The sequence below is a fragment of the Ciconia boyciana genome, chromosome 1 (assembly GCF_034638445.1).
Source record: "Ciconia boyciana chromosome 1, ASM3463844v1, whole genome shotgun sequence".
Classification (NCBI taxonomy): domain Eukaryota; kingdom Metazoa; phylum Chordata; class Aves; order Ciconiiformes; family Ciconiidae; genus Ciconia; species Ciconia boyciana.
Window position 1 is genome coordinate 65,771,152 of NC_132934.1, and position 144,179 is coordinate 65,915,330.

At 40.8% G+C, this 144,179-nt stretch overlaps 1 protein-coding gene across 2 annotated transcripts; it reads right to left on the bottom strand.

Moving 5' to 3' along the window:
- Positions 1-9,526: 9,526 nt before the first annotated feature.
- On the bottom strand, positions 9,527-109,771 carry CHRM2 (cholinergic receptor muscarinic 2). 2 transcript variants are annotated; one of them, XM_072849669.1, is made up of 3 exons: positions 109,693-109,771; positions 109,166-109,563; positions 9,527-11,197 (listed from the first exon to the last, which is right to left on the bottom strand). In XM_072849669.1, exon 3 carries the CDS (start codon positions 11,156-11,158, stop codon positions 9,758-9,760), a length of 1,401 nt encoding a protein of 466 aa, XP_072705770.1. In that variant the 5' UTR covers positions 11,159-11,197; positions 109,166-109,563; positions 109,693-109,771; the 3' UTR covers positions 9,527-9,757. The 2 variants fall into 2 exon arrangements, with proteins under 2 accessions (XP_072705770.1, XP_072705779.1); XM_072849678.1 differs by lacking the exons at positions 109,166-109,563; positions 109,693-109,771 and adding an exon at positions 11,885-11,981.
- Positions 109,772-144,179: the final 34,408 nt, after the last annotated feature.

Below are 144,179 nucleotides of genomic sequence, written 5' to 3' on the forward strand. Positions count from 1 at the left end.
AGGAAAAGGGCTATTTTTGTCTTTCCATTTCTTTAATATCATTCTTGCTGGTTTTATTATTCTCCCTGGTTCTGTGTGTTGGTAGAAATGAAGTTGGCAAGCTCCATTGAGAAGAAGGTGGCAAAGTCAATTTCCTAGCGCTGCCAAGTAGGTTCCCGTGTCTAGACGGTGCATACAATGGTTGGCAAAAGGCCAGAAACAGAGCTAATGGATTTACAAAATAGCAGCATTTCTCTGTATTGATTTTCTCAGGGTGTTTCCAGAACTCAGGGAGAAGAGGTATTTACACTTTACAGTTTTTTCTGCTAATAAAAGCCCTCAGAGGGAAGCACTTAATAAAGACACTTCTAGTCTGGGGGACATTGTCTAAAGATGTCTCTCCAGAGGGGAGAGGATGAATATTAGTAGAAATTACATTAACTGTAAATATTACTGGCTGTACGTGGAGGTTGAGGTGGCAATTTTTATTGTGCTTGAGTGTGATTCTATTCTTTTAAAGAAAAAGGTAACCTTGTTCATAGCCCAGTGGTGAAACTATGAGTCCGAGTGAATGGCTTAGGCAGGGAGATGAGTAGTTTGGCACCAGACATGTCCCCCCTTTTCCCCGGTGTGCAATCAACTCTCACAACAAAGTTTTCAAAATATGTATAGTCAGTGAAATGTGCCTAAACCCGCTCTGGGAAGACAAAAGTTTAGCTTCAGTGCTCTGAATTTACAGGCACCCTTAATTGTAGGCTTTCTGTATATTAAGTGAACTTAAATACACGTACAAATAAAAAAAGGGTTTTATTGGATTCTGCTTTCCAAAACATATAGAGCAGGGGATTAAGTCTTGGCCTGCCGTGCTGTGTTTCAAATAGGATTGGCAACTCCACCCATTTGGAAGTTAACCCTCGTATTTGCAGAAACCTCTTCCATTGGCATCTTGAGGCCCCCCTGAAGCCATATGTTGGCAATTATAGGATGGTATAGTGTGTGTGAGAGAGAATTATTTGGACTGTAGTGGTATACTGACAATTTGAGTTATGCATAAGGTCTGTGATGTGATGGTTAGCATAGCAGGGTCTGAAACCAGTAATCTGTTCTTTGAAGGGAAGAGAAGAATCAGAAATAAGTAGACTGTGGCTTGGGAAAACAGAGTTCAGGTACCTGTTTGTGTCCCTTTTGTCATCTTGACAAGTGTCTTTTGACCATCAGGAACTACCTGTAAAAGAGACGTAATAGTGTTTTCCCACCTTACAGACTATCAGTAGAGTATATGCTTTGCAGAGTGCAAGGCACTTAATTACAGGGCAAGCAAAGGAATATATTCAAACACATAAATTTATCTGATTGTTTTGAGAAAAAGGCAGATGAAAAAGAGACTTTTCTGGCTTTCATTGTGGAAAGCTTATGGACAGCAAGGTGGTGAAATGGCTGAAGATGAGCTTGGACTGAAGGAACAACAGAGCAAATGGCAGGGGTGGGAAGTCTTAGAGAGGACAAAGGTAGGTGTAGAGTTCTGAAAAGGTGGAATCAGTGAAAATCCTCAAATATTAACAAAGGAAAAATTTAGAAAGAAGAAGTCAATATAGAGTACCTAATTAAAATTACTTTTTCCATTCTGGAGCGGTTGGTCTGAAGTATCCTGACCCTGACAGAGTTGATGCACCCACTATGCCGAAGAGACCCACTCTTCAACCACTTGTTGAATTGCTAGACTGACTGTGCACTAAAAGCCAGATTTACCTGGGCGGGGATGGTTCCCAGTCACTACCACTAGCTTCCTCTTCTGCATCTGAGCCCTGTCTGCTCCCAAAGTGGCGGTGAGACAGTATCCTGAGACCCTGAGGAGCTAAACATATGCAACCTATGTTCTTTATTCCTACTCCCAGATACTTTCTAGGTATGCCATGCAGCTAGTTTTTGCATTCATAAGGCAAAGGGAGCTCAAAATACATTTGGTTGTTAGTGGTCCCAGATCCCCCCATAATTAACTAAAAATTCCTTTTGCTTTGATATGACAGGATGGCTACAAAAGAGTCTTACCTCTTCCCTTTTAACACTTGAATGACAGAAATATATGGAGGAATGTCTTATTGGAGGCCCTTGTCAGACTGCTGAAGGGACCTTGCAGTTAAAGGTGAAATCTTCTGAAGGAAGCAGAGTCACCAGAAGAGGTGAACTGAGAGAGGAACGAAGATGCAGACAAGATAAGGACAAGTGAAGTGGTACTCCAGACCTCTCTTGAACTTGACACTTGCCAAGAAGGCTAGGGAAAAGAAAGTTAGAATTTTTCTCTTAATTACTACAGACAGTCTCACAGCCCTATGGCTACCATAGAAAATCTATTTTTCTCCATTTATTATCCCAGTTTCACATTTCATAGGGTAGTTCACTCAGTAAAAAGAAAAAATAAACAGACATACCACATACAAAAACATTTTTATTATTGTTATAATTTGCTGTTTAATGCAATGTTTTAACTAGGAATACAACTCAGCAGAAGTACGTACACATATATTGCATGTAATTTTAGTTGTGTCTTCAAGATATTTCAAACCCTCATCATCTCAGTCCTTCATGAGCTGTTTTGGTGAAGCACCTTCTTCCTTCATTGTGCATAACATATTTGAATGTTGCTGAATAACACAGACGTTTTTCTTCCAAATGGAGCACAACATTACATCCAAATTCCCAGTTAATATGACTTTATTAAACTTTGCTTTCACTGTATGAATGTTGTGTATAATATGTATATATCTATACAGCATATATAAATATATATCTATAATGTATATATAATCAAGTGGGTCAGCCTTAGACAGCTAACCATAAACTTGTGCTTATCTTATTTATATGAGATCAAATGTACGGCATCAAGAATTTGACCAGTCCTCAACTTGTAAGATCCTCAGTTCCCAGTTTTACCATATGATTTTGGATATCACATACATGTAATGCATTCCCTTCTTTCTCGCAATAGTATTTTCTTTTGAAGAAAAGAATGCAGTTGTTTTTTTATATAAATGAATAACAGGTTTTCCATACCCTTAAGTTAAAAAAAGTCTCAAGAAGAGATGAGGTTATTCCTCGTAGATAGAGCTTGAAGAGTAATTGGACATTCATTGTAGATATATTTACATTATAACCTTATCTGGACAGTATTACACATAATGTATTATTTTTTTACACACTCAAGATATGGTGTTGGTCATGTTAAAACACACTATGTAAAGGTATTTACAAACTGCTAGTCTCTAACTTACCAACCACCTCTGCAAAGTGGCACCAGAATTGAGGGATAAGATATAAGAAGGTCTGTTTTTATTGGCAACCATGGCACTCTCACCAGTGTTTTTATTATTATTACTACCACTACTACCATGATGTGCTTCAGAGAAGGGCTGTCTTTGGGGTAGAGGTGTAGAGACGGGCTCCCAGTGTGGGCAGAAATCTCCCCCCCACACACCTCCTACATGAGCTGGGGGGAGCAGCAAAGCAATCCAACCATGACCTGTCTGTCCCTTCGCAAGTTAGGGCATGCCAAGCTTGTCCTCCTGTGCTTTCTTCAGTGCCGTCAGGTGAGACAGTCCAAACGTTAAACACTCAGCGAAATCCTTCCTTCCAAAGGCCACTGTAACATGGGCTGTGATCATACTGTCTCATGTACCACCCACAGCCGCTTCTCCCAGAGAGTCAGAGCACTTTGGGGCATTTCAAAGAAAACAGTTTTTGTGTGCTTCTTGGCAAGTACGGTCCAAAAAAAAACAAAACCAAGAAAAAAGAAACTTACTATAAAAAGATGAAAAAGAGTAGTTACTTAATGGCACTTTTCAGGTTACGCAGAGCTTTGGAACGTGAAAAGACACGAGAATTTGTTTCCCTTTATTTGGTTAATACCGGAATGAAATGTGTATAACAAATCTACCCAGTATCCTGAAATAGGAGGCCTGGGAGGACTGATATGTTTGTGCAACCCACTAGTTACACAATGTAGCAAAAGAGGCCATAGCAAAAGGAGGGAAGTAGAAATATAGGAGAAATAATTGCATTGGTTGTGGTAAATGATTCATGTCCAACTCAGCCTTGCTATAATTACATTCTTAGGCTTGGATTCTCAGTGAATACTCTGCTAGTAAGCACAGGAATGAAAGGGGATTCAAGGGAAGGGAGGGCTGCCTTACCATTGCACAGGGCATAAAATTAATCTGTGCATGTTGCTGCATGATATTCCACTACAAGAACATTCACCCTTTGCCACTATCCACTGTTGTTTCTAATATGGAGATGACAAAACTAGGGAAGAAGAGAATTGATTAGGCTTTGTTTCATTCAAGGTTTTTTTTTACTTCCAAATTAAAACCCATGCAGAAAGGATGTTTGGGCTTCAGTGGAGGCAGATTTGCATGCTAGGGAAGACAATATTCCGGTGGGGTTAAAGAGTTACCAGCATTCACAGTGCCTGAAAGGCAAGAGAAACTGCACACCTGTAGCTGAAACACAGGTTACATACTTGTTAAAGTGAGGAAGGAGGAAAGCTTTTTGTCAAGCCTGTGACAAAAGAGGAAAGACAGGCAGAGAAATGAGAAAAGAAGCCACAGCAAATTAAAGACCATCTCTCAACTTCCTTCAGGGAAAGATTTTCTATAAATAAAAAGAAAAGGTTTCTTAAAAGTCTAGAGTTCTTCATGATATACAAGAACAATAAAAGCGATACTGTATAGAAATCTCATCCCTAGCAAGTGTCTCTAGACATGTTATATAAAACACCTGTAAACCCAGGGGTGAAAAAAAGCTTACTTCTTTTAAGCTTCTCAATTTTTCTACCACTTGCACTGCTGTCAGCTGAGAGTACGGAGCCATCTAAGAGGAGATCTTTAAAAATATCAAAGGCTATTAGACTCCAAACCTACTACCTCTCAGCAAACAACCCCCACCCACAGGACCAGAGTTTGTTTTCCTGCTGTTTCTTTCCTAAGACTTTAGGTTCTTGCAAGAAGACCCCTGATTTGTCAAAAAAAGTAGAGATTTTTAGGAATTATTGTAAGGGGAGGGAGGGAAAACAAATATCAGCAGCACTCTACCTGCCCTCCCAGCTGCATCACGCCAGCTTTGCAGCATGATGGCTCTGAGGATGCTTTACCTATTTGGTCCTGCAAGGCCAGTGCCATGATCAGTCTTGGGTAACAGAAGTGGCAAGGAGAGGTGCTGCCAATCTAGGTGAAAAATTCAAAATGTACCACCTCAGCACCACAGGAGAAACCAGGAGCCATATCCACAGGCAGCACTGGGGCAGCTGTTGCATCCATAGGAATGAAGAACAGGGATCAAAATTGATCATAACTGGGGAAGAGTCCCGTGAGTTTACTAGCAAGCCCCACTGCAAAGCAGACACATGAACACGTTTGAATCCATCAGGAGATGAAACAAACAAAAATATGACCATCTCCTCCTGCCCCTGTCCCAGCAGGGATGGCCAGGAGCAGATGGGACACCCCGAGGGTTTCCTCACCAATGTGTTTGCTGTTCTCACCACAGCCACACTTGGTAAAGATGCCTCCTCTTGTCAATATGTTTTCCTCCATCAGAATAATATAAAACAGAGGGCTGATAGATTTAGCACTTGCTTTTGTCCCCTTCATGCTTTGTGGATGCCAAACAACTGATCCCTGGGGTCCATTTGAACACTTCCATCCCCATGAGCATTTGTGAGGCAAAAAAAAAAAGAAAGAAAATCTGAGCTGTTTAGTTGTGTTTGTTGGCTTTGGACTATTTTTCATCAGGCAATGTTCAAACACTTTGCTATCTCTGAACAGATCCTCATGATTACTAGTAAATCAAATGAAAATCCCAAACTGAAGGCTGACAGAAATTTTTCTTAGGTTTTGTCCTCATTGGAAAACAGATTTCTCAACTCCAGCTTTTTTCTTTCTTTCATTCTTTCTTTCTTTCTTTTTTTTTTTTTTTTAAATCACAAGTGTCTTTAATACTCAGAAAAGGAACTCAATCCAAAAGGATTGACATGTCTTCAGGCTGTTGTTCTCTTCCTGGAGAGTAAAGGTCGGGCTGGCCTGTGACAGTACAAGTCACTCTCCGTGGATATGCCGCCGTAACAGATCCTGCTGCAGCAGGGCTACTGTCAAGGGTTGGTTGGGCCTTTTCAGTTTTAGCCTGTTTCTGGAAATAATTAAGAGGAAGAAAAGGAGAGGGCAAGAAGTGCTAACTACATTTTTTTGTTGTTTTGTTTTGGTTTTTTTGTTTTTTTTTCCTCATGAGTCACCTGCACAGTTTGCTCAATTTCTATGTGAAACGAAAGTGGCCAGCGCAGCACATGGTGTGGATGTGCCGCTGGGATCCTCTGGCCAAACCCAAGGGGAAGTCGTGGCATCACCAGCAGCAGGGCCACCTGGGGCCTTGGGGGCGACGGGGCGCAGGTGACAGCCGGGAAAGCTGGAGGAGGTACCCAGGGAGCGCTGCTCTTCAAGACCGACATCTACATCTCGCAGAACTATCACTCAGAAGGGAAGTGAAACCTGGTGAACGTGGTATGGGACACAAAGGAAAGACATGAGAGCTCAAAAGATGTTCAAAAGAACAAATTATTTTGCAGCTCTGAAAGATTATCCCACTTTTTGTCTTACTGAGCCACAACCAGCTGAAGACCCAAGAGGTTCCCAGTATCTCATGGCAGGATCTGCCTCTGGGACGGGGCAGTGTCATGAGTAAGTGTTGGCTCTGCACCTCCCACCAGCTGCCAATGAGCGCAGTACAGACACAATCCCATGCAATATCTTGAATGTTAGACGATTATTTTCCATGTATATAAACCATGTTGGGGTATGTGTTTGCATGCCTGTGTGTACATGTGTAGGTGCATTATGTCATCTATTTTTACATTGTTTAATTGTCTGTGAATGTGGATGTACCATGGAAATAGTTTTTCATTGAACTGGTACAAGGTGGAAACACACAGGATTGTGTGCCCTGCAAGCCTTTAAAATATACTATAACACAAATCAAAACGTCTTGTCCTTTGGGATCACAAATGGGGGTGGTGCTAGGGATAAGTGCTAGAAAGCTTCAAACCGAAGGTTTTTCTTTTTTGTTTGTTTATTTCATGAATGCTGGCCCCCAAATATTTTTTTTCCTGCATGGTATTTTGAGTATCGTGACATTACATGATTAAAAAGTATATTTGTAATCTATATCTTGCACTTTTTAACCTGTAGAAGTGTCCTTAGCTGTTAGAGGAATTCATAATTTATGAACAAGTGACAGCTTCAAAGGTCAGAATAAAGGTTTTGCACACCTGCTGGAAAACTGGAGTTAAAAGATTAAATAAGAATATACAAACCATTAATTCCCAATTTGAGTACCTGTAGTATTGATACCCACAGCACTTGCTGAAAGAAAGAAGCAGGTGTGTTTCTTTTATGAAACTTTTCTAAAGAAGTAAGATTTTGAAAATGAACAGTTTTCATTTTATCTTTGGTTTTTATCTGGATTTTTTAACACTGTAAGAGAATGAATGATCTAGAAATGATCATGTAAGTCTTTCCCTTGACCTGTCAAGATAAGTCTAGTGAATGTAGTTTTGAAAGACAAGCAGCACTCAGTTTTGCAGGCCTTATCATTGAGTAATTCTTCCTTACAAGCAGGAAGATGAAAATAGTGATAGTAAATATAACTTAAGGTGAGTGAGGGTTGCAAAATTAGATACTTGGCTGCATGGAGATACTTAGATATATTAGGATGAAATCACTAGGGGTATAAAATCAATGAATGTGTATTAAGACACATTAATCCCAAGTTTAATGTGGCCTTAATTTACTGCAGTTTAATCCTCCTCATTTTCACTTTCTGCTAGGAACTTGTACTTCAAAACATGAAAATTGTCATATTGCCAAAGTGCTTTGACACTGTGTTCCAATAAGCTTGTCAAATGTAAAACTTAAGTCTGCAAGATTAATTTCCCTGTAATCTTGAAGGCTGCTATTTTGAAGTGCATTTTGGAAGACTCTAATGTGTTAGCATGAAATAACAGAATGATTTGGTGTCCCATTTGGTAGGTGGCTTTCACTCCAGAATACAGTTTCTCAGGACACTGTCTATGCAGCAAGCTACTTTTTTTGGGTAACAAAATCTGTAGGAGTACCTTCACTAGTCCCTGGAAGTTAGAGTTACTAAGAAGGAGGTAACTAGAATATGCATAACTCAGAGACAGTTGCTGTTTTCAGTAATCTGATACACTTTGTCCTGTCCACACAGTGCTTAGTTGTGCTACAGTAAATATCAAATATTGAAATCGTAAATTCTTTGCCAGGCAGAAAGAATCTGAATTTGAGCTGGTGTGGAGTAGCAGATAATATATGAACTTGACCCCTGCCAGCCCCCAACCAGACTATTTCAGTATCTGGTTTTGTGTAATCACTGTTTTCCTCTCTGCCGTTTTATTAGCGTTATCCCTTGGTTTACAGTCAAAATATTGCTCCCAGCTGCTACAAAAGGCAACGTAGCCAATATCTTTTCCACAAAGTAAACATCTTGTCCAGGATACACCCAGGAAGGACCCTGGGTTCACACTAAGGGCTTAAGCAGAGCTTGATCCATGTGGGCACGTCAGTCCATCTTATTCTTTTCCTCAATAAATGAGTGTGAATCATCTTTTGACTGGTCAAGAGCATGGCCATCTAATAGTAACTATTCATTCGGTGGAGCCTCAGCATAGCACTTCATCTGTGCATACAACTTTAAAAGGATGTAGCCTCAATTTTCCTAGTAATAACCTTGTTTCTACTCTTCAGCTGAGGCCCTTTGTTTGGCCACCATGGTGGCTGACTGGATGAGACCTTTGAATTTACAACTTCTTTTGATATTCAGTCTTCGTGCCCTGGTACAAAAAGGAAGAAAACGCTGATGGAGGTAAAAGACAAATCCACGGGTGGATGTTATATGACAAACAAAGTGAACAAAATTGTCTGAAAAGCTTTGGTTTATATGGATGCTGAAATAGTCTTGGGATGTAGCAATCTGGAAAAGACTGCCTTTTTTCACTTTTATCTTGACATGATGAAGGAACCAAGGAACAAAAGCCCCTAGAAGGGGCAAGCGGCAGACTTTGAATGATACACAGGTTAGGCAATGGTTATGTGTTGAGCATAAGTACACTTTCAGAACTGATGCAGTTTTGGAAATGGTAGTGTCATAAACAACATAACTTTCATCATGATTTAGCTAACATTATAGTTCTTACATGACAGTGACAAAAAAGCTTTAGACAACTTTAAGCTTTAGAAACCTTCTACCATGATTCATTTGGATTATGTAATGATCTTCCAAACTCCTATGCCTCTTCCACACAGTTATTGTTAAAACTCCCTTTTTTTTTCCTTAGGTGAAGACACATTAAACACACATAGAAAAAAAAAAAAAAAGAAAAAAAAAAAAAGAACAAGTATTTTACACAGAATGACCAAAAATTGTAGACTCTAAAGCCCTTCTGCAGAATACTCTCAGAAAGCAAGGAACTGTACCTCCAGTCCACATACTTGAATAATTCCTCAAACATCCTCGTGTCCTCAAGATTTATTTTCAATAATTAAAAAATGTTTTTAAGTGTAGTTCTCAAGGGTGGAGCTGATGCCCCATGTCAGTATTTCCACTAACATCCTGGATTGCACGTTCTGCAGAAAAGCATAAAGTGCTATGGCATTTTTTTTTTTAAATTTAATTTGGAACTTCTTCACCCTTTCCATTATTATTTTTATTATTATTTTTACCTTGTAGCTCCTATATTCTTGTAATGACACATAAGAAGGTGCTTAAAGGTCTTCTTGAAAGTAGCATTGCAGAGCGCATAACAAGCAGGGTTGATGGTGCTGTTGATATAACAGAGCCAATAACCTATGGTCCATACAGTGCTGGGGATGCAGGATGTGCAGAAGCTGTTGATGAGCACCATCACGTTGTATGGGGTCCAGGTGATGATGAAGGCCAGGAGGATGGCCAAAATAGTCCTTGTCACTTTTTTCTCTCTAGAAGGAGGTGGTTTCTTTTTGGCTGGCTGCTTTGTCATCTTGACGATTTTCCGGGCTACACTGTTCTGCTTCTCCTCCCCGTTGGTGCCTACAATCTCCACAGTAGTGTTGGTGGGGGCACAGCAGTCACCCTTTTGGGACTTGGTGACTATCCTGATGCATGTCAGCTTGGAGCTCTCCACTTTGAGATGGTCTTGGGAGGCAGAAGCCTGGCTGGCATCTTTGGCAGCTTCATCCTCTTTCATGTTGGAAGCGACCACACTGACAGAGGTGGAGTCGTTGGAGCTCTCCTTCTCCTCCCCTTGAACACAGTTCTCCGTCACAGTCTCTCCAGTGGTTTTTCCATTCTGAATTTTGCTGTGCTCCAACCCATCCCCACTGGTTGGGATGTTGTTATTGTTTGGTTTCACTATTTTACCTTGGACAAGGCTAGGGGAAACTGTATCTTGGTTTTGGGCAGCTTCCTTTTTCCCTTTCTTTATCCGACTTTTACTGGCTTGAGAGATTTGCCAGTAAAGGACAGTCATGATGATAACAGGCAAATAGAAGGCTGCAATGGCAGTGCCAAAAGTGACGGCAGCGTTGGAAAAAAACTGGATGTAGCAATCCCCATCTGGGACAGTCCTTCCTCCCACAATGAACTGCCAGAAGAGAATTGCAGGGGCCCACAGGATGAAGGACAGCACCCACGCAGCTGCAATCATCATGCCTGCCATCTTAGTGGTCCGCTTTACAGGATATGTCAGAGGCTTGGTGACACAAAAGTATCTGTCAAAGCTGATGATGAGGAGGTTCATTACAGAGGCGTTGCTGACCACATAGTCAAGAGCCAGCCAGAGGTCGCACACCACAGGCCCTAAGGGCCAGTAGCCTATCACAGTGTAGAGGGTGTATAAGTTCATAGAAAAGATGCCAATGATCAAGTCAGCGCAGGCCAAGCTGAACAGGAAATAGTTGTTGACAGTCTGTAGGTGCCTGTTGACTTTGATTGATACCATGACGAGGATGTTCCCAATTATGGTGACTAGACTGAGAGACCCTGCTACCAGGACAATGAAGACCACCTCAACAGTTTTATAGGGGCTCTCCAAAGCCATCACATTTTCAGTGGAAGAGTTTATGTACGTTGAGTTATTCATTTCTGTTCTGCTAACAAGATACCCAATTATCACTTAAGCCTGCAGAGGAAAGAAAACAAAACAGATACCGTCATGAAATTAGTCCCTGTGTGTTTAGGAAATGGATCCCAGAAAAACTACTTGGAAAAAGTTTAAAGGTAGAAGATGTGTGCAGAAGGACCAGTCAGCTTTGGCTAATGAAAACACCTTGCAATATACAATATCCCCTTAGGAATAACATACCAAAAGGATGCCTCTAAATATGTGACAAAGACACAACATTTGAACACAGATCTAGAGTTCTAAGTTCTCAGATGCATTTTTCTCTTTGTCCTGTTATAAACCTAATAATGACTTGAACATTTTGGAACCAGATCTGCATATTGATTTCTTTCCTACCAACAAAATAGTTAACTTTGCTCATTTCAAACCCTATTCCAAATAAAAAAATCCAGTCCTGAGGGTATACCATTCTTATAACCCAAGGTGAAGATGTGATTTACCAGGAGCCAGATCACACGAAGGTGACTTACGTTTGCATCTTTCCTTCATGTTCCACCTGGGTATGCTTCTGTGAGGTTTATGGAACAAGTTTGTGTCATGTCTCCCTCTAATTTTCTTACACTGGAGTTACTTTTTTGTCAACGCTTGCAAAGATTTTGGCACTGCATCAAATTAAAATTATTGGTCTGCTAATAAACAAAAAAAGGGTAGGGCTGTTGAAATCAATAGAATTAGTAAACTCACCTCAGTTGAGCATCTGGCTATCTAGTTAGATGTGTACAATTTTTATATTTTTTTTTCCATTTCAGTGAGATTAAAGTGATTTTTTTTACATCCTCTTGACTATTTGTACCTGGAAAAAGGCTTGTTGTTTGTTTTTTTTTAACATGATGAGGTTATCTCTTGATGCTTGCTTGCTTGTACTTTCCTCAGTTTTTCAAATCACAATATTTTTAATCCGTATCACATAAAGCTACGACAAAAGGTATGAAATGAATAGCAGGGTAATGGTAAAGAAAGAAACAGATAAAAATCAGTTCTGTTTATACACAGCAATTATTTTTGTGCCCTGTATAGCCTACTAGCAGTACTCAATAAATAGTAATTAAAATACTAGCAATATACATTTGATAGAAGACCAAGAAAACAGCACATGCTTTTGCCTTAAGGATATAGACTATCCTTTTGTGCATCTGCTGGAAGTCAATAGAATGCACTGGAATTGTACAGCCAGCCTCTGAGCGCTCATTATTTATGAGCTGTGCTCAAGGGATTATTGAGGCATGAAGGCCAGCTGTGACAGAGAAGTTAGGTTGTTTCTAATTGGAATATTCTCCTTTTTTCCCCACACATAGGGCACCACTTCTTTAAGACAGAGCTTCTAAATGTGGGGGTGCAATCAAAGGAAGACAAAAAATTCAGTTATGCTTGGCTCCGCCATACATCAGGGATTAAGGAATCTTTCTCTGGCCCCTGTGACTAACCTGCTGATGCACAGAAATATACAATCCATGTCACTTTAATGGAGCAATGCATTTTCACTGTCATTTCATCGCTGCATATTTTCTTTCAGATGCAAAAGGAAGAAGATGATGCAAAATGTCGTCACAACAGCAAAACCTCTTCTGGCCTCTAAGAAAAATAAGCAAGTCTGTCTCTGTGTAACAGTCAAAATGCTATACCAGGGTAAAGGTTTTCTGTCTAAGGCAACTTTGTAATCTTGTAATTTATACTTAAAGAAATACAACTGGCAGAAGTGGGGCTCATATATTTGTCTTTGCTTTTAAAAACAGCTAAGATTTGTTTGCCAATTCCATGTTGAAGTGAACACATGGATAAATACAGGAACATAAGGCTAGACAGATATTTTTTCCTACTATCTATTCACACGTACATCCCTAAAATCCTTGGGATCGGGTTCAAGAGAATAAAACTGTGAGGAGGAATGCGTTAATTAAATCTGTGTTTTGTACAGTAAGAATAGGCTGAGGGGAATATAAAAGAATTTATACTCTGTGCAAAAAATAGACAGGAGAATAGCCCAGACATCTTTAATACATAGGACTGTCATTTCAGCAATTCACTGTGTGTTTTTCACCCAAAGCCTCGCAGCTGGGCACATGGCTATCCAGTTAGATGTGTAAGATATCAATTTTTTGGGACAAGCTAAGAACTTCTCGCAAGCAGAATTGTTTATGAACATTCTTGACAGAATGCCTTTTTGATGAAAAGACAAAATAACTCACAGAGATGTATTGATTTCAAAAAAAATTCAGCTGAAAAGAGTTTGTGATCCAGGGCTCTGCAGCTACCTTTGGTGACAGAGAGTGAGAGGAGGAGCAAGGAGGGAAGAGAGTGAGAGAGGATCAGAGCCAAAAGAATTGTGCTTTATGATAAGAAAACAAATGTTTCTCTAAAATTTCATTTTGACAAAATGTTCAGAGGTTTTGCTTTCATTCCACTGAAGAACTAAAATTCATCTTAAAACCTTAAAACTTGTTGTGAAACCAAATTACCATCTCCCAGATAACTTTATACCTAAGTCTTTTCAGCTGATATTTTTACCCAATTCCAGTGGAAATATTGGTAATTCAGTATAAATTCCCTTGATTTTATTATCTCCGGTGCAAGGAGCTGGATGAGAGCTAAAAGCTAATTTGACTTGTTAGGAATAGGATTTCACTGTGTTCTTTTCAATGGAAGCAAAGCAGAGGAGTCCCTTTCCCAGTGATCTCTCTTTGCACGAAATTTTCCTGTCATGAGAAGGCTGGTAGTTCTGGATTGCAAATTACATTGACAGTTATGGCTTTCTTAGGTATGGAGAAACATACCTGCTATCACCCCAGTAAAATCTTGCATCAATATGATTTTACAGTGAACCAGGTTTTGCTCTGTGTATTGATGAGAAGGTATAGGGTGGAGAAACATTTGATTTCGACTGACATATATCATTGCTGCTGATAGTACTACCATTATATGAACAGAGACAGAGGTACGCATGCTTTCTAATCCAAGACCCCCTGAAATCTGCTGGACTCTTTCCTGTTGGCTCCAGAAGGGTTTGAATCAGGCCTGTACCAAGGTTTCTGTTTCTTATTGTGGCCACTTGCTCCCTCGGTACAGGACTGCCTGTGGACTACTTTTGTTTTTGTCATGCCATGGAGCCCATCTCTCCTGCCGGAGAGGCAGTTGTTATGGGAACAGATGTTATTCAGATGTTATTCATCAGGCAGACCTACAGGGCAGAGGCATTTTAAGGTAATATGACCTCCCGTTATGAGAAGTACCAGATCTTATTCTTGAACAAACAGAGCTCTCCTCTGCAAGCCCATGGGTGTTTGTGTGAGTTGCACAATATGGCACTGACTCCCGTGGGCTACCATAATTTATCCTCATATACTAAGTGCATTCTTTCTAAACAGAGAATACCCAGAAAAGGCAAGAAATTTCTCTTGTGACCTGAAAACCAACCAAGTTCATTTTCTGAAATATATTTTAAAATATATATGACTTTGTGGAATGCAAACACCATAATCACTGCACGGAAAATGTCCAAAGCCAAGAAATCCACATATAAAATAATTCATTGTTTGATATTTGATATGTAGTTGGGAAACATTTCCAGTGCAGTAGTTTCTCCCCTCTAAAGAATTACTTCATAGTGCTGAAAATCATTCCCTTCCCTTCTCTTGACTAGACAAGGGTTTGGGGCAGAACAGGGGGATTTGGTGGGCTACATGGTATGTGCACTTTTGGCCTGGTGCGATGCCAGGTCTTTTTGCAGTGAGTAGTGGACAGGCAGAAGCAGGGCATGGGTGGGTTGACCTGGACCCCCATTACCACTCGCAAGGAGAAACGCAGTCCAGGCTGGCATAGGCTGGAGTAAACCTTCACAGAGCATGCTGGCAGCCGTGGTCTGCTTTGCTTTCCTTCATTTACCTCCCTAGCAGTCACTGGGAAGAGCAAAACAGAGGTCTGATGGGTGAATTCTGTAAGCTGGTTCCCTGTAAAAGGGAACCGTGGTGAGTGTGAGGAAGCAAAATGATGCCATTGAGGGTATTCATCCTGTTCCATCGCAGACCCTGAGGAGGAGGCCTGCAGAAATGGGAGGGAAAGGAGAAAGGACAAGGACTGCATGTCACACTTAGGATCATGATCCTCAAACAGGAGGTACTTAGGTATTACATCCTACTGACTGTGCTTTCCACTTGCCCTGGCAGGATCCCATCCCTTTGGTGCAGATGGATCTTGTAGCAATCATTGTAATTTTAAATTTAGAATATATCTCCAACATCTGTCACAAAACAGACTATGGAAATGTTGTGTATATTGAAAAAATGGCTGATATGCCATGCCTGTCAACATCTGTTAGACAAATCCTTCCTCTGTATTGTGCATATTGCCAGGTTAAATATGGTAAGGATTTAATGGCTTCTTTGAATCCTCTGAAACCATATAAAGGTCAAGACATGAAAGAGGCAACAAACGCTCTGTACCTGAAAGTTATATTTGTGATTTAAATGGGATTACCCAGGAACCTATGTGCATTGCTACTCTGAGCACTTTTCAGCATTAAATTCTCAAACAAAAGTAAAATAGACTTTTTAAACTTCTCTTTGATCCAGTTCCTCCAGTCCAAACCTATGTAAAATGGATTTGATTTTTGCTGTAGCCATAATATTTTTTTTTTCCGAACTGATTTTGGTCCTGAACTGCACTGGTTTTGATTCCAGGTTCCTTCCTGGCACCATTTAAAGCCGCAGTGTGAAAAAAGGGAAAGAAACAAAACCCCTAAACCTGTGACAAATACACTAGGCACGTTAGTCAGAATTTATTACAGACTTAAGAGAGATTATAGATCTAGTCTGGGTATTTGGTAAAAAATAACATTTCAGAAAATTCCAAATTCAAAAATCTTTGCAAAGTGTTACTGCCTTGGTGTGGTCCAGTCTTTTCATTTTCATGCATTTTTGTTTTTCTCAATCAACTCATGTCCTAAAAAAAAAAAAAGATATTCTGTGGGCCTGTCTGGGTCTACTTTTCCCCATCTCATCATGAAGGGTAACTAAAGGCAAAATAAACAATTTCTGCACATATCTTGAAACAACAAGTAGATCAGATTGTAGAGCATCAACAAAAGCAGACTAACACTGTGCCACTAAAACCAATTGAAATAAAGCAAAAATAAAAATACTCCCCCCAAAGCAGTAGGGAACTGTACATGAGTAGGTGGCAGTGCTGGCATCAACATTGCTGCCTCAGTGCTATTGTTAGGGACTGACGATTTGTACAGCTATTAACTACATCTTACTTACTGCTGTTCTAATAGTCTAAAACTGGTAAATATAGTGCCATGAGCCCAACTGGTTTGCATTCAAAATCATAAAATCATAGAATCATTTAGGTTGGAAAAGACCTTTAAGATCATAGAGTCCAATCGTAAACCTAACACTGCCAGGTCTACCGCTAAACCATGTCCCTAAGTGCCACGTCTACACTTTTAAAAACCTTTTTTACTTTTTTAATACCTTTTTAAATGCACGTCTATGTCTTTTAAACACCTGCAGGAATTGTGACTCAACCACTTCCCTGGGCAGCCTGTTCCAATGCTTGCCAACCCTTTCACTGAAGAAATTTTTCCTAATAGTCAACTTAAACCTTCCCTGGTGCAACTTGAGGCCATTTGCTCTTGTCCTATCACTTATTACGTGGGACAAGAGACCGACCCCCACCTCTCTACAACCTTCTTTCAGGTAGTTGTGGAGAATGATAAGGTCTCCTCCTTTTCTCCAGGCTAAACAACCCTAGTTCCCTCAGCCGCTCCTCACAGGACTTGTTCTCTAGACCCTTCACCAGCCTCGTTGCCCTTCTCTGGACACGCTCCAGCACCTCAATGTCTTTCTTGTAGTGAGGGGCCCAAAACTGAACACAGTATTCAAGGTGCGGCCTCACCAGTGCCGAGTACAGGGGCACGATCTCTTCCCTACTCCTGCTGGCCACGCTATTTCCAATACAAAATCACACAAGGAAAAATATAGGCAGTATATACAAAAAAATACAATAATCTCTTTAGTTTTAGGAAATAACCAAAAAGAAGCAGTTTTTCCTCAAAGGTCTGGATAATTATGTATTTCTACTATATTGGTACTGTTGTTGTTATTACTACTATTGTTATGCTGATAGTCACCCACTGGTACTAGGGCACTTAATCTATTATCTTTCTGTAAGTATAGTTTTGGCTGCAGATATGTCTTTGTTTTTCAGGACCTGTGTAATCAAGAGAGAATTTGCATTTGGTCTTTGGGCAGCTGACATCATTCCAAGTTAAATTCTGCATCTTAATGCATTGGCAAACCTGAAAAGTATGCTTAATAGGCATGGTTTTATCTAACTGGTTTTGATCCACAAAAAGGGATTTTTTACCTCCTGGACTTGAGGAGATAACTTCACTCATGTGCCTCTTTATTCTTGCTAGGATTGTATATAAAGAACCCTTGGTCCCAAACCAGTGAGCAAATAGCCAAGTCTCTTGGTGAAGTTATGGCAACATTTTTCTTTGCACTCTGGTGGAACTGTATGACATGGTTGCCCATATGGTAAAAGTGACTGAATACAATGGTCCATATCATTCCTTCTGACTCCGACCTGCAATACTGTGCACATCAGCTTGTCAGAGGTGCTTACATGCTGGAGGGAATTTACAGAATGGCAACTGAAAAGGCAGAGTGTTTCACCGCTACATTTCAGGCAAAGTAAATAGTTCAGGACACTTTCGCTGTGGAAAGCTAGAATAGCAATTTTTTTTCCTTTTTCAGGTAAGCTGTGAAGTGTGTGTGTGGGGGGTCTGGAAATCTAGTTACTAAGATCAAAAGAATTTTATAACCCAGAAATCAGAGAACAGAGTAATATTTGGTCTATGGAGTATGAAAGGCAAAACGGAGCTTTTACTGAAGCATCCCACAGTTCACTCTAAAGGGTTGAGTTAAATGGAGAGGATCTCCATCTAGGGGCACAAAAAGGTAGCTACCACATAAAGCAGCCATTTCCAGCAGTAGGATGGCTTCAATGTGTGCTGAAAATTTAGGTGCAACTTAAGTATATCTTAGGTGGACGAGCCCCTATTTTATTACAATTTACATTTTATTCTAATTAAGGAGCAGGTATATAATCTGATGAAATTCTGAAACCATTACAATTAGATATTCTTGTAGCAGTCTGAATACTGAGGCATAATTAGACTGGGGTAGCCAGTCTAATTATACACGTGCTCAGGCCTGAGTTTACCCACTGCAACCAGTATTATTTAGTTGTCACTTTAGGCATGATCCAACTCAAAGTGTAGTTTCAGAGTAGGTCGTAAATGGGTATGAAGAGTGGCTGGTGTCATCAAAAGGGACTAGCTCATGCCACACACACATTTCGTCAGTGGACTTATGCTGATTTCCACTTGCAGAGGATATAGGCCAGCTAGAAAAGGGAGAGAAAAGTGACAGATTTCAGTTTTCCCTCCTTGCGCTGCACCACTATTGCTGGAAGTTGACTGAAGCTCCTCACACCAGTCAACCCCAACAAGACAAGTTTTATCTGTATATAACTATCTTCTTCAAGCACTTTAGATAAAATACTCATACCAGAACTCAGCCGAAAATTATATCTATCCTCAGCCCTGGGAAAGGTTCCCTCAGCAGAAAAGTTATTTAAGCTTCTGTTAAGATTGAATTGAAGATCATTAGATTCCAAGATATATTCTCTGACGAAACAGTGCCGTGATAGGTAAGTACTCCCTCTGCAGCCCAGCGCGGATTGGAGGCACAGTACTTCATTATCCTCGTATCAGCTATCATGCCTGTGCTATTAAATAGAAAAACCTTATAAGAGCTACTCAAATTCCCTGGGTGACAAGTGGCAAGGCTAGGGAAAGAGGAGAGGTTCAGAAGGCTGACTGAAACAGCTCACGATTTGTTCTGAATACCTGGAGCTAATACATAACAGAAATGCACCTCTTATTTAAAACCTGTACAGGTAGATCTAAAAAAAAAAAAATCCTGAACAGAAAAATCAAACAAACAAAAAAGCAAAACCATACTCTTTCTGTTTTTTCCTGGTTTAAATTATTTTTTTCCTGCCAAAACCTGAAGGAATATTGGTGATGAAATAACAGAGAACCATAATACAGTACAGGGCGGTCTCTCAAAGAACCACTGATTAACCCCCTCAACCTTGCAGAGTCCAGCAAAGATACGGTGTTATTTCAGTGAATCTCTGCAAATCCCTCCAAGTCATGGAGGTCCTTTTGGGACCCTGAATAAACCCATGGAGACTCTTACTGTTCCTCAGAGATTTTGCAGCCTTCAGTAGTGTCTCTGACAGGCATATTAACATACTGAGGGCCCAAAGGGACTCTTACTGAAGTTAAAGAAAATCTTTCCTTTTCCCTTGGTTGGAAACGGTGTTAGTACATTGCTTTTGTCAGTGATTTCCTTATTCGCTCACTTATGATTTAGCACACTCACTTGTGATATCTCTAGATGATCCTCGAACTTGCTTTGGAAAGTACCCAGTTTCTTTACTAAGCAAATGCTTTTAAATTTCTTGTAAGTCCATCATGGACACTATTACATGAGGCTCTCAAGAGCCTGAAAATCTAGTCTGTTCTGCTTCTGTGTCCATTAATCTTGAGGATTTTTACACATCTTCCATTTTACTTAACAGCTTACCTAAGATGTAGATTAGAAGCACAGAGAAGAAAGCTGACTCAGATATAAAAGGAGCTGGCTCAAATTCTTTGCAAGAATTTAAGCATATATTGAACTCAAGTTCAAACTTGTTCCTGAGAGGGCAGCTAAGTCTTTTCTTATGCTTGTATTTCTGCAGACTGCATTTAAGACAGTGATAGTGAAAGAACCTAATTAGCTCTTTACCTTACCAGAAAGGAGTGGTACCTAAATTCCCAAATCAGAATCCAAGCCCATTCTGCAGTCTGAGAGAAGTCTGTTTGTGAAAGATGGAAAGGTGCTAACAATACTTAATAAAACATTTGTAAAATATTTGAAAATCTGAAATGAAGTGTTTGCTACAGCTAATTGTACACATGTTGATCACAGCTATGAATGTTTACTGTGAGCCTGCATGATCATTTCTCCTTTTGTGGACAGAGAACCTCAAAGATTACATATTCCTTGCCAAAGGAAGGAAATATTTATTTAGCGGGTTTTCTGCAGCATTTATGTTCACTGTTACTACGTTATTACAGGCTCTCTAAGTCTCTGACTGTGTTATGTTTCACTAAATGACTGCTACCTACTTTAATTACATACACTGTAGTTGCAGACTAATTACATTTTTACTCCATTACAGGTTTAAGAAATCCATGTCTAATTCTGGCTCTGATGCATGGCTCCAGATATTGTTCTCAACATGCTGCAGTTACACTTAACAATGTAAAATACCTTAGCTTTGCATACGAATAATTCACCATGGCATTAGGAGAAGCCCCTATCCTATGTTAAACAAGAATGTAATGTTTAACAAGGTTAACTTAATAACAGGAAATTGGTGGTCTTGTCTCTGATCATGTACCTTGTGTTAAAAATATATTCAGCATTGCTGGGCCAGGAAGACTAAAATGCATAAGCAAATATTCTCAAGCTATCTGCTCATTTTGATTTTTCAAGAGACATTGCAAAGGTTGTTCACAAACTTTGACCTCTCTTGCATGTTTGCAAAAAGAAAATAATTGGAATATTTGAAATGCAAGGTTTCAAAAGTGCTACATGGAATTATTTGAAACCAAAACTATTAAAAGCCTGAGGGGCATTAACTAACACAGGACAGAGAAGAGCAGGCAATTATTGTATGCATAGATCTGCACTGTGAGGCATGAAAAGGCTACACAGAATACTGTCCCTAGCTGCAATGCTTCAGCTCAGCTTCTCCCTCATGGGAGGCAGTTTACTATGATTACTAAACACAAAACCTTATGCCCCCGGTCACAGGAAGTGCTTGGACACAGGTGTGTACAGAAAATACTGTTATCCCACATGGGATTTTCAAACTGATCTTGCCACTTCAGCAATGAAGTCTATGAGATACAAAGCTTCCACAGGGTGATGGTGATGAATATACCTGATGACACTTGCACATTTTATTCTAATTCAGAGATGAGTTTAAAAAAAAAAAAAGAAAAAAAGAAACACTTTTAGGTCTTGAGACAAATAGGTTGATTTTAAAATTCAGACTTCTAGTGACCGTGCCATTATAGTTTACTGGATGGGAATCTCTTTCACGGCAGAAGCACCACGTCAGCTTCACCTAGAGTGCTGGTAGAGTGACTTGACTTGTATGAAGTCAGTTGCTCTCCCATTTCTGGTATTGAGGATCTCAAACTGTTTTCATTAATATCTTGAAATTCCATAATTATGTGTAGATTACTCTTTCCTTTGCTTTGGCAGGCTTAGCTGTTATTGTCTGCAAGTTTGCTGTTTCTACTTCCTCATCTCAGACCACCTTTCCACAGCAAACATGTCATAGTAGGAAAAGACTACTAACTAATACATTTTGTTTCCTGAGGTTTTACTTTACCCTCATCTTCTGCAGTCACCTACATGGTCCAGTTCTCTCAATCTAATTCCATCTTTACTTAACAACTCTTTAAACTGGGACTTGATGGTAAACTCACGGGAAGGGAAATACTATCTAGATAGGAATACTATCTAGTAATGTACTTAGGAAACAATCTTCTCCATCAAACTGCTGAGTCCCTGGGGTGTCGTGTCTCAGATTAAATCCCTCCAACTGTGCCTTCAACAGCAGCGGAATCACTCAGCAGTGACTACTGCGTTGCAACGTGCCTCCACGCAGCACAAACCTATTTGATGGGCACCAGTACCTGCCTAAAGAAAGACATATCAGGAGGTGTAGGGCAAGAGAAAAGAGAAAATAAATGGGTTGAAAGCAAGAGGAAGGAAATGGGGACAAGACTGAGGTGTGAATGAAAAAGAAAGGAAGTTAATGAGGACAAAGCAAGAAAGAGTGACTGCAAGAGAAACGAAGAGTTCTGTGAGAGCATTCACCTGGGCTCTTTGAAAAATATGAATGAATTTCTACAACCTATAGATGAAAAGACAATTTATATGGTTTGCAGTTCTCCTGACACTTCCTATTTTTCAATGAAATAATTTTTTTCTTTTCTGTTAGAACTGAATAACAACAAAATGAATATTCTTTAAAATTTATTTGAACACTGATGCCCTTTTTTACTCTTCATCTCCCTTCCCCCCAGCCAAAAAGAAATAAACAAACACATGAGCAAAACCTCCTAAATAAAATCCCTTCAATTCTATCTATTGAACCAGGCCAATTTTCATTTTGTTTTGAACTGCTTCTTTGAAACAGTGGAACATTTAAAACAATAGGAAAATTATTTACAAACATTTTCGTGCAGCTCAAAAAAGCCTTATGTTTAATTGCCATCCCTTATTGCCTGTTTTCAGTAGAAATTCCTCACTGATCCTAGTTTCAGTTTCTGTCTGTATTATCCCATGCCAGCCCACGGACAGATCGGCTAGCCTTCCTTTGCGTCTTGTGCATTGAACGGTATTGTCGAAACAATACTGAAGTGACTTGAAGATCTGAAATCTCCCTTTCAATAGTCATTCAAACATTTAATTTCCTAAATCCTGCTGCCATTCACTGAGACTTGGCCTCCATAACCTCTTTGGAGAAGAGAACAGAAATGATTTTTTTAAAAAGTTACCCTTCTTTCCCTAATTAGGAATTCCAGTGTATTCAATTTTCCTATAGAGATTATTTTTTCCCCTGTAGATTGCTTTTGTTGTTTCCTGTGCTTTTATTTATGTTGTGGACATGAACTTATTTCCCGTTTGCCCTGTCATTCTTTTCTTGCTCAGTTCTGCAGCAAAGCCATGACTTTGGGCCTGGGACCATTAGCAATCAATTTCATGATGGGTCTGCCTCCAAAAGGTATGAGATTCAGATAACTGAGCAGGATTCAGATGTTTATCTCCTGGTAAAGCTGGCATTTCTCATAGGGTTTCTGTATTTCTGCCTGTGATCCCTGGGGAATGCGAGTCGTGCAAAATTACATAAAGTAAGAAAGAAATTACATAAAGTAAGCAACGAAGGGAAACTGACTGAACTCCGGGGACCCCCAAAGCCTGGCGTGCAGCACACCACGTCCCTGCTGTCTCAGCTGAACTGGCAGAGGCACAGCTCGGTGCTGTGGAACAGCCATGGCTCTCCGTGAAGTCATGTCCTGAGAATTTGAGTTGTCTTGGTATCTTTTTCTCCCCACTCCTGGTTGTATCACTAAGTGCTGCCTCTGCATCTCCTCTCCTTAGCGGCAACGCTCCTCCCTCAGATCTTTGCAGTGGCTCTGCTTTAGGGAGAAGCAGGATCTGATCTGTAGCCTGTGTGTCTGGGACAGACCCACATCACTCATCTTGTTCATTCCCTTTTCATTTTTCCGTGCTACCTAGTGCAGCACCTGGTTACCCTTCAGCCTCCCTGGTCTTTCTCATCTTGTCCTCCACCTCTCTGCTGTTCAGATCAGTCTTCTGGCTATCATTTTGCTTAGGCTGCACTGTGTTGTTTTTCTCATCTTCTGGTCTAACAGTTACTTCCTTTGCTGGCAGTGCTCAACTCCCATTTCTCTGAGCACTTTGAAATGCAGAAAGGCCAAAAAGATTCATGCAGTCTCATATAAACCTCCTGGAGGGTATAGCAGGAAGCGATGCTGTAATGACACACTATGGTGCTGCCCTCCCACTTGAAATGAATATTGGCTGAGGCTGATCAGTGGCTCTACCAGACAATTTACAGAAATAGTCCTAACCTTCACCAGCTTTTCTCTGAAGTTTGTAAGAAACTGATATGTCAGTACTGACTCTTCCAAAATCATGAGAGCCAGTTTTGCTCCCTGTTTGAGAATTATCAGTGGGCAGAGTATCTTTTATATAATATCCTTTATGTAAGAGAAGTAATGAAACTTGTTTTGGATGAGAAATGTAGAAGACCTGTGAGTGGAGAATCAGGAGACGTCACCAGTCAGGACTAAGGTGGTTTGCAGATCTGCGTGTTTGATTGTGAAATGAATCAGACCCATCTGAGCAGGAATTGTTTTTAGTAGGTATGAAGAGTGGTGTGTTGTGAGGGTAGTTTGAAGGGACGACCTTACAACAGCAGAGAAGTTACAGTATATTTTTAACAATGTGAAAGTGTCCAGTACTAGCAGAGCAATAACAGGGCTGAGTGAAACAGAAAATAGTAACTATACCTAATTTATGCACATATAATAAATAATTTTGTTAGATATAAAATGTATGTGTATGTTCAATTATTTCTTCATAAGCAAATTACACCAACACAGTCACTGCACACAGTAGCAGTGAGGCCCCCCAAGTGGGAAGGTAGAATCAGGATGGGAGAAATGATTTTCCACTGCTGAAGCTTTCGGTTCTCTGCAGCTCCCAGAGTCTGAGGCTGAACAAAGACTCAATAACGCCACGCTGATTTGCAGATGTCGTGTATTCCACTCATATATGCCTTGTGATACTCTTTGAGAAGTCTATGGCTCAAAGGCGCATTTCACAGCTCCTTGCTCTCAGTCACTCACACTATAAGCCTGTGACTTCAAAGGGACATCTGAAAGGAAATGTTTGGAGGAAAAAAAAAAGAGAAAGATTGTCTGCTTGTCCCTTTTTTTTTCTGCTCATGATATAACAGGCTTAAGATACTTCGGTATAACTGCTTCTCAGTGGGTAATTTTTTCCTTCCTACTTAGACCTTACAAAGACCACTAAAAGAAATTGGCAATGAAGAAGAAAACAGCTGTGTGATCCCAATCCAGATGCTGTAATCTTAGAGTGGGCTTGTCAAAGAGCAGGCAAGCCACTTTCCATCTCTAAGCAGGCTCCTTGGGTCGAGCTGGAATGATGTCCAAGATAGTGTGTCTCAGACTTTTTCATATCAGGACTTTCAGTAGTAGCATATGCAAAAGCATATACTGCTCCCTGCTGCATATCCAGTCATAAAGTAAGTAAGAAAAGTCTCTGAGGGTTGGTGGTGCCCTTCCAGGCTATAGGCAACATCACTAAAATGATGTTTTCTCTTGTTTCTGAGTGCAAATGAGGTTCAGTTCTAAATTCAGTCCCTTTCAAGGCTTTAAACATGTTATCCATAACATCAATGCCCTCCATATAAATGAAGTCCTGAATGGCTTTCATAAAGTGTCTGAAGTGTATCTTTTTGGTTTTTTTGGGGGGTGTGTGTGTATAAAACTACATGTAAAGCAGGATTAAATTCGTTTTTACATTTTTAATGAGTTAATTTGGGATCTTTTTGTTTTAGTCTGTGATAAGCAACACAATCACATTGAATGGCTGATGCACTGAATGACACTGAATGGTTAAAATACAGACACTCTTGTTTGTAGAAAGACATAATGGAGGGATTTACAGTCAGGTTAATATTTAACCTCTTAATCTTTTTAATGTTATGGTTGGAAAATGCCCTTTAAATTTAATTATCTGCTTCTTTACGTTTACTACTTTGCAAATGAGTATTTTAAAATGTCAGTCATCTCTCTTTACAGAGATCTGTAATAATTTTGTATCCACTCATAATGACACTGGTCATCCTAAGCAAATGCCACTCAACCCACCATGCCACTGACAGCATCATTTATTCTTTTCTTAATTGTCTGAAATCTGCATATCTCAGACCATATAATTCAAGGGATAGTGTGCTTTCCCCTTTACTCCACCATATATTAGAAGCATTTAAAATTTTAATAGATTATGGTTTTGCATCTAAATTAAGAGCGGTACCATCGCTGCTTCATTTCCATCAACAATCTTGCTTATGCTTCTAAGACCTGACACAAGGGATGTCTCAGTTATCCACACAGGCTGGAAACAGGCAAGGGACAAAAAAATGTAAGGGATGTGGAAAAATACAGCACAATTCCTTACTTATGTCTTACACAGAAGTGTATTAATTCTTTCTTTCATTATCTCCAAGGTAGGTATTGCAAATGCATAATCCATTTAGATCGAAGAGAGCACATTTGGATTGCATCACCTGTGCAAAGAAGATCAAGCATCCAGAAGATGCCATTCCCAAATAACAAATTATATCCAGTAATAAGACAAATGTCTTTTCTAGCTATTCCTACTGGGTCTTGTGATTTATTTAATTCATACCCCATACTTCTGCACAATCTGTTTATAACCGAACATAGTAACACAGTTCATAGTTATTTTCAACTACAGATTTGGCAGAGAGATTAAGAGAACTGCACTCTTACACTTTTTCTGGGAGAGTCTCTTCTTGCTGCCTTGTAGTCTTCACAGGTGAAGGGGGTTTGTTGCTTTACATCAATGGACTGGTTTAGTGCTCCAGATAGTGAGAAACTGATGCAATTTACCTTGAACTAAGCAGAGCCAATATGCCTTAAACTCCCATGTAAATACACATGGACTTCAAACACAAATAGAAATTTGAGTTTCAGGCATTCTAGCAAATTTGTCATGAACCTGCTGCACTTAGCTTGTGATACCTTCTGTTCTTTCAATACTGGGAAACAGGGTGATGTTTGAGAACAAGTAAATAGTGATCCAGTCTATTCTGATGCAAAGAGTGTACTGGTATTTGGCTGAGAATAAAGACAATGTAGTAAAAAGGGGAAAAAGCTCATAGGTTTCATAGTTTCTCTTTTGCAATTTGTGATGCACATTGTGCTTCTGTGGTCAGAAAATGGTTCAATCTCCCTGTGTTTGTTACTGTCAGTGTAAAAATAAAGCTTATGTATTTGGATGAGTGAGCCAAAAGTTTTGGTTTTGCAAGGCTCTATACAGGAAGTGACAAGAGGTGTTTGAGATTTTTCTCTTTCTGAAAGGAGAGTTCATAAAGTTGTTTTGAGACTTACAAGCAAACTGACAAAGGTATTAGTATTAACGATGGGGAATGCCAAGAAGTATAGTGCTTCACTTTAGATAAATGATTGTTAGGATGCTCATATATGACTTTCTCCAGCATATGAATTCAAGACTGCTCATAACAATGTGTCATTTCTTGTTCCTGGACAGCCAAGACACACTGTTTAGGGCTTCCTCTCTTTTATTGCCTCGGAGCCCAGGAAAGGGACTATGGAAAGTCTCCTGGGACAAAAGCTAAATGAAAGCTCTTTCCAGCCTCAAAAGAACATCTTGAATACGAGCTTGCCATGAATAAGGTATGTTTGTCTCTCCCTACCCAGGCAGGTTAAAACCAGTGTTGAGGTTTAAGAAATGTTTTGAATTCTTGTGAGGTTTTTTTCTAAATGCTTTTGTCAGCTATGAGAGAATCAGCCCACATGATCTTGCCTTGCCAGCCTGAGTGGTTAACGCAGTTCTGACTCTGATGGGACTGTTTCCTTCAAAGTGAGAAACTGGTGACATAAGGCAACTACTTGCTAGTGAAATTTCCTTATTTACAGGAGTCCTTTCTGTTTCCCTCACCAGGGCTGAGCACTAACGAAGTCTGTCCCTGGCAGGCACCCTGCAGGGGCCTCTGTGCCCCAGAAGCCCTCTCCTTGATTTCCACAAAAATAACGTTGAAGCGATATCCATCTCCCCCACCTCCAGTCCAGGCACATCCTCTCATTACCAGCTCGGCCCTGGAGACTGCAGCTAGGGAAGTGCATCACATTGTGTATTTTTCCCCCTGTATACTCTGCAACTGGGAACCTTGGGGAAGGACCTCACTATCTGTCCTGGTTTCAGCTGGGATAGAGTTAATTTTCTTCCTAGTAGCTGGTATAGTGCTGTGTTTTGGATTTAGTATGAGAATAATGTGATAACCCACTGACTGTTTTAGTTGTTACTAAGTAGTGCTTATACTAGTCAAGGACTTTTCAGCTTCCCATGCTCTGCCAGGTGCAGAAGAAGCTGGGAGGGGGCAGAGCTGGGACAGCTGACCCAAACTGGCCAAAGGGCTATTCCATACCATATGACGTCATGCTCAATATATAAACTGGGGGGAGTTGGCCAGGGAGCAGTGATTGCTGCTCAGGAACAGTCTGGGCATCGGTCAGTGGGTGGTGAGCAGTTGCATTGTGCATCAGTTGTTTTGTACATTCTTTTTTAATTATTATTATTATCATTATTACTATTACTATTACTAATATTAATATTTTCTCTTCCTCTGCTGTCCTATTAAACTGTCTTTATCTCAATTCACCGGTTTTACTTTTTTTTTTCTGATTCTCTCCCCCATCCCACCGGGTGGGGGAGGGAGGGTGAGCGAGCGGCTGTGTGGTGCTTAGTTGCCAACTGGGTTTAAACCACGACACTAACCAAATAGACTGCTGTGCCCCATTCATTGAGCTGACAAGATTGTGTCTCATCCCTCTTGGCATTGCCGTGGCTGATATTATCTTTGGGGACAATGGGCATCTGCTGGCTAATGGCTTCCTTTAGGAACTGTTAGCTCTTGATACCTTAATTTGAACTAAGCATAGTATGGTGTGCCACTGTACAGTTTCACTGAATTTATGAGTGAGTTTCAGTTGGGATTGTTTCTGGAGCAGCCGGGCAGTGCCCAGCACAGCAGGGTCCTTACCCTGTCTGATGTCTGGTGCCGTAATTAAGGTATCAATTAGGGAATAATTGTGTTCATAACAGGCAAATCATAAAATCATAGCAAAGGTATATGGAGACATCTTCTGGTGTCCAAAAGAGCTGTAAAGGTACTTCTCTTAAAGTAAGTTTAATTACTGTTCTTAAAAGCATCCATTACTTGTCTATTGAGTACCTTTGGCAGATTAGACTTTGTTATTTGTACAATTTCACTTAGATTATTACTAATATTGGGCAACAGTTACTCTCCAAGATTTCCCTCACTTCCTATTTTCACGGTGGCAAACATATTGGCTGGACAGAAGAGGCAATTTTAAACAGATACCTGTGAGGAACTTTCAGTATAACCCAACCAGCACAGCTAGCTAAGCAGCATAGCCCATCTCCTGCTATGAAAATATTCAGAAGATACCTGCGTGCCTTTTTCTCTTGAAGGGTACACGTAGGAAGTCTGTGAACAAAAAGCAAATGCATCCCGGTGTCAGATATCTCTGGCATCTGCTCTTTCACACAGCAGGAAGGTTCTCTTGTGCATTGTATATCTAATCCTACTCAGTTCAGCTGACACCATCCTAATTCAGTATTGGGTGTTTCCTTCCTTTTAAGGAAGGGAGCTGAGTGTTTTCCTTCATTCCTTCCTCTTACAACCTGGACCCTGATGCTTTATTCCTATTGTGTTGTCTTTGGTTATCTCCTTTTGTCCTCCTGTTTTTATTCAAGGGGCTGTTATATCACCAACAGTGACAGCAGCTACTCCAGAAAATACAAAAGGTGGTTAGGGCTAATCACTATTCAAGCATTTATTTTTCCTGATTCCTTAAAAGGAACCTGTTCTGCAACAGATAAATAGAAAATCAAAATCCCACAATGCCTGCAAAGTATAATCTCCCTTTCTCCGTGTGTATATATATGGAACGCATATTTATATTGTATTGCAGTTTTGTTATTTCCTATCCCTTTTGTCCTTTACTGATATATTTCTCGACATAGTTGATCTGTATTGCATTTGTGCCTGTTTATCTGTCTTCTTGTCATGGTGTACACAAGGGTTTTGGACAGAACTGTGAATATTAGACAAAGTACAGTAAATCCAATATAATCCAAATTATACGGGCTAATCAGCAATAACCGGTGTTTCTGTCAGAAAGCACACACTCGTTGAATGTGCAGTGTTTCTGATATCTCTTCCTCTATATTGTTTGGTTTTGAGATTCACAGAATTAATCTGAGCTCCCTCTGTAACTAACAGAGCTATCTATTCATGACAAAAATGCACAGATAATATTTGCTTGTGTGAGATTCACTTCATATGCTCTGCAAACATGCTACTTTTGTACAGGTTTATATTCTTAAGAATGAATTAAATATCAGGGTGCTCATGAAAACAGCAACCACTGGGAGGATATTACAGAATTTTCATGAAGTGAGTTGTGAATTTCCACACATCAGCATTGGCAGTGGAAGCCTGACTCGGAGAGCACTGAGAGCAGGGGTCTACTGCATAGGCTACATTACTCATCCAAATTCCAATTTCAGGGTCTGAAATCCCATGGTGAATTGCTCTGAAAAAATCAATAGGTCAAAAGCTCTGTGTATGCCAATGACAAAACTGTTGCTTTTGGTAGGTTCAGGACTTTTCTGCAAAAAAGGAAAAAAATAGGATTGGTGTCTGGGGACTAGTCCCAGTTCATTGTCTTATTGGATCCAGAGTTATATTCTTCTGTTCCCTGCTGTAAACTGTCCTGGGATCATGCTTGCTATTCATCACTTAGGAGAAAAGTCTGTCTCTGGTACCGCTGTGTAACATTTGGAGTGTCCAACCAAGCATTTCCTCCTTCTAAAGGGCAACACTTCCCTTTTCTCCCCTTAGCACAGGATCATGCAAAGCTACCTAGGCTGTGGCTTTTGCCAGGCAGTTGGCACACATAATTGATTGCAAAACAATCAAGTATATATTATACTGCAAAGTATAACACTGGGTTGAGGGTTGGGGCCTAATGGGCTTCGGAGTATCCCAGAGCTCTAGATGCAGTCTGCTTTGCAGACTTTTTTCCAGGTGTGTTTACTGGACAGTGCTTCCCCACTTTAAGCACCTGCTGCAGTTCACCCAACACATTCTGTTTATGGCCAAATGGATCTATATGTATATAATAATTTTAAGTCATAAAGTTACATGGAATCCTTAACTGATAAAAGCACTTCGTAAATGACAGAGGCTAGCAAAAGCATTGTAACAAAGAGCATGTTAATGGTGTTATGAACTGACACGATAAGTGGCAGAACAACTAAGGAATAAAATCTCATCTTTGTCATTCACCTATTGTATGGAGGAGATGTGGATAACAGATATTCCTTTATAAATTGGAAATTAAAACTGAGGAAATAGCTGCAGGGAGAAGAGCTACTGGGATGGGATGAGATGGGATGGGGGAGGTCCTGGCAAAGACGGGGTCATCATACTGCAAACAGGAGGAGGGGAAAGAAATTTTATGACTGCCATGAGCAAGTGTTTCTCTGAATAAAACAAAATAGATCTAAATCATCACCATTTTTACTCAGCTCTTGTTATTGAGTGAATAGGACAAAAGAATAAATAAATATCAGCAAAACAAATAGAAATTCCCCACATTTGCCTTCCCACCTGCCAAAAAAAGAAAAAAAAGTTTTCTGTAGTAGAAACATTAGACTTTTCTTTAGCTCCTTTATGCCACTCCTGTGGTGTAAGGTAATGGAAAAGCTGCCAGGCAACTGAATATTTTCTCCCTGATGGAAAATCTCTGGGTGGCTTAGACCCAACATTTAAAACACTTAAAAATGTGAATAACTTCAAGATACCACAGGTGGCCACATCTAATGGTTTAACACAAAGGGCACTAATTAAAGTCCTCTCTGTGTAAAAGGAAAGGCAAAAGGCAATGCTATATATGTGTTTCTCTCTCCAAAAAAATCAATGGAGACTACAGGAAATTTCTAGGAGAACTGCTGGATGGAAGATTGGTTCTTTCAGTTCAGTTACTGAACCCATACAGAGTGGCAGAAGCGATGCAGTATTCCCGGGGACAACTGGGCTCTGCCTGCAAGCTTGGGGGTAAGAATCACCACTGGGAGAAATGTGGTGTTTCCTCCTTCAACCTGCATTACTTTCTGCCCTGATTCTCCTAAGTGTTACCACCGTGGTGGTGGCGGCTGTTATCCAATGGGCAGTGGCTTGGAATACCTCCTCATTTCACATCAGCCATGAGACAGAAGGTATGACCAGGGAGGCCTGTGTTCAGCAGACCAGAAGTATCTGTAATCTAGTAAAGATTTCTAATAAAAAATGCTTTTATCTGGTGATTGATGCATCTTAGAAAGTAATTTGAGAGCAAACCATAGGTCTAAGATCAGTGATAGAGGATATACTATTTGATAACCTGAAGTACGTGGCTTGTGAAGGGAGGTTGAGGGAAATGGGCTTGTTTAGCCTGAAGGAGGGATGGCTTTGGGGTTACCTGAGAGCAGCCTGCCAATACCATCAGGGAGGCTTCTGAGAAGATGGAGGCAGTCTTTTTATAGTGCTGTATGGTGGGAGGATAAGAGAAAACAGACATAAGGCTTTGATGAGGTTTAAGGAAAAATTCTTTCACCATGAGTACAGCAAAGCAGTGGACTAGGTTGCCCAGAGATCCTGTACAGGCTCCATCCTTGGAGTTTTTCAAGACACAACAGATAAAACCCTGAGCAACCTGGTCTGAGCTCGACACTGTCCCTGCTTTGAACAGGAAGTTGGAGTAGAGACCTCCTGAGGCTCCTTCCACCTGAACTGCTCTGTGCTCTGTGGTTATGTGATTCTATCATATGCCATGAAGTTTGCAGATACTATGGACCAGGGAAGCAGGAACACACATCCCTTTTTTTAATATGGAGTAAGATATTATGAAAGCAATGCACATCATTGTGCAGAAAGCAGTCTGGGAGTCTGGCAAAAGCATACTAGAGGGATAAAGGAATCGGCATAATGCAGATCCTTGGCTTCTTACTCAGAGGTGACACATAGTCAAGGCTCCTGCAGCGTCTGATCTGCACTATAATTAACTGCCCCAGGGTTTGCCCAGGGGGAGTCGCCAGCCTGTAGCTTCCCAGGAGCAGAAGCTAAGACATTGCCCCAGAGAATCAGGAGGAGATCCCACCTGCCCTGATTTCCACACCTCTGACCTGTTGATGACCACCAGTTACCTTCTGCAACCAGTCTGAAAGAAAGGGACCCCAAGGATGGAGGAAGGGCCCATGGAGAGTGGTTTAAGGAGCACAGATCAGACTTTTACAGTTCTGCTCCACTTCCAGAGTTTTCCTGGTGCAAGACACAATGTGAGCAGGACATCTATGATGGGAACAAAGCTGTATGCTGGTGAAACTCAACCACAAGTGTGACTCCTCAGGTACGTACCTCAGCTCATGTCAAAGTAAAAGGCCTTTAAGCACAGGTGAATCAGGCCCCATGTTTGCCCTTAACCATTATTTCTTTCCTTGCCCTACAACAAGTACATACATGTTGTAATTAAGCGAATGACAAGATCCCAAGCTCTGTACTGTCTTCCAAACAAGTGCTAGCTTACATATAAACTAGGGAAATGGCTGTTTTAGCAGGTTCTAGTAGACCCACAGAATACTAGCAAACGGGATCACACAGAGGTAAGCCTTTCCGTCTCCATTATGTGATATGTATCTTTTTCCTCCCCTCCAAATTGTTTTTACCAGCAACAATGACAGCTGTCCATCTCTGGTCCCAAGCATGCAGGTCTTGAAGGACCAGCTGTTTCCTCTCTGAGTATAAATAGCCTTGACATGAATGCAGTCTGCAACGATGATTCGGCTTAGATTCATTTTCCAGTGTAAAGGCTCTGCACAGAAGCATCAAGAAGATTAGCAACATACAGTTCAACCACAAAAGCTCGCAGGAAAGTAGCCAGGCTCATTGTATTATCATTTCAGCTGTTAACATGGTGGTCCTGATTTTCATCCATCATTGAAGAGGATGAGGGTATACAGATTTACTCCATTTGAAGAATAGTCCAAAAATGATACTGATGTTCAGTGAATAGTTACCTCCATAATTAGTCCATCTCTGATTACAACCCGGCCAGATCAGCATTCTCATTTTTTGGCTGTCCTAATAGTATCAGAAATATACTTTGCAAAATACCTGAGTACAAAAAAAATGGGAGGATGTGTTAGGGCAGAACCATTACACTAGAACTGACGATGATATTGCACAGGGTGACACATAACTTTGAAGGAACAAGGGTTTTGCAGTAAAAGGAATGACTTAGATTGAACCTGTCTGGAATCAGTGTCTGTTCCTGAAAAATGTGGGCACAGCATATCAATCACCCCTGATCAAAGGGGTGCTTCATCAAAGGCACCTCAGGCACCCAAATACTGTTGGTTATGGCAATCTGTTTTTCCATTTCAGTCTTCTATCTGTGTGTTTTATCCCTTTCTCCTGTTCCAAGTTTATCTTGCAACTCAGACCTGAAAGATCTACAGGGCAAGGGTGATCTTTCACTCACATCTGAGCAATGCCAGGCACAACAGGTCTTCAAGACATTGGAGCTAGTATATAACTACACAGCATGCCACAGTTCAAGGTATGGAAGGGAGCTGGAGGTTTGTTCACCTTTTCACTTGCTTGTTTGTTTTCAGGCAGGACATCCAGTGAAATGGGCAAAGACTGAGTTTATTTTTAGCTCTGTGCTTCCCTGTTGTTACACGGAGCCTGCGCTTGCTGGGAACTGGTAGGGTTTTGGGGCACATCGCTGATGGCAGGCATTTCCATGTACACACACAGAGCTTTTGCTAAGGGAGGGCTTGAACAATGCTCAAAAATAAAGGAGAAAGCAGAGTCTGAGAAAGGAGTAAGGGAAGATAAGAGGATTCATTTAATGCAGTGGAGCTGAGCTAAAATGTGGATCAAAGCCTTGAAATGATACCATGAAGTTGGTGTGAGCCTGGCAGAACTGGCCCAAGTAAGACTCCTAAATAATAAGTGATTCATGCTTATCATTCCCCTTCTCTTTCATCTTTATGTGCTGAAGGTAAGCAAGCCCTTATTCCATATTGCTATGTTCAGTGCAATAAGTAAGTGTTGCACTCCAGCTGTAATAACAAGAACTGGCAACAGCCTGACAGGTTTGCAATATTTTCCCTAAAAACAGTAAGAAAAATCAAGAACCCCACCACTCCCAACGGCCGTCACCTTCTTTATATCTTTTAAACCACTTTGGAAACAGATAATCTCTTCAATCCTTATATATTATTGCCTCACCTGCCTTGAAATGGGAGCCATTGGCGCTTTGATAAATGGACTATGAAGTTACTGATATTCACTGTAGCTTCTTTAACACCCCCGTATTCTCAGCCAATATGCAGCTTTGTAACATCTGCAGCAATTTAATTCCCAATGGATCACTGCAAGGAGAATTCAGCCTCCTGTAGAGAGGGACATTGTGGGGTGGTGTCTCTTTCCTCCCTTGTCAGGGTGAAATTAGGCCAGTGCCACAAAGTGTTTGATCAATTCACTGGAAGATGAAGCCCCAGCAAGTCCTAGTTTTAAAGATGAACTTCCATCATATCCCAGAGCCAGATTCTAGCACCTTTTAGATTTTCTATGTGTTAGGTGTCTAGCCTGCTTAGGCATTTTTGTAAGCCCCATTAAATGAATATATATATCTTTGGATACATGAATAACTCAATAATACCTGGTCCTAAGCCTGAAAATAATCCTAGTGCTGTCAACGGGACTGTTTGCGAGCAGAATCTCATTTCAGACTGCCTCACAGGATCTGTATAAAGTATAGTATCTGTAAAAGCAAAAGATGGAAGTGTTCTGAGACATTTTCATCCAGTCAAAAAGTACTGAGGAATATCAGAAGGAAGATTCTAGGGGAAAAAAAACAGACTGAAAAATATCCTCCTTTCTCTAATTGGGTTGTAAGTGAGGACTTATACCACATAACTGGGTGGTTAATTTAAGTTTCTTTTTAGTGTTTTAATTAATCTTTAAACTGTGGATCTAGCGCCTAATATTAGCATTCAGCTTTTTCTGAATACTGCGAAGAGATTACTTCTGTGCATTTGCAGAAGTAAGCTATCAAGGTTTCATTTTGAGGAGCCATTTGAATATTATTGTAATGATGAAGGCTCACAAACCCAGAGATTTTTCTCCCTGATGACAGCACATCTCAGGCAATGTTTTAGGAGGTCAGCTCATGACTCATCCAGAAGACACTTTACCTCATTACTTTATGTAGGCCTTTCCAATACAGTTTTCATGAGTGCTCCATAAAATAGCTTTAATGAAATCAAAGATTTAATTTTTTCTGTTATTGCATATTCACAGGTAATTCTGTATGGTATACAGGTGTTTTAAAACACAGTTTCTTCTTAAAGCCTTTGCACTTTCAGCCCTTGTCAAAATTGCTAACATGCTTTTAGCTTAATCTTATATTTCACTAAAGAATTTTGAAATTGCCTGAGATGTTCATATGAAGAGGAAAAAAGAAAAGTACTGAGGCAATGGGTGGATATTGTACAAATATTGCCAATTTGAATGTTACAGTTAACGTTATAATGTTACGTTACAGTTAAGACATTATAATGTGTCGCTATTCCAGTCCTAAAGAAAGGTAAAGACCGTTGCTTCCAGAAGAGCTGCATCCTTCCAAAGGTGGAAAGCAACCCTGAAAGGTGGTCTCTCTCATCAGCCACAATGTGAGTGAGTCATGTCATTCACTCCCCTGCATCAGAGGGGAATTACAGGCTTGACACCTCTAAAAATCACTCTTCCTATTTGCTACAGGGTCTTAGATTCACCAGATCTCATTTATTTTGAGAAAATTATCTCTCTCATAGGGCAGCTACTGTGGAAAAAGTGACTCTCTACAGTTTGCATTGGTGACTTTCCTACAGCATAATGTGCTCATCTGTCCTGTTTTGCCTCTATACTTTTATCACTGAATTATTTGCTCATAAGTCATATTCCATTGTGGTCTGGTACATACGGGAACCTATTTCTTACCCATATTTTGGCAAAGTATTCCTGCATTGCCTTCCTGACAAAATTAAGTCTTCTGCTGCTATGGATAGCGCATGTGTCAAACAGCAGTTGGTGATCAAAGAGAGGCATGAGAGATGGAGCCAGTAACACCATGGAAGGAATGTGAGGAATGATTGTGCCTCTATAGGGTAGAGAGAATTTGGGATGATTCATTGCCAAATGAGAAACTGCAGTGAGGAGCTTGAACTGTTCAGAGAACAGGAGCACAGGTATGGTAAAAAGGTAAAGAGCAGTAATCTTAGGATGAAGATGAAATAAATGGTAAGGGATATGCTGGACAGTAGAAGAACAAAAATAGGAACATGGTAGAAGACAAAGAGATAAAAGAGGAAAAAACCAGGAAAGGTACAGTAAACCAGAGCTGAAAGGTAGAAGGGGACTTTGTGATACACAGAGAGAAGGAAGTAGGAAAGAAAATTCAGAGTGAGACACAGCTATAAACTACATTTTAAAATTGTGTTATTAGTTTATGACTAGTTTGCACAGCACGTAGAGTATGCTGTTATTTCTGATTATAGGAAGGGTCGGAGACGATAGTTTGCACAGATGGACAAATTCTTAATTCCCTCCCTTCAAAAAAAAAAAAAAATCCCAAACCCTTACCTTGTGTTATTATTATCAAGATTGCATTGTCTACATATGGCCTGACTAAAAGATGTCAGGCCATATGTAGACAGACACAGGGATATTGTTTTATGCAGGGTGCCTTTATGCTGAGGACCACAGTAACTCTAGGAGATCAAAACTTAAGTGTGTAGGAATTGGTGTTGGGAGAGCACCTGGTATTCATGCAACAAAACCTTACCTCTATATCCAGTATGATGCTTGCAGGACCTAAATTTACATCATTACTCATTCACATTTGCTGTCCTTTAGAAAAGATATTGGAAAGCATAACGCACAACACAGAAGGAGAAGATCAGAAATATCTCAAGAAGTTTCTACTTTTCTTGATCAATTATAATATGTTTTGACAGCACTGATTTGGTAGTTTTTAGCATGGATACCAGCTAGTCTGTGTCATCTTAACCACCTCTCTTTTGCTTTAAAAGATCTATCAGTGAATCCAGTTACAGAAGAACTCCCCTGAATGTCTATACATTCTGACTCATTAATTCATCCATTTCCATAACTGGTCCTCTGATGCCATTTGAAATAAAACTGCTGAAAATATTCCAAACACATTTGCTTCCCTAAAGATTGTTTGATGCGTACCGCAGTGTGTTCCATTGTTTGTATCCACTAAGCTGTGCACCGTGTCTCTCTGTTCTGTCATTTGCCATACTCCCTGGAGATTAGCAAAAATAAGTTATTTAGGTTTTGATGACTCCACAGGGCTGCTTTCAAAGTGGCATTTTTTTAATGGTCATTTTTTCTACTTAGAGAAAATATCTTTCTTTCTGCAACATTCTGCCTGATATTTGCTTTTCCTGTTAACCTTTACCTCCAATTTTGTAGACATGCAGGAAATGAAAGTGCCAGTTCTGAGACCTGAAGAGCTGTGGTGCTTAAGAAGGTGTTTAAGAAATGCCTTGGCAAATGGTTAGCATTCTTTGGTTTCAGAGCAAGTCCCTTACATTTGGCTGCTCCTTCTGCAAACATTTGTACAAACTTTCTGAAGAGCTCTCTGAGTCCAGAAAAAGACTCTAGCAGTGAGTGCTCCAGTGTGTCACTTGTAACTGCTCAATGCTGTGTCTCCAGTTCCAGTCCTCCACCATTAGTGGTGCCCCAGTGAGCTAAGGTAGCTTTTTGCAAAATTATACTTGTGTCCCCAATTTACTAAGCTCTCAGATCATGCCAGACCTATTCAAACACTCTTTCCACCTTTTACTGAAACAAGTAGACTGAGGCACCAGATATCTGAAGGAATCTATCACCTGTAGCCGCTCAGTTATCTGCAGGCACATGGCAGCAGCATTCAGCAGTGCAAGAGGTGTTCTCTGATCACTGACCCACTCCCTTAGATCTTTGTCATGTCAATTGACAGATGCCTAGTAGAAAACTACCTGGTTATTTCCTCCTTCCCCCTTTTCTGGCCTTTCAGGTATTGTGTGAGCAGGAGCTCTACCATGCCTTGCTCTTCTGCTGTTATTCAGTAGTCTGCCATACTCTGCTGGGAGTCTACCAGCTGAGATTCCTCAACAATTTCATTGCCTAGCATTCACATTCTCTGCTACTTGATATGTCAGAAGGATTTGAAGCAGGTTGCCTCATTAAAGTGCTCTTTACCCCAAACAGTCTATGACTACCACAGATCCTAGTCTTCCTGTGCTTATTCACTTATTTGATATATTTTCAAGGTCTCAAGAGTTGCTCTAGATGATCATCATTTTGTGTTACATGTTCTAAAAATATTTGATTGTTGCCCAGAAAACTTGTTAAACTCATGGTCTAAAATATCCTTTATGACACTTAGATTATTTCAATCCTTAACAACATCATAAATACTTGAAATACCACTTTAAAGTATGCCTTAAATGGGGAAGCTCACAGCTTTGAAGAAAGTTACAGTTATCACATTCCTAGCAAGAAATTGTACATGATGGTAACTCATCAGAATCCTGTAAAAGAAGTCAAATTATGGGTGCCCAGAGTAGTATATATATTTTTTTCTTTTTTTTTTTATTTCCTGGCATAGCTGATAATATTCAATAGGAACCTGAGCAGCTTTCTACAAAGAATATTCCAGTTAATAGTAACACTGGTTCTTTCACCTCACAAATAAACACCTCTCTGGTTTTCTGAACCTCCTTGTGTTTGAGTGGCCAAAATTGTGTACTGAATAGCTGTTATTTAGTATTCATGTTCCTTCTTGACAATAGTGCACCCAAGAATGTGAACAAAGATATGCCTGAAAAGAAGAAGCTGAACTGCTTTTGTCCAGGTACTTTTTAAGCAGCCTCACGTGACTGTTGCACAGATTGCCCTGTTTTGGTTATTGGGACCCAGTGTAACAGCAATTTTAGAACAAACAGAAGCTGCATCAGAAACCCAGTGAGGAAAAGGAGAAAAATGCAAGGCTAAGTCCCCAGTGACAACAGTTTGTGTTTTCATGGCAATACTGGTGACGATACACTGTGCACAAAAATGGGCAGGGTAATTCTGTTTAGTGCATTTCCAAGGGACACAAGCCACCACAACAGAGATTTTCAGTCATTCCAGTCCAAATTTTTTCAGTGTGGTGGACTTCAGGGTCAACAGAAAAGAATCCATTCTGGATTGTCCAGGAAATTGTGATGTGCTGTGTTCATCACGTGCCTACAAACAGGATTGGTATTTTTCAGCAATGGGATAATGTCTGTCTTCAGAAAAACCCACTTAGTGATAACCCGTGTTCACTATGGCTGTCAATGACATGCATTGGCTTATGAGACATTTCCAGGATAAAACTGGAAACAGATTTATAATGGAATAATGTCTAGTAGAGGGTTTGACCTTTGAAGAGTGGCTGACAAGCATCTAAGACTCTAAACTCTGGCCTGATCTGGTCAGCTTACCTAGTTCTGTTGACTTGCTTTTCTTGTTTGTCAGATCTGTATACAAAGCTTTACAAATTGCAATTAAAATTACTTTCAAATCTACCTGGAAACAGTGAGGAACATACAGGACAGGATATTGCAAGTGAGATGTGTGATTGTTGTGGTTTAGCCCCAGTCGGCGATTAAGTATCACACAGCCGCTCGCTCACCCTCCCCCCCGCCCCCGGTGGGATGGGAGAGAGAATTGGAAGAGCAAAAGTAAGAAAACTTGTGGGATGAGATAAGAACAGTTTAATAATTGGAACAACAACAACAACAACAACAAATTGTAATGAGAAGGAAAACAACAAGAGAGTGAGAGAGCAACAAAACCCAGGAAAAAACAAGTGATACAACTGCTCACCACCCACCGACCGACACCCAGCCAGTCCCCGAGTAGCGATCGCTGCCCTCTGGCCAGCTCCCCCCAGTTTATATACTGATCATGATGTCATATGGTATGGAATAGCCCTTTGGCCAGTTTGGATCAACTATCCTGGCTGTGCCCCCTCCCAGCTTCTTGTGCACCTGGCAGAGCATGGGAAGCTGAGAAGTCCTTGACTGGTGTAAACATTACTTAGCAACAACTAAAACGTCAGCATGTTATCAATATTATTCTCATACTAAATCCAAAACACAGCACTATACCAGCTACTAGGAAGAAAATTAACTCTATCCCAGCTGAAACCAGGACAGTGATGTATGTCAGCTTAGAGGACATTTCATCTCTGTTGGCAAGCAGGACTGAGCCTGCTACTTTCATGCTTTAAAGTCATTTCTGCATTGACTGTAATGGTGATAACAACCTTTACTGATATTTTCAGCCTCATGAAGGGTGAGAAATGAGAAGTTCCCTTTTCTGAAATTTCATGAGCCTACTCAGGATTCTCCACTCCAGGACTGTGCAACTAAGTTGTAGGAAGTAAAGAAATAAAGAGTGAGAAAATGCGAAAGGCAAAGAGGGGATAAATTAGGAGAAAATTCTTGTCTGTGGATAGGAAAAAAAGCCATGCAGGTGGAATGGTATCATGACAGAGGTGTAAGGGCCTTGCTGTGCCAGCATGCAGTTCAGTATCTGGCTGCCAGTGATAGTTACTGGTTTACTGGTTAATTACTGCAGAACAAAAGAAGGATGGAGGAGAGAGTTTTCATACCTATAGCAGTTGATGTTTAACTGTGATACCTAAGGTAGCAGCATCATTTTCAGCTCTGCAATGGATGAAGACAGAGGTTCTTTCACAGTGACTTGGCTCTTCAGAGGTCTGAATTAGCGTCCTGAAGCCTTTCTCTCTGCTCTCTTTTAGGCTCCTAACCCAAGCACATCAGCTGGGTGCCTGGGAATGTGGAGCATGAATCCCCACCATGCCAAAGAGTGAACTGTGCCATTTAGTCTCTGATATCCAGTTTAATCCTAGGGACCGTTTCAATCTCTCATCTTTGTCTCATCTCCTCTCCACAACTTATTGTGCAACCTCATCTGGAGAAAAATGACAGTCAACCAAGTATGTTATAAATACCTTGAAATGGGTGGAGTAAACAGCATGGCAATAAAGCTGACCAGCCAGCCTCCCTTGTGAGATGCTTTTTATTATGTTCAGCTGCAAGTGTCATTTGCCTAATGCTGCCCATTCATCTTGTGCTGGGTTACAAGTCAAATCTGCATGCACTCATGCTCTCTTGGGGGTGGAGAGATCCAGCAGTGGCCAGCTCATGGCAAATAAACTGTGTCATAAAACTGCAAGAGTTCTCCCATAATTTATTCTCCTGACTTTTTGTTTTGTTGCCATGGAGTAGATGACTGCAACTGGACATTCTTCAAATGCATTGCCTTGGCATGTCAGGCAGCTATGCATCATTTATTTGAGATGCCAGAGGAATAGCAGAGGGATTCTGGGTAGGGAATAAAAGCTATAGTATAGCCTAAGCAGTGTGCAGTGGTAACGTAGTTGAGGGTAGATACAGCAAAACAGAGTTTACCTACTACTAAAGTAAGCAGTGTAAATTTGCCGGTACTCCACTAGTGTGGTAACATTCACCTGGAAGTCAAAAGACTATATCTGTGTGTTTTGTGAGGGAAAGGGAAAAAAATAAATGAGAAAAATTCAACACATGGCTGTAGAAGATAATAGTGGAAATTTCTATGAACACAGTTGCTCAATTTCTCACCCTGAGTCAAGCTGAGGCAAAAGGTCAGCGAATGCAATGATGGCAGCCGTGATGGCAGTTCAGTATCTATTTCAATCAGCAACAAAGTGACTTTGCCCTCTTCAATCTTTCGACATGAAGAAAGAGTGCCTTGATTTTTAGCACTTAATGAAACTAAACCATGCCCAGCTCTAGAAAGGTCAATAAAACTTGCTGGTTAATATATTTCAGAAACCCAAATCAAACCATCTTGCTAATCTCAAATCCTAAAGCTTCTGTAACTCCACAATATTTACATCTTCAAATCCTGGCACTAGAGCAGGCAGAGACATTTTGCTCTTTACTATAGAAGAAGCTTTCCTGCTCGTTGTTTTTCTGTTGAGTCATGAAAAATTCCCTGCTAGAAAGGATCCAAGCACAACTTACGTTCCTCTTTTCATATCCTGGTTCAATTATGTTTTTCATTACCTCAAAAGTTAGCTTAAATGCTCCCTGTTGTCCAACACGTAAGTGAGTAAATAAATAAATAGGCAATTTAACTACAAGGGAAAGAAAAGCTTCATTCCAGTGTTTACCACAAAGTACTCTAAGCAACTCTTTCCAAGCTGTACAATGGCTGCACTGAGTTAAGATTCTTCTCTTTGAATATTTCAGATCAAAATGTCTTTCACCTCTTCTGCCTCTACCAAGGTTTATTTAGTTGACCTACTGAGAGATCAGAGACTGCCACTGTCTACCTTGGAGAAAAAAAGGAGGGGATGCAGTGATCACATGAAAGGCATTCAGTGTCAGAGGTTAAACTGGATACTTATCTTGCCCCATCCCTCTCAAATAGGGGGACTTTAGAGAAATCTGTAACTCCACAGTTACAATTCTGGCACAAGGAGACAGATTTTCATGTACTGCACATGTAGCTGCAGAGCTCACTGCCACAAGAGAGGTTTGTGATCAAGGACTCATCAGCATTTAAAAAGGACTGAACGTATGTGTTCATAACAAGTATATGTAAAATGCTCATAATAGAAAGTTGCAAGGTGCAGGAGGAGGTGGCAGGCTGGTCTTCTAACTCACCTGTGCCTGGATTTCAAGTTAGGACAATTTCTAAGCAGTCTGACTTACACAGATTTTTGGATTTTTTCTAGTAACAGCTATTCACCCTGGTATTTGTTTAAGAGCTTCTGATATCTCTGATAAGATTATTTGAAGTGCTATCGGACACTAGCAGAGGGAGGATTAAAAACTCACTGGGCAAGACTGTTCCTACAGTCCAACACTGTTTGGCTGGCACAGGGCATGCTGAGATCACCCCTGACCATGCTCATCTTTCAGCCTTCGTTAGACATTTAGATTGCCCATATATGCCATTCTCTTGAAAAAATGTACTTCCCCTTTGCACCCTTGTGTGCTCTACAGACCTTAGCTTAGTCCTACTCTGAGGATGAGGCAGGGAGGCTTGGAGGGGATAACATATTGGCTTTCGTAGCTGAAAGTACTTACATTGACATAATTGCAATTATTAATAGTGGTGAAAGGATGTGCCCAAACTATAATTTGAGGTAATGTTTGGCAACTTCAGCAACATGAATCATGAATCATTCATTAACTGAGTAATGCTTTTAATTAGTTAGAATTAATTTTAAGACGTCCTCTGTTATTTTGTTGTGTAATTTAAGGTCACCAGCATTATTTTTTGTATGTTATAATTACATTGAGACTTACATGCAATTCCCACCAAATACAAATATATTATTTGCTTTAGTTCAAACTGTTTTTATACTTAGGGAAAACACTTTGGGAATGGTAGAGAGCCTTAAAGGTGAAGCCTGTGGTATCTCCCCAGTTGTATATGAAGTGCAATTCCTGTGCTACCAGGTCTGACAGCTGTGATGCTGAGATATCAGAGCCTGTAAAGAGGAGTTAGTGATATATTTGCCTGCTTGATGTTTCAGATCCTCTTTGGCTGTAAATAGACAGAGCTGCATGAAGCTAGTAGAGTCCTACCAGCTAAAAAAAAATTTACAATATGGATGTGAGCAGGGCTCTACTCCCCAATCAGTAGGCTTCCAGGCTGCCTACCACTCAGCAAGGCACCGCTTTTCATTCAAATTAATCACAATTATTTTTGGTTGCTCCATCAAAAAATCTGAAAGATTATGTGGCCCCAGGACATGGTCCCATTATGGTGTGTCCGCCCAAGATGGAGGGGCTCAGGAACAGGAGCCCATCTTTTCAGAGATCTGAGCAGGGCACCTTTTTCTGCTCTGACTTAGGTTCCATTTTTCTTCCAGTGTATCTGAATAAATAACTGAGAAAATCCCTTCTCTTCTGCACAGTCCCATAGCTTACATTTTAGTTGTACGTGCACTCTCTGTCTCTGGAGACAGTCATCCCCACACTCCATCAGCAGAGGAATGAAGACAAAATTCCAACTTCCTCAGAGAGCACTAAGACATCTTTAACTGCATAATAATTTATGTTTTTTATGGAGTTCCAGATCATTTACTGATATTGAACACTTCAGTGGCTTAATCCTTCCTCACACAATGTGGAGACAAATAATAGCTTGATAGACTTCATCATTCATGAAAGGAAGACAGAGCAGGCAAGCCAGCATGAAAATATTTTAATTATACTTTGTCAGAAGTATATCAGAGGAGATAAAAGCACTCTTCTTCCACCATTTTCATTTGGGGAATTTATCCAACTCTAAATTTATTTGCTATTGAAAATTGCAGTTGAGTCCAAAGACTGGACTTCCAGAAGCTAAGAAGAAAGAGAAACAAGATAGATAGAAACAAGTATAAGAATGAAGAGTGGCAGAACACCACAGACCTTTAGGAGAGCAACTCCTTGCTTGAGGCCATCCTTGGAAAAGAAAAACTTCCTAGAAAACAGTAAGTATTATGGAAAAGAGGATAGGACAAATCTCATGTTTCATTAATTTTTTACTTTATGCAAATTTAATATTGGACAGTACAAGGCAGTACCTCTGGACACATATCAGAGGGGTTAACTCACTGCAGCAAAACTTCCCATTGGTACATGTTCTCCAGACTACTAGATGTTCTCCAGACATTTCTCCCTAGCTTCCCCAAACTATATTTATGAAGGATAAGTATCTGGAGATGCAAATGAATGGCACCTGGGATTGATAAGGAACATAGAAACTTATAAACCTGTGTAAGATAAAATAGGGCATATTGCAAAATAGGGTTGTTGATCATTAGACTCGTCAACTTCTGCTTCTGTGGGTGCTTTTATTTATTTTTTAATATTGTAATATTTTTATATTATTTTTATGTTGCACAAAACAGCGCTTGATAAGGGTTGTTAAAATTATTTTGTCTCCAGTGCAAACCTAGTATTGCTTTTATGTGTGAGTTCTGATTTGTTACTAGTGGCTTATCTTCTAACAGTATGTCGTGGTAGGCCATGTGCCAGAGAATCACCAGTAACAAATTGGGCTTAACCATATAAACAATTCTATTTTCTTTCTTGACAGTTAGTGCTATAGACTGCAGAGTCCTCATACTGCTGAGGTGGATTGTATTGAAGGAATGAAGATGAGAAGTAAAGTATTTAGCTGGCCTTCGGTGCATGCTGGAAAAGGTCAATAGCTTGTGTGCCACCTTGGTTGTCATTGAATGTCTCAGAGTGAGAATTAAAGAAGGGATTTCCAAAAAGTGCCTAGAATTTTCTTTATTCTGTTACCATTTAAAGTCAATAACAAAGTACTCTTGACATTTATAGTAGTGGGGTCATAGCAGGACAGGGGCTTAAAATTCTTCCCATCCTAAAAGGCCTACACATACTTTACTGATAATGGGATCAAGCCCCAGGTTTCCAGCCAGGTACCTTGTTCAGCAATAAAGTGTCTTCTGTAATCAACCAATTTCCAAAACATAGGAATGGATACTCCATGTAATTCATACAAACACAATCTGTTTTTTAAATCTTGCCAAGCTTTTAGTGTCAGTAAAATTTCCCTGCAGTCAGAAGCTCTAATTTAATTAAATGTTGCATGAAACTTCATTTCTTTTCCCCTGTTGTATATTTGCTGCCTATTAATGCATCCTGTATTATTGAACTCAAGGTAAACAGACATCTTTATTTGGCCTTCTCTATGCAATTAATTTGTTTTTATAACTCTATATGATTGATATAACTCTTTTCTTTTCAGAGTAGAATCTCCTAGCCTCTTCAATTCCCTCTTATACTGATGTGTTCCCTCAGTGCCTTTAGACCTTCCTATTTCTGTCTGTCCTTTCTTAAAGACAAGACAACTGAAACCAAAGACAAGAGGGCTGAAACCGCTGTGGATAAGACACTTCACATTCCATTTTATTCACTTCCTCCCTCTTCAGTGTTTTGTTTCTGATTAACTAGAGGTCCTTAATTGTTATTTTCTTTCCCTAGAAAGGTTACTTTGATTTCAAAGCCTATCAATGTACATGAGCAGTCTCAGGTGTGTCCATATTTACTGCCTTGGTATGTAATGTAATTACTTAGGAACACTTTGGAACCCTACTTATTCTATTTTGGCTAACCTAGCCACTGCCATCAGCTAATTTTGCCAACTCAACTTTCCCTTTAGCCTATTGACTTCTTTAGGTTGTTAATTACAACAAATTAAGAGCAACTAATCCAGGTAATAGTGCATTTATCTGTCTGATCTTATACTGAGGTTGGATGTTATATTATTTCTGTTGGCTTACTATCTCTTTGAGAAAGTTTTTTCCTTGAGAGTGTGGGCTCTGAGGAGAGCTGAAGGATGGAGGTGAAGAGTCTTTGCTTACACAGAACATAAACCAAGTCTTAATAGGACATGAGGGTATTCAGGTACTTCAAAGCCTGCGTACTATAAAAATACACATTGGTCTGAATAGCTTCTCAGTCAGAGAAATGTGGAAAATTAAATTGTCTTCCTGTAGGAAATATTAATAATTTGTTTTCAACCCACACTGATGAAATTCTGACATCTCAACTATTTTCACGTAAAAGTGGAAAACAATCTCAATTTGGAAATATTGGACTGCAAAATGTTTACTCTCTTGATCAAAGAGAAGATTATTAATCTCGAAAGACTGATGTGCTTGATACTCAAAAATATCTACAATACTTCTGACAACTGGAAATATAAATGTTGGGGGTTTTTAAGATTAAAATAAGGTTTTTTTGAAATGTTCTACTTGAATTATCCTGTAACTGTTGTCATAGGGAAAATACCCTGTTTTGGTTTTTTTTATTTATTTATTTTTGTTTCTTTGATATTCTAAATTTTTAAGGAAAATATTTAGTCTGAAGTTTTTACATTTCTCTCTTCTCTCCTTCTCTCTATTTATTTTCTAGCAGAAAAAAAATTGAAGGAGCATTTTAGAGAGGACTCTCACATGGTTCGCTGAAGATATAGAGAACATCCATGCAAGCACTCTTCCTACAGTATGCGAGGGAAGAGGCATTTTGAAGAGATGTCCATTTTAGAAAGACACTACGTCTTTCTGCATGAACTCAGAAATTCACTTGATTTCATTTAATAATCTTGGGCCAAGGATTATTGCTGACACCCTGCTTAACACATTTTCCTAACCGGGTCTCATTTTCATTTTCATTAAAATACTTTTGATAGATTATAATAGTGCTGTCTTTATTGTTGTTGTCGTTAATTTAATACTAGGGGAAATAACGGAGGAGAAAATCTTGTTTTGATGTGGAAATGGAGCCTAACACCCTGGTAATAGGAACCAAAAATCTTGGGTTTGAGTGCAGGTAAACATCTGTGGAGCTGGAACATCTTTTTTAACAACAACAACAAGAAGAGAAAGTTGATGAAATTAAATGTTCCAATTACCTTGGCTTGTTTGAATTACCTTGGCCTGTTTGGATGAGAAAGTTCTGTGGCAAAATACATGTCACCTTTCAGATTTCAAGGGGGTTTAATCTCATCTTTGCCACCACAGGCAGGTAGTTCATGGTGCACTAACCTTCATTGCAGGCTTGGCTACCTGGGGACATGCAGCAAAGGCAAACTGAATCAGTTAATGGTGTGAATTAAAGGGCATTAAAAATCCTGCGGGTGTTCTCTTTCGAGTTTTAAGAGGCTGTATGCCACTTCAGTTTAATCTTTCTCTGAGGAGGGCTTGTCCTCAGTGAAGTGTTAGCATAAGGTATAACTCCAGCATTGTTCCTGGATGAACTCCTGCACACACAGAGCAGTCTCTAACTTGAATTAAGCAATGATTTAGACACCTTTGCTGTGTTTTGCATCCGTGCTGGTGGATGAACTGAGGTGCCTGGTGTCTTGCTTATCGGGGTGTAGGGGCTTGCTAACAGCTGGCGTGCAGTCTGCCATACTGCAACAGAGCTGAATTAGCTGATTTGTCAGAAGCCTAGGCTAAAGGTTGAGTAATGCTTATTTTCAAACCAGCAATGGGGAATTCAGCCACTGGCTGCTAATCCCTGCACGGAGTGTGTCACTAGCCAGTCTCTCCCTGCAGCTTCGATGTTTGCAGCATGATCATGTTTGCCCAAGGGAGGCCAGCTCCAGAGGAATCAAGCTGCCTCTAAGGGTACACGCACATGACTGGAAGCAATTGAGTTACTGAGGCTTAACAAGTTACCTCTAATCAGTTGATGAGCTGTAACTCAATAAGACAGAGATTTTATTGCTTTTAATTGCGTGTCTCCGTCTTTGGTAACCTGAGTTAACCCTGCACTAGAGATGTTCCCTGAGAAACTACAATATATGAGTAGAGAGACATGAACGGGGAGGAGGGGGATTCATTGCTCCCACTTTCAGTCATGTGAATTACCTGGCTTGTCTCTGCGGTATTCTCTAGAGCCAAAGGAAAGAGGAACCTCTGTGAGGTGGCTTTGAGCACATAAATTAGGCGCTTCCTCGGAGTCCCTCTCTGGAGGAGCTTACCTCTCTGCATTGGTCACAGAAGTCATTAGGAAGAATAGCCAGCTAATTTAGGCACAAATGCTTCATTTGGGTATTCTGCCTACATGAAATGGAAAGTGGGGTTTTGGAAGACATTGCCATATGTGTCTTCTCTGCCAACAAACAATAGATGTTTCCCCCATAAGTTGGTGTCTGCTGCCAGCAGGAGCCACTTATGTATGTATTCACAGGTTTTGGTTTAATTACACTGATCTTTTGCATATGACAGAAATTTAATATTTTAATTAAACTTTTTTTACCTCCCCCCAAATTTTTTTTCTCCCTGAATTTGACCTGTATGAAACTCTGAAGTGTTTCATGCTGGAAGGCAACTTCCCACTCGTCCTGAAAGTGCCAGGTTTATGCTGATTGTTAATAGTGGGAATGAATGGCACCAGCTGAGGCATAAGGATACCCCACAGTGCTGCCCTCCAGCAGAGCCATCTGAGACAGTGAAAAGGGATTTTTCTTTTTTTACTGATGAAATATGAGGACATCAGATCAGAGAAACTAGATCAGATGTGACTGAAGAATTTGGCCACAGAGTAAACTACAATTAGGATTTTGCTTTTTCTTTCTTCCAGCTGCAGGCTGCAGCTACTGTACTTTCAGACGTTACCAAACTGCACAGTGAAATAACATCAAGAAGCCATTTCATTTTCTAAATTAGCATTGGCCTTTCATTCACCTTTCTGTCCTCTTGGGTTACCCAACTCCATATTAGAAGTGTTCATCTGCCTTGCTTCTATGGCCCTTCATTGTTTGTGTAATTGGAAAGAGTCAGTACAACTGCACTTTTGTGGTTTGGTTTTAGTTGCTCTTACTGCTGACTGTGTAGAACATTATTATTATTAGAAAATCACTTGTATACAAAGGCCTTTCCCAAATATCGATTCTGAAAGCTCTTCTGTAACTGCCTGGGGTGGATAGGTTTAAATTTACACATTTTGCAGCCACATTAAGGGAACTGGTGAAGGTTATGGTAACCCAGGATGGGTTAGAGGAATTTTAACAACAGCAGTGTAAGCAGATCTCTGCAAAGCTCTACCCACGCAACATGCCTCTGACTTCATGTTTCACAACATATTCAAAGCTTGATTCCTACTCATCATCTTTCATATTCTGTGTTTACAAATATGGAGCCTGTTTCAAACAAAGTAGACTTCCCAGTGAAAACTGGGTGAAATATAAGGTTCCATTTTGATTTTCTGGGACATTTAACTGTTACATTAAAAATTAAAGTAATAATAAACAGAAATTGAGAGGTCTGCCATAACTTACAAGTGAAAAACTCATGTACTCTCACAGTTCAAGTCCTGGTGCCTCACTTCTTGCTGTCTCTATGTGAAAAACAAACATACCTCAGAACGCTTTGCTGCTTGAGAAACGTCAGTTTTATCAGCATAGATAAAAGCTCCAGATACTTAAGGGACCAGTAATGCCCCTCTCCCCCTGCAAATCAGAGTTGAATTCATAACACTTTTTTATTATGGTTCAAACTCAAGCTGAATTCTTCTTTATGGGAATTTGCTTGAGGAAAAACATTGCAAGATGACCATCTGTTGGATTAGACAACCACTTCATTCCCAAACCCCAGCCTCCCCCATTGCCTCCTTCTCACCCACCTCCCTGCAGTTCCATGCAGCACATTTCAAAGGCTAAAAAAGCAACACTGAAAATTCTTTATCCCGGAAACTCAACAGTATGCCCTGAGGAGACAGCTTCTCCTTTGAGGGCAAGTCCCTTTAGTTCTAATTCCCATGCATGCTTGCTTTCCTTCTCCTCTCGTATACCGGGACTAGATGCTGGTGCTCATCGTTTCTCTCTGAGGGTTATCCTTGCTCCACATTTAAAACCTCAAGAGCTCTCCAGCAGATGTGAGAGCCTCAGGCTCACTTGCCCTCTGAGCCACAGAGAAATCCTGATTATACAGAACCAGATATTGTGTGTCAACAGCAGGCATTGTAGGATGGGGCTGTATTTTCAACAATGAGCTGCTAAACCTATAAAGACCTATAAAGACTTCTAATTGAATTGCTAAAACCCTGCAAGGGAGAGCTGGTCAATGCAACATAGTTCCCTCCAAAGCTCTCATGGGAATCATGGTGCCAAATTCCTACAGAAAACCTAGGATCGATGTAAAGATATTCAGACTCCAGAAATGAATGCTACTACTGCTGTGGCCTTCCCCTGTATCTGCAACATGCAGCATATAAACGCTTTCTGTATTAATCCACTTTTTTATTGGTATGCCTACATGAAAATAAATTATATTACAGCAGCATAACACTGAGGTAAAGCAGTGGTGAGCCAGGCTTCATACCTCATAACTTAATTCACTCACACCTGCCCTTCAAGTATGTCTGTGTGTACATATATATGCATCTATACATGTATATAGTGTGTGTTTGTGTATTTGACTCTGCACATAAATAATTATATGCTTTTCTAGTTTGAATACTTTATCAGGAAAAAATATACTGGAGTTAAAGTTAGGACAGTCTCATTACAAAATACAAATATTTGTGATTCTTCCGTGTGTCCACTTGTTTGAGCTGGGCCCATAACCCTTTCCCCCCCTTTCCCTCTGGCTTAGGAAGAGAAGCATTTTGTTCATATATGACAGTTTCAAGGAACTCAAAACAAAAACTTAGTAGGAGCAGTAGAGGCTGTCGGCTATAATAAAATCCATAGACACAAACTCCAGAAAATGTTTAACAGCACAGTTCAAGTAGGTGTCGTCTCAATTACCCTATGGAAGCCATTGTTTCTCTGCAAATGCATTGCAAAGATGGGTTCTTTCACACTTGCTGCTAATGTTTTGACTGCTGAAATCTTTCTTCTTATTTGTTTTTGTTTTAATTAGCCAATGTCAGCAGCTGTCTAACAAAGGAAAGGTGCGCAGTTGCAACTGGTACTATCATACAAGGGAATTCAGACACTTTTGCATGGAAATGAGACATGAATGAGTACACCTATCAATGCTTGCAGGGGCTGTCTATGCTATCACTAGGAGCAGGCATGAGAGTGGGGTAGGACACAGTATTCTAACTGATACTTGTGGAGAAGAGAACTTAGTAGCCAGATTTGGTGCTCTATTTGCCTGTATCACAACAGTGAAGATTTTTATATTGCACTTGTCAATAACACTCACTGCAGCTTGTTTCATGCCTGCTTAGGTAGTGTGACAGTGTGCTTCCCCCGCCCCCGACCTTTATCTCCTGTAACCCTGCTTAGGTGATAACCACTAGTGGTGATTGTAATGGATGCATCTGGTCACAATGGCTGCATCAGCTCAAAGTGAATTCAGGAGACAGATAACAACACAATAGCCTAGGGCTATTGTGCAATGCGCCCACCGAAGAAACTAAAACCTGTGGTCGGCACGCAAATATGACTATGGGTCAATCATCTTATCCCCATAAATAGTGAGCAGCCCAAGAGCCCTTTGAGCTCTCCTGCATGGCAGCGGGCTGCACGCCAGGATCTCCCCTTGAGCAGGGATGCCTCTCAAGGTTACTCCTCGAGGTTGAGAGATTCCTTGCCGCAACAGATCCTCGGTAAGTGACTAATAGCATGCTAAACTTTGAAATCTTAGCTAAGTGATATAAAGGATTGATTGCGCACACATATAATCCTTTAGATATAAACCATTGACCAAGTCTGGGACTAGGACTGGATCTAGCTGCACCTAGACTCCTCTCTGAGAAGGAGTTTAGAAAGCAAGGGGATCCTTCCGAACCTCATGACTCAATGGGAGGGTCTCCCTGACAGTTTTGTCTGACCCTGTCCTCTATGCAGTAAATAATCAAGTGTGCCTCGCCATCGAATCTTGTTAAAACACTGTCGCATTGAACTTTGTTAACTCCCTATTCTGTATCAATAAACTATATTTTTACTTCTCTCTTACGAGTGAAGTGCACTCTCACTCCATCCGCGACAGGCCCATCTAAGATACTTCTTGTGTACTGAGCTTTGGCTTTTGAAATATCTGGTAGAAGAACCAGTTGAAGAGGTTAATATGTGGCTGTATCTCCCTACTCACAATGCAGGCGTGGTATATTTAGGCCTGTGCTGAGGGATAATATGAGTTCAAGTCTTCAGGCATCCATCACTGCTGTGCCTTGGACATTTCCTCAGCTCTACTGGTGAATATAGCTGGACTCAAACTGTATGAACACACAGTGAGCCTAAATGAGTAGTTAGGTTTTGCCCATGCTTGAAAGGCAATTTTGATATGTAGCCAGGATGAGAGGTTTCTAGACACAGAAATCATAAGGCTGTAGCCTAAAATGATTGAAACCTGCTATAAAAAGAGGAGATAGAAGTGTGTTTTGCTATTTGTTAAGACCCATATCCCCCTGCCACTGAGGCTTTGGGCTCTGAAGTCCTTCTGAATTACCAATGACTGCCAAATAGTACCAGAGGCTGGGGTGCCAGCCCACACACTCCTTGCATAGCTACACCACCTAGAAAGGCTTTTGGGAGAAGGGTGGCACTAGAGCTGCTGCTGCCCTTCATGGAGTTTCATTCAAAGAAGAGATGTGACAAGCAGCTTCAGTAACTCTGAGGCTGCTCTGCAGTCCTGCTGTCCTGCAACCTCAACATTGAGTAGGTACCTCGACATTCCATAAGTGTTTTGACAATGAAAATTTGAAGCTTTGTACACAAAATTAGAAGCACACAAATGCACATACCAGCTTAACCTTCAAAATCATGAGACACATTAATCCATCAGCAGTGAAGGTGCCAGATAGCTGGATTACAGTGTCTTTAATTTTCAGTGCCGATATCTGAATAAAAAAGAGAAAATATTGTACTTTTTTTAAAGACCAGGGTGAGCTTAGGATACTAGCATTAAAAAAAATAATCATTGAATCACAGAATGGTTGAGGTTGGAAGGGACCTCTGGAGGTCATCTTGTCTACCCTCCTGCTCAAGTAGGGTCGCATAGAGCAGGTGACCTGTTTGAACATTTAACTGACTTCTTTATTTTTAAGGTTTTGGGTTGAATTTGCAGTGGGTGACCCTCCAAGTGCTTATCTGAATTTAGATAAGCCTCCAAGAGTTCGGAACTCTGCTTGAAGAGAAACTGACTTTCTCTAAACCTTGGTAAATGAATCCTACTGAAAATCTCATGAAAATAACTTCTTTTGTCACAATGAACCACAATGCAATAGAAATTAATTTACTGAATAGCTCTCTACTTTTTTTACCAGAATTTGAAATGTTACTGGCCTCATTCCTTAAAATTTTGATCACTTCTTTCCTTGATATTTCTGAGAGTTCCTATTTCTTCTGTTCTTTGAACTAAATTGATGAGAAAAGTCTTTATTTTGCTCTATTGGAATTTTCATGTACGGATAAATAACTAAAGAACAAATGCACACATGAAGCAAATCTTTTCATAATTGAAAATGAATTTAGTTTGAGCTTTAGGTTAATATTAAGGTCATTTCTCATTTTAGATAAACTGTTTATTTCCACTAATCAAACACCAATCTTAGCTTTGGCCAAAACCTAATCTGAATGTGAGCTTTTCCCTCAACAAGGTAACTTTTCTGGGAGCTTATGTTTTGAGAAGGAGCTGCAGTTCATTAGCGTTCTCCTGTATTCACAACCACAACTTTCTCCAAGTTTCAATTACTTTCAGGTAACACAGTTCATGGCCAAACAATGATTCTAACAGAGAGATTAATCTAAGTCTCCAATGTATATAGACAGTACACTTGCTCCGAAAGTAAAACAGGGTAGGGGAAAGGCATAGGAACTGACACTGTCTAGTAACTGCATGATTGCCTTGACAGTGTTATTAACTTTTCAGAATCTAATGGAAAGAAACAAGGTGAGGAGGTGCAGGGTGACTGCAGAAGACAATATTAAAAACATCAAAGGCTTGGAGAGTGTAAAGTTTTGAACACACTGCTTGTCTGAACTGATGGCAGTACTTCTAAAATCTGTTTCAGGGCAGAACAGATTTCTTCCTCATTTTGGGATCAGAGATCTAGCAGGAACAGGATGTGTTCCTTTAAAATTTTCAGGGCAAAATCACCAGCTCAGATAAATCAGTATAACTCCATTGTGGCTTTAATTCAATTATACCTGTGCCTGAGCATCTTGCCCATGAATATTTGAAGAAGGAAACTCTTCCCTCTCAATGAGTTTATCAACTAGATAGATAGGATGGAAGAGAGGAAATATTACTGTCTGTAATAAAACTTACTTATTACAGGCAAGCAATTAAGGGCTAATTAAGTTATAAAGAGCTACATTTTCTTCTTCAACAAGAAATTTCTGCAGCAGAGTTGGGGAAGACACCAGGGACATGGTTGCAGCACACTAATTTACATCGTCAGTCACAGACAGGTAGTATCTTAGAACAGCTCTTATGCTTGGTGTCCCCTAGAAGGACTTTCCATTGATGGAAAGCTGGTATAAAAGAGATTTGCTGTCTGTGCTTCCTCCCTGAAGTGAAGAAGGAATGTGACAGATGCAAACTCCCGTTGCAGTTAATTTGCACTGAGGAATTCCCTTTGGGTATAAGCAGCAAGGACACCAATCTTTTTCACAGGTAGTGTGAATTAAAATAAAAATAAGAAACTTTGCTCTGAACTTTTTTCCAAAGGAAAGCCTAGGAAGTCATCGACAGAGTACGGTTTGGAACACAGTTTTGAGGATGTTTCTAACTCTTCTGTTCATGAAATTGCCCTTCCTCCTTGTTTTATTTCTTACATCTTTGTTCCTGGTTATGGGGGTACCTTGTTGTTCTCCAAAACACTTCTGTGCAAAATAAAAAAGTGCTTTATGACATTTTGTCAATCAAATACAAAGGAATCAGAGGTTACAATAATAATTCTATGACACATTTAGAGGTTTCTTAGCCACTACTGTATTTGTGTCCTGATATTCTTCAATGCAACTTCTCTTCAGTTTAGATCACAGGAACATAGATTTTAATCTCTGCTACATACTATTCCTATTAATATTTTTTATTGTACACAGGGTCTGTGTCTGGCATGTTATTTCCCACTTGTCAGAAGGAAACCATTCTATTTGAGGGCAGCTTTGATGGTCTTAATACTGGTTTTTATTCTGTACTGAAACAGAACTAGGACTCTTCAAACGTTCCTACAGAAGTGAAACTGTGCCAAAATAGCTATTGTCAGACTAGGGTGCCTTTGATTCAGGAAGCCTGGTAAGTATATTAACTATTTTCCCTTTATAATCTTAGCTGCTGACATTATGGGGCTGTTATGTGACTCTGTGGAGTCACAGATAAAACACATAGTGAACCACAAGTTAATACTCCTTTTCAAATACGGACAGGTATGAGAACCCTAATGCTATTTCACCATCCTACCAGAACCCCTGACTGCAGTTTGCATAGGAAATGATGGTAACAACACCCCTGTCAGCACTCCTTTTTGTGCAAGATGATAGTTTATCTTCTTGATATAAACAGGAGGCAGTCTTTGCCTATCAGTAGATTTCAAAAGATTTTGGATCTGCTTATTGCAAAAATGTGACAGCAATTAAGGGGTAACCTAGAGTCAGGTGGCAGTGGTTTGAGAGTGTCACAACTGCATGAATGCCCATGCTGTATAAGAAACCCACTTTTTAAATTACAACACCACTTAAAAGAGCAAAGGACAGGAAGGAGAAGAGTGGAATGGGAAGGAAAGCCTCTTTCCCGCAGAAGAATAAGACCAGTTGAGCACAAGGGTAAAAGCTACCATGGCCCTGTCAATGACCCACAGTTTCCAGGAACTGGATCTGAGCTTAAATGGGGTGAGGTAAGTATAGTTTTGTGTTCTGCCTCATGGTGACAGTTCCCATTACAGGAAAGGGAAAGAATGTGCTCATCAAAATGTGCAGGTACCTTATGTCAAAATTGAGGTTTGGATTTGTAGCATTCTCTGCAATGTGTTGGCAGGGATTTGGAAATTGCAAAACCAAAGCCCAGTGGGGCAGCCATGGATGGCTGATGGCCTGCATAAGCCAGAGCATCACTCTGGTGCCTTCTGCCAGGTGTTGAGTAGTGTTGGTGTTGGGATCTCTGGAGGCTGGATGGGTACACCAGAGGAACCACAGAATGCGGCACAAACCATGGACCTCTCTGTCCCACCTTCTGCTTCATATTTTCAGGGAAGGGACCAGCTCTACCAGTCTTCCCAGGTGGCCTAGGTTGAAAGATGAATTCTTTCTGAGAAGAACATGACACCAGACTGCAGTGGTTGCCATGAGAGAGAAACCCTGTGGTCAGTGAGATAACTCACGGCCTCATTTAACTACCTACATCACTGGAAGTGTCTATTAAACTGCCATTCCTTAGGGAGAAATGAATAACGAAGAAGGAAAATGGCCAAGCTCAACAGCACAAATGATATAATTGCAGAGCATGTTAAAGAGGTATTATTAAGTGAAGTGGGCTGGATGATTTACCTGAAATCAGCTCACTGAAAATTTTACACTGAGAGGCATGGGACAATGCCAAGGTTAATCATCTGTACGGCTTGCTCATAGCAAACACTCCCTGCATAGACATCTATCTGCTCTTTAAAAATAGTGAAACTGTAGAGTGTAATCAGGGAGGAAGAATGAAAGATCAGACTCTCTGCATCACATATTTAATACAAAAAGTAATATTTTAAATTGCCACATGGTGCTAATGAAACTAAGAAGCTAATAGAGTGTAAGGAGAACAGCACACATCATCTTCTACATGAAGTTTGCATTTTAAAGCACCCTAGGGCATATCTTTACATGTAAGAGACTTTGTAATACCTAACTGAAAGGCCTTTTATAAGTCAAAAGTGTTTCTGTACTATTACACTGATCATTAAAGATGCAAAAGACTGAGCTACTCTTCCAGACTACTGGATTTCTTGAAGCCAATTTGATGTCACTTTTTATGGCTGGTTTCATATTTGTCAGGGAGAATACGCTCAATACTGGCAAAAGTTCCTTGAATTATAAAATTCAGTACAATGCCAGATGTTGCATCTGGTCAAAAAGCACAAATATATTATTTGGATTCTTGACAATGTTAGAGAAACAGAAGTTTCACACAGCCCATTTCATGGAGGCATCCATGTTAATTCCACTGTTTACAGCAATTGTCAAATTCAGTTCTGGTTTATGAAGGCTTAAGCATTTGGAATTTATTAAGTGTCTGTAACTAAGTAAGATGTATTTGCAGGTTATTTTGTCTTCAGAAAAATGAATTTTATTATTCACATTTCTGCATAATTGATATTCATATTAGAAGAACTATTATCTTGCAATAAATGGGTGCCTTCAAAATATTCTTTGGACATGAGGAACCAAAGAACACAAGAATGTAAGAAGGGGCAAAGACCTTGGATATTGCTATGACAGAATTATCTTAAACATTCAGAAAGTATTTTGAAGTAATTTTCAGTTAGGAGTTATTGAAGGGTTTATTTTAGCGGTTTAGGTGTATATAAGAATTTACAGAATTATAGTGTAAATTCCCTGTTTAAAAGGGGAAAAAAATACATTTTTGATAGATAAAAAGATACTTGAAAAAAAAATTTGACCATACAAAGCAAAACTCTGGAGGAAAATCCCCCACTGAATTTGACATAAATTGAACACCCCTCCATTTCTGTTACTTTTAAAATCTTCACCAAGATGCAGAATTTAGGATTTTGATAATGGAAATGATGGTGTTTGTTTATCATGTTAGGCCTGAGTATTTGAAGTCCCCTTCCAGACAATACATGAGTAACAGAGGACTGTGAGAAAACATCATGTTCCCTGCAGAAAACAACATTCCCTGTGGAGGCTTTTTTTCCAATAGAAATAATTCTTAACTGTCATGTCTTAAACATACATGCGGTGGTCGACCAGGGAGAAGCTACATACTAAAAGCAAAGAAGCACTTGGGAATGATTTGTTCTTTCAGCATTTTGCTACACAGGGTGATAAAGGATGGATGAATCTGGGGACATTTGACAGTCAGGGATCCTTGACTATGTAATATACAGATTGAGCCACATCTTAACCCTGTTTAATATACTTCTAGCAGTGGAGGGCTGGTCCCACACACTTCACTTTTGTGCAATCCTCTCAGTTACTAGTTTGTCCCTAAAATCATGGTGGGTGACAGGGTTGGCATACTTCAAAACGGATTTCTGCTTGCAATTTCTAGCATAATTTTGACTTTTTCCTTCCATCCGAATTATGCAGAGGGGCTTTCTCCAGAGTGTGAAACCCTCCTGCCTGCACGCGTGAGGCTGAAGGCCACCTCTGTCCAAAGCCTTGCACTCTGGGCCTCAGGTGAGACAACAGTATTTGTACAACAGGGGTCATACTTTATATAAAGCTAATGAAATGGACTTATGAAGATAAGGCTTCATTATAAGCAAACAGTCGATTCCTTTGTTCCTTTATGTGTCCCCAAAAGCCATCAAAGAAAATGTGCCTGCAGCCAACACCAGCTCTAAGAAGGGCAAAGAATTTCCTTTTCGATGACCAGTGATGCCTGGAAGAGGCAGCTCTTAGCCATGCCCTAAGAGGGTGTGTGGTACTGCATTATAACTGAGCTTAGTGTTTCTGGTCACAGACCCCTTTCTCAGGAAAGCTGTGTGATTAAAGATCTAATTACACTGTTTTCCCTATACTTCATCTGGATGCCCTGACCTGACATTAGAAGTCTAATTTGTTTAAGCAAATGAAAGATGTCTGTCCTGGCTAATTTGTATTCGGCAACACTGCTGTAGAAATTTTTCAAAGAAAACATTGCTTCTCTCTTCTTGCCAGGGGCAGGTAAATGTGATGTGAGTGAAAACATGATTGCTGGTTCTGGGTTAACAATGAGATGGGTGAGGCTGAGACCCTACTATGGAAGCACAGGGGACAAAATGTCTTAGCAGTAACGAACATGTTGCAAACTCTCTGCATCACCAATGCCACATTTCAAGGCTACATGAAATTCAAGGGAACAGGTCACAAGGAAGAGTCAATTGTGGAATTTGAGTGGCCCTATTCTGAGAAATTGAATCTCATAAAAAAAGAAGTTTAGATTTCTATCTGAGAGATTGGGAGTGAAATGAAATCAGATCTTATAGTTGGCCATTTTTCTCCTCCCCTCTTCTCTGACAATAAATACAAGGAAATTCTATTAAATTCCATTATGATTTCTCTCTAGTTGTGACAGCCTGACTCTCTGCCAAATCTCCTGTTGGCAAAATTCCACTATGCAACTGGAGAAATCCATTGGTTATATGAGCAGGAAGCTTGTCTCATAATCCCCAGTCATAAACAGATGTAATTGCAGTTTCTGAGGTGTGCCAAAGACGATGGAGGTTATCAAAGTGCAGCACTAGAAGTAATGCTGCTATTTTAGAGAGAAGTTTTAATACCTTTTGTCTATTCAAACCTAGTAGGAGTGGATAAATAAGTAAATATTTGAAAGGAGAGAAAAAAGGACAATCCTTTTAAATTCATGAAATTGCAAAGGACAAGGAGACCTTTCTGGAGGGACAGGGAGGGAAATGTTAACTATTATTCATAGAACTGGGAATTACCCCTCTTAAGAACAGAAATGTGGCATGTGTGAGAAAAATTCTTCCAGAAGGTCCACACATGTTGAAGTAAAGAATTCGGTGTTAATTTAAGCTGAAATGCCAGCAATTATTTCTACTCCACCACCAAGCAAATGTCTCATTTAGCTGTATGACTTTTTTCAATATTAAAATTCAATAAAGATTATGTTGGGGACCTGTAAGTCTGAGGAGACAACTGAAAGCAAAATATGTTCCAGGTTCTTCTTCTCCTATCCTTTTATTCTGTAATGTTGTCTGAAAGGAGAGTGATGGGAATAAGCATTGTATTTTAGCTATGTTTGCAAGTGTGGAACCAAGTTTTTGTTGTAGGGGAATTTGGACTTTTTCTATGCGAAGGTATTTTGAAAGCTCTGGTAGCAGGACTACGATGAGCCCCTCCTAGTGTCACTAAATGGCACGGGCATCTTGCGTCAGCCCGGTGACTCCCAGTAAGAGAGTACCTGGAGTGACTATCTTTTCACCTCCAGTTAAAGATTAGGTGAATCATATTAGCAGTAGAAAAAGAGAAAAAATCGAAGCATGCCTAGCTGTTTCAGGAGGCTGCAAATTTATAAGAGCAGTAGGGTATCTGCAATTCTCATTGAGTTCCAAAAGACATTTGGGTTCCTACATTTCTCCATCGTATATGGAATAGGGCTCATTTAGAAATGTTACTCATGCTAGTGTATAGTTATTTTCCTGGAGTCATTTTATTTAAACAATTGCGTTAGTCTAAAAAGGTGTCTTTTCTCCTTTTTTCTTTTTACTGTCATTTAGTTTAAAGGTTTGAGTGGTGTAAACAGCTTTATCACAATTCATCTTACAGGTCAGCGTCCAGATATAAGTTTCAAAATGATACAGTATTAGGAAAGAAATAAAAACATCATAGAAGAAGAATAAAAGGAAAACAATTCTTTAGGCCATCAGACTCTGATTTGTCCCTTTTATTTGCACTAGTAGTATGGTGTAGTAAAAAGCATGTAGATTTGGAAAGGAGTAATTAGATACTAAAACCTAGAAACTGACAAATGAGGGTAAATGAAAATTTAGGATTCCAGCACTGAAAAAGTCATTAATTGGGAATGTGAGGAAGTTGCAAATGAGAAGGAAGAAGCAGAAGAAAGATGGACGTCTATTTTTGTATAGTCTCTGTGTCACTGTTATCTGAACACTTCACAACCTCACCATAAGATGAGTTAGTTCATCCTACCATGCTCCTGAAAAATGAGTGATGAAAACTTAACTGTGGAAATGAAATTACAGTGGAAATGAAAAAGCTATAAAAGAGAGCATAGTGAACTATTCACTGTCTTTTTTGGCTTTATATAGTTAAATTTTGACATTACAGTGTATGCCCTGAATAAACAGTTGGATGAGGAGGAACTATTTGGAGCAAACTTTGGTTTATTTACACTTGATATTTTCTATTGGGCTGTGTTCTACTGAATTCAGTCTTCTGTGGAAGAATCAATAAAGAATTTGCCTCTTCTGCTTTCTAGATTTTTTTCCCAACTCTCTGCTACTTAATAATGCTCAGATTCCACATTTGGTCTCATCATTTCTGAGGGCATGGCTCAAAAACATTTAATCTTGTGAAGGCAATGTAGAGGCACCACTGCCTCTAATGAAAGCATGCGAGGACTGGATGCCCTGGTCTTTCCTCCTGAGACCCACAGAGCAGGCACCCTCCTCATGCACCAGGCTCGTGCCTGATCCTATGATGCCTTGATTGCATGACATGCACAACATCCAGGCAGGAGACAAGAGGGTCCACTTCTAGTCAGGTGATATGGGGAGAGAGTGCAGCAAAGAGGAGGCTCCCAGAAAAAATTTAGCTATCTCCCACCTCACTCCACGCCCATTTCTGAAATCTCTTAGGACTAAATTGCAGTCTGGGTTATCTGCTCTAATGGTCATGCCCTGCCTAAGGGCTAAATGAAGATTATGGACTGAAGCATATGTAGCACCATGGCAGTGGTTCCTTGCATTAGCTGGAACAGAAGAACTGAAAGTCATATTATCCTTGACTTTGAGGACTTCTCCCTGGATAAGGGTTTGAACCCTGGTGGTCATGCAGTGCTGCTAAATATGCAAAATTTTGTTACACCAACAGTACCTATGCTATGAGGCAGAAGACTTTTTTTCTCAGAGTCATCAGTCTAATAACTTTCATCAGCACTGAACAGCCTTGAAGGAGAAGTGTCATTTGTTTAGTTTTTTAAAAAAAAAGATTGTCACCTTAAGAATGTTAGAAGACAATCAGTGACTGCCTATTGTAATCATCTTTTACAGAAGAAATGACACGTCCCAATCAGACATCCTTTGGGGACATGACCTCTTTTATCAAAACACTTATTAGAGTGGACCAGTGGTCCTAGAAGCTACCTAATGAATACAAATCTCCTTGCAACATAAAAACTTTCCTGTTTAAAGCCTTCTGCAGCCTCTGGCAGGTTTGAACACAGGTTTGCTCTCCTGCAATAAGTGGAACTTTATTGCAATTAGGTCTCTAGAAGTTTCTGTGTATATTGATTAACAAAAGCTCACAGCAGTCTCCTGAGCTCACTGTTTGTACCTCGCTGGGTCCCCACCAGGGGTACAGACACTGAAGTCACAGGGGGTCTCAGGAACTGAATTGCAATGAGTAGCTCCCCAATCCTGGCTGAATACTGGCATGTGAGAGATCTTCCCTTATAGCATGCTGGATGTCTCTAAGCTGTTTGGAGTACCTTCTGTGAGAGGATCTGCTCCACCCCTATCACAGGACTGAAACCTTCACATAAAGGAGTGAAGGCAATGGGAAGTGTGTGACGATAGAGGGGTGAAAAGAGGGAGAGGAAGGAAGACCAGGGCAAAAGGAAGAAAAAAGGGGAGCATGAAAGGCATGAAAATGGGGAGAGAAAAAATGAAAACCAGGAAAAAAGGAAAATTAGATGTTCTGAAGCTTTTACAGACACAGCGCAGGTTTTCCCTGGAGGATTTGTCCAGCGGTTGTAGTTGGTGAATTACCCCATGTTTAAACCTTCAGAAGTTTCAGCTGGTTTCTAGACACACAATAGCTGGAAGCAGCCTAAGATTAGTGAAGATCCTTGTTCTTTTCATGTGTAGAAAGAAAGCCTTGAGCCTGTTGATAGAGGAAGAGTGATGATTTTTTTCCTTTGCCTTTTTTTTCAAGCTAACAAAAATTAAAGACAAAAATTGCTGTTGCAGGCACATCCTTAAATAACAGAGCTCTGTCACCTATCTCTACTTTCATCAGATCACCATAAATTCTACCTTAGGAAAGGTATACAGTAGATCTTGATAGAGGATATTGATGGAAGAGTGAAATACCATTAAAAACTTGCTTTCACACTGTGCTTCAGGATGCTCCTCTCATCCTAATGCTTTTAAGTACAACTGAGTGTAGTACCGTATTAATATCAGATAGTAACTCTAAGAGGAGACTGCATCCTGCCCCCCGAGCACTTAGCAGTATTGTGCTTTCTATCTGTAAGTGATATGAGCCAGTATATGACATGAGAACACCGCATTATACCATGCCACTGTGACACTCTGTTACACCACCACCACCACACTGAGATGCAGCCCCATGGTGTTATCATCTTGTTGAGCTTAGTCCTGAAAATAAACTCTCTAAAGATTACAATTATAAATAGACCTGGTACACTGCCTTATCACCTCCATAGCCTGAGCTGAGGGGTAGCATCTGGTGCTCTCAATTAAATGAGATAGACTGCATATTCCCAGCCTGCTAGAGCACATCACAGCAGTGCCACCAGGGCCCTGTGTTTTGCCAGCTGTATGAGAAGTTGGATATTTCATGCGCTGGAATCTGGGGTGGATCCTGTCTATACTAGAGAGTGGTATTGTTTTAACCAGCTAGTAAAGATCTAACAAGTGCTTGGCCACAGTACTCTTAGGGACAGGTCTTGTGATGGGCAGAACCACCCACTGTGTGCAGTGTCAGATAACCAGAGCAGTAACACAGCTCAGGTCTTGCTGCCTGCTTTGCCAGTGCCACAGCTGTGGAAATGCGTGGTTGCTGCTGCCAGGGGAAAGAGTAGAAGGCACCTAAAAGCAGATACTGCTACAGTGATGGCTCCCTGACGGAAGCAGTAGCTGCTGACTGCTTCCCCAAGGCTCTCACCCTCTGGCTGTCTGTCCTAGTTATGCCTTTTTTCTCTACCTTGTCCTGGTCCTATGCTAGAGGTAGCAAGTTTTGGTCTTAATTGAGAAGCTATAACCCAGCTCTGAATTATGTGCATCAACACCATGTAGTTTCACTGAAAGATCACAGTGTGTTTAACGAGTACCAGAACCCTCAGTTCAATATCTATAGGTACTTAAAAGATAAATGAGTAAGAGATAGATTTTTTTAATTTGCATTCATATCATATGACCTATCTGCATAATAATTTTGCATGTAACGCTCTAGGAGACAGACAATCAAATAGTTTTCCAAAATGAAGGCATATTATATTAAAGTATCTAATGTAGATTTCCATGAAATGTTGCTCTCCCAAGAAGCCCCATCTGACTTAAACAGGAACACTACTGTCCATGAACTAAAGAAAAACAAAAGTCTGCAAATAAAGATAATAGTTCTGTGATATGTCTGATCTGGGGAGTGATATCCTTTAATGTGGCTGCTGGGAGAGCTGTTTGATTTAATTTTATTTAACATTTTCATTAATACGAGAACATAAACAGCTTAGAAATTAAACAGTGTGACTATATTCTAGGAAATAGAGCAGATGATAGAAAAATAATACAAACTGGCTTGAGCCAGATTTGTGAAATATTTAAGCAGTCACTTATTCAGGAAAATGCTTAAAATTACATGTCAAATTTTAGGAATATATCTCTAGAGCTGGCGGTGGCCAGGATATTGATGGAAGGCATTGCACAATGACACCTGTTTTTGTCATATGTCCTCATGAGTGCACTTTATCACAGGAATGAGAGGAGGGGAGGAGTTACTTTTCTCTTGGCTGTGAAATCTGATGCTGTAATTTTGACTTAAAACTCAGCATTACCATTAAACGTCTTTTTAAACACTTTCTTCAAGGGGATATTTTCATGAGTTGGGTTCTCAGGAGATTTGGAACCAGAGCAGGAGAAAAGCTATATCAATTGTCAAGTTTGAAGAAAAATAGCCAGAATACAAATATGCAATGAAAATGAGAAAAAGAATATATTGAGAGGCCTGAGCAATAGGGAACATTAATGAGATAGTATATTGCACTGCAATATAGATACTAAGGAACAGTGTGATTTAACACTTTCCTTAGAAAGGTCATTTACCAAGCAAAAAGCAGCAGTTCCCTTCCCACAGCACTGTGATGAAACCACAACATGGACTAGCATATTTCTTTCAGTGGGCCAGGTGGAGACAAACTACAGAGGGCTCCACAAAGATGACAATCTCTTCCCCCAAAAACCCTGGGTATGTTAATGAGAATCGATCACTCACAAACTTTGCCAATGTTAGTATGTGGGTAAGAATGCTAAGCACTTAGCATAAGGATCAGAATTTCAAATTATCCAGTATACTGGAAAAGAAAATGAAATCATAAAATAAAATTTAATAAAGGCAAGAACAAAGTATTACATAAAGGAAGTGAAAATTAGATGGACAAGCACAAAATTGAGAATGAAGTGTTTGTGGAGAAGATCTGAATATTAGTAAGAGCCAATATACAATGTTGCTATAAAAAGACAAATTTGGTTATGAAATGTGTAAATCTGCGAGTTGAGAAAATAATTATTCCAGTACCTTACAATAATGAGTACTCAGATAGAATACTACATTCTATTTAGCACATCGCTTTCAGAAATGCAATGTCCTGCACCCCTGTATTATCAGGGGTCCAGGACAGTAGAATTAAACTGATCAGAGGTCGAGAAATCATGCAATAGAGGGAAAGTTGGGAGAATTGGAGTTTTTTATTCTAGAGAAGCTTGAATTTCAGAAGGCTGCTTCAAAGGATGGGAAACTGTTCTCTACACTCATAAGCAATAGCACAAGGAATAATTACTTTGACCTGCAGCAAAACAGAATTCGGTTCCTAATTAGGAAAAGGTTCTAACTAAAAGGAGAGTTAAACACTAGATTAGTGTACCAAGAGTTTTGCAGCATCTCCATCCATGGAGTTCTTTAATATCAGGTTACACAAACATCTATCAAGAATAATCAAGATATCCTTGATACTGCTTCCAGGGAGGAAGAGTAAAAACATCATGAGTCCCCTTCTAGCATCTACTGGTACAATTTCTAAAAGGTCTAATCATGACACCATTAAAATGCTTGCAGGAAAACCCTGAAAGAGAAGAGGCATACACCAGTGGGTGGTTTAATAGCTCTTTTCCATTTTTACTCACTGTGATTTTCAACTTTACCTTATTGAGCTTGTTTCGCATTCTTAAGGATGACTAGCAAATTCACACATGATTTTAGTACAGTGAACGTCTATGAGTGCACAGAACAACAATACTGTTCTATATCAGAGTGGGATAAATTATATAAAAAATAGTAATTCTTCCATATGAAGAAGGGGGTTCTCTCATATAACAAGTGAACATATGGGAAGAAGCAAAGAGACCTGTCTCACAATTTCAGTGTAGCTATGTAACACCATCTGCATGCACCTCTCTTCCTAGAAAATCCTGGAGTGAGCTCAGGAAGGATAAATTGGAGCAACCAGTGCCAGAAGACCTACAGATGTGGTGGTGGTGGCTGAAAAGTGAGGAGATCAGAACAAAAAATATTTATGGTGTCAGTATGATCGAGTTTGTTACCCATATTGACATAATTTGAGGAAGTTACTTGCATGCATTTTCTAAAAGGTAACTTAAATGACTTGCAGTCATTGCAAGAATAATTCTCTGCACAGAGCTCCCTGTAGTTTCTGAGCTGCTAGATATATTATGGGATAGTTTCTTGGCTACAGCAAATTGTCCTTCTATTGACTGTAATGGAGCTGTGTCACGTAACAGTTGCTGAGACTCTGACATTAGGACTGGCTAAAGATATAATGCCTTTTGACTTAATGTGATTTCTACTTACAGTCATTTATCTTTATATACAGTCTAAAAATACAAGCATTTATCTATTTATGTTTTCTAAATCAAGTCACTTTGTACTTTTACTGGGCTCCCTTAATACTTTTGCCAAGATCAAATAAAGAATTAAATGGGTCAAAGAGTAAATAATAATGTATTTACTCATTAATAATAATAATAATGAGGAAATAATGTAAAACTTCCTGCATAGATCTTTGGAATCTGAAACCAAATGCCAGTTCCAATACATGTAAAATGCCATAGGGCATGGCAACAAAGGTGAGTGACCCCAGAGTAAAGCAAAACCCCCAGTACTTTTATTTTTTAAGATTCAGCTCTTTGCTGACAGAACATCTAAAAACATATTCAGCTGGGCATTACATTCAAATATATGTCCATTTTGGAAAGGCTATCAGGAGAATTAGGAGTTCAAAGCAATCCTTCACAGCAGGAGAAAAACCATAAACTCCAGAAATTGTCAGTATACATACATTAAGATAGTGCATGGAACTTAACTACACTATAAATTTAAATGTCTCTGGCTTTGTAACATGGAACTCACCTATTGTGGAGTATACAGAAGAAGGCATTTGGTGGGCTTTAGTAATTCTTCAATATTTTATATTACAGCAATTTCATTTTGGGATAACCTAAAACCACATGGAGAAAAGGCAGTCTGAAATCTTAGCACTGAGGCAAGCTTTAGCTGATTCAAGATAGATAAAAATGGAACTACACAAACTACTGGCCCAATTCAATGGCATTTTTTGAAATCTGTACATTTCAAAAGGGAGAAAATGACTCACTCACTGTTTTTTTGCCTGGCATCAGAAAAAATAGTTAGAAATCCAAACTTCATTGCCTGAAATCTTGCTTGGATTGATTTATTTTAAAATTAATATGTGACCAAAATAAAATCCCATATGGCATTTAGTAATTTGAAATCTAGTTTATCTGTTGGGAAAATAAATCCTTTGACACATCAGAGAGTTTTATACATAGGTAAATATAATTGTAGTTCATAAACAGTGCAAATGCAACTGCAGCATGTTTTAGTTTTATAGAATAACATGAGTTAAAAAAGAAGTAAAAAACCCCCACAATACTTCTTCCGTCTCCAGAAGATCAGTTTTCACATTAAACATCTCAGAGGCACAGAGAACATTAAGTTAGAATGGGGGACTAAGATCATTGACAGCAGTATCTCAGTGGGACATTGGCTATCTGCTTATTTCTGAAAATAATTTAGTTGTGGAGCTTTAATGTCCAGGGAATTAAGCTGTCTGGAGCTGAGCTGGAACTGACTGTTGGTTCAGCATCCAGTACAAAGCCAATTTTCCTGGGATCTTTGAATCCTCCTCTAGTGGCACAATTAATTAAATAGGAATTAGGTATGGCAATTTGGGCATACCTTTATTTGTTAGAAAAAAACCCTAATACACAGAAGTAGCTTTCTCTGTATCTTACAACTAAGACAGAGTATTAGCAAATATTGTGCTGGGGGTTAGGATATGTTCCATGCTCAGGGTCCCAGATCATAGACATTTCCTTTTTCGAAAGCAGAGGCTACTAAAATGCTTGCCACAGTGCAAATGCACAACAAGTTCACAGACACACCTTGCCCTGTTGGTAAAAATCCTGCTGAAATCAACGAACCAGGTCCCAATAACTTCCACAGAACAATATAAAGTCTCAACAAACAAGGTGGCAAGGGAGAAGAACAAGCACAATCTCTTCTTTCAAGTATGAAGGGAAAGATGCACATCCTGCATGCCACCAGAACATCTCTGTCTCCTTGACAATATCCTATGGGAGCACTCAAACCTATCTGAAGATAGCGTAGCTTCAGCTGACCATCCTCATTTTCTGCCTAGAAGCCAGTTCCTGCTCAGCATCTAAGCAGTTAGGCAGGACAAGCCTTCCTTAGGAACCATATTTGTCACCTAAAAGGGTACCCCTTCATGTTAATACCCAGACAAAAGTAACTCCTCACAGCTGCTTGTGAAGAGCACCCTTATAATCCATATTTCAGTCCTAACAAAACAGTTTGCTATGTCCCTTGAGTAGGCAAGCACAGAGATCTTTAAGGCAGAATAGTTTGCTGGAGGTAAACCAGTTATCTTCTCCACTCCCATCAATATCCATTGTCTTCTGAAGTAAGGAGATCTTCAGATGCCAGCAGGGACAGTCCATTAGAAACAACAGCCTAACCAAGTTGCAGGGAAGCATGCCCTGTTATTTCCTCACCCTAGGTAGCTCCAGGCAGTCATGCTATCATCTGCACCCTGTCCCAGTCCAAGGCCTTTTGAGGGTGTACAGGACAAATGGGAGCATATGGATCACAGTTCAGAGCTCAAGTCTCTTATGTCACCCTCAAAATTGCTGTGCAAAATACCATGATGGACATTCTGATCTGTTGGCAGCTGAGCTGCTGTTATTACCCACTGTCCTTGGGCTACAATCATTAGTAGGTCTCTGTCACTAGGATATTCTGCCCATCATTCCTTGCTCTTCATAATTCATCAGAAGTCTTATATCAAGGGCTGTGGGAAGGTACCCTTTTCCAGTTAAAACAAATGTTTATTGGGGTTCGGGGCTGGAAAGAGAAGACAACATGCAAAACAGACTTCAGAAGTTGTTTTTCTTCTCCTTCGGTGGGATACTGTTTGCCTGATTTTAGTGTTCCGGAAGTGATATACCTTATCAAAGCTACTTATCTAGGGTACCTCTACAGTAAAGGACAGCACAGAGATGCCTCTAGATGGGAATTCATCCCCTCTTCCTTAGCCCCACCACAGGATGGAATTAATTGCCACCAGGGGATGTTTCTTTACTATAGAGAAAGCCTAGCCAGACCTTGTAGACTAGAAGCCCAACTTGTAAGTAAACTTTGAAACCTCACTGGGAGGAATCCCACCTCCAGTACTAAACTGGAGTACCTCACTGGACTGAGTAGATTGCACTTGTGGAGCTTCCCACTACAAAGAGGAGACACCATCACAACGGTGTTATGAAAGTCTTGGTGCTTACTAAATAGTAAAGCTATTATTCATTTTCTTTGACATTAGCAGGGCTCTTAAAGCACATAGATTTCTTTGGCTATTGTTAGGTAAAATGTCAATCCTCTAGCCTGTGATTAGAAAGCTTTCAGGCTAAAGGTATTATTTCCCTCTTTCCATTATGTGTGTGAGACAGAACTCACAGTTGGTGGAAATGAGATGGAAGGGAGTTCTGGAAACAAAACAGAGTAATAATAGGATTTTTTTACTCTCACTCCAAAGATCAGTAGTAACCACAAAAGCCACACTGTAAAAGTATCAAGTAGGGTTATAGTCTATGTTTGCTGGCTTATGTAGATTTCTCTGCCATATTTGCTCAGTGCACAAGTAAAAAGATAAACTGAGTGTCTACAAGCCCTGCAAACCCAGCCTCAAGTCTAAAACCTCCTATAATAAAAGTGCAGTGACTAAGACATAGCTGACAATTTTGCTGACAGTGCATACATCAGAACAGAACACAGCTCGTTCTTTCAGATTGGAACAGCTCTGCATTGCTAACAATAGGAAATCTTGGTTTGGTCAGTAAATGAAGCAGAAATCTTCAAGGACATGTACATAATGTGGATCAAGAAGTGCCTTTTTCACACTTCAGACTGAGACCACATTAGCTGTGTAGACTTGTGCTCTGCTGTTCCTTCATGGCATTGGTAACAGTATTGCTCCACCACAGCCCATCAAAAGCACCTGTTGAGGAGTGCCTATAATGAAGATCTTTGATGCAGAGGAGCAAGAAAGCTCTTCCTGTACATCTTCAAGAAGGCAGTGAGCAGTATAAGCTCGAGTGGCCTGATATTAGCTCAGGCTGCGAATTTAGTGCAGGATGTCTCCTGTCACCTAGCCCTCAAAGAAGCAACCTGCGTCACAGATGCTGTAATAAGGAGAAGGAAGGAACATGCATGATGGTCATGGTTTCTACTCTCTGAGTAGAAAACACAGCAACAAATGGCTACATCCTTCATGTAACTATAGAAAGAAAGAGAGAGCAATAATCCAACTTGTGAACAGGTTCTGTTCCTGTTTAAAACTGGCTTTCATCTTACTGAAGTCCTTCAAAAGAGTGTTAATTTCCTTATCCAATAAAGTAATATTGAACAACAAACAGAATTTTAATCTCAGCAGCTCCAGCTGGGGAAAGAAGCCATTACTGAGAACTCATCTTTATTTATGGTTTTGGTTGTTTGATGTTTTTTTTCCTGAAAATGAGAATAATAATCCAGTAGGAAAAAAAAAATCTCTATAAATCAGATGCAAAATCTAGTACTGCCAGATCCTGTAATTTTAACATGAGTCATATGTTTGTTCTTTTTGTTTTTTCTCCCTTAAAATCCCAGTTCTGTGAATCAGGTAATGATAGCATCTAATATTTTGATAGAAAGTAAGTTTCCAGTCCTCATTCTGCTCTGTGAAAACATTCCAACATCTGGAAGGAATTGAGAACAACCAAAATGTTTTATTTTAAATGATGCTTGGTGAGGGACAATCTTAAGCAAGACTGATTTGGGGAGATCCCAGGGCTGCGTCCATATCTGATATTTGTAGAAGGGAATCACAAGGGAGCCATCTAATGCTAGATGAAACCTTAACACTGTGTAAAGATTTCTGTGTTGTTGTCTAGTGTCTTATATATGAAGTGGCTTGTGCTTCTAGTGAGGAAAGACAGCAACCCTTACTGTGGTGATGGTGGCATATCTTAAAGCTACACACTCTATTAGCTACACACTAGAAGATGAGATTTCCTTCACTTGCCTCTACTCCTTTTTCTTTCCACGTGTGTATGATGAAAGGAGGGAAGGGAAAAAGTGAATTCTAACCTGTATTAAGGTGCACTGTGCTGAATAGATTTAGAAGCATCTCCCTTGCCATATTAAACTAGATTAGTCTGATGGACCAGTTTTGCAGTTTGTTGTACCAAGTTTTATATGGACCAGTTTCAAACAGTTGCTACATTGTTTATCCAGCCATATCAGAAGGGAAAGGATAGATTTATAACACTTATAAAATCAGCAGGTTGAAAAGGGCAACTTGATTAGCCAGTCTGCAGTACGCCTTACACTTTGCAAACTAAACGTACCAGCTGGAACTACTTAGCCTGCTAACAAATATCCATATGCCATGAAATTTCATAAACAATGAAAACGGTCATTTTTTTTCCCTTTGGTTCAAAACGTAATCTACTTTTTAAGCATGTTTGCATTTTTAAGAGACTGTTGCAATGAGACAGAGAGCAACTGGAGTTAAAGCTATAGCTATAACACGTGAATAAGCAGCTGTCATGGTGTATTGTAATTCAGCACCAATCACAGCCTAAAAATAAAAGCCATAAATAAGGGAAAAAAACCCTAAACCCATAAAAGTTAGCACAGAGTTTCTTAAAGGAACCTGAGGGAGTAGGAATATATTTTCTTCTTCAGAAGGCAAGGGAAAAACAGGGACAATGATTACACCCTACTCTCTCCAGGCAAGTCTAGACAGATGGGTACAGACATTTGTGAGCCCCTCTGCCTCAGCAAGGTCCCGCTCTGCTCCAGGAGTTGTTTGGGGACAATAAAAGATACATTACTGGGTGAACATTATTTTCAAAAACATAAGGGATCTGCTTGAGTACAATCCACTCACACAGCCAGAATTTAACACACTATACCACAAAGCGCTTTTGAATAAAGGAGAGCATTCATTTGTTCCTGATTAGAAATATTTTGCTTAGTAGCAACAATCTGGTGACTCCTGGACACTTTGGAATCCAAAAAGTTTCTTTTATGACATTAGGTCATCAGCAAAAAAATGACACCCCGTGTGCTTTCTTGCTCTCCGACTGCTGCTGGCAAGTGGCACTACTGCAGATTGTTTTGGAGAGGGCTATTACCCCCATGTCAGCTTAGCAGTATGCTAATAGGGCACTTGAAAGTGAGTAATACACTGCGTCCACTCTCCCTGGTTATCAGCTCCCTCTTCTTCCCAATCATTACCAACAGCTTTAAGGGCTTGGGTAAAAGAATAAAACAAATGGCCACTCAGCTGTGGGTCCTATATCAATTCATAACGCATGGAACGGCCCTAGAAAAACAGAGAGCAAGGGAGCTTGTAATTCCATGTAACTCACAGCCACGTCACAATCAATACTGTATAATACAGATGCATTGTTTGTCTCCAAAAGTCATTTTATCCCCCAAATAATTCTTTCTCTCTTTTCATTTTTTTTCCTAAAGCAAAGAGAAAAGCCTTATGGAAAGCAAAAGAAATCTGTGAAAATTCCATCAGTTTTAAATTGCTCATCAGTGACAGCCCAGATGTATTTAAATAACAATTCAGTGCAGCATGCATAAGGATACATCGTCCTTTATAGAGTTCTTGCTCATGTCTATTCTCTTCCAACCTCCTACTCAACCCTCAAATAGAAATCCTGTATAGTAAATACGAAATGTAAATAAATCCAGTAAGCAATGACCTAAGCTTTACCACTGACAATTCCTAAAAGCAAAACTGATTTGCAATGGTTCATTGTCAGCCTCCTTGAAGAGCCTTAGTGCTCTCAGGTGCAACAAGTGAGTGACCCAACAGCACCAAGGTCTTTGACCTAAGCAGCTATCTTCTGCTCTGAGGTAATTCCCCTCTTCCCATAAGACAAGACTTGCCTTTACCCAAGTGAACAACAGAGAACTCGATATTGAATTATACCAGTGCATATAAATACTATCATGCAGAAGACATGATCCTCTATAGGTATGTCTACACTTCCAGGTGAAAAGATGATTTAAAAGCAGATGTAGGGATGCCATTCCCCATGACCTCAAAGCTTTCCATCCACACTGGTATTTATAGCTCAAATCTCCACACTCTACATGGAAATAGCTGTACTTCACATATCTGCTGATGCTGAGGGAGCGTAACATGCTCTGCCCCACCACAACCTGGTCTGTCTATATCACTCAAACAAGAGTATGAGTTCATGCAGAGGCTGGGAATGGGCTTGGGATCTCCTCTCTGAGAAAAATCATACAATAAGCTAAATCCAGAGCTGTTAACACCCCTGCAGGTAATCACTGTGGATGGAAGGCAGGTATGGGTTTGAGAATAGGCTCATACCCATAAATTTTTGATAGTGTAGGCATACCCTTTCAGAACATGCCTGATTTCTTTGTGTTAGATAGCTATCCACTTAGTATTTTAACTGCTTCACAGAGGACATCATTTGCCCATTCATCCTCTCCCTTTGACAATGAGTGGAAATTTACAGCATTCAGCGAAAGGTGTAAGAAAATCCACTGCAGAAGCAAGTACACACACATGCACACACTTGGTAACAACCTGGAAATCTCCTTAGCTGTGTATCAGTATTGATTGTGCTTTAGTCCCCAACAGAGAGATGGTTTGCTCCTTCTCGTCAGTTGTGGAAGGTTTTTGGTTTTCTCCATGGGTAATTTCCTCCAAAATGAGCGCAAACAGTGCAGTCAGAAGAGCTCCAAAGGCAGACAGGGAAAATAACCTGGTAGCTGAGAAGAGTTTATTGGCTTCCGCTGCTTATGAACAGCTCAACAGCATGGAGTCCTCCAGGTTGGTGTATCTCTATAATCTTGACCCACCTGGAGATCCATGGTGTCGAACCATGAACTTATGAAGACAGCGCTGCCTCCAGTGGGTGGGGGAGCTCCTCTTCATCCTCAGTGTGTCGAACAGTCCAAGAACTGCTGAATCCTTTACCATTTCTTCTACGGCAGGCAAATTCCTTTGTTTCTTTTACTACCCCTTTTCCACCATTGTACAGTTCAATACACATGGACAAGAGGTGACGCACACCTTTCATTTCAGCATTTGATAAGTTGCAGTCTCTCTACACCTTCCATACTCAGTAGCTTCTGTATCAGTTGGAGTAACAAGGCAGAGAGCCCCAGCAGGAATTACAAAATCTCTGATTCCTTTCATATCCTAACTATCTCTGAATAAGTTTGTTGGGTGACTGCTCTGTTTTGCAGGGATGGTGAAAGAAGTGAGAAATTATTATTAAAGGTATTTTTGGTTGGACAAGAAAGTTTTATAAAAGAAGGAGGTTTCTCAGTATTTCTCAAAGATGGTCGGATTCTAGATTGTCTTTCTACCTGCTAAACAAGAGTCTTTCCAACCCCAAATCACATGCTTATGTCCAAGGAAGATTAGATGCTATGGCAGAGTGATGATGATCTTCCAATATCTTTTCCTACCATTGCCAAATATGCAACTACAATGTCATAAACTGTTCTTTGGTTCCACAGACTCTGTACTTCACTTTTGTGCCCCTAATGAGACCTCTCTTACAACCTATGGCTATTATTTTCAAGCTTTCTGGCTTGCCCATTTCTCTCCTACGGTTTGGTTTTGATGTATAAATAATAGATGGTCAGCATGACGGCTATAGGAGCTTTATGAAAAAGTATTAAGAAATCTTCTTCCTGTGAAGGTTTAGATAAATTAATTTCACTTAAAGAGCAAATTTCAGCTGGCTGCTTGACATTAATTAGCTTAGCTTTACAAACCCTCGGCAAGGTATGATATGAATTTTACAACACACTATGCATTTTACAGATGGGTATGCTGAGGTCCACAGAAAGACTAATGACACATTACTATTTTATGCAAACAGCTGACCAATGTGTTGATTAAATTGCATGGTGATACACTCTTGGCAAGAGTCTTTAGCTTGCTCCGCTGGGGAGTGATAGCAGGACATTTTGAACAAATAGGCATCTATTTTGGAACTCATCTCCCCTACTGATTTGCAGCCTAGATTTCTTAATTTTTCAGTGCCTGTGCAAAGGCAATCAGTTTAAGCTGTGCTTGTCTTTTTTTCTTTTTTTTCTTTTTTTTTTAAATGAGTGAAAGATAATGCAAAAAAAGGAAAGAAAAAAAAAAGCACCCCAGGGGATAATTGCTGGAGACTTCATGCCTCACAGATATCTTCTGAGGTTATGGATACATGAGTGGAGAGGCAAACCTTGAGAGGTAGACGTAGAATAAATTGTGCAGCTGTACACAAACGAGTCAATTACACATAGAAAAGCAGGCACTAGAAAGCCCTCATACCTGTAAGTTGGCAAGTAGGTTGGCCATTCAATTTTCTGTGACCCGACTCATCTTTTTTTTCTTTTTGGGGGGAGGAAGGCAGTAATTATTCACTACTGATATATGACGACAACAAATTACAGCATTTCCTGACAGGTAGAGAAGATGTAGAGACAAGACTCCTCATGCATGCCCCACCAACCTGTCACAGGGAAGAAGCACACACAGCCAGCTCACTCTGTAAAAGCCCAGATAACTCAGGAAAAGCTTAAGAGGAAACCCTGCACCCATTTAGGCCCTTGTTCAACAGCATAGTAAAAGTTACTCTCTAATCCTCTCTTTTTCTAGAACTGTAGAAAAGGATGTTACATTATCATTACAAGAAAGCAGGGTCTAACATTTAATATTGATATATATGATACATATTTCTAAAAATATATAAAGATGCCAGTGACAATTCAGTTTTGAAAACTACACTGTATCAAGAAAGTACTACTTAAGGCAAAGAAGTTATTGCTGCATCTTGCAGTGCATCCCTAAAAAGATGCCTCACATAGGTGTCTTTAAAGTATTTGATTTGAAGAAATTTCTGGTTTCTACAAAGGATGAGTTTGGTGTTTATTTTCTTCTGCAATGTATTGCAATGAATATTTGCCCAGAGATTAAATACATGAGCTAAAGCTGAGGGGTTTTAGGGATGTGTATCTGTTCTTGCTGCTTACTCTTCATTTGAAATTACAAGGCCATTTGTGCCATTACCTTGAGTTGCAGCAGAGATGCTTATGATGTCACAGCAGGGGCAAATAATGAATATAAGCAGAAAGAACAAATTAACTCTTATTCCTTGCTTTCATACACTTGCCAATAGTCATTTCAAGCAAATATATGCGCAGTAATTCAAATTATGTTGATGACATATACTCAGTTTATATAGTGAATAGTACATTACTTCCTGAGTTGCTGAATGGAAATGTATAGAATTTCTGCTTCCTAAGACATTATTCTTCAAGTAGCCCAGTTGGAATATATGGACTGCTGCTGAGTAAACCCCCAGAAACATGTGAGTCTGAAGGGAAGAATAGCTCTTCTCAGAATGAAAAAATGTGGCAGAATCTAACTGCAAGGAAAAAATAAATAAAAGACACAGTATCTGATAGATCAACTAACTTACAAGACTGTGTTTCTGAAAGTTTCCTACAAGGCATCAGCAGCCCTTTGATCACTTTAGTGTCTAATGGCACTGTAGATTTATTGTTCTCTGTTTCATTTCCAACAAGCATGAATCTTAACAAAGTTTTGCTAAAGCAGTTGGCATGAGAAAATCTTTAAAGAATGAGGATAGGGAGCTGCCATAAGGTACTAGGGAAGGTAAAAGACAGATTAAGATTAAATTGTAGTCCCACCTTCCAATGCTCTTTTCATTTTTGCTTACCTCTCCTGCTTCCTTCACTGCTCTTGTAGAACTGTAAACCTATACTTCAAATACGCTGCAGTGATGACTGACAGCAAGATACCATAGTACTGTGGAAAGGTAATTGATGTTGCATTCAGCTACTTTCCCTTCTGATATTATCACTATAACAGTAAATCCCAGTGCACCACTAGAGAAAGTTTCTTAAGAACTTCCTGACTGTCAACAACAGAGCAGACTGATAAATGTGCCAATAAAAAGCTTGAAATGTTCTTTCTTGGGAACGGGATACAGAAAATATTTAGATTTTATTTCTGCTTGTGTCAAACATCCTGGCTGGAGTTCTGCTCCAAGGTTTCTTTAACATGCCTAATTATACATAGTAACTGCTGGCTGACTGATCACTGTCCATGTGCAATATTAAGCAGAATTTGCTGCTATGGAGAAGGGGACAAAGCTCTTTTGCAGATCTCGAAAAATAACCTGGTCTCTGTGATTTTCTCTCCCGTCAGAAGGCAAAGAGGAGTTTTAAGAGAGTCTATTCCTTCCAACACCCATGAATTCTGTTAGTGGATTTTGGTTTGGTGTAGGGAGTTCAGATTTACTATTATAATGCTGCAAAATATTATTGTCTGCAAAATACTAGGCCTCAGCTGTATGTTATTGCAAAGTCATTCAGTGATTGATATGAAGTTCTGCAAAAGACATTCCTCAAAGTAGATTTTCTTTTATTCCTCCCTTGTTCCTTTAAACGGTTCTTGTTTTGGGTCTTTCTCTTTTAACATTACAAGAGCTGGATAAAACTGCCTCCAGAGACCACTGGTATCACCAGCAGTTAATTACCAGTGATTGTGCTTGACTCAGAAGTCTCTTCTCTCAAATGATAATGAGCTGGATTAAAGGAGATGGAGAACTGCTACCCTAATATGACTTGGGTAATTAAATTCCAATATTTAAAATTCTACCTGGCATTGCAATGGGATACCATAGTCTACTTCCTATCCTTTGAGAACATGTAATTCTGATAAATACTCTGAACCAGCTGGCATGTTTCAGCCCAGAAGTGTACTGAATACAATGCAGTGGGGGGTTTTCAGTGTACTGAAGTCCAATCAATTGGTAATATATTTTATTACTCCCTGAAGATGATAGATAACATGAAAATGTAGACCACTTCCAGTAGCATTCAACTAAACATAATAGAGAATCTAACATGATTTCTGGAAGTGTTGAGCTCTAACAGCTCCATCTAAAGAGTAGGAAAGCAAGAGATTCCCAAGATCTCAGAAAATCAGCTTCATAGGCTTCCCTAAAATGCTACTGAAGACTTTCCTGTAAGTCTTGCTAGTAACATGAGGCAATGCAGCACAGACAAGATGAAAGCTCTAGTTAGATAGTCATTTTTATAATCATTGCAGAAGTGAAAGTTCCTGGGTGGAAGTTATGCATATAAGATGAAAGTCCTGCCACGTCAAGGCTTTTCCTGCCTATGTAAAGTTACTAGTCAAAGGGACACATCAGAAAAATTGATTAGGTTTAAAATTTTTACCAGGGTGGAATCTAGGCTGAGTGAACTTGTGTAAAAAATTTCCACTAATTTCTGTGGAGAACTTGATCAAGACAGATACTTGTCTTATAAAGATACCGCCTTCTCACAAGATTAAAAAAATCCATGATCCCTTAGGAGCTCTGGGGGTGTGTCTCTGCTGGTTTGTTTTAATTTGGAGTAAGATGTTGTCTAATACTACCAGTCAACAATGGCATAAAATGAAGTTTTGTGATGACTAGAAGTGAAATGAGATCTACTTTGACCTCTGTGGAAACAAGATTTCACCCATGGCAGCTGCTTGTAACCTGAGATTTCTACCTAATGGGCAAAGCCAGGCAGAATTTATTTGATGTGAACTGTATACTGTGTACTATTGAACTAATGAATAGTTGCTGATGGATATTGTATCTAGAGGGCATTTCACTCTGCTGAGTCATATAGTTTTTGCAATATGTCAAAAATGAAATGATTCTTTTAAGGGCCAGCATTTTTCTGAAGACAAATAAAGACCAACATGCAGTTAAATCTTTTCAAGGGACAGCACAATCCATCATTTCAGGCATGATTTTGACATTATCCAATGTCTTAGCAACTGACCATGCAAACTGCCTGTCCCCAAATACTGCCACATGCCCTCTTCCATCAAACAGTTATAACCAATACTGAAATGATGAATGGTTTACTACAATTGCTTTAATTGTCTTATAAAACCAAGCAGCTATCTGGCAACGCTATGTCAGAAACCAAGAGAAAAGAGAGGTCTGAAATAATTTAATCCACACTGGGATGTGTAATTAAAGACATCATCATTGTGAAACAATTGCTCATCAGATGTATCCATAAAAGGAGAGAAGAGAATTTGGATCCTGAAGAGCTTTACACGGGGCGGGATTCTAAAATATTTCCAGCCTGATAGTTATCCACAGGAAAATCAGAGGCTTCAGTCTCTAGAGGAATTTGTTTGCAAAATAAGAGACTACCTGTTTGCACCTAAGAGACAATCCTACCCCAGCCCATGGCTGATCATTTCCTTTAGGGACTTCAATCAGACAACTCTTTGAAAAAAGCTCCTACCAGCTGTATCATTACATATTGTAGCTGGGGTCCGCTACAAAAACTTGCCTCTTTGATGAATTTAGCTTCTGCTGTGAGAAACATGGGATGTTTAATCTTGATCAAGTGGGACAAGGAACATCCTGGCGTCCCTTGAATTTTCAAGAGAGATTATCTTTCACATTAAGATTTTTAACTCCTTGCCAGCTCACTCCTCAATGTGCTAGTCATTTGCTTAATGCCAGAGAATGAGCCATCTATGTACAGAAAGATCTCAAGCACAGCACAAGCCATTTCGTGCACTAAAAGGCTGAACTTCAGATTTGAGGTAGCCACATGGTATCTTAACAAACTGCGCTCTATCCATTACACTATCAAAAACTTTGGCCTGGCAGAAGTAGTCCTTTTTCATAATGTCATGATAGAAATAGCGTATTTCATAACTGTGTTTTAGGTAGGACATCAATCCTCAGATGTAGAGGACAATTTTTCACAGGAACATAACAGCGGTCTCAGAACAACTAGGGTTTTCACAAGGGTCCTGACCTATTAAGAATTCAACACTACCTTTTATAGAAAGACATGATCTTGCCTGAAGAGCAAGTGACTTTAACAGTAGGATTTTTATTAATGGTTTTGGAGTTTTGTTTCTTAAGCTACTTTTGATGTTTGTTTGTTTGTTTGCTTGTTTGTTTAACTGGGCAAAGAGTCATGATGCCAGAAAGAAACTGGTTAGAGTGAGAGGAAGGTAAGAGAGCATGTATCACTCTCTTGTGTCACAGCCTTGTGATTCTGCTGTAATGCCAAGCTCAGGAAATTAGGCTAATTTTCAGGCAGGCATGCTGCTTTGCCAGTGCCTGAAATATCCTAATTTCGAAGTCTGCTACGTATCATTCATGACAGGTGGCAAAGAGAAAGAACACTTATTAAAGCAGAAAGAACAATCCAAGGGGCAGCAGTCCTACCCAGTAAAAATCATATGCTGCTTACTACAGAATGCATTACATTAAAAATGGATATGTAGAGTACGATGATCTTTTTTTTCATTAATGATACTGACCAAACTAAACAGAAAATTTATCTAAAGGGAAAGCTGCTCTTTCAAAAGAGAAATATATCCAGCAGGATGTTCTCATTTAGAGATGGTCTTGTTTGGAGACTTAATTGGAAATCCAACTTTGGTTTAGTATGGGGTTTTTTTGGTTCTCCTAGTTTGTAACAATTTTGCCTAAAAGCTAAAAGGAAAAGACAGGCAGGCAGAGAAATGTCATAGTTAAAGGATAAACTGATTAAAATGGAGAAAACAAAATTACATTAAAGGGCTGTGATGTGTTGCAGGACAAAAAGAAAAAAAAACAACTACAGGACAAAACCCTGGAAGGTGAGCCATTTATTACTTTTTGCTTTCAGAAAATGATGATTGTTCTTCCTACCAGTTGAAACATTGTTTTAGAAGAACTGCTTTTCCCAGTTAAATGGATGGAAACCTGATTTCCTCTCTGACCGCTGAAGGTCCCAAGAAATATGGTATTCTTGGAACAGACCGCTGTGCATATCAGAGGTAACTGGGTAGAACAGCCTGGTAGAGTACAGGGTATCACCAACAAATTCAGAATGCAACTCAGCTCATTGTGCACCAACATAAAAACCAGAGCAGATGTTCATTGCTTCTGCTGCTGTCATGTTAATTCCTAGAAGAACTGCATTGCACAGAGTTAGTTAAACAGTACCATGAAATATTTTGCATCTTGTCAGAGAGCAGGTAATGGACATCAAGCAACCTCATGGTAATATCCTCGAACAAGAGACTCTTTAAAGATATTTTGATTATCCTTACTGTTGTGGGACCTTTTTCTCTCCCAGGCTTTAAGTAATTTTCTGGACTTTTTGCTTTAATAAACAGCAGGATAATGTGTCACACAGAAGCACCATTTAGCAGCTGTCAGGTAATTTCCACAACATACCACAAAGCTATTCTCCTCAGTAGAGGGCTCTCTGTAAATCTATGTAGGTGTTTATATTGCCCATGGACTCCAGTTATCTTGTGAACTATTTTCTTTCTCTAATCAAAAGACCAAACTACTTCCTAAATAGTTTCAGGGTAAACTGGAAGACTTGTTCCCACTGTTCTTGGATAAAAGTATGCTAGCTGCAAGCAGCCATGGATGACAAAAAGATTTTTATTCAAACATTAGCATTAACAAGAAGAATTTTCCTTCTGAAGAATGCCACTAAGTGAACAGCAAGCAGGGCTTTAAGATTAATCTTTTTACTTCTCCTAAGCCTTCCAGGAGCTTCTTCAGTAAAACTTGAAGAAAATCCATACACATATGCAGAATAAAAACAAGAGAAAAGGAGAAAGAAAGAATAAGGAGCTAGGGTTTCTTTGTGCATTGTTTTGGTTTGTTTTGTTTTTTAATCTGCTTATAAGTACACAGAAAAATTATCTTTTGTTGTAGAGAACATGAAGATTACAATAGATAAAAACACAAAGAAAAAACTGTGTTCTCTCTTATTTCCAAAGCAGCCTGGGCTTTGAGAAGAATTTCTCTCCCATCTCTACAGCTGAAAGATGCTTCTGTTCACCCCAGGGGACCATGACTGGGGAGAAATCACCCTCTGCCATCTCTGCTGTGGCACATTCTGAGCAGTCAGGTCATTGATCTAAGCAGGCTAACGTAGAGACATTCACAGAGGCAGCATCAGGTGGGTATAATACATCTGGGTGGTCCAGAGAGCCTGGAAATACTCTGGACTCAAAAGCTCTGCTAAGGTAATATGGCATGAGTGGAGCAGACACATGTATGCTCCCACTTCTGTTCCAGGCACTGGTGCTCTTCAGGGCTCATTATGAAGTGCTTAATGTAGAAGACCTTTGAAGTCCCTCTGGCCTGCAATTGCCAGTCTGTCTAATTTAGTGTTCCTTTTATTACTGCAATTGTGGCCGCTGCTGGTAGGTTGTTCTCTGCAGGTGTGAGGGTGGTGGGAGCAGGCAGGAAAAGGCTGTTCATCTGGCACTCGATGTCCCTGAAATAATTACTGTTGCTAATAGCTGACAGCTTGACAGAGACAGGTTGCTTTTACCCTCTTCTTGTATCCGGATATTTCTAAAAGAAATACAAATGCAAGTGCTCTGATAGAAACTGCCACAGCAGCATGACTTCTGCTGTACAAATGCCGGGGAGAGCCTGCTCCAAGCACTATGGAGGTTAGTAATGTCAATGGGTTTGAGGCTGGACTCTCTTTGCCAGCATCTACCTGTGGGTATGATGGAAGGGCATGGTATAACACACAAAGCTGGTGCAGCTTTGCTGGAAACCAAGATATAAATAATCCTGGAATAGCCCTGTTTCAGCCACCCTGTGTGACAGGAGTTGAAATACTGAATCCCTCAATGCTGGTAGAAAAAAGGAGAGGCAGAAAATTAAAATGAAGTTTATATTGTACTTTCAAGAGTGTACATTAAAAGTAAAATAAAAACCAAGTCCTGGATTTGTGAACCAAATCCTAGCTACTTCACTTGGTTTTAGGATTCCCTCTGTGACATTTATAGCTTTGCAAAGGATTGGAGGACAGAATTGTGCCATCTCATTCACTCTGCAAAATCACTTCATATGAACATACATCTATAGGGAATAAGATATGAGGTAGGAAAGTGGAGAAGAGAAAGCAGAGGCAGGAAAAAGGTGGAAAAATCCCTGTGTGTGAGTGTAAAAAAAAGCTCCTGAAAAATGAAACAGAAGGATAGAAAAAAACATAGAACAGAAATGTAACAGAAGAAAGAAATTAAAAAGAAAGAAAGAAAAAAGGCAAACTCTAGTAAATTAGTTAACACATACAACCTCCTTGTGAACCCCAGCCAAAAATGTAGACTAGGTTAAAGACAAATGGGGTAGGGAGGAAGACAGCTGAAGAAGGAACGACTGACAGCTAAACAGAGTTTACGAGGCAAACCAGAGTTTGGCCCAAAGCACTGGGATGGTTCCATCCCTAATCTATTTATCTAAAAAATGAGCATAGTTTGCTAACATCAGTCATTTCCCACTCAACTGGTTTGCCTGTGTTTTGTTGGAGGCATACAGTGGTTATCTCAAACTTTGCCTTCTTAACCCATTCCTTTGGGTTAAGAATTAATGTAATTAAATTACATTATCTATGGCCAGATATGGGGAAGCATTTTGATGTTTTTATTTATTTTCCCGTACGTTTTTGCATACAATAAAAATAAGAAATGTGTCAGTTACTCATTTTAGCTGAGAATGCAGAAGTATAATTAATTGGTTTGGAATAATGTTTAAAACATAGTGTAAGCTGGGTAACTTTTGCGGAGGTATGATTTTTTATATATATATGGGTGACCTCCTCCAGATCCTATAATGATTTTCTTTCAGCAGCAAACAGAAAATAGATTTTGAGACTGAGTTATTTCCTGAAGAAGCAGAGTTGATTGTTTCAGGCTCTCTCTCTTCCATCTTGCTCCCACCTGCTATTCCAGAGCCAGTGAGATAGTAGAAACCATAAAACAGCAATGTCATTAATAGAATTTTATCCTCCCCACCCCAGGGGGTGGCTTTGGCTTTTATCTAGCCAAAAAAGTGTTGTCTCAGCATTATTCTCTCCAGCTCTACAGTCTGTCCTCTCTGTCTTTTGCAATAGCATGTTCTCCTGCTGGTATTGGTGTAAGCCCGCAATTCCTTTTATTTTGTCCCATTTCTCCCTGACTATTGGTCAAAATGCTGCTTTCCAGCACTGTCAGATCCCTCCACACCTTGAGCGCTCCTCGTACCTTCATGCCCGCACCAAGGTGTGCATATCCCACAGTCTGCCAAATGCCTGCCTGACCATGTGCTCCTACCAGCTTTGGTGCAAGTGATGGTTTGTCAGACTGCTCTGTTTTCTCCTGTATTCACTAGTCTTTCTGTCCAAAATACATCACCCACAGGAACCCCATTGCAGAATGTTGGTTGAACATGTTTTTAAATTTAGTAGGATATAAGCAGGTGTCTATACATGCTAGTCCTCATGTGGAAAGGGAGAACTTATTGGAAAAAAATAACAACCCCAAAACACTGCCCCCTCCTCCAAGTTTCCATCTGGTGAAAGAAACTGAACCAGGTGACAATTTGAAGAAAATTAACCTGCAACACAGTTGCCTGGTAGTCACCCTGCAATACTTCACCCTACACAAGTACTTATGTTTTATGCCGATACTGATAGAAAGGCGATCACCCTGCAGGACTTTCAACAGGAAAAGATGGAACAAAGTTTACATGCAAACTTGTAGATACCCACTTTGCCCAAACACATGGTCAGTCCCACAGCCATAAAAAAGTATCTCCGTTCAAAGTTAGATGTGCAAAAGCGTTTTCAGGTTCACAGAGTGTATTTGTAGCAAAGTGATGCGGTCTGTTTTAATAAATTCTCATAGTAGCCTATTCACAAAAAAATAGATAAAATTACCTGTTGTATAGGAAATTGCAAGGCATTCCAAATGCGAATGTACCCAGTCAAACAAAATACATACTCTATTTTACTCAAGAAAAATATCAAGCTTTTGGGTCACAATCTTATAATTTAATGGGCTATATCACAGTAGTAACAAATATATTTTTATAAAATTACCATTATCTCCTAAGTCATAGATGTTCTTATTCTCTTCTTCTTTGCCTCCATGAATTTGCTCTGGCACTGTATTTGGTTTCTTCACATATACCTTGCACACTGCTGAGCTGGCACTGTCATCTCTCAAAACAGTGTTAAGCAAAAATGATCAGCAAGGTTTTTAAAATTTTGTTTAAAAATGAAAGAATTTAAAAGCGAACAGTTCAATGAGCTGGCCAAAAACTGAGAAAATGCATTGCTTTGAATTTCTAATTAAGAAATTAGTCTTTTTTTTTTAATCCAGGCAGATATTTTCTACTAGAATTTTTAGCTAATAGAAAATAAAATATTTTACTGAGGAGACGTCTTTAATAAGTATATTAAACTAATAATTTTCTTGAGGTTCTGTATTTTTTTTGCATTCATTGTTTTTTAATACAAATAAATGGCAGTTATTGGCACTTTGAGCTGTTTATTTTTTATCTTCCTCTCCTATTAGGTGTTTTCTAGTGCTTATACATAGGAAATTACTGTATCTGAAAAGAAATAAAGCACCTCTGCTCTAACGTACTTTCTTTCATTAGAGACAGCAGTAATTCTATATTACATACTAATAAGGAAGTTTAATGCATAAAGAAACATTATAATAATTGAAAATGAAAGAGGCAGACTGTTTAAAAAAATATTGAGTCTGAAATGGGAAGCTCCTTGAAACTGGGGTGTTAGAGTCTTAAAAATTAATGAAGGAGTATAAAGAGAAAGGGACAAAAAATTAACTAAAACTATAATACTTAGTCCTAAATCGGGACATTCAATAGAGGTAAGCATAGCTGAAATCTTACACTTCAATTACATGTAGAGAGTGAAAACACATCTCAGGTGAGAAACAGGTACATGAAACAAACCTGATGAATTTTTTTTACTCCCATTGTTGCCATGAGCTTTCAACTCAGACTGGTCCATTCAGGACAATTACCCAGTCAATGACATGTTAACCTAAAGCAACACTGTGACACTTCATTAAAGTACCAAAATAAGATTGTTTTGGTCTCAAAAAACCTATTGTAAAACATGGAGTGAACGTTTTGTCTTCCAAGACTAGCTATGTACTAAAAACATTATGATTAAGGGGACTAGGGGACAAACTTCAGCAGCGGTGAAGTGCAGTGACAACCATGCATAACTAACCTAACCAGTCTGTTCATTACCAGCTTTTACAGTGAGCCAATACTGAATACTAGAAGATTTTCTCATGCTTGTACATGTACACTTACATTCTGCATTTTCTAAAAATAATAATTCCTGTGCCATGTCATTAGCAGCCTTCCTCCGCAGAGTTACAACACACAGGTGGGAAATCAGAGATGGATCACCCCCTCACTGTTTAGAGTCAGTCGCTGTTCATGCAAAGAGCGCTCCTCATTCCCAGTTAAGGAGTCCAATTCTGCAGTCCTCGTTTAAATGAACCACCGTTACTCATGCAAATCTCCTACCTACATCCGAGGAACCGCTTGTGAGAGTGACAGTTTCAAAACTGTCAACAGGAGAAAAACACCCACTCCACCTCAGGCTAAGGACACTGAGGCTGCTTTAAAGACTGCAGCTACTCAAAAAGTATAACCCAAAGCACTTTACTATTTACAGAGCATAGGGAGAATAAGCCTTCACACTAATTTGTGAGCTATACTGAAAATGTTGCTACAGTTACGCCCAAATGCCACTTCTAAATAACATGCATGGGTATACTGTTCTGGCTTTGTAAGTAACAGGTCTAACAATTACAGCTGTGGCTAATATAAAGATCAGTTATTGTTTTACACATAGGTTTTTAAATTAACAAATCTTTATCCTAAAGAGATTTTTTTTCTTTTTTTTTTCCCCAAAGCAAAAAGCAGTATGGAGATCTGCTCTCAATGAAGGTTCTGAGCAGAGAAAGAGCTGTCATTCAGGCAGCAACCATCTTTATTTTACCTCTTTCTGCTCCAGATATTTTTTTACTGGTCTCTTGAAATCTGAAACTCTCAAGGACATGCTGTTGAAACCCCTCTGTTATCAAAAACTTGATATGGAATTGCTGCAAAGAGGTTGGGGCTTTTTTTTGGTTTTTTTGTTTTTTAACTGGTAAGTAAATTAATGAAAGATATCTTTAAAAATTCAGTACTGGAGTATTTTGACCACTCATATGATTTGTTGTTAGTGTTTGAACCTGACACAGATTAAGGAAACAGTTTACGTTGAGAGTGCACTGCATGGAAGTCCCACCACAGTTTATCATGCCTTTTGACACGGCAGAGTTCATTCCCTCTCAGTCCCACCTCAGCATGGACCAGTAAGAACTCCTATGTAGCCCTCAACATCTCTCCTGCTGCTTTACAATAAAGATACCACAAGTATAAAATTATATTTTACTTGAAAAATGTGAAGACCGGTAAACATTAAATGTGAATACAGTGAGGAGATTTATAAAGCAAGTAGATAGATGGCATTTATTTCAGATCAAGCTCTGCATCAGTCAGGAGCTGGAAAATAAAAACAGCTTGTGACAGGCAATAACCTGTTCTGATGGTACAATGGCCTCGTAATGAAGCTGCAATCACTCTTCTGATCTCCCGCGGTCTTGTTTCTTTCTTTTACTTCTTGAGGAACTGGCACTTCTAATCTATTCTAATTTTCCTGATTCTAGGCTTTGATTTATACTGCTCTGGCTATTGTACATCCTGTCAGAGGAAGAAGGAGTTAAGGATTTGAGGTGGAGGGAGAGGCAGCACTGACATGAGGGTGAGTAAGAACAGAGAATAATACCAGAGATTAAATGATTCTGATGGGTGACATTTTAGTCTGTCTAGCTCTGTAAGTATATATGATATTTTTCCTTCAGTCCTGACTGATGTTAACAAATACCAAAAAAAAAAAAAAAAGAGAGAGAGAGAGAGAAAAGGTCCATGTAAAATGATGGTCCAATAATAAGAGCATGATGCTGAATTCAGAGTTGGGACATCTGGCTTCTGGTCCCCTTGGCATCAACATGAGACTAGACAGAAGCCATTTATTCTTCCTTCTGCCTTTGTTTACTCTGATGCAGATAAATTTATTTTTATAAGCTCTGCTTTGCTAACCAAGTGCACTAAATGAAGAACAGACTCTTTAGAAGTGACGTCTCAAACAGGATTTCTCTAACCGTGCTAGCTGAGACACTTCTCTGTCTGTTCACAGATCCCTGGTGCCCTATGCGTTTCCCGTGCTCCTTTTGTTTGTTCTTTTATGAGTCTGAAACATTTTTGAAACATAAGACTCTCCATGTAGGCAGAGATCACTGACACCCCTACCCAAGAGTACAGTAATTATACATGCTGACATATAGTAATTATTTATATTTCATGCTTCAAGGGAAAATCATGCACTTTGCTCATCAATCAGTAGTCTTTTCTTAAGCGGAAGGATACCTCTTTGAGCTCGGACTTGGTAATCAATGTAAAACCGGGCACATAAGAACTGATACCAGTAGTAATTTTAATCATAGAAGGCATAGCAATTAGTATACCTGGAGGTGATGCTTATTTCCATGTGACTGACCAATGCTCCTTAAAGATGCATTACATTGCTTAGTTCAGTAACTGCCCGTAGTCTGCCACCTAACAGCATAAAAGACACTGAGTAAAATATCCCTTGCAAACATTTTCAAATGTGCTGCTCTATATTTTAAGCATCTGTGAACAGGTTGTACATGTGGAAGAAGAGATGCTAAGAAATGTGGCTGAGAGAGATCATGAAAGATTTTGTGGTCTTTGCTCAGACTGGATACCATTTCATTCTGTCCTTGTTTTGTGCTAGACCTGAGGGCCTTCACGCACAGCATGTAGCCGTTGATATGGCAAAGATTTCTGAGATGTTTCTTCAACAGTGATGTACTACTTAAAGTGAGTAAAAAAGCAGCAGCAGCTGGCCTACAGTGAGCAGAAGAGACAGCAGGTGGTATAAAAAAAGGCAGTGCTAAAACAGTAGAAATGTCATAAGACTGGAATCCCTTTGCTTGCATTGCAGGCCCAAAGCATTCAAGAAAGGGGATGATGGAGCAGCCAGATGCTGAACTGAAGGAAACCATAAGTCAGAAATTAACTTCCCAAGGAAGCCAGACCTGTCTTGGGATCACACACTTTCCCTTGGGACACACGCAGGCAACCAGGTTTGTACTTTTGGAGTGGACTGAACCCTGTGCCGCTGCCAGGGTAGAGGAGATGCAGCACAGTTTCTGTCCTGTGTGACAGCAATCGTGGTGTAAGCAATGAAAATGTCCCCAAAGGCAGTTTCTAGTTTCTAGTTTCACCATTGCCCCAAAGATACCCACATCGTGGACCTGCATTTGGCCTTAATGCCTCTTTAAAGGCACCTACCTTTCCCTTTAATAAGACAAGTGGACGATGCAAAATAATGCCCCCTCTAGCTTTAAACTGTAACATATCAGCATTACGTTCAGAGGTATCAAACCAAAAGATCCTGCTGCAAGCCATCATCGAGAACGAGCTGAGGTATGGTCAGCCACCAGAGATTTGCAATAAGTATCTGATGTGGGAAAAGGGACAATAAATACAGCCCCTGCTGAACAGCCCACCCCTCTGGTTTTGTCTTTTCTCCAAGATCTTTCTGGTTTGGTATCTGTCCCCTCAGCTATGCTGCTCTTGAGCCCTTCTTAGAGCAAAAGGGAACAGTTGTTGGCCAGCTTATCTGCCTGTCCCACCATCTAAAGCACCTTCAGCTTCTGCTTATAAATATCAGGTCATTAAATTAGAGGTGGGAAGCTATGTCACATGAGTTAAGCAAACAGTCACATGCAAAAAATACCAAATTCTCAATGCTGAACATGAAAAACTTAGAAAAATCTCTTGGCCTTGACATGATCACTGAAACAATCAGATTGCTAAGCTTAGCCAGCACGCTTGCAGATGGACAATTCAAAATATAGGGGGAAATATCCAATGGACAAATTAATGACAATTAACAGATTGTTCAACATAGGTCATTTTATTTTCAGTGATCTGAAAGCAAAAAAGAGCATCAGCTGTCTGATGACACCAGTGACCAGTCACTCAGGACTGAGGGAATGTCTGGTCTCAGAAAAGCCCATCTTCACACAACTGTCCTTGAGGCTATTGGAAAGCGAATTTCTCACATCTTTCAGGTTAATGGCAATCGTTTACAGCCATTTTCCTCTATAGAAGCCTACTAATTATGTCCCCATAATAACCATTTGTGTTGACGTTATGCTCCAGCACACCAGCTTGATCAGATGACTTCCTTGAAAACGGATTTCTTCACCATTACCCCAGAGGATGGCACAAGCTCATAATGACCACATGAGCAAGGCTGGGTGGGGAGGGTGGCAGGCTGGGATATAAGAGAATTGTGTGGTTTTGTCCCACATCTATTCTTCACCTATAGCTTGACAACTTTCTGTGTCCTGCCCTCTCTTCCTTAGACTGAGAGGTCAGAGGTAACAACCAGACAACCCCCACAGAAGAGACAGATTGCAAACTGTTCAGAACAGTTTACTCTTCTACAGTGAATGTGCGATACCAAGCAAAACAGTAACTCTACGTGTGACTGGGGCTTTTTAGGTGATCATGTAACTGATTGACTTGAATACTTGAGTCAACAGCAGATGATGCCATTTGATGTCTGTCTAGGCTGTCTTTTTTCAAAGAGTGATGAGAAGTGCATGGTCGAAGGGAGAGGTGTATGGAAGAGAGAGTAGTAAGAAAGAAAGAAATTGACTGAGCGAATCCTCTGTTTTCAGTCTACTGGATGTAGACTGAAGAGAAAAACTTTCCTCTCTTCTCTGCATCCTTTGCTCATGTCTCCCATCAGTTCTGGTTACCAGAGTGCTGCTTTCCATAAAATAATAAATCTTTTACTTTTTTTCAGAAAAATATTGCTCCCTTCAGTTAGATGTTTAATTACAGGATTGATAGTTTATTTAAAAAAAAAAAGTAAATGTGGAGCAATATTGGCAAAATCTATTCTTTGAAGAAACACCAAGAAAATAATGATTTGATTTTCAGATTATTTCTCCAATTAAGCCTTTCATTCCTCACTGTGTGGCAGATAGCATAATCATCTATGTATAAATAACAGTAAGAGCAACTGCATGACATGATCTACTCTATTGTGGAGAATGTGGAGGTTTTTTGCAGATTTTTTTTCTTTTCCCCTTGAGGGGCAGTAGGTAGTAATTTCAGCAAGCAGGAAAAAAAAAAAAAAGCATTAAATATAGGTATTGTATCAAATCTCAGCTATTCATGAGCTGAGCTAGCTACAAAGGGTCTGGTCCTGCACCCTTCAGTGTGCAGGACTGCAGGACAGAACCCAAAGCTGGGATGACATGTACATAATTTCCTTTAGGAATGTAAACAGCTATGTCATTATTTTGTAAATTTGCTTGAAGAATGCTTATCTAAGCAAAGACCAGCTCTCATTTTCCCTGCTGTGCAATTCACATTGGAGTTCAAGGAACAGTGGGAGAGCAGATAACATGCAGCCCTTCTCCCTTCTCCCCACTGGCACGTACCCATCACTTTAAAGCAAAGGCAGTGATGTTCTCACTTTCTAGCTAAGCAATTCTCCCCCAAAAAAGGACCAACAACCAGGTTAAGATCCTAGCAGCAGCAGCACTGAGAGGTAACTGGAAAGACACTTTGGCTCCTACCGAAGCAAATAAGTGCATCTGGGTTCTCTGTGAGATGCTGCCTTGTTTTAGCACCTCTCCCCCTCCTTTCATTCACGTCTCCTAAACACCCATCAAGCCCCAGCTTGCCAAGCCCTGGTATCAGAGGAAGCATGCTGCCAACTGACAAGGACTGGATTAGGCTCCTTCTGAGGCTGCACTTTAAGCACCCAGAGGGGTTCACTGTAGAGCAGCAAGAGGTCTGGCACTCAGGATACATATTAATCCTCTCAGATCATGGCAGGGAAGCTCGGGCTGAGCAAGAGATAACAGTCTTTAAAATCCCTGTGCCTGGAACACACTAGGTGAGACTGTGTGCTCTTTTAGTGTCCAGGATGCAGTGAAATCAGAATGGGATGTCCACAGCCTGAAAGCCCCCCCACACACCCGTGGCTGATCATTGCAGCAGGGTAGAGTGGGTTAAATCAGGATAGAGGAGAGAGTTGGCATGACGACTGCAGAAATCTTCTACGTGGCCTGTGCAATAACTAATCATTACACAGTAAAGGGTAATAATTACTTCTTAATGCTGCAGTGCAGGAACTGGCTTCATGGCAGAGCACAGTAGGCTGAAGAGATGGGATGCTTGTCAGTGCCACAAAAATAAATAAATTGGTATGATCCCTATGAAAGAGGTCTTAATAGATCTTCAAAATAAGTAAATTATTCCTCTTTATTTAGTTATTATCTCTTCTCTGTCTATGTGCTGAGCTGCCAAAAATTTCTTCCTTCCTGGCTGTTGTGCTTTTAGTTTTCTTCATCAGTTTATGAAGCAATAAGGTGCAACAAATGAAATCTTGGTACAGAGATCTTCTTGTGACATAAATAAATAAATTTAAAAAACAAACAAACAAGCAAACAAAACCCCCAAGCCCCAACCAAAAACAAATAGGAGATCATTCCCGGGTTTTTCTCCTTGTTCTCATTGTTGTGTTGCATTAACGACACTGCCAGAGGGTTAGGAAACAAGCTCAACCACAGCCTCCTCATGCCTTGAAGGAAAGGGCTGAAGACCTTTTTCTTTTTTCCATTTACCCATGCTGGAATAAAAGTTAAATTGAGAGTTTTTCACCTGCTAAGATGTACAATCAGGAGTCTCTGCTCCTCCCAGTTGAGTCAAACTGAACATAGCATCTAAACTGTATCAGAAAAAGAAATGCAGAGGATGCATTTCTCCTTTCCAGTTGTGCTGTAGGTATTTGTTATGCTATCATCCTTAGCACAGAATCAACATGTCCTCAGCTGGTCTTGTCTGCTGACCTGCAGTGGGGAAACTTGATGCTTCAACTGTTACTTAAACAATGAGGGGAAAAAAGGGGATGTGGAGAGGAAGGGTTGGTTCTCATTCAAATCACCAGCAGTAAGACCCCTTTGAGAAAGGAAGTGGCCAGCCAGCCTGTGCCCCAGCTCACACAAAGAAAGGTGATTCAAACAGCCTCCAGCAAGAGTGAATCTTCAGAAACTGCACCCTTTGTCCAAAGCAGCCAGAGCCAATGCCTGTCCCTGAACAGCAACACATTGGATTTCTAGGATTGAAATCCAATGAAATCCAATCACAGCTCTGTACCCTCCCATCCAGGCTGCTGAAACAATGTCTTCAGAGCCCCTGGGGCAGTATTTCCCCTCACTGTTCCTGTGCTGTTACTGTCATGCTGCTATCCCTATAGCCTTGCACCTGCACAGCCCAATAGTCTTGCTGTGGTGGGTCCTTATGGGCAGTGATTGCCACCAGCAAGAGAATCAGCCTTTTTTCCCCACTTCCACCACATTTTGGTTCTAGCTTTTGGTTTATGCAAGGGACACGATAATGTTCATATGCACACAAGCAACTGGCCATGCAGCCACTGCCCCGATCAATGCATGCTCCAATCAACACTACCAGTAAGCAGTGACAACCAGCTGAGGGTTTGAGCATGTCCTAGTGGAAACTATAGTTACCGTGGGAAGAGTATTATGGGGGGAACCAGCTGCTGCGCAGCAGGGGATGTCCAGGAGAGGTCTGGAAACCCTGGTTGCTTCTTTTCCCTGCTGAGTGCTACAAGGAGAGCTTTCCCTTCTGTCTGTCCTCTTTGTTTTATTTTCCCCTGGCTTATTTTTTCCCCAGTTTTTCATAGTAGGAGACAATGTAGGCCATCAGCTATGGACTCCACTAATAAATCTTCATGCATGTGAACCTGTCTCAACATCGCTTGTGCAAACCAGCCATAGTGGGAGGGAATTTCTATTACACGAACATATACAACATGGTTTATGTTGTTTATTTGGTTCACATATGTATCACCAAATATGTTGAGGAAATCACCAAATGACTGAAATGTGTTGGGAAAAGTAAAAAAAAAGAGATCTGGTGATATATCATGGGAACTGATGACTTACAGGTGAAAGGCAGTGCTAAACTGTCAAACAGCTGGAAACAGTGTCTTCCCTAGCCAACCCTGGCAAAGCAAGGATATATGTCCCCAAACTTAGCTTCTTTCCCTTGTCCTCTTTTCAGGATAACTTGGAGAATGCTATTGAAATATTTGTCAGGAGAAAAACGCCAACTCACTGGGGCCTGCCGTAATGTTATATCATCTACCTGCAAAGTTGCTTACTGGTTTCTAAAATCCATAAGCACTGCCTCCAGAACAAAATGCATTGCTAATTTCTGTGGTATGGGCCTGGCTCTCCTTTGCCTTCGGTATTTTGCAGTCATCTATATGTATATAAAATAGCTTTGAAATGTAGCCCAAGCAGAGCTGCAGCTTTTTACAACCTTGTGCGTAGCAAGGAAAGAAATTAGGTTCCAGATAGAATGGAACCAAGCCCACGTTTTCCTTGAGATTTATTTTGCTTTGCTTGTTAAAGATTTTGGCTTAGAGTTAAAAATATTGTACCTAAACTTGGATTTCTAAAGCCATAGTCAAGAACACACACTAACAGCTTGATTTTTAAACAAGCAAAGCACCCAGAAATCATTTTTACAGTTACTCAGTAGAAAATGTGGGGGCCTCAGCTATTATGAGCTTGGAAATGTAATTTTAACACTGCTGTTGTGTGGGTTTCTTAACAAACAGAAAGCTTGGCTTCTGCTCATTTCAAAGCTTTTCAACTCACCTTTAAGTTCATGCCTTTAAATTGGCATGTAGTTGCAGTACAGTGCAATCCTGCATAGGTGAAAGAATGATGTTGTGATTCCTACAGGACCACGGTCATAACAGGAAAACTCTGACCTAGAGAACTTTCCAATGAACCCATGCCCCAACACTTACAGACATAAAAGACATCAGCAAAGCAGAGATTATCTTTGGGATGTATCTCCTTCACCAGAAGTTCAGCTTTAGTTTTCTATTCTGTAAAGTTCATTTTTTTTTCTAGGACTCACTAGTTAAAAGGCTATTGTCTAAATTCTGATACAGCACATGAAATGATACAGAGCTTTGAGAAGGCTGTGATTTTGGAGCTTTCAAGTGAAAAGCAAGAAGAAGGAATCATCTCTCTTTTGGCATTTAGGAGGGACAGGTCTGCTCTAATCAGGTAAGAAATTGTATACATGCAGCTGCCGAGGGAGGCTTTCTCCTGTCACGTTTACAGGGATGCAAAGGTCTCTCTCAATGTTTATCACATCTTTCCTCATTTTTGGTGTGTATAGGCTGTTTGTTCCAGTTTACTTGTTGGAAGTAGAAGACTGAATGAGAAGAAAGACTAAAGGCAGAGCTGTGACTACATTTTCCCTTTCTCAACTCACTGTTCTCCTGTAAAAGAAACACCTATAAAGAGAACACGAAGACATTAAGCTGAAAGAGAAGTGTGTCTGCAAAGAGGTTATCTCAGGCTGTTATATGAGAGTTACAAACAGTGTAAGGGACAGGAAAGTACACTCTGTGGCTGACATCAAGATCTGCCTGGAAACCACGTGTATATTAAAATTCTCCTACTGTTACAATGACCAAATAAAACAAAGAATCTTTGAATGTATTTGTAGGAGGTCTTTCTGGTGAGTCAAGGTTAATTAAACAGCTTTCCAAAGTGTCTTGTGGTTGTTTTGATAAGCACCTAGCCAAGAAGGACAACAAATTTCTGGTGAGCAGCAAAAGTAAAACAGGTTTAACATTGTCCAAAGAAGACGGCTACCCTGATGACTCCAAGTGAGACTCTGAGTGCAAGATCAGCTCTCCCTAAGCCAGCTCGCCCACTGTCCTCTCTCAAAAGTGGCTGGTAGCAAAGAGCAAGCAAAGGGGACAGGCATACAGTGATACTACTCCAGCATACCTTTCTTAGGTTAAAGCAATTGGTGGTGTGGGGGGCTCCCTGACCCTGTGACTTTATTTGAATTACAAAGCTTTTGGTAGTGTTTTTCTTGCAGTAATCTGTCTAGTTTGATCATTTTTTACTCATTTATACCTTTGGAATCAGCAAAATATCATAGGGCAGTAAGAGCCACAGCTCAACCACGCTATGATTTTTTAAATTTATGCCTGTTAATATCCACCTGAGAGCTCTGGGTCTGATATTGTGAAAGTAATGAAATGGTCCCTTGTTCACCTTCTTCCTCTCTTCAAGGTTGCTTAGACCTACATGTATTCCTCGTAAGTCATATCATTTTAGGATGATGAGTCCTATTCTATAGAACATCTCCTCTCTGGAAGGCAGGTAATTCTCACCATCTTTCTCACCTTCCTGTGTACCTTTCCCAGTTCCTCTATACCCTTGCAGCACTAGCAGGGGCAGAAATGCTTTCAGGGTTTAAGGAGATCTATCATGGACGCACTCCAGATAGAGGCTGCTGAAAAGTATCCCATGTACAGCTGCCTGTACCAGCAACCACCAGGGGTGAATGGAAAGGTTCTTACTCTCTAAAGAAGAGAAAGATTAGGTCCATGTTATAAGCTAATTTTCATATGGAATAAAAAACATATAAATAATAAAATGATTTAAATATATTTATATTTAACATATAAATAATAAAATGTTTGAAAGATACTGTATCATTCATTTCTTTTTATGGATGCCCAAATTTAGGTAAGGTTCCTCTGTGCAGACTGTTACAGAAGTTCTGCCAAACACTTTAAAATCTAAAAAGAAAGGGCAGACAAAACATGTGAGAATGCAAATGTTATTTTATACAATTTCCATGTTAGAAACTGAGGTACAAGAGGTTGCTGAGTTTGTCCGAGGTCACATCAGCAATATGTGGTGAAACCAGGAATTTAGCCTTTGTCACTATTGTCCAACAGAAGTAATAAGAAAATTGCTCCTCATCTTTTTAGTTATGTGTTATTTCCACACCCCACTTTGATTTTTATGAGACATTAGAGACAATAATGTGGAATATTAGTTGTCAAATTTGTCATTCAAAAAAATGGCAATACTTGAGTTATCTGGGGTTTTTGAAGCCAGATATTTTGCATTCCCCTGTGCTTCAAACTAGGAGATATACAGTCTCACTCTGTGTTAAAGAAAGGAATAGAGAGTTACAAGCTTTCTACAAATGAAATAGACCAAATGGTCTTCTTCATCTTCTTTCTTTTTCCTTCCTTGTTTCTTTCCAACTGTATACTTTTGGGTTTTTTTCCCTTTACTGAATCACATTGCAAAATGAATAATAACAGTAGGATATTCTTCACAGGAAACTGCTTCTGATGTCAAAATCTTTCAGTAAAGATACCTACATTTACTCCCAGTGGATAAGATTGTGAAAATGACTTACAGACATCAAACAGACATTTTTAATGAGAATTTAACAGTGAGCCCTTCATATATTCTTTCCTTCTAGTGGCAGCTAACATTGCTGGCTATCACAGATGTCAAAAGCAGAAGGGTAACTTGTATTACCTTCCTTCTTCCCTGGTTTTCCTTATATTTAAGAGCCTTCCATATTTGGCTAAAGGAAGAAACTTTACAACCAAGATCCCCTGTTTATATCCTCACTGCTAGGGCTCAAGGTCAGACCTGAGAAGGCATGACATTGCCAGGTTAAATATAGCTCTTTGTTTGGTGATGGCCTCTCCTTTCATGCCACTCATATTCTGACAGCTTTCATCAGCTGAGAATACACTGCTAGAAAACTGAAATTAGTGTGGGTGAAAGATACCAGTAACGGATCAGGAGATCAGTTTGCAGCTTAGCCTAAGCATGGAAAAGGAACAGCAGAGAAGACATCTATCTCCCTGGCTAGTCCCCTTCCCGTAAAAGCCAGTCCTCCCCCAACATCCATGTTGAGCAACAGTTCTAAAGTTCAGTGAGGAGCAAATTGTCCATGTGCTTGTTCCATACCAAGCCCCTCCCCAAGGTTCCCACCACCAGCCCTCATCTGCCTTCATTTTCCACCCATATATTAATTTACTGTCATGCAATATTATGTATAAAATGGAGTAAACTGAATTTCCCACCATGGCAGAATGCTGCTGGACCCGTAGGAAAGAAATTCTCGAGGGCAACCATTTTTAATCCATCATCTGGCCTTGGTATCAAATGAAGTGTGAAGCACTACACTTAATCTACCATAGTAATGATAATGTAAATCCTCAAGGACCCTAGGTAATGGTGAAGGAGAAAAGTGTACTGTCTCTGTCCACACGTGGACATTGCTCTATCCATGTGCCCTGCTCTCAGAGTCCACTAACTCTGTTTTACATAAGAAATAAGTGCTGCGGCAGGGGGGAGCAGGAGGACCAGCAAGTCCTTATAATTTTTGCGAACAACTGTGATGCAGTGTATGATCAGAGTGAGGTCATGGCGTTGTAAATCCTACTTTGACAATTTTACCCCTACTGAACACTGACTAAACCGAAAACACACAGAACTGACTAAACCCCAGACCTAGATCCAGTCCTTAAACATTGCCTTCAATTTATTTCTCTCTTCATTCATTTTTTTTCAAATAAGACCAGATTATGAGATCTACTTTCTTCCATGTAAAACTGCCCATGTTAGTCATTTTATCCTTTTACTCCTCACCAAGATCTGGAGCAGTTAGAAGCTTCAGTACCGTTTTGTTGGAGGGATGCTGAACATTTTAGCTTATCCTTTGTTCCAGACAAAAACTTTCCTGATAATTGGCTCCAAAAGGTTCAACTCTCTAACACCCCAGTGCAAAAAAAGCCCTTGTGGATGGGGTCTGTCTGCTCCTGTTTTCATGTGGCAGCACCACAGCTGAACATCAATACCTGACAAACTGCGGCGAGTGAATCCTCACAACACTGTCGTGAGACCAGGAAGAGTTACTCTCCCCACCTCAGGAAGCTGAGCCAAAGCCTACCCAAAGGTAACAAGGGTTTGTCTCTGACCTGAGCAGGGTTTGTGTCAGGCCACAGGAACTTGTCAAAGTTCAGGCAGGAAGCTAGTGGCATGGTCAGGAGCTTATCCGTGATCGCCTTGGTCTCTGTCCAGTGTGCTAAGTATGAAAATATCCTTCTTTAATTAAATCCTGATGCTTGCACAGAGCATTAACACACTTAGTCCAGGAAATGTCTGGCATATTCAATGGGTTATATGGAGAGAGAGCAAAGAGGCAACTAAGTCTAATAAAATGGCAATCATGAGTGACTTCACCCACCTGTACATTGGTAGGTCAACTGGTACAAACAGATTAAAAAAAAATAATTTCTAAGTGATTTCTAGAATAACTGGAGAACTTAACAGAATGTGTTCTTAACTTAGTCTTCAGTAGCTGAACAAATGATACAGTCAAGCCACTGAATAGTAATGAACTTATTACTACATTAAGAGCGTGAGGTTAAAACTGATAATAACTAGTGAACTGCTTAAAAAGTACTGGATGTAGAAAAAGAATAGGAGAAAAAAAAGAAAAGCAGAGAATGGAAGAAAAAGAACGTAAAATCCATAGATTCAGAACAACAGGTGTATTAACAGACAGTGTCTGATTCAGTGAAGTCATGCAGAAAGCAAACTAAAAGGCAAGATAGGAAAAAAAAAATGGTATTGTGAAATGTTAAGGTCGAAGAGGTTGTCTGAGCCAAGCAACCAGCTTTCAGGAAATGACACTTCAGCTTTGGTGAAGCCCCTGGCTAAGGGAGGGAAACTCTAATAAAACACAAACAAAATGTCAGCTGTAAATGAAGAGGGACAAAGATGCGTTAACTGACAAGAGCTTGCGTGGGGGGGGGGCAGAAGGGAGAACTGCAGGACATTTCTGAAAGGTCTTAAATTCACCCAGTTTAGGAGGGAACCAATGGGATCTGCTGCACATCCAGGGGGTAATGGGAATAATTAATGAGCAAAAGGACTTTGCAGAGGTTCTGAATGATTCATTTGGATAAATCTTCCCTGCAAACCATGCTGTGCCAATGTCCACACTAGACCTATTTTTTTCAAGACAAGAAAGGACATGAGCCATCAGAATGTGAAACGCTGAAAGGGGAAACACTGGAACAAACTGATAAACTAAATAGCAGCATGTCACAAGGACCTCATGGTTATATATGCAAGGCTTTGGAAAGCATTTTGAAATGAAGTGGCTGCGCTGATAGCAAAAATACGTAAGCTGTCACTGAAGTCAGATACGTTACAGAAGGACTGGAGGGTAGCAGCTAGCATACCTATCTTTAGGACAGGCACTGGATTGATCTTAGGTATTTTATACTGAAAAGTCTTATTTTACTTCCAGGTAAATTGATTGAAACTAACCAAAACTAGAATTACATACAGGAGAGAAAAAAAAAGTCACAGTTTCTTTCAAAGAAATGTTGTCTCTTCTATGTATTCTTTGAAGCATCAAGCTAATAGACCAAGAAAAACAACAGGGTGAGTGTGTATATATAGGTATTTATATATCTTCTTAAATTCTTTGACAAATTTTCTTTGAGGAATTTAAGTCACCATAGAATAAGTAGCTTATTATTACAAGTTGGAAACTGTTTAAGAGAGAGAAAGCAGGAACTACACATGAATGATCATTTTTCACTGAAAAAGATTAACAGTTGGATTGTCCAAGATTCTATAGGACATACAACTTCTTTACTGAAATTATTGCTGTTAGAAAAAGGGAATAAGGACTGAAGTATTTCAGAGTATGCTAATTAAGTTGGGTGAACCTAGCATTCAGATCACAAATGGAAATACATGTTGGCCAATGCAGAACAATCACAGGTGGAATGAAATACTTCAAAACCTTCCTGGATTCTAAGCCAGCTGTGACCATTCAAGGAAGGATATCAGCATCACTGTGGACCCAGTTGCAAATACTGCTCGATTACAGAAGTGGTCATAAAAAAAACCCCAAACCCAACAAACAAAATAAAATTTCCCTTAGTGCATAGAAGGAGTAAAAGGTGTAAAAATGAAAACAGTTTTATTGTATAAGCCAATAGTCCTCACCTGGAAAACAGTGTCCATATTGGTCAATCCATCACCAAAAAAGGAGATAGAAGAATTAGTAGTTTTTAAGACATGCAAAGTGACTGGGAACCCTGGGACTGTCTGGGAGAAGAAAAGAACAAGAGGGTTCATGGTTAAGTAAATGAATGGCACCTATACAATGAACTGGGTGCTCCTGTTGGCCTTTTCATATCATATAACAGAAAGGTAGCAATAGCATTGAAAGACAACTAATTTAAATAGATCAAAGGTTGCTTGGAGTGTGGTTTTCCCAAGAAAATATGTAATTAACCTACTGAACTCACTGCTACAAGCTATCACTAAGGTAGTGAACTTACTGGCAGGCAAAACTGTATTAGCTGCTTATCTGGCCAGTGAGTGTATCTGCAGTTTGTCTAGAATCACTAGAGGTTTCCATTTGGTAAGGAAGGCAGATATCTGTTTTCATTTGGAAATGGTCTCCAGGCAGTGAGCAAACACAAGCTGGTGGGTATTAAAACATTTTACTTGAGGGCAGTGCACTTATCTAGGGCAGCATTCCCTGCACCTGCCTCTGAAGCATGTGGTAAGGGGCATTGATAGAGACACTATACTGGACAAGACAAAATACCTGCCTGATCTAATGTTGCAATCATTATGTTCTAATGTTCTTTAACTGGATGACTGATGCCTTTTTGAATAGGAAAATAATGAGTAATGATAACAAATAACACGATTTCCATTAATTATTCATGCTAATGTTCATGAAACTTTTGAGATGTATGAATATTTTCATGTATAAATCATTGGTCACCGGCTTGCACTGAATGACCTCAGAAATCATAGTGGAATGAGCTTGTTGCCATTATTCATGAACAAATCTGTGAATAATTTTCAATATATGACCATTCTGCTTTCTAATTGACTAAATATGAGATAGATGAGTATAAAACAGACATCAGTAATTCATTGCAAAGCCGAGAGAAAATTTCTTAGGAATCTATGAAAATGCTATGGGCTGTACCAGAAACTTTTTGTTTCCCATGGACAGATTTTGCTAATTTTTATTTCTCACATGCTGGAATGGATTATAAAAATGAAGGGTCTAATCCTCAGAATTTGCAGATCATTCTATCTCCACCAAAATCAAGAGAGCTTTACTTATTCAGACTACCTGAGAATCCTGACCCAGAGAAATTACTAAGCAAGAGAATTCTTTTAAATGACTGGGTTTATTTTATCTCCTTGGTTTCCACCACTAATTTTCACAATGATTCAGAAGAAAGATCTATGAAGATATTGTCTTGTTCCACCTCTTTCTCAAAAAAAAGAAAAAGAAAGAACAAAAAACTAAAAAAACCCACACCTGCCCACAGTTTACTCAAAGATTTTCTGAGAGCTTGAGGAAAACCCTGGGAGATGCTAGTTTACAGAATTTCTCACCTATTTGTGTTGCGGCCTCTCGTAGAGATCTTTATTGTCATCACTGTCAGAGGTGCCCCATGCTATTCCCAATGCCCATTATCACACTGCATTTCCCTTTCGGCAGAGGCTGACAGAACAGTGCTGTTCCATAAACAGTTGTCAAAACACTGGCATATTCTAATTACACCACTTACTATGTTTCTGTGAAAGTCAAGTTCTGAGCTCAATCGCACTAGAATAAACCAGAAGTAATAAAGTCAGTGGAATCACCCCTGATTTGAAAGAATGTAATTAAGATCAGAATCTAGCCCATGGAGTCAAAAGAGATACTGGAAAGACAGGAATCAGAGGATCATCTAATCAAAAAGAAAACATGCAGAATGCTCTCAGCAAAGCAGCTGGCCCTAAGTGGTGGTCTGTTTTGTTTTATCCTTATCATATTCTTAAAAATGAATACATGAAGCACATGGACTACTGAAATCCCATTATGTGTCTTAGTCTCATTGGCAAGCATTCTTTAGGAAGTGCTTGATGGAAATGAGATGAAACTCACTTCACCATGTCCCATCCTCTTGGGACTTAAAATCAAGTTATATGAGAGATGTCTCTTTGGAACACCTGCTGATATGCATCTCTCTCTACAGGGAACAGTTGGTGTTAGATATAGGTAATGATACAGCTTTAAAGGTAGGACAGACGGTCCAAAACAACAGGCAGCTCTGCAGCCTAAAGCATCTTTACATAGAAACAAGCCCAGGGCCCATGGGAAAGGGATGCAGCCTTTTAATAAAACTCCAGGGGTGGCCTCATCTTTTAATTCTGCCCACTTGTATCAGGGAGATGTAGGAAGGCAGTGCAGTGGGATAAGTCACTAGGCAATCCCCACTCAGCTTGGTACGGAGGGCTAGGGAATGCAATTGGCTAGGCACAGGCGGTTGGTGTTCAGCTGGTGGGATGAGGACAAGCAAGTCCATAACTGCATCTTTCGGGCAGCTCCAACCCAGGAAATGCCATGGAGACCCTGGCAAAACTGAAAGCTATCTTTGCTGAAATATAGGAACTGGAAAAGATGGCTAGCGTGGTGTGTGGGGAGTGTGCTAATTGTCTCATTTAGTTACAGCAGTTCTCAGTGCTTGGTCCTTTGTGCAGCCTGGTTCTTAGAGATGAGAATCCAGGCTCAGATTTAACAGGGCTTGCAATGCTACCATACAATTTAAGCTTTTAAAGATCTAAGGCTACAAGCATTTGTGAAAAAGTTATCCCTGTCATTCATATGAGCTGGATCTAAGCCCCTTCAGCTTTCCTTAGCCTGATTACTGTTGTCCACCCATCCACCCACCCAAAGAGCCCATAGAAGGTCAGGGCAGCATTTTCACAAGTGAGTAATCCTCTTCCGTGCCTTCAAATCTATGAGAATTAGCTGCAAGTTGCTGCAAGCTGTAAAGCTCAAAGCCAGAGAGATCCAAAATTTTTGAATAAATGGCTAGATACAGACTGGGCTTCCCAGCTTTAATTTCTTCCTGTCTATTCTTCCATAGTTTAACCCACCCCACAAGACCTGCAGCATTAGCCTCTGGGTGACAAAACCAGGATCAGCTGAACCTGCCTTTTTTTTTTGCAGCTTGGGATTTAGAAGAGGGAAGAGCTGGCTGGAAACAGACACTGGGAGGAATGTCCTTATCTCATACCACTTGTTTCTCTCCCTCCTCTGTAATTTGCCATCAAGCCCTCGCATACTCTGTGCCCGGGGATGCTCTCTCACGCCTGCCTCTGGCACTAGAGGGCGCGGAGATCTGGGCTTTGGGCTGGAAATCCAACTCTCTGAGGATCCCTACTTTCCCTTAAATTGAACTCAACTTTCAAAGAGGTCTTGATTTCACAGAAAGGGAATCTGCTTCATTATTACTGGTTTGTCTGCGTTCCCCATGCTGCATTGCTATGGAAACGGGACCAGAAAATAAGTCTTTTGCATGTAGGTCATGATATTAGTGGAAAAGAGAAAGTCTGGGTGAACGGGTGAGTGGGTTACAGGAGTGAAGTGGGGCAAAGTAACGGCCTGGGACTGTATCAACAACAGTGGGGGATTTCATAGTAGATGTCCTCAAAAGACTATTGAATTAGACACCTGATGGGCTGAAAGATCCTAGCACTTAGAGCAACTGAGAGCTACAAAACACACACAGGGATTCAGCCCAGAGGTGAAAAAAAAAAATGACAGTAAGGCACAGGACTGAACATGCAGGCAAAAAAATATGCTTTTATTCACAGATGCTGTTTTTCACTGGTGGCCTCAGTTTCCCTCTTTCTGTGTCTTGGTCTCCCTCCTGGGCAAACGGCTGCCGCCCCTTCCACCTCCTCAGGACACTCCCGATCACGCATGGTCCACATCTCCCCAGGCTCTGCCCAGATGCAGAGTTACAACCTTTTGGGTAGAGGATATTACTTAAAATCTTGGGTTTGGATGGGAGAAGAGCATTACCTCTCCTTTTTATTATTTTGCCCTCTGTCCAAAGCAACCTGGGGACATCCTAGACCCCCCTCCCCAGGTACTGAGCCCCTTTCCCGAGTGGACTGCAATGCAGAAATCATGGAGCACTGCGGGCAGGGGCAGAGAGGGCAGCTTGGTGGGACACATGCTTGCCAAGTCAGTGAGGCCACTGCGCTTCTTGCTTTCCTGATGCAAAAGCAAACAGGGCTGCTCTTGCAGTCCAGGGGTCCTGCAAAGGGGAGGTTCGACCAAAGTTATAATCAAAGAGAGCCTAAAGGAGAGAGGGAGCGTACTCTGTGTAGCTTAACACAGTTAAATAGACAAGTCACTGAGAGTGGCTGGTGTCATAAACCATACGATCAAGGCTGGTGTGTATTTAGACAGGGGATGTGATTGCAGGCGATGCAACACCATAAAAGCAGACAGCGTGCATACTTCTAACCTCCTGTATTAACCTTCCTCATTGTCGGTGTATTTTTTTTTTTTTGTCGTCGTCCCGTCCCCCCCCCCCCGAAACTGCAAGAGCAGGCTGTCAAGCAGAGGTTGGCCCCTCTCCTTTTTTCCCCCTTGCCTTTTTCCCTTCTGCAAAGGCAAGATCTTCCTTAAGGGATAGGGACAATGTGTGCAAACACACTGATTGACACATAAAAATGGGAAGAGATGTTATTCTGGCTGGATTTGCAACAAGGATTTGCAAATAACACCCCTCCCCCAGTGTCCTCTTCCAGCTGAAAAAAAGCTACCTCTCCTTTCCCTAAAGGAACTTTAGCACATGAAAATAGTAGGAAAAACCAATCTTATGGGGGAGGGAGGGAGAGCCCCTTGTCCTTTCCCCAGCGAAGGGGTAGGGACGCACCCCTAGGCCCGTGGGAAGGAGTTACAAGCCCTGGCAGCCTCCCCTCGGAGCTGGCAGCGGGCCGCGCTGTGGAGGCAAAGCCGCCCTCCGGGAGCTCCTCGCCGGGTGGGGCAGGGCCCTCCGGCCCGGCTGCCTTGCGGGGCGACGAGGGGAGGGGAGAGGCCGTCCTTGCCGCTTCCCGCCCGCCTGCTCCCCCGCGGGGCATCGCCCTGGCACTTGGGCAGCCGCGGGAAGCCGGCGAGCACGGCGAGGGGGCAGGCGGGTGGGAAGACGCGAAACGAAGAGTGGCCCGAGATGGGGGGGTCGGCTTTTGCCCGAGAAGAAGCAGCCCGGAAAGCACTTTGCCCCTCCAGAGCCTCCGGAATGGCTGGACTCTGGGGACCTCGGCGACCCAGAGCTGTTTCTGGGAGGCAGTTTTTCTCCCACAGCCTGATCTCAGCTGCCTCTCAAGGCATCAGCTCGCTCCTTCTGGCCACAAGCACCCGGTGGCGGCGGCACGGGCGAAAGGAAAAGGAGCCCGGCGGCACGGCCGGGACCGGCTCGGCTGCCAGGGGCTCAGTCGTGGCCGGGGGAGCCGGGCGCTCCGGACCCGGCCCTGGAGCACCCTCCCCCGCCGCACCCTGCTCCCTGGCCGCGCCAGGGACCGGACCCCAGGGGCACCGAGCCAGGGAAGTGGGCTCGGAAATAAGCCGGGGAAACCCCATACCTTCCCCGCCTCCAGCGGCGCCCCGCGCCCGCGCTCCCCCTCCCCGCGGCAGGACCCGAGGCAGCGCGGACGGGCACCGACCTCGGGCAGGCGCACGCTCCCCGGGAGGGATGCTGAGGGGCGAGGGACCGCACTGACACCGCGGAAACCTCCTCCCCTTATACCCCGCATCCCTGCATGGTCCCCGGCAGGGCAGGGATACCCCCCTGCCCCGTCTCTACCCTCCCGCCCGCCAGCCCGTGCGCTCCGCAGGCAGGCTCTGCTCCCCGGGGACGGCTCCGCTCCCGCTCCTGGTGACATTTTGCAGGAGTCGTCGACAAACGTGTCACAGCGGGATTTGGGAAGGGTAGTCCGGGAGATGTCCCTGTGTCGGAATGCAGCATTTATATAAAAAACCTGTGGACAGCGCTTGGAAAATGAGAGGATTTCTCTAAATCAGGCTACTGCGTCCTTCCTTCCCCGCTATACCATGCTAGACTCGATTCTGGGATTAATATCACAACTGTAACTCAACAGAGGAAGGCTCTGTGCTGGGGGCAATCGCTTTGCCTCCTCTCCTCTCGCTGCCTTTCCCTGGTGACCCGCACCTCTATGGACCCTTTCAGCAAAAGTTTCCCTATGTTTTGTTCTGCTCCTTCTACCAGGAAGCAAAACATAAGCTCGTTTCTTGGACATTATTTTCTTGGCGGGAGCCTTCCTATGACAGCAGCGGATGAAATCCTAGGTGCGGCGAAGAAGGGGCGGAGGGTAGAGGACGAGAAAGAAAAAGGAAAAAAAAAAAAAAGAAATAAATGGAAGGAAAGAAAAAGGCAATTAAAAAAAAAGAGAGGAAACGTCAGTAAAACCCAAAGCTTTCCTACCTGCGATCCAGTTACCAGAAGTTGCATCCCATCCCGCTGCAAGCGGCTCGTTGCGAGCGGCGGCTGCGGAGTCGCGCCGGCTCTGGCGGCAGAGGCATGCGGGCTGCGCGCAGTCAGAGCCCAGAGGCAGCCGCTTTATCTTTCTCTTCCATATCTTCCAAGAGGAGGGAGGGGGGTTGGGGAGGGGGAAAGACAGATTACTCGCTACCGTGATAATGGGGGGAAAGAATAACAGTTTGGAAGCTTTAAACAAGAGGTGGCATTGTCCGGGCTGATGGAGTTTTTGTCTCTCCCTCGCTCGCTCTCTCCCTCCCACACGCACAGGCACACGCATGTACACGCACACCCTCCGTGGCTCTGGCCCTTGGGAATCTCTGCTTCAGTTCAGCCAAGTTGAGCTTTGAAAAAGAAAATAAAAAATTTAGAGCAATAGTGCTATCAAACCTGGCTCAACGGTTTAGACAAAACTGGAAAAATTAAAAATAGCAGAAGCTGGGACTCATAAGTGAGCTGGTAATAATTCATACTTCCCCCAGCGCTTCTGAGGAAATGAGGGCAAGCTGCCACCTTCGTGGGGGTGGTGGCGAGGGAGGGAAGCGGGGCGCCTAGGTAAGCATCTCGGGTGAATGTCCTTGTTGGGGTGCTGCGGCTGTGGGGCCGCTTGCTGCCCGCCTGCGGGGGTGTGGGGGGTGTGTGGTGTGTGGGGGTGTGTGAGCGCGAAGTGGGCTCGATTAGCTGCAATGGGCAGGCAATTTCTGCAGAGAACATTTACAATTTTCTTTCAATATGACAGGATTAGTTGCTGTTGAAGGCTCTCCTCCAATAAGATCAGCACTGCTCTCTGATTTGGTGGCTTTGCTGAATAGAAATTACTGGTTCTTGTTATCTCTCAACACACTCTCCACTCTTCCTCATCAGACACTCCCCTCTTCCTCATCAGAAGTCTTTATCTACAATTTGCACATCAGAAACGATTTTTTTTCTTTTTCAGTTACCTCTTCCCCATCTTTCCCCGCAAAGCTCTCCTCTTTATTTCTGGTTACTTTTTTTCACAGTTCCATGATAGCTGTAAGTCTAAAGTGACGTACGGCAGGTGAAAGAGAGAAAGAGATCTTGCTTTTAGATTGTTGCAGTCATCGGAGTCTTCGCGCACTGTGGAAAAATGTTGTTACACTAAATCCAGTTTAGTTTTTTAAACTGATTATTGTGCTGAAATATTCATGGAAAGCTCCTTCCCCAGCACAATGACAAACGAATTAGGGGAAACAGATACATTTTGCGAACAAGAGTTAATTCTCCTTGGGTGTAAACCTTTACTTAATAGTCATTAGGCTGAGAAGTATTTACTTTGCTTAAGGGAACTTGCCAGTTCGATGGAAGTAATCTAGATATAAACACCTTTAGGTTTGCTTTGTCTTTGTTTGCCTCTCTCCTGGACCGGAATTGATTTGTGGTCTGGAGTGATGCTTTTTCCCTCGAGATAGGGGTTGTCGGGCTTGGAAGCAGGCGAGGGGAACCCATCTCATCTATTGTCCAAAAAATAATAGGTGGGAAGTGATAAGTGGAGAGAGGGGTGCACCTTATGAAGGTGACCCCGGCTTCTGGCTGTTGCCTGCCTGGCCTCCCCTGCCCCATCTCTCTTCTTGAAGGACCGACAGAGCTACAGCCCAACCACTCCTCTCCACTCCAACAACCCCTTCACTTTGCAGAGAGTGTTTCTTGGCCTGGGCTTGCCCGAGGCAGAGGACCTTCCTATACTACTTGCATACATTTAGCTGTTGATCCTGGAAGGATCTCAGGGGCGGGTTGACCCTCGAGAGGGTGATGTGCCTTCAGGGTAGAAGGACTCTGGAAATACTCTGCCCGGCCTTGGGGTGGGTATTTCCCCTGCCTTGGGTGGCAGGGCTAATTTTGGAGGTGGGGAGCTCTGAATTTTGGAGGTACTCATGCTTCAGTGTTACACAAGTCTGTGTTTCTCTACCTGAAAGCACTTTCACAGAGTTTAAAGGTTGGATCACTTGTAGCTCTTCACGAGCATCAAGGCAGCTGGGACCTGACGTCTGCCCCTTGGTTTCTCAGCCCTTACAGAAAATTTTGCCTGGACTTCACAGCAGAGTTAGGAGGCAGCTATCCGGGCAACTCCGATGAGATCTGGCACAGGGGCTGCTCCGCCGCAGGCGTAGCCACGCCGGGGCAGGGGACCACCACCCCTGTAGCCTGGCTGCCCCGTCCTTTGCAAGACGGAGCCCCAGCCTCAGCCCCGGCCACCCCCTGCACCTCCCACGGGCTGTCTCCGAGACCTTGGCGCTTATCATATGTTAATATTCATTAATCGAGATGATCAGCAGCCTCAAAAGGGACAATGCCGGCCTCCTCTTCCCCTTATTATTATTATTGTTATTGTTATTGTTATTGTTACTTTTTTCCCTCCCAGCGACGTCGCGGGTGTTTGATTGTGCACGTTGATTTCGGGAGATTTAATTAGAGTTCAGTCACGGCGAGCACGAGTCAGCCCTGCCCAAAGCGAGGAGCACTCCTTGGGACTGTCCCTCCCTCCGACAGGAGAGGGGCAGAGGTCTCGGGGCAGGGCCCGCTTCCAGCAGCTCGCTGCTTCCCACGGCTGGAGTGAAGGCAGGAGGGGCTGGGGGCCTCCGGGCTGGGGCTGTGGCTCGGCGCGGCTCCACCAGCTGCAGGGGGCTCCCCAATGCCGCCCGGCTCAGCGCCGTGTGGTCCCACGGCTGCAGAGCTCGGGCCGCTGGAGAGGCATCCTCCGCCGGGCAAACCTCACCCCAGCCGGGGAGCATCTCCCCTCTTCGCACGCATCCCCCCTCTGATCTCCCACGGAAATAAAAGGCCGGTGCCGAAAACCCTGCCGTGGGACCCTCACCTCCACCTTGCCTTGTCTGCAGCCCGCCCGGGGAGAGCGGACATTTCCCCCCCACCGAAATGCGTGTGCGCAGCGCTGCCTTCCTGAGCCCGCGGAGCCGTGCTCTTCATCTCAGCAGATATATCTTGATGGCACCCGGTGACTCCATGGTAAGCAGCGCCTTTTAAGTTGGACAGAGCATCTGTTATTACCGGCTCCTCTCTTTGGAGCACTACGTGCTAGACACACCTCCTGAGGAAAAAAAAATGCTGTTCCTCAGCTTAAAACATTTAAAATGCATCCCCGCCCCCCCCGCCCCCTGCTCTTGCAAGAGGAGGGAGGACGGGGGAGCCGAGTCATTTACAGCGTGCTAAACAGCTGTAGAGATAAATCCATCGTAAAACCACAGAACAAAACGCTCAGCCCTTCGCTCGCAGAAAAAAGGAAAGCGCATGAGGAAGCCAGTATTTGCTAATGATCATCTTCCCTTCCCGCGGAGGGACCGAGAGACGCTCCCGGGGAGGGGAGGCAAAGATAGCAACTTTCAGCGAGGAGGTTTCCAAAAGAAATCGCGTCCGTATTCAGTGATGCCGAGTGATCTCTAGTGAGACTTTGCTGCGGGCCGTGTCCCTGCCTTTAGCTGCACGTCTCCCAAATGGCTCCTTCCCCCGGGCGTGGAGCTGCCTCGCTGGGGTGTGCTTTGGCAGGACAAGCGCCCTGTCCCGAGGGTTTTATAGCTTGGGTGGGCGAGGAGAGGAGAGGGACCCGGGGACCACTTCCAAGCTGATGTTTTCTGTTACACCCAGGAGGGTGTGGTCCCCCTGCGATTCAGCCCTCACTCGCACCCGGGGGCCACAGAGATATCCGCAGAGACTCAAGGTCCCCTCAAGAGTGAGGGAGGCTACCGAGGGGCTGAGAACAAAGTGCCCCGGGCAGGTGCCCTCCAAGACTGCTTCACCCCCTTGCAATAAGGTTGGGATTGGGGGGGGGGGGGGTACGAGAAAAGGGCAGACCCCAGGTGAAACTGCTGGCTTCCCTTTCACTCCCAGAGGCACTCATGTCCACCTGGAGCCAGGGCAGATGAGACCTTCCCTCCTGTTAACCTCTTTCTATCCCCAGACAGATAAGGATGGCCGAGGAAAGCAGCCCGGCTCCCCTCGCTTGTTGTTTCTGACTTGCCACATTTCCTAGGAGGAGGGAAAGGGGGAGGGTGCACTCTTAGACATGTGGGTGCCTGGTGGAAGGGATCCCGATGGCTCGACTACCTTGCAACCTGTTTGCCATGGCTTAGGCGACTGGCTTCCCAGCCAGCAGACGGCTTTCTCAGGGGAATAAGAGAGCAAGCCCAGGAGATAGACAGCTCTGTAGACCAAAACACTTGATTTCCCTTTGGAGGCCTGGTCCCCTCCCCAGTCCCTGCTGGAGGCAGACACGTCACCTCTCAGTGAAAAGAAGTAGCTCCGAGAGCCACGTTTATTTGGAGCACCTCTTCCCTTGGAGTTTTTGCCACTGGTTTTAGGCCAACGGGACTGAGAAGAGCAGGAGAAGCCCTAATCTCTCTGTGGAAGAAGAGACACCTGAAAACAGGCACTTGATCCAAGCAGCGCAGGGCTGTTAAACAAGGTGCAAAGCGAGATGGGGAGGCAGCCGCACTCACGCAGCCAAGATGGACACCTCACTCCCAGCAGGGACCAGCACAGTCCCCAGGGCTGCTGCTCCTGGCCCCTGGCAGCAGATGGCTGTGGGCTGTACTATTTAGCTCTCTCTGGGGCTTCCACACTCGTTTACCTCTAGCATTGCAATGGAGAGCTGATTTTAATGGTTTTGCGCACGAGGGAGGCAGGCGTTTGACAGATGACGGGAAAATGCTGGCGAGAATGGGACAACGGAACAGCAAATCATCCTGACAGTGTGGACTGCAGAGAGCAAGAAGAAAGGAAGGAACAAATCCAAACCGAGGCAACAGTGAGCCAGACTCCATGCAAATAAATCGCTAATAGGCACTTACTAGCGGAAATTAAATGAGTTAAATAAACTGATGGTCAAACCTTTAACAGAAAAGGGCATGTAATCACTTAGCTGTGTCCAGAGCAGTGTGTCCATAGGAGTGTTATAAAGCACAGTTAGATCTGCCAGGGGAAGGCACTGAAACATTGACACATCGCAGTGTGAATCTCACTAGTGCTAGGGAACTAAGAACATCTCAGTTTCTTTTTCCCAGAAACCTTTAAGTCCTCCAGCACAGCTAGCAAGAAGGTGTATTGCTTTCACCCACCAGTAACATTAAGCACTGCCGTACTAACAGAAAATCACCAAGCTTTTCTTTCACTTTTCCCCTGCACGACGACAGTGATTTCGTGGCCTTTGGGTCTTAAAGCCCGACATACTAGGGATTATTCAAAACAGACCGCACTGATGAAATGGAAATTCCCAGCAGGTTTAGATGGTGCTCAGAGTCTAATTTTCAAAGCCAAACTGATCCCCTCTCGTGCGGAGAAGCTAGGTGGCGAACTGGAAAATCAAATCTACTGTTTTATTAAGGATAAACACAGTATCTGGAAGAGCATCCTGCTAGGCACAGCAAAGCTGAGGAGGCACTTTTTAATGTAAACATGCAAGTAGTTTGCCTATCAATAAAGCTCTATAAATTGCAGATCTGCACTTTTTTGTATAGGAATAATTGCTCTTTGCAAATGTTGCAGCGTCCCAGGTGAGTGAGTAAGTGTATAGGTGGGCAGATCTGAAAACACTTTCAGAATAATCTGCAAAATATATTTGCTGAGAACGGGTGTCACCTTTGTCCAGGCTTGGAAAGACAGCTGCTGAAAATGACAGTATAGCATGTGTTCAAGGCTGTCAGACATAGTTCTGAGTACAGACAGAAAAGTGACTTTCAGGAGAAAGAAAACAAGAAGGAACTATGAACCTCAATTTAAGTGATATGGAAGTTAAAAAACATTAACAAGGGGGCAAGCAGTCATACGATTGTGTTTATAACAGGTTATGTTTTATAGCTGTAGCACAATGCTCTTAAAAGGCCAAGAGTTAAATAAAATCTTCTCTAAATTGTGTGCCTGTGTGTGGAGTGGGTTATTTACGGCATGAAAGTTTTACTTGACGTTGACCATAGAAGCACGGACCCTCCTTGACCTGAAACTCAGGGGTTTATAGCCTGCAGTGTCTCTGATCGGCAGAAAATAGGGAACTCCTGGAAACGGCAGAGCCGCGGGAGCCGCCGGAGGAGCGCGGAGCCGCCGCCTGCAGCACCCTGGAGAGCGGCCGGCCCGCCGCCGGGCCTGTGTCCGTGTGTCGGGCCCGTGGGTCTGTGTGTCCGTGTGTCTGTCTGTGTGTGCGCGCGCACACACACCTTTGCGCATACGGCCTTTGCTCCCATGTGTGTTTGCAGCTGCTTAGGCAAATGCAGACCAATAACCAGCTGCACATCTGGTGTGATGTTCTTTGCAGCCACATCTGTCGTTTTTAATGCTGGGTTCCTTGGAAGACGACTCCCTGCAGCAAGCTGGAGAGGGCTGCTTCTGTGCATTGCATGTACCCATTAGCTGGAGTCGGTGGCTAGAAATCAGGAAGATTTCATTGTGTCCTTTAAAAGTGTCAGAGAAGCTCTAACATACACTGAAGAACACAGTAACCTGAAGCTCAGGACTATGAATAGCTCCTTCCAGTACAGGCTCTCAGTAAATAGTTGTGTTATTGCAAAAGTGTCAGTGGAACTTTTTTGCAGAGAACCTCGGGCACTGGAAACCTGTCCACTTCACTCGCATTATACGCAGGGATGGTGTGTGGACATAGGAAGGCAGGTGTCAGGCAGGCCATGCACTTCTTTTTATTTTAATTAGCTGGGGAAAGACCAAGAGGTATTTCAAATGCAAATTTTCTCAGGGCAGCTAGACCCTTGGCAGCTTTATGTGCAAAGCTCCAGTGACTCCAGAAGAGTGCCAAGGACTGTTGGTTTGGTGGAGAGATTTAAAGAGGGTCACAGTTCTGTGGGAAATATTTCCCCCAAAATATTACCTTATGAACAGACTCAAGAATTCATCTTCACCGGGCATGAAGTCAAGGGCTTTGGCTGCTCTTTAAGCACTTCAAGTCCAGGAGCCAAGCTCTCTTGTAGTGTGACTCTGTAGGCACTTCCTCTTTCTACTTCTGATTCTGCCACAGGGCTTGTACAAAGTCTCTCTAGTACTGATACTAGTCACCCAAACACACATATGGAGTGAATGGTTGTTTGAAGCCATCCAAAGCCCATAAATCCAGAAACAGAATTGTTAAAATAGGAGTTCCTGAACACCTTTTTAGCAAGCTACTTCTGCAGGCAGCTCAGTTCCATCCTAATAGAAAATACAAACAGGAAAATGAATACAGTTTCTTTGGGGGAGAGGGGCTTGGAATCCACACCTCCTAGGTTCCCAGTGCACATTTTCCTATGGGATACTTGTTTTCTCTGGCTTTCTCCTCCTGAAAGTGTTGTATTTTGTGCCTATTGGCACTTACTGGATCAGTGACGCTTGCAGGAGAAGAATATTGCCTGTTCAAATGGCTTAACTTCATGATGGTCATACATATGCACAGCTGGGATGAGAATTCAAACAATAATAGTAACAACAACAACAAGAAGTTCACTTAAAACTAGACATTAACAATAACCTGCCATTAACTATGTTGGATAGCACCTTCTCCTCAGTGCCTAGTGAGCTGTTCATTTGAATCAGAGTGAAAGTTGTTCCATTTGTCATATGTTCTGGGGCAGACATCACTCATCATGGTCAGGAACAATACCACACTGTTTTATCCTTTTCCTTTCACCCACTGGTAGTGACACAAGTGACACACTCACCAAGGCTTTGCACTGTACAGTGCCAGGAGTCCTGAGCCATCAGAGACACAGATGCTTCTGCAGTTAGGCACAATATTCTCTAATTAACTCTTCTATGGAGCAGGGCTTACTGGCACAGATGAAACTCCATGTTGTTGTGATTGCTCTGTTTTCAGTACCTGAACTGATATCTCCCAAGTGTGCCAGCTCTCTAAGGGCCAGCTTGGTAGCTTCTGTGTTACACTCCACTGTCCTCTGTAGATATGGCCTTAGAAATACATCTTTTATTTGTTTGCCTTGCTCTTTAAATTGAGTTCCATGTTCATTGTCTCTACATTTTTCACTTCATCTCCTTCACAGCTGGAATTTCTTTTGAAGTTTTTTTGTGTGTCTCAGAGTCACCGCATGAGGAAAGTAAAGAATTCCCAGTCTGTAGACTGGTAAATTTAGCAGCCTTTCTCCAACAATGGCCAGAATCAGGTATTTCTATAGAAAGAGCAAAGCAGTTTCTCCCCTAGACATGAGATAATCTGCCTCCTCCAAGAAGTCTCCTTCTAATCACAGAGAAATACAGCTGCATAAATTCTCCTGCATGGTTTTTGTTGTCTCTTCTGCTGTTCGTCTTAGCATTTGCTACTATAACTTAGGATATTGCTGGTATGACTAGAAATGTCCTGTTCTTCTTTGAACCTTGTGACATTTTCATGCTCAGGGTCATCCTTGACTTTGAGAACTACAGTGTAATTATGTGTTTTACAGTTCAATTAAGTTTGTGAAAAATGTATTTGCTTTTATGAGTTTTGAAGTTGATACCTTTAACCTCAACTGATGGCCTCCACCACAGTTTTTTTTGTCTGACATGGCAAGAACAGCAATTTCCCATCTCGTAACAGTGAATTCCCATATTGGAATTATTCACTGGATCTTTACTTTTCCCATAATCTTTCCTATGTCCCTACTTTCTAAGGGTAAGGATTCCATATTTTTTCCTTCACCCTCTGTTCAGCCAAGAGTTTCTGTTTTTTTCATGCTTCATGACAATTCTTTTTCCCTTTCTGAGCCCCCAATACAGTACCTTTCTTGAGCCAAGGTCATTTTATAGCAGATACTATTCCAGATGAAACCACACCACTTAGATAGATGGCCTGTGTAATGTTCTAATACGATTGCCTAATATTATTTCATAAATCAGTGTAAACCTCGTTGCTTAAGATCCTTCTGCCTTACTTACTTAGCTGAACACTAAACATATCTTTGCTAATCTGTCTGGAATTATACCCACGTCACTCGTAGGTTTAACTGAAAAACTTCAGCAAATTACATCAGCGTGTATTTTTTTTTTCTTCTCTAGCATCTACTGCTTTGTATTTATCAACACTGATCTTCATTCACTGTGCTGTTGTTCAGCCACCAAACTTGTTAATGTATTCACCTTTCTTCACTTCTTCTATTGGTTCTAGTCCAGCACAAACACCCTTCTCAATTCACTGCATTCTTCTGAACTGCTGCTGGAGTCCATTTGTCAGAACTAATTTATAAACACTTTTATTACTAATGGTTGAGTGCTAAATTATAACTTGCACTTTCTTTAGTGTATCATTCCTCTCGTATCTGCTTATTCTTTGAAGGAAAAAAAATTTCTACCAAATGGAGTTGCTCAGACTTCCCCTCCTTCCTTTTTATAGCAGTTGCAATGAAGTTGTACTGACTTATACCAGCTGTATATCTACAGCTTTTCAAACTTCAGTTTGAGAATCAAGATAAGATTAGTAACAGTTACTGTCACATATTCCATAACTCACTTCTTTACCCTTAAATAATATATTTTTTTTTTCCTGTGCAGTTTTGAACTGTAGTCAATAATACCTTTCCATAAAAGTTAAAAATCCTGCCATGCTTTTTTCTTTCCTCATCTTCATTATCATCACAGAAAAAACCTAAGTATATTCCTAAGCACCCTGGAGAATTTACTTGTGTCCTTTGTTGAAAACTGAGCATTATTCCCATCTAGAAAGGGTGATATACGCCTATGAAACATGACAATAAGAAGCCATTCTTTGCTTCCTTCTATTATTTTAGGTAATTTTCTGTCAATATGATATGTTTAAGAATTACAATATTAATAAAAAACAACAACAAAAATTTCTGATGTGGTTTGACTCAGCAGATATAGAATGTATGGACCCTCTGGCAGTATTTACATATTGCATATCTTAAAATTACTTGTTTTTACATTCCTGTGCAGTAGCTCATTGGCTGAATTGCTTTGCATGGAAAGGAACAGACTCTTGAGGAGACATGACAATAGTTTTGTAGCTCAAGCTGGCATTAAATCAAGTATAAGCAGCCTTTCTAATAAGCCTTTAAATTAGAAAGAGAAAGGTCTCAGATGAAGTTCCACATTGCTGCAATGATTATTAAGAGCAATGAATCACACATGGTCAAGCTCAGCCAGCAAACTGCACGAGCTCTGGAACACTTTAGAAATGTGTCTTGCAAGGCATGCTTTTAATATTGTTTGGTGATCCAGCAAGACTATAGATTGTAACATGTGGTAATCTTACACAGAAATGGAGACCTGGATCTGTTAGTGTCTGATTCCTGTATGAACCTTTAGAATGAGAAATAGCTAAAATCTTCTTTTCATATGTTTTTTCACCTGCCAGTTTATCAGTGTGGACTTCTGCTAGGTCAAAAGAGTGTCTTTTCGTCAAACCACCTTTTTTACCACCAATACCAAATTACCATAATTTGTACTCTTCCTCACTGTACCACACACATTTCAACAACTGAATAGCCTTTGCTAAGAGCAATTCCTTCTTGCATCACTTGTAGAGCCAACAGATAATGCAGTGGAACCTTGTATAAGCCCTGTAGAAAGAAGAAAATATGTTTTTCCTCCAGAGTAGAAAGATAGACCCTTTTTGACATTAAAGACAAACATTTTGAAGTAAATCTAGTTGCATTTAATTATGAACCACTTGGAATATTCACATGTCAATGTTTTTCAGCACCTTTAGAAAAAAGTCACTCCCTGGTGCAAACTTAATAAAATACTGAGACTGCTAATATTCTGCTCCTGATTTGTCTCTTCAGGGAACAACCATACCTGACTACCTGAACTGCGTAGCCCAGTGTGTTACTCCAATTGATTGTATCTATTTAATTTTGCATGTCTGCTTTTGAAATATTATAGGTACCATTTAAGCTGAATTTGTGTACAGCAACTGACTCAAGTAAAAAGGCTACTTTCGTAAACCATGAGGGAGAGGTTTTTTCATGCCTATTTCCATATGAAAGACAAACCTAGGGTTTGCAACACCTGGGGATGTTCTATGATGATTCCCAATGGTGTAATCAGAATATCAGTTCATGAAAACACCTAAGTGAGTGCTCAATGTTCAGCACAAAAGTGCTGGTTTAAAGGTTAACAGATCTTTGGTTGCTTTCCTGAACAGGGACGTTATGTTCTGAGCTGGACCTCAGGGACTAAAGAATAAGCTCAGGAGTCAGGATTATTGCTTTAATGAATCACTTAAGTGCCAGTTTTTAAAACAGTTCCTTCAAGTATAGGTATACAGCACTTGTGCTCCAAACACAAGGCTGCTCTGGCCGAACTGCTGAATGTGTAAGGTGTGTGTGGCTGTTGTGCAGAAGAGCTATCACTGAGAATTAGGGCTTTGGTATTTCAAGTTAGTTATAAAAAAGCTGATGGACTCACAAAAGTACAGAATCATTTAGGCTGGAAAAGACCCTTAAGATCATCAAGTCCAACTGTTAACCTAACACTGCCAAGTCCACCACTAAACCATGTCCCTAAGCACCACATCTACACGTCTTTTAAATACCTCCAGGGATGGTGACTCAACCACTTCCCTGGGCAGCCTGTTCTGATGCTTGACAACCCTTCTGGTGAAGAAATTTTTCCTAATACCCAATCTAAACCTCCCCTGTATAGGCTACAATCTGTCTTGGCTTCCTTTTCTAATCTGAAAAATCACTACAGTGATTATCTCCCTCAAAGGAGTGTTATGAGACATTACTAATTACAGTCTTTCAAGTAACATGTGGAAAGGTACATGTGGAAAAGGTGCTATAGCACAAATTATTAAGAGAGCAGCAACCAGGAACATATCTATTTCATTTAATGGATGGGTTATTTGTTCCTCCTACTCAAGTCTCTGATTCAACATAGTTAAAATTTATGTGTCTAAACACTCATGAAATAGGGTTAGATTCAAGCACATGATTAATATTACATCTCTGTACAGGTGTTTCACTGAATTAGGGCCCACCCACTGTACCAGTAACCGGAAACATGGACAATGTGGTTTGGATTGTTCTTTAAAATAAAAGAAAAAAGTATCAGAAAATTTCCATACTTTTTTATCTGTGAACTATGGTGGTTTGTTTGTTTTTTTGTTTGGTTGGTTGGTTTTTCCCCCATGACTGTTTTTTTATTTATTTTTTTTCCTTCTTCTTTTTTTCCAGAGTCTTCCCTATATTAATGTATTGGTGAACACCAGCACATTTTAAGACTTCATGTTATTCTCTAATGGCCCTTTCTGACAGAGATTTCCACTTCCGGTCTACGTTGAGCATGATTTTATGAAAAGAAAACAGCAATACCTACAAAAGTGTTCCTTATATCAGTCCCATTTTTTTGTACAAGCTGTTACCTGAACTGAGCCTAAACAAAACATGCTGGAGAACAAAAACCAAAATCTCTTCATTTCCAGGTAATAATAATAAACAGGGAAACATATACAGAACAGAAACTCTCTTTTCATCATCCCAAGCCATCCTCTGGGCCTTTGAAGGATAAGCAGCTAGGTTTAGTCCTGCAAAACGAACTAGTTTGTACCACATTAACCTGTAGCCCTGAGCCAGGTACTTGGGTCTTCCTGTAGAAGTTTAAGACCTAAGATTCATAGAAGATAGTTCAGTCAGCAGGCAACTGTGCAAATTGACTAATAAGAATCCAGATGAAGAATGACCCTTTGTGCTCAATCTTTCTGGCTATTTATATACCACTAGATTAAGTTTCAGCATCTTTGTGTATCTATGGGCAAGAAGATTTGGGGCTTTTTCCTGACCAGTTTCTGTCCACATTGTTGGTAGCTAGCTGTATTGGTTTTGGCTGGGATAGAGTTAATTTTCTTCATAGTAGCTTGTATGGTGCTATGTTTTGGATTTGTGATGACAACAGTGTTGTTAACACACGGATGTTTTAGCTATTGCTGAGCAGTGCTTACATAGCATCAAGGTCTTTTCTACTTTTCACTCTGCCCCAGCAGTGAGTAGGCTGGGCAAGAAGTTGGGAGAGGACACAGCCAGGACAGTTGACCCCAACTGATCAAAGGGATATTCCATACCATGTGATGTTGTGCTCAGTAATAAATACAGGTGCAGGGGAAGTTTGCCAGGGCTGCTGTTGCTTGGGGACAGGCTGGCAGGCTGGGCATCAGTTGGCTGGTGGTGAGCAATTGTTTTTTTTAATCACTTGTTTTTTTTTTTTTTTTTGTTTGTTTGTTTGTTTTTTTAATTATTAAACTGTCTTTATCTCAACCCACAAGTCTTGTCACTTTTATCCTTGTGATTCTCTCTCCCATCCCACTGGTGGCGGGAGTGAGCAAGCGACTGTGTTGTGCTTAGCTGCCTGCTAGGGTTAAACCACAACACTAGCCAGCCATAGTTCCCACACTGTGATGAGGAACTTCTGAGCTCTAGATGCCTGTTGATGTAATTTAGATCCCTTGGCTCAGGTAGTCCGGGCTTTGGGTAGGACACCTGAGTTTTTTCAGTAGAAGTGACCATGTGCAGGAGAGTGGCTGGATTCACTAATTTCTGTTGTTTTTAATTTACTGTTGTTCATTTACTGTTGTTTTTAATAGAACTTCCTTGCTGATATTTTAAAATCTGGCAAAACTAAGGTTATTATTAGACTGTGCCACTTGTCCAGGATTTCTGATTGGAAGAATAATCTGGACTATAGGTTATCTTTTTCTTGGACAAAATTTTTGAAGGTAAATAGCACTGAAGTAATTTGAGGACACGCTAACAGTGTGTGGCAGCTCATGGAATAATGGTTACATAGGGAGTCACAGTTAGATGAATTCACAAAGGACTAAGTTGTGTGTGAGCCTCCTGTGGAAATTAGAGATGGCTGGAGAATGCCAATTTCATTTGGTGACACCCATCAGTGTTTCACAGTTTGTTTTTGTTCTGCACTGTAAAGATGAAAACACTGAAAAAAAGTTTTTTATTCTGAGAGAGCTGTGTCAAAACATCAATTTATGAATCTAAGAAGTCAGCCTTTCAGGAGGAGGATGGAGGAAGGGTCTTTCTCCCTAACCAATAGTGACCAGAAAGATTTATGTCCCCAAAACAATCTGCCCTGAAAACACACACAAATAAATATGTGCTTCAAGAAACCAGAAAAAATATATTCTGCACACAATACTTCTATTGCATCTAAATGGTAGACGAAGAGGTGTAATAATTCTTATCATTATCTATCCTCAGACAGATATCTAAAAAAAAATAGATGTGTTTGTTAGTACTCCAGACTTCGACAGGTAAGAAAGTACAGCTCAGAGCTGGCACTCTAATTCTGCAACTGGTAAAATGATAGATCGAGAAACAGATCCCAGATGTGATTTGTGTAATGAGCGTATGATCTGCTTAGCCACAACACCTCTAAGGAAGATAAATATTTGTCTTCACTAAATCATACAAATCCTGCCCGTTGCATGGTCCCCTGCATGGTGTAATCAGAGTCATTACCACAAAATGAAAATATATTATCTTTGTTCATGACTCGTAGGATATAGGTAATTAATACCCAACACACACAAAAAAAAAAGGGAAAAAAAAAAGAAAAAGATCAAGAACAGTTGTTATTTTGATATAATTTGTTTCCAGGAGAAAGAAAATACCCATTAGCTTAAGATAAATGTGAAGTGTGTTTGCCCTCTTTATTTTTACAGTGATCAGCTAACTGGCATCTTTTGAGCTGCCTTGGTTCTGAGGTCACAGAGCAAGTTCAGCTCCTCTTATACTGTATGATGAACATGGATGTGGGATGTTTCGTATCTGACCTATTTTTTGTGGCCTGAGCACTTAATCTCTTTTTGTCTGTTACAAGATTTATTCCACCTCTTCCCTCAGTGCAGTGAATTTGGAAGACCTCTTTGATGAGTAGCATTTTTATCTGTGCATCCTTTATTTGAGCACCCATCATCTAGAATCTGAGGCCCTCTCTGGTTAACCAGGTTAGCCAAGGGAAGTCACTGATGGCACCATTAGTCTAGAGCTCCTCATGCCTCTCTGTATCTACAAAGGACCAGGCTCCTTTTGCTTTTGGGGTAAAGATTCTCAACAGTAAGGAGGTTCAAGCATTGTTTCAAAGAACTGTGCTAACACGAACTAATTTATTCTGCCTGAGTTTGGTGATGGACAGCTACTATTGGCATCTCCACTGTACAGGGCAGGGAAACCAAATAAGTGATATTTACTCCTTATTTTAAGCCTTTAGGTGACACAGCCTCTCAAAATAGCAAAGCAAAATAGCAAAGCACAGAATTACATTTGCTCTGGGGACCATGGTCAACAAGTAAATTGTTGCCAGTGCTAACGACTGTATTTTTTCCCTGCCCTTGCTAGTGCAGGTGTGCTGCCTTTTATTAAAGTTCACCATTGCTAGGCAGGCCATGCAACCTTTAGGCAGCAGCTGCAAGGCAATTCAACATAAAAACATCCAACTATTGGTGTACCAAGCAAGGTTATGGTTCCTACAGGCGTTGCTCACAGAAAGTGGTAATTCTGGGATTAACGGCACAGCACAGGGCAGTGACCACTTGCAGTGATAAAGCACTCCGTGCTTCCGTATACGTATTTGAGGGGCAGAGGCAGAACTCGCCACTGCTTTCCAACAGAGACAACCTATTTGTGAACATGTTCAAACCTACCAAGTCTGTTCTTCCTGTTGTATAATTACTGTTTACCTCACTGAGTTACATCCTCTTTAATAGGCAGTACCATTACAATGGCCCCCTCTCATTTACAGTGAAAGACAGAAAGAAACAATCACCTGTTTTTTTTTATCAGGATCAGCCCAGCTCTGAGAGAGCAGCAGCAGAGCTATTGTTATGTTCTCTGCCAGATCTATTTATGCATTGACATATGGAACATTTTCCCTGCATTTATATTTTTCTGCTTAAGTATTATGGTTTGCTTTTTAGGTTATTAACAACAACAACAACAACAACAATAATAATAATAATGTTATTCATGTCAACATTTGCAATTTCAGTAAAAAATCCACTCTTATGGATGAGGAAAAGAAGAAAGCCCATCCTGATACTCCTAGGAACTTATGCATTTGTTCTTATATCTTAGGGGGCAGGGAAATCTACTAATTAATTTGGTAGATGGTACTGATTCAAGCACAGAGTTGTTTTTAAAAAAGAGTGAAACCCCACCTAAAATTAACAGTCTACTTCATCACAGCACATTCTAACCTTATCAGAAATTCATTGTGTTAAAAAGGACACAGAAGAAGCTACGTATATTTTTTCATGGGATAAAACACAACCCTTTTGACAGGATCACTGAGATGTCCATTTGTAATGTGAGAAATTACTGGATCTTACTCCCTCCAGTTGCATCCTTTTTTCCCCAGTTCCCTTGTTACCTGTCCTTCTTCCATGTACTGCCAAGTGCCTAATGTCTAGACTGTAAGATCCTAGAGCAGAGGTTTTCAAACTTTTGTGTTTTATATATTCTAAAAAAATTCCTAATGGAGCTGCAAATATAAGACTAGTGAGAACAGATTTGTTTTTCTTAGCTGTACTTCCTGCCTTCCCTAGAAATAGCCAAAGGATCTCCAGGGGGTTGTGGATGAACAACTGGAAAACAGAGGCATAAAAGATGAGTTTTCTGTACCTTGAGGCTAGAGTCAAGCAAAATTTGGGGTGTTATCTGAGTAGTGGAGCTTTTGGGTTTGAGAAGGCTCCTCTGGCAGCATGTATGTAAGGCTGTGGTAGCAAGACATATCTTATGGAAGAGAGTTGATGCAGTCTGACATAACAAAAAGAGAGAAAAACAGTATTTTTATACTAAGGAGAAAACAAGGGCTTTTTTTAAGCTAACAGGAGCATATCTCAATTTCTCAAGGTAGACAATGTACAATAACATAATATACAAAATTCTTCTTTGTTGGAAGAGCAAGGGGGGCCTTTTGGGACTCGGCTCTTTAAGCAAAAGTACACTGTCGATTATGACTCTTCCTTCAGAAAAATGCAGTGGAAGTTGCACGTAGGGGTGTATGGTGTTTTAACTGGTTGCAAGACGAGCACTTGTTGATTAATGTAGCATATAATAATTTTTACATGTAATTATTTCAGATTTACATTTCTCAATAGGATATCAGTGACAATAGCAGCTGAGAAATAAGTCAGTGATTATGTCACCCTCAGAAGATGGCTCTTTGCCATGGTGAAATAGATTTATGAAAAAGACTGTTTATTGTTCATATGTCTGAATATAAAAATGCATCACTTGCATTTGTTTTTCAGAAAGAGTTCACACTTCAAGATTAAATATGACTACAACTCCATAGAAAATAAAATTATATTTACAGACTCAATTATTGTTTATATTTGATAACAAATTTAGAGAAATAATTCCAGGATTATTTAATAATGGCTTCAGAGGGGCAAATGTATACATTCTGGGATCCCTGGATAAAATCATTGTGGGATCTCTCTCTATACATGTGCACAGGCATGTATAACCTCAGTTGTCTGCACGAGGAAGGATAGGTTCTTTTTCCTTCTAATAGTACATGTATTTTATGGCCTAAGGTCTTCTACATTTTTCCTAGTTCTGAATTGCTCCTGACTTTTTAGCAGACCTTTCTGAGGTTGGACCTTGTCTGAAGTTCCCTTGTGAATTTCATAAGAAGTGAAAAATGTCCATGGGAAAGCAGTGCAGACAGTATGAACTTTCTTCTTAAGGTAAAAGGAAGAAGTAGTGAAGATGCAGTGACTGGACTGTTGTTGCAGCTGTAGCAGGACACTCGCACTCTGACTCTTATGAACCAATTGCTCTCCCTATTTGTGAATGCCACTAGGTGTGCTAGATTTTTCTAGATTAATTTTCTTTGTGCTATATTCACTTCTCCTAAAAACCTACTGCTTTACACTTCAGATATTGTAACAGCTTGGGTGAGTGAAGGAAAGAGATTAAAATCTATTCTTAACAACAATGCTGCTTCATCTGCCAGCAAGGTCCTCCCTACTGATCTTATTAGTCAGCTCAGAAAGCCCTAAGGAAGCCCATGTTATTTAGCAGAATGATCCCACTCATTGGAACAGCTATGGATTTGGATTGCTTTAGATTACCTATTGCTCATCTCTCATGGACTGCACAGAAGTAAAAGAAGCAAAAAAAAAAAAAAAGAAAAAAGAAAAAAGAAAAAAGAATAATCTATAGAGCACTCATTCTAGAGTGTCCAGACTAAAACAGTGCTTAATTGTATCTAGTAAGCACTAGTCCTTTTCTTGCTTCTGACTAAAAACCAAAGGGTATAACCTCCCACTGTGAATGAAAAATCTGAGCATTGGGTTACTGAAGACGAAAGTGGTTTCCATATCTGATGTATCATCTTTGCTTTCATTTCTCTCCCCATGGTAAAGCTGAAAGTACACCATTAAACAGAGCTTCACCACCTACTGCCTTCTTTCTCTGTGTTAGCAGGTGTTTTTAAAATGCTGAAGTATCAACAGTGATTTACTAGGTCCAGAAGTCAGCCCTCATAAAAGAAAATGCTTCAACCAGCTGCAAGTTCTGCTGGAGGATGCATATCCTCGGCGGATGAACTGCCACTGGCAGGGGTGAGTGGGTACAAGCCCTTCCAGGGAAGAATGCTACTGCCCAGACCTCCAGAACAGCTCTAGATCGTGGAGCAGGTATGATAACCTCAGTTTGGAAACTGATGGCTCCAGCTAGGATACACCTAAAATCTGTGCTGCAAAGCCCTTCTTTGGCAGTACTTGAGAGAATAGTAGCAACAGCCATCATTTGAGTGATTGACCCTCACTGTACATTTCACACCAGTCCAGCAAACTTTGGCTTTGCACACACAGACCAGAGGCATTCAGGAGGTTTCTATTACTCAGAAATTGCAGTCATGACTAGGTCTAGAAACACTTTTGTGGTCTCTTCCCTAGGAGGAATGTGCTTTAATTTCAGGGAGCTAGAGGGCTCTTTACTAGTCTCTGCTTTACTTAATCAGATGTGCTAGCAGAAACTTCCATGCCACCTCCTGAGGAAACAACGGGAGGGAATTTGAAAAGGGACTGTTGGTTAAAAGGAGTAAAGATGTTATACACACCTCCTGTGCCTGCCTAATTAGTCATGACATGAACACACACGGCTGTGACTAGGACGCACCAGAACAAACTGTTCTATAAATTTGCAGCAGTTTCCTGTGAATTCCAGAAAATGCATCAACACCTGCACAAAACACAGTGTCAGTGGCCTCTAGGCAACTCTCTATTGAGTAAACTTATACAAGGACTGTAATAGACAATAAAACCATTAACTTAAAAAAAGTTTTAATTCCTTCTAAGATGTTGGATACTTATCTCCCAAGGGATTAATTTGTTTGAGGCAGATATTGAATGTTCCCAAGGCCTTGTTGAGAATTCTCTGCTGAATGAGGGTAAAGCTTCTGAAGCTTGTACCAAAGTGGAGATCAATTTAAGAAGCTTGTAACTGTGTCTGAGGAAAAACATTGGGTCATTTTCTTCTAGCTTTGAAAACAGAATCAGAAATTAAAAGAAGATAAGCAATTTTATTATCAAGGAATAAACATAAATCTATGGAACTTGATTTCTCTGCCAATTACACTGGGTTTGCACTAGGGCAGCTTCATGTATTTTAAGGTAATTATTATCAGTTAGTGCTGATATAAGCAAAGGGAGAATCATGGCCTTTGGTCTAAGAAGAGAAGATTGTAATAAGCACTGGATACTTGCCATACGAAATATTTTATGTAAGTTCAAACAAATTCCTAGGATACATTTGGTTCCATTTTAGATTCTTAATTGTATCCACTGTTACTTCAGTTTGCAAGAACATTTTTGCCAAACTCAAACATCTTATGCAGGCTCATGAAAATAATAGCTAACGTGCAGGCTTGTACAATGAGACTTTACATTTAACCTTTTGAAAATTCTTTCACTTTGCATCTTCATAAAAGTTCAGTTCCTTCAAATACATAGGACAAACAGCACTGTATATTTGAAGTGACCACAAACCACAAGTAAAGAAGAACAAGTGTTCAAAGATTTAATAGAAATAAAAATTGATGTACTGCTGAAAGATTAGCATGTGCTTATAATGTCTTCAAATGATATCAAGTAGAGATAGTTCTGTGTGTTGACACCAGAGAACAGAAGACAAACTCTTTCTTGCATGTGCTACCATGTCATTACTTCCTACATGCAGAGGTATACAGGGTCCACAATGCAGAAAGTCATTTGCAAAAGAGGTGATTCCTGCCCACATTCAAAACATACCCAGAACCAAAACTGAATGGAGGGAGTATTCTGTTCAGAGAAAGAGAGAGAAAAAAAAGAGTTGAATTTCTAAAAAATAATTAAAAATAATAGTGAGGGGTGTCCCCCTCCCTTTTTTTTTTCTTTTTTGCAGGTAAGCAGAAAATTTACCATACAGTAATAATATGACAAACCTGTAACAACTTTTCATGACTTTGTGGTCAGAGGGTCAAATCCTGGCTCTGTCAATGTGAATTGCATTCTCATTCATAGTAATGGAAAAGACACTTGATTTTTTTCATTTTGTAGCAAAGGATTGCTTTCAGTTCTGTTTCCAAATGCAGGAAATAAATAGTTTTTTTTTCAAACCATGATGAATTCATTCGCATTTTTATTCCTTTGTTTTGCACAGATATAGTTTGGAACATAACAAAACCAACCTCTTTATTTATAATCCCACAGAGTGTTGTTCATATCAGGAGGACTTAAAATTTATACAACCTTTTCTGCAAGTATCACCATGTTTAGTCTTTGTTCAGCATATTGTTGCAAACTTTTTCATGGAATTTGACTCACATTTTCAGAGCAATAAAGCCACCAAGGAAACTGGTTGAATACATTATATATACATACAATGCGTGTGTGTATATATATATCTCCTACTTGAGATTTCTAAAAAACTTTCCATAGAAAATATTTTTGTAAACCCAGGTATACTATGAGAAAAGCTGGTCAAAAGTATTAATTCTACAGATGTTACCCCTCCGTCTGTCTGGGAAGAAAACTGCAAGTGCCTGTTAGTCACAGCTCTCATCAAGTAGTTTCTAGCAGTAAATTTCAGCATATGGCAGCTCCACACATAGTTGGCTTCATTCACATATCATTTGTTGCTCACAGGGGGTGAATAGTTAAGTCACATGACAAGGTTTCTGCTCCCTGATTGAATTAGTGAACATTTTACCATTGACATATAATGTGCAATAAATAGGAAATAGGAGAGTGAACACTTTTGTTTGCATGGAAAGATCCTAGTTTTCATGTTTTTATGGGTATTCAGGTGATGCACAGCAAGCCCTCAAGCATCCATGTCAAATGCATGAAAGACAAGAGAAGCAAACATGACTGAACTGAGTAGCCTCTAATAAACAGATTGAGTAATCTGGATGCTGTTTACACAGCCTGCAACCAGTTCCAATACAGAGCTGCATAGACTAACAAAACAGATTTAAGAGCCCTAGAAAGACCCTCCCTTCTTTTACCTGTTGAAACATACCTGGGGTCACCAAAGCAGGTCTTTTTCACAAATGTCAGAGCTTTCCCTGGGAAAGTGGGGTTGTTTCCACTGTTGGTGGGGAACAGAAACACATGGTTACTTTAATGAAGTACAGCAAAAAAGGCAAGCCTTTGAGAAAGGCTTTTGAGAGGCCAGGAGAATGCTGTGGAAAAGCATAATGTTGAATAATGCCCATACTGCTGAAGTGATGGGAGAGTTCCTGTGGGTGTTGGGTTGGAGAAGTCACATGTGAGAAGGAGTATCTCAGTGTTGCTAGAACCATGTGCTGTTGCATAGCTGATGAAGGGCACTGAGATAATGGGATTACCATCTTTTAGTAATTTTAAATCTGAGTTAAGAGATAAGAAAGAATAATATTTCAAGTAGAAGTCTAAGTCAAAACTCTGGATCTACACATCCACCAGCCTGAGGTAAATTTGGTTCTAGAGCCAAATGTTGCTGCCTGGGCTCAGTGCCAGTGATCTAGTGTAGTGACTCATTACTAGCATGTCCAGGGTAAATGACGGCTCTCTAGAGGTTTGAGCATATTGATTGAAAGCCTGGTACTGCCAATGGAAAGGCTCCCTCCCAAGAGTTTTAAATCAGGCTGTTAAAACTGGAATCCTGGGGATTTCATTAAAACTCCATTATACATCTTGGACCCATGCAGAAATGTAGCCATCTGTCTACTTGATGAAGCACAGAGATTTCTGATACAAATATCTAATCTGATACTGACTCTGCCAATTTCTACCTAGTTTAAGTTCCAGTGGCCAATTACAATCCAATATGGTATAAACTGAGCTATGTTCTTGCAGGTATCTCATACACATCAGTGATGCCTTTTGCTCACACTTTGCATTCCTTTATTTAAAAAGACACATTAAAACCTGCTTCTGTTATTAAAGAGGTTGAAGCAAGTATCCATAGCATCAGGAAAGCAGGAAGTATTTGCAGAAAGAGCATCAACTTTGCTATTGCTATTTGGTATACAAAAGACACATCCATAACACCATCAACTTCTAACAAGTAAATAACTCAACAGAAAAAGTGTTTAAGAGAAAAGTGTTAACAATTAATTGCATGCCTCAGAGACCTCAGGTTCCAGATGTAGGCATAATGACTTTGAAAGCTGAATTTTTAGAAGCAAATAATTAAAGATGCAAATTATTATTTTTAAAATTAAAAAATGAATGTTCCAACATGAGCAATACATGAGAAAAACAGTAGTTGCCTCCGCTTTGCAGTCTACACAGCTTTACTGGAAAGGCTGCAATTAAATTAACACAGAATCCTTCGAAGGACCCATTTATTGCTGGAGTGATGCTAGGTCATTTAATGAAGTTTGTAGATCAAAGGAATCATCTGTTAATGTGCAACAGAATGTTAAAGTATGTAAAAATTATAGAAATGTAGATGAAGATGAGAGAAGGAATGAAGAAGGACACACAAGTCTAACAGTTCTTTCTGACTTGTTTCCATATTTAGTCTCATTGAAAGGATTACATTTTTGTAAGCCTAAGGAATATCCCTGAGCCCATGTTTCCAGGGAAAGCAAAGTATGAAGGAATGGAGAGAATTTTTAATCAAATGCGGTACTTGCATCATGTAATGGTTACTGCTTTTCATCCAGATTTCCTTCCTTAAAAACCATTCACTTCGCACATCTGTTCTTCAGCAAATGCTGATTATATTAACAGTAGCTTGTTACTAGACACAGAATTTGGCCATTTTCTGAGTAAGTTTGGTATTTCTCGGAAGGGTAGGTTTTGATGCTTTCTCAGTTCTGATAAATGTCCCAATTTGGAAAGGAAAAAAAACCCATAAGTTTCAAAGGTGTAGAAGTATCTCATAAAAAACTGAATGTTGGGAAGAGATTAAAATTACTTCTCATTTCAAAACTTTAACTACTATTTAAAAAAAAGGCACCAAGGTGAAAAACATTGCTAAAAACATATCTTAACAGAGTTAACATTTTTCTTTTTTTTATATAGCTTTTGTGCGTTTTCAGATTACCAGTGTTTTCAAGGTTGAGATAGAGGGCAATTTGAAATAAAATCTTTATAAAGATGGGATATTTATTTCCTCTGTGATCAAAACCAAATCTCCATTGTATCTACCACTATACTTCATCTGAAATTTAATCCAAAATATTAACTAAAAAAAGTTGAGTGTGAAATATCATCTTTTTAATCAAAGGATCATATTAAGGTTCAGGCCCTGATACTTGTATAAAAACATGTATGTTGCTTTCTAAAGCATTTTAAAAGTTACTGATAAAGACTGATATAGCAATAACTATTTTTAATAAAATACTTTGGAAGCACACTACTGAAATGTGAGGTATCCATTAGCAATGATAATAAGCAAGTCATTGACTTGTATGACTTCATAACAATTTATTACCCTTTAAAAAATTTGTTAATAGTTTATTAACAACACTGTAACAGAGTGGTACCTTGATGGAAAAATGCAATCAGTGAAATATTCAGACTATAAATTAAATGAGAACACAAAATAAGGCAAATCCTCAGACGGTATGAATTAGTCAGAGTCCATTTAAGTCAGGAAAGGTGGACCAGTTAATGCCAGCCGATTATGTAGTTCCACAAACTTAAATCTGTTGTCCTCTCATTAACTGTGAAACAGCTAGTGATCTTAATGCACTGAACTGTACAAAGCCTTTGCACAGTGAAAAATACATTATTCTTCTGGTATCACAAACAGAATTTGGAGGTGTGAAGAGGTTAAGTGATTGCAAAGGTTGTAGAACAGATAAGTGGCAGAGCCAGGAATAGATCTGGTATGTCATGACTCCTGTGCAGTAACCACAGAACCATCTGGCTTGTCAGAATAAATTCACATTTAATTATGTGATGTTCTAAGGGCAAACAAAAATGTCAGCCTAGGTTAAATGTCGTCTAATAATTTGTCCTCATGGCAGTTCATCCATAACAAGCCATTGTGTAGCCCTATTTCTTATTTGTTGCATCACAACTTCTGTTACGTGATCATTAAAAAAATCCATCATCTTTGTCCTCGAATGCAAATTCAGATGTAGTGCTGATTAGGCTGCGCTTTGTCTGAAGGTATAAGCAAGGACCTTTTCTTGATTTATTCCAAGCAACACTGAATGCAAATACCAGATCATTTGTCCTTACTGCTCTTTCATTCATTAAATGTATTACCCAACTGGGAAAGAAAACCCACCTGATTTTAAGGTGGTTCTCCTATACTGAAATTCAGTAGGGCCCCTCCTGTAGAGGCAGTCCAGACTGGAGTGAGCACTGACTGGAGTGAGGAGACTGTCACCTGTAGCAAATGGGGCAGCTCAGCCAGATCCGGATCCAGTACTGGCCAAAACCCTGGGATGTCTCCCACTTACCTTGGCTGAGTTTGTATTATTTGACCTACAAATCCTAAACTCCTTAAATACCAGAATTCCTTTCCCTTCTGTTTCCCTACCTGCTGCCTCCTCTCATGCTGCTCTCTAGCAGCCACCAGGTACAGCTAGTGGTGCTGTTTTCTCCACCCCTTGGCTGAGGACACAATTTTCATACTGGGATAACTCTTAACAGTCTTTACATTAAGACAATAAATCTCAGAGCATGTTTTGCTCAGATACTCTCTTTGTCTGCAATTTGGCCTTTTTAACCTTTACTCCTACACTCTCCTCTCTATAAATGTTACCTTGATAAGAGCTTGGTTTTTTTTTTTTTTTAGTTTCCCCAAGCATCTCAGAACATCTCATTTACCTGCAGAACATAAAAGTGTCCATAAAATATTCTGCAATATTAACAGTGCAGGAAAGGCAGCACATAAAAATAAGGGAGCAGAGCTTCAGACATTGTAACTCACTTACAGTAACCCAAAGTTACAATGACTTGCCCCAGCTGAGGACCTGACTTACAACCTATGACAACAACTGACCTCTAGACTAAGGTGACCTTGCTCCCTTTTCACTGTGAAGCTTTGAGGAAAGCTGTGCATCATTTCTCGGGGAAGGGAGAGAACTGCAGACTCTTCTGTTGAGACTAGCCATCGTTACCTATGCCAATCACATCCTGCTCCAGCAATAATTACGAGACAGTATGAGAATGTACCTGTAATCATAAAGTAAATTAAACATATAAATAAGTTTCATGCAGGTAATTGCAAGCAAAATTAAAAAAAAAAAAGAGGGAGTGCACGAGAGAGAAACAGAAAGGCAAAATGAAAATGGAGACTTAAAATGAGAATTTGATGAAAGACTTTGAAGATCTTCTACCCTAATTGATGACTTATATTCATATTTATGCAATTCATGAAGAAAGAATTGGAAGGGAAATGAAAAGAATAAATTTAAGATATATTTTTAAATTATTCTGCCTGACTGCCTTTGCTGTTGCTTTGTAATTATCCAGCTGGATTCTTCAGTTGACCAGAAGGCCAAGATTCATTCCCAAGTTTCATTCCACCTGGCACCCTCTCCCTTTCTGTAAGACCCTTTGCCAACTTATTAAAGGCCTGGCACTGCTGTGGGCAACAATGTGACGGTAAAGTTTTTGGTCGATACTCTGGATGTGAAATCTGCCAGGTGACTTGTGCTCCGGAGACACCGGCACGTCCGCCATGCTGCCCAAACATGACCTTCAGGAAGGAGGAAGAGACTTGTACTCCTCATATTTCCTTAGTGCTTATTTGTGCAGCCCACCCTGCTAGCTGCTTCACATTAGGCCTGTGATGCTGGTATATCTGCAAGTTAACAAATCTTCCTGTCAGAGCTTCCTGCTGATTTTTTTCTTTCTCTGTGCCCAGGAGTGTGACTATGCACTTTGATTCTCCAAGGCTATAAAACCCTGAGAATTACTTAACTATGTGAAGTCATCACTGTTCAGATAATAGGAGGTGCATACTCTGGACTCTGATAAAACACATTTCTGTGGCATGTGATGGGCTCTAGCAGTCCAAAGGGTAGAAGAGCAATAGGGAAGTAAGAACCAACTAAGTTTTCTTGACTAGAATCATAGAATCATAAAATCATAGAATAGTTTGGGTTGGAAGGGACCTTTAAAAGTCACCTAGTCCAACCCCCCTGCAATGACCAGGGACATCTTCAACTAGATCAGGTTGCTCAGAGCCCTGTCCAGTCGGACCTTGAATGTTTACAGGGATGGGGTCTCTCTGGGCAACCTGTTCCAGTGTTTCACCACCCTCATAGTAAAAAAATTCTTCCTTATGTTCAATCTAAATGTACCCTCTTTTAGTTTAAAACCATTACCCCTTGTCCTATTGCAACAGGCCCTGCTAAAAAGTCTGTCCTCATCATCCTTATAAGCCCCCTTTAAGTACTGAAAGGCTGCAATAAGGTCTCCCTGGAGCCTTCTCTTCTCTAGGCTGAACAACCCCAACTCTCTCAGCCTTTCCTCATAGGAGAGGTGTTCCATCCCTCTGATCATTTTTGTGGCTCTCCTCTGGATCCGCTCCAACAGGTCCATGTCTTTCCTGTACTGAGCACTCCAGAGCTGGATACAGTACTCCAGGTGGGGTCTCACTAGAGCAGAGTGGAGGGGGAGAATCACCTCCCTTGACCTGCTGGCCACACTTCTTTTTATCCAGCCCAGGATATGGTTGGCTTTCTGGGCTGCAAGCACACATGTACAGCTTTTCATCCACCAGCGCCCCAAGTCTTTCTCTGCAGGACTGCTCTCAATCCCTTCATCCCCCAGCCTGTATTGATACCGGGAGTTGCCCCGACCCAGATGCAGCACCTTGCACTTGGCCTTGTTGAACCTCATGAGGTTCACATGGCCCACTTCTCAAGCTTGTCCAGGTCCCTCTGGATGACATCCTGTCCCTCAGGCATGTCAATCACATCAGTCAGCTTGGTGTCATCTGCAAAGTTGCTGAGGGTGCACTCGATCCCACTAAGTCACTGATGAAGATACTGAACAGCACTGGTCCCAATATGGACCCCTGAGGGACACCACTTGTCACTGATCTCCATCTGGACATTGAGCCATTGACCACTACCCTTTGGATGCAACCATCCAACCAATTCCTTATCCACTGAACAGTCCACCCATCAAATCCATATCTCTCCAATTTAGAGAGAAAGATGTTGTGGGGGACTGTGTCAAAGGCCTTACAGAAGTCCAGATAGATGATATCCGTAGCTGTTCCCTTGTCCACTGATGTAGTCACTCCACCATAGAAGGCCACTAAGCTGGTCAGGCAGGACTTGCCCTTGGGGAAGCCATGCTGTCTGTCTGGAATCACCTCCCTGTCCTCCATGTGCCTTAGCATAGCTTCTAGGAGGATCTGTTCCATGATCTTCCCAGGCACAGAGGTGAGGCTAACAGGTCGGGAGTTCCCAGGGTCCTCTTTTCTACCCTTTTTAAAAATGGGTGCAAAGTTTCCCTTTTTCCAGTCACCAGGGACTTCACCTGACTGCTGTGACTTTTCAAATATCATGGAGAGTGGCTTGGCAACTGCATCAGCCAATTCCCTCAGGACTCTGGGATGCATCTCGTCGGGTCCCATAGACTTATGTATGTTCAGGTTCCTCAGGTGGTCACAAACCTGATCCTCTCTTACAGTAGGAGGGACTTTGCTCCCCCAGTCCCCATCTTGTGGTCCATCCACTCAAGAGGTGTGGGAAGAGAGGTTGCCAGTGAAGACTGAGGCAAGGAAGTTGTTGAGTCCCTCAGCCTTCTCCTCGTCCGTTGTCACCAGTTTGCCAGTCGTGTTCATTGGGGCGGTACACTTTCATTGACCTTCCTTTTCTGGCTGACACACCTACAGAAGCCCTTCTTATTATTCTTTGCATCCCTTGCCAAGTTCAGCTCCAGCCGCACCTTGGCCTTCCTGACCACATCCTGACCTACACAACCGTGCAGCATCCCTATACTCTTCCCAGGATACCTGTCCTGCTTCCTAGAAATGGAGTTGAAATTTGCATTCTTCACGATCGAGTTGAAATAAGAAAGTGTATGAGTGTGTGGGTGTATGTATACTTGTTTATATTTTGAGAAGTGATTTCTCCTAGGGGAATACTAAAGGGAAAGAAAAAAGAAGAGAAAGAAAATAAAAGAGATGGTTATAGAACAAGCTCACCTTAATAGTCTATCAGTTATGCAATGCAACTTTATTTTTCATAGCTCCTTTCATGTGAACTGTATCCTAAAATGCTTTACAAGTTTAAATAATACAAGACCATGGATATTATATTGTATAATTTACAGACAAACAGTGGCAGAAAGATGCTGCCTATAGAACATATTAAAGAGAGGTAAAGGCCAACAACAGAGAGAACAGAGTGAAAGAAATTAAGAGGTGCAGGCAGGGGAATGACGAGATGTTTGCAGATGAGATCTAAAAAGAGATGGAGAGTTGATGAGGCAGAGAGATACTGGAAGGCTGTTCCAGATGGCAAGAGATTATGCAGAGGGACAGAGAGGAAGCTGGTGTTAAATGAGTGGAGGGAAGAGGCGAGGGAGACAAACACAAGGTCTGGAAGTGCACTAACAAGGCAGGCATTTTGCAGCCAGTGCCTGAGACGAACGGGAGGCTCAGGGATTTCACTGGAAACAGAGGGGATATGAACTGGTGTTGGTATGACAAGTACAAGACGGTGGACAGCATTTTGCTTGCTGCCAAGAAACAGAAAAGCCTGGGGGAGGCTCTATAGTTAAATCAAAGAAACTTGGAATTCTACAGGAAAAAAAAAACAATAGTCTATCTTCAGACATAGCTTGTTTATTAAGTCCAGGTGCAGTTTACATAGGGATAGGTCCAAACGACAATAAATTCCCCTCACATCTTTAAGGCTACTCATCTGGTGTGGCTCTTCAAATTCTCTTGCTATGCCCGCTGTGCCTCTGACCTACCCCTCCTAGTGGTTTCCCTGTCATAGCGTGCTGTCTAGCAGACAGTAAACAGACATTCTGGACATATTGTGTTTTAGAAATTACTCCCTTTTTAGCATCTGCACTTTTAAGGGCAACACGTGGAATATACAAATCTAGCTGTGCACATGGGACTTGCACTCACAAATATAACTGATATCCTCAGGCTGATTTGTTCAATGCTTGGCTCTGCCTGTGTAAAACCAGGGGATGTTAGAAGTTGTGCAGGTTCATTTTCCAGCCCATGAACCCTGACCTCACTACTCATGACCCCTAAAACTATTTTTTTTTTGTCTTCTAACACTGACTGTTGCACATTTGATTTGACCTTGGTTCTGTCCTGATGGGGTTATATCTGAACACTGAAGAACATTTTAGTCCTGTGATCAAAGGGTTATTGCATTGAGCCTGAGGTCTCATAAGATTTTATTTTTCCAGAAGTGGTGAAGGGCAAATATTCCTGTGTCACTTCCTCCTTTCCAGCCTTGTTCCCTAATTCATCATGAGGTCATTTCTGTGCAAGAGAACAACTTGAGAAGAGTTTAAAAGTGAATTTATTTACCTAAGCAAATACTTATAGAAAAGGGATGGCTTCTCCAACAGCTGGTCTGGGGACCAGTCTGGTGCTCACTAAGCCTATAAAAGTCATTACTATGAAACCAACAGGCTTTAAATTAAGCCTCTGATTTTGATCAATAGATAAAAATTCTACTAAGACTTAGGAAATTGTTAATGAAGTACTCCCTTGAACTTCCCAAATTTTCAGACAGTAAAAAAACCCAAGACTAACCAATCAACATATTAGTTTTTCTCCAGAGGTTTCAGAGATCACTCATCTGTTCTTCTTCTCAGACTGAGGTGAATGTAAGATGAGGAATCATACCAAAATGTGCTGCAAGCAGATGCAAATGAATGAAAGGAGCCAAATTCCAACTGATCTGCAGAACCGCCCCATGACGTTAGGTACACATAATCTGCACCAAAATTCTTCTTTGTTTTGTCAGAGAGTTTAGCTTTAATGAGACTTCAGCTATAATGATAAAACACTAATTGCTGGGCCATCTATTTGTCAAGAGATTTTGCTAAAAAGTGTAGCCATACTCTGGCAAAATTAATTTCCAAAGTGACAGCCAAAGTGTGGTATTCTCCTGAAGATCTGTCTCCCTATTTTCCTCCCTCCTCCACTCATGCTGAAATTGTCCATTTTGTGGACAATTAGTTTTGTTTCCCAACAACGTGTAACAGTTACATGCAGCATGTTACTGACTGACTTGTAATGTAGTGAAGACAGTAGTGATACCACAGTTGATTTTTAGCTAACAAAGAGAAGAAAGAATATCAGTGTAATAGCTTAGGTCATTTTTCTGATTTTTTTTAAGCCAACTTAATAGAGTGGGCATCTGATGCAGGATTCATGCATGTACAGGGAAATGTTTTGGGTAATATACAGGTGCAAATGTATCCACCAGGCAGAGGTAGTGGAGGCCCCATCCCTGGAAACATTCAAGGTCAGGTTGGATGGGGCTCTGAGCAACCTGATCTAGTTAAAGATGTCCCTGCTCTTGCATGGGGGTTGGACTCGATGACCTGTAAAGGTCCCTTCCGATCCAAAGCATTCTATGATTCTATGATTCTATGATATGAAATAACTAGACACAAAAATAACAACTAGCTCCAATTCCCATACCTACAGGCAGCAATCTGGCAAGAGCTATGAGTTTTGCAGTGTTTCTTAAATACTGTTTGGCTTGGATTCTGGCAGCCAATGGGAAAAACAAATGGAAGAAAGTAAAGTGATCCCCAGAAGATGTTTGGCCACCAGCTCTGAGGTCTTAGACCAACAACATCTTTGATCAAGTTGTGGCAGTCTTCTGATAACTAGTTCCAACAAAAGTGGTAGCAATGTCTTAAATTACATTTGCCTCTGAATGAAGTAAATCACTGTTTTCAGAAAAGAAAGCTATTATGGTTCTGATGGGCAACTTGATTTGGCACACATAAACTAGCTAACCTGTGTGCCTGGTATAGCACTAAAAGGTTTTCAAGTATTGTTCTGTGTGGAGAACAGAATACTCAGCCTTTGGACAGCTGGTTTCCACTAATTAGTGGTGTTAGGGCTAATAATATGCCAGCCAAGGCAATACTCACAGGACATACAGAATTGCTTTGTTGTGATTTTTCTAGCCTGATCACAGTAAGTTTAGGAAGAATACAAACCTTCCTTCCTTGTGAATGTTATTGTACAATGACAGCCCAGCAAATGCCAATGAATGGCTTAAAGTTCAGTTAGACTCTTAAAGTAGGATATATACAAGACTTAAGTGATGCATATGCTATTTCTTAGGGATTACTAATTTTCTAGAAGTATGAATTAAATATTCTGAGGTGAGCCTTCTCAGAACTACTTCCAGAAAAGGAGACAGAGCATGAGTGTGGTGAAAATGCATGGGACCTCTGCTAAGCAGAACAGCTTGGTACACTAGAGAAGGATTCGGAGGACATACAGAATGCTGAGCAAATCACAATATTGCTCAGTGTTCCCATTGAATGTCTGTATCCCCTAGGGATAATGAAATTGCTCTAATATCTAAAACTCTTTGGAAAGCACTGTTCAAAAACTCAATTAAAAAAAGTGAATGTTATCACAAATGGTGAAAGATGCATTTGGGGAAAAAAAGTTGCAGACTTTGAATACAAAAACGTAAGTTTTGTGGCAGGTATTTGCAGCATTTTCAGTCAAGCTCTTCAAGCACATCTATGCAAGCAATTGGTTTATTTGCAAGAAAGTTGTCAGAAATGAGTGGGCTGACTCTGAAGTGACACATTTTTGACTCAAGAATAGAATAGTTACATTATTTATGGTGGGGATATTACAAACATCAAACTACAGTTAGTCCAAGCCAGTCCATGTTACCACCCCTACCTGAACAGGATTCAGCTGTGAGGAACCTGGCTGACTGAATTATCTTCAGCAACAGGAGCTCTCACAATGCTTCAGGGCAATGATGAGTCTGCAGAAAGAGCAGCTTGAGTGAGCAGAAGGAATTCCATCTCCAGTCCTGCATTCAAGTCCATTAAAAGCAAATATTCAACCTTAAAAATGCAAATGAAGATAGGAAAGGAGACCAAACAAAAGCAGTAGCATCAATGGCTTCCCATAAGCCTTTATAGCTCTCTGGAGTGATTACATCCTATTTACTTCCACTTCTTGCAGCTCTGTTATTGTATTCTGACACAGGAAAAAAAAAAAAAGCCTCTTTAATTATCCTTCCACGCTTTTTGCCAGCCAGGCCCTGTGTCCTGGATTGAAATCAATGTTAATGGCTTTTGAGAATCCAGTATAGATATATTTTTTAATTGATGTCTCCTCTTCCTCCTGCTGACCCAATTCTCATTTTCATTATATTCAAAAACACATTGATGATCCACTCAGATCTGATCAATTGTTTTAGCTCCTTTCTGTAATAACTAAATTTAATAGTGCTTTGCTGGCACAATTTAATTACTGGCACAAACATCTGAAATTTGTGAACAACAGCTGAGCTGCAGTGACAGAAAGCAGGTGGTCTGGTGGCTGTTAGGATCCAAGCGGCAAGCGAACTAAGACAATGCAGGCTACTGGGTGGATTCATTGCTACAATTTTACTGTTTGAACCTCTTCCTTATCCGTCAGCTGTAATCTTTATTCCATCTGACAGAGCAATGGCCATTACAGCCCTCCTCTGTGTGACTATTTATAGTTATAGAGAAGGCACATACTTAAGAAATTGCCAGGCTAGGAAAGAGGGAATGGAGCAAAAGCAGAAGAGGTGTCGAGAATGACAATAAATTGATTTGGGATACTGGAGGTAAAGTGTACAGAGGAAAGATGTGCAAGGATTTCCCTGTAAGCAGATGGTGAAACAAGCACTCCAAGGGTCACTGCAGCTGAATTTCTATTGCACCATGTTTTGTAATTGTATTTTCTGATGCTCAGCGAAGGTGGAGCCTATTCTGCCATGTTTCCATTCACTGGGGAGCCCTTTCTATAATACCTCTACCTTTGACAGTATCCTAATAAGATAACTTTGTGTTTTATTCTTCTTCACCAGGTTTGGTTGAAATACTGCTCTCAAACAACAATTTTTTAAACTTGTGGTCCTCACTGTTGTGGGAGGGAGGCAGGGATTTCTACAGCTCAAAAAGAATAGCAGGCAGTTAAAGGTGGCAGAATGAAGGAAGCAAAGTTCATCAGATGTCATGCTATGATATTTCCTATGGTTTTGCTTCTTACCAGCGGTGGATTTACCAGGCTGGTATCCCCTGTGTTAGCACTGCCTCATGTGGTGAATACCATTTCATGCAAAGTGGTGGGAAATGTGCTCTCTCCGTAGTCTTGCTTCTATGAGCACTGTGCCTGCATACAGCTGTGCTCACAGCTAGTTCAGCACCCACAAGTCATTGGGTTTTTTGATGTGCCAGGCAGGGGGGCAAGTTCTTTGAGGCAAGGTAACTGAGCTGATTTGTTGCTCCAGTACTGCCAGCCCCAAGACTTTCTGAATGTTCATAGTTCTCTAGCTGTTTTTGCCTGGATAGCATTGCAATGAATCATGTGCCTTAAAAATAGAAATATCCAAACACAAATCCTGTAGGAGTCTTAGGAAACAGGTTACTGGCCATCAATGCCAGGCAGAGAAGCAGGAGAACTCAGTTCCTCAGAGTCTTTCTCATGAAGTTTGCTGCCTACTGTAATAGGAATATAGTCCACTGGAGGAGAAAACAAGCTCAGTAAAATAATTCCTTTTATTCTGCGATATGCTTTAGAGAAATCTTCATTGTTACTATTATCATTGGATACATAGCTATGGCCTAGCATGAATTTTTAGTGGGTGTTGTCTAAACACAGGACAAAAACACCTGTTCTCTGCTCCAAGCAGTTTTGCAGCCTGCAGCAAGAGACAACAGGTGAATTCAGGCAGACAAGGAAATACAAGGAAAACCTGCAACAGCCCTGTGTCAGTGGGATAAACAGTAGCCTCAATATACCAGAGTCAGCCTGTTTTTTGCTGTTGTTCACTTGAGAGCTAATGGACAATTATAGAGGAGCTTTGCAGATGTTTCTGGGTAGGTCTGTCAAAGCACAGGGGATTGTATGGGAGGAGATTTTTGTCTGAAGAATTAATAAAAAGGTTATGTGGCTTCTAGCTAAGCTTCCGCTCCCTTTATTGTTCATTATTTAAGATTGTTGTCCTGGATCTGGATTATTCTGACTGAAAAAGTCCACATTTCACAAACCTATTAAAATTGGTTCATGCATTGCAGCTGGAGAGGACAAAAACCTGATAAATCTTGCTTTTTTTCTCATTCTGGAAGCTAGCTATCACTAACTCTCTTTGCTGTGGCAAATCCTAAGTTAAGCACACGACATAGGCATACAATGATGGCTACTAGATGGAACGGAATAGCCATCAGAAAAAAAATGCTAAATATTCTTAAAATGAAATTCAGATACCTGAGTGAAAGTCTTGCCACAAAATTTGTGCATTTGAAAAAGCTGATGGGGTAATTCCAGTTGTTTGTGTAACATTCAACATTGCTGTTGGAGAGGAA

What these genes read in the sequence shown, in the direction of transcription:
- CHRM2 (XM_072849669.1), bottom strand. Translation starts at nt 11,158, where the DNA reads ATGAATAACTCAACGTACATAAACTCTTCCACTGAAAATGTGATGGCT.